General features: G+C 31.7%; 7 protein-coding genes and 2 pseudogenes across 7 annotated transcripts; 6 read left to right on the top strand and 3 right to left on the bottom strand.

Moving 5' to 3' along the window:
• Window positions 1-34,632: 34,632 nt before the first annotated feature.
• On the bottom strand, window positions 34,633-35,795 carry LOC137836141 (F-box protein SKIP22-like; annotated as a pseudogene).
• A 6,734-nt stretch (window positions 35,796-42,529) lies between these two features.
• On the top strand, window positions 42,530-43,767 carry LOC137834886 (thioredoxin-like protein Clot). The gene is made up of 2 exons (XM_068643114.1): window positions 42,530-42,787; window positions 43,337-43,767. The coding sequence occupies exons 1-2, from the start codon at window positions 42,643-42,645 to the stop codon at window positions 43,588-43,590; spliced, it is 399 nt and encodes a 132-aa protein (XP_068499215.1). The 5' UTR covers window positions 42,530-42,642; the 3' UTR covers window positions 43,591-43,767.
• A 7,340-nt stretch (window positions 43,768-51,107) lies between these two features.
• LOC137836216 (protein LIM1) lies at window positions 51,108-52,667 on the top strand. Its single transcript, XM_068645060.1, has 2 exons — window positions 51,108-51,503; window positions 52,490-52,667. Exons 1-2 carry the CDS (start codon window positions 51,185-51,187, stop codon window positions 52,504-52,506), a joined length of 336 nt encoding a protein of 111 aa, XP_068501161.1. The 5' UTR covers window positions 51,108-51,184; the 3' UTR covers window positions 52,507-52,667.
• An 837-nt stretch (window positions 52,668-53,504) lies between these two features.
• LOC137834884 (chaperone protein dnaJ GFA2, mitochondrial-like) lies at window positions 53,505-63,423 on the bottom strand. Its single transcript, XM_068643111.1, has 18 exons — window positions 63,085-63,423; window positions 62,858-62,948; window positions 62,531-62,617; window positions 62,188-62,270; window positions 61,968-62,051; window positions 61,819-61,857; window positions 61,052-61,141; window positions 60,466-60,516; window positions 60,290-60,377; window positions 60,099-60,163; window positions 59,935-60,009; window positions 59,616-59,688; window positions 59,122-59,213; window positions 58,951-59,022; window positions 54,625-54,681; window positions 54,492-54,540; window positions 54,257-54,323; window positions 53,505-53,977 (listed from the first exon to the last, which is right to left on the bottom strand). Exons 1-18 carry the CDS (start codon window positions 63,154-63,156, stop codon window positions 53,881-53,883), a joined length of 1,332 nt encoding a protein of 443 aa, XP_068499212.1. The 5' UTR covers window positions 63,157-63,423; the 3' UTR covers window positions 53,505-53,880.
• A 6,931-nt stretch (window positions 63,424-70,354) lies between these two features.
• LOC137834885 (FT-interacting protein 1-like) lies at window positions 70,355-73,747 on the top strand. The gene has a single exon (XM_068643112.1). The coding sequence runs from the start codon at window positions 71,133-71,135 to the stop codon at window positions 73,551-73,553; it is 2,421 nt and encodes an 806-aa protein (XP_068499213.1). The 5' UTR covers window positions 70,355-71,132; the 3' UTR covers window positions 73,554-73,747.
• A 3,356-nt stretch (window positions 73,748-77,103) lies between these two features.
• On the top strand, window positions 77,104-82,762 carry LOC137834887 (ribulose-1,5 bisphosphate carboxylase/oxygenase large subunit N-methyltransferase, chloroplastic-like; annotated as a pseudogene).
• LOC137836142 (uncharacterized) lies at window positions 77,218-77,613 on the top strand. The gene has a single exon (XM_068644998.1). The coding sequence runs from the start codon at window positions 77,218-77,220 to the stop codon at window positions 77,611-77,613; it is 396 nt and encodes a 131-aa protein (XP_068501099.1).
• A 6,062-nt stretch (window positions 82,763-88,824) lies between the features above and the next one.
• Window positions 88,825-92,007, bottom strand: LOC137836217 (alpha-L-arabinofuranosidase 1-like). The gene is made up of 14 exons (XM_068645061.1): window positions 91,844-92,007; window positions 91,489-91,749; window positions 91,235-91,353; window positions 90,985-91,138; window positions 90,658-90,873; window positions 90,530-90,575; window positions 90,402-90,454; window positions 90,178-90,322; window positions 89,959-90,077; window positions 89,806-89,877; window positions 89,611-89,714; window positions 89,464-89,520; window positions 89,038-89,377; window positions 88,825-88,965 (listed from the first exon to the last, which is right to left on the bottom strand). The coding sequence occupies exons 1-14, from the start codon at window positions 91,979-91,981 to the stop codon at window positions 88,864-88,866; spliced, it is 1,926 nt and encodes a 641-aa protein (XP_068501162.1). The 5' UTR covers window positions 91,982-92,007; the 3' UTR covers window positions 88,825-88,863.
• A 24,652-nt stretch (window positions 92,008-116,659) lies between these two features.
• On the top strand, window positions 116,660-118,230 carry LOC137834888 (uncharacterized acetyltransferase At3g50280-like). Its single transcript, XM_068643115.1, has one exon. The coding sequence runs from the start codon at window positions 116,762-116,764 to the stop codon at window positions 118,154-118,156; it is 1,395 nt and encodes a 464-aa protein (XP_068499216.1). The 5' UTR covers window positions 116,660-116,761; the 3' UTR covers window positions 118,157-118,230.
• The last annotated feature ends 25,949 nt before the right edge of the window (window positions 118,231-144,179 follow it).

The raw sequence follows: 144,179 nt of genomic DNA on the forward strand, positions 1-144,179 counted from the left end.
TAATGAAGCTTAAGAGAGGTGAGACCAACTTCTAAGAAGTTATAAGTTAGACACAAAACTAGTGCTAGCAAAGAGTGACCAAAGAAGACAAGATGTGCACAAATTTGGGCAACAATTCTTTAATCAATTCTAAGCTAATTTACAAGGGGACTAGCACTTGTATTTATAGTATTATGGGCAACCAAGGTGCAAACTTTAATCCTAAAAATTCTCCACTCATAAAAGGATAAGCGACTCTCTCTAATTGGAGCAAATCCTCTCAAATTAGGGGTTGACATGTGTCCTCCTCTAATTGGATAGAATCCTCTTCATTCCAATTAAGACAAATGTCCTTTTAGCATTGGTGGGAATCCTCTCCATTAAGGAGATGACATGTGGACCTTCATGCCTTCTCTGCCACTCCATGCTTTCTATTTGCACTCTAGTAATTTATTTGTGCACCCTAGATGGTCTAGAGTGGCATTGGGTCCAAGGAGGCCCAATTGTAACTTTAGCTAGACACTTTCTCTTTCTATTTACACCCTACTTTATTTGGCCCAATACATGGCCCATGAAAAGGCCCAAAACATGGTCCAAATACAAGCCGAAAATAAAGCATATACTACTTTGTACAATGTTTATAAAAACTAGATAAAAATGAAAGAGCAAACAACAATTAATTCTCCCTGGGATTGGAGTGTTCTAAGATCCTTTTCCTGCTTCCAATTTTCTTAGCCAAATGTTTCGAGGTTGGATGAGTTTTCATCATTCCCTCTCTCTTGAGAAGAAAATTAAAGAAAAAGAAAACAAAACAAAAATAAGGCCCTTTATTTTTATAAAAGTTTTGAGAAATAAGGTCTTTTTGAAAAAAAAAATTGTTCATTTTGTGTTGTTCTTTGCCTAAACTAGGTAACAAAATCACAAAGTGTTGTTTTTCATATTTTTGTGAAAAAGAATGAGCATTATATAATTGAAAAGAATAGTTCAAAGTATTGTAATTCTCCTTTAAGGATTCTTTCTCAGTTATGTTTGCAGGGGGTGTCATAAAAGACTCTTAATCTTTGTTGGTTTCCTCTTCTTCTTCCTTTTCAATCAAACATTCATTCATATTTTTTGTGGAGGAACAATTTATATTTATATCTGGTTTAGCTCTAGACACAGATTTTTCTTCAACCACATCCTCCTCACAAGGTTTTGCAATTGAAGGGCAAATTTTATCAATATATGGTTCAGCTCCAGAAAAAGACTTTTCTATTTTTCTTTCCCTTTCATCCTCTTGTGACCCTTCCTACCTGGATTTAGAGGGGTGAGCCTCTCTTTCAAACTCTCTTTTGGAACAGGACGTGTTAAGATAGTCTTCCCTAGTGGTAGTCATTCTTGTAATTCCTTGTTCTATCCTAACACATTGTTGAACTATTTCATTCAAATCTTTAAAGTAATTAAAGGGAAAAAGTTCAACCCTATCCCAAATTTTAAGGTTTAAACCACTTTTGAATCTATCAATGGTTTTTCTAGGCTCTTCTCTTATTCCTGCACTGAAAGGAAGATCAACTACAAACGGAGAGCAATCACCTAGGTATCACGGAGACTTAGAAATTAAACAAGAAGGAATTAAAGACAAAAAAAATAAAGAGGGAAAGACGGAAAAGTAAGCTAGATGTGTCCTATGTGAAAGTGCAAGTGACACTTGAAGTCCATTGACACACTTTCACGACTAATGAACGAATTTAGCTATTACAATATTTTTAATGGGACTGCTTTGAAAGCATTTGTCTTCAAATTCTCACTCTCAAGTGCTAGCTCATTTGTCTTCAAATTCTCACTCTCAAGTTTGCACTTCTATTAGTATTTTGCTTGAATCTTCTTAGAAGTTGGTCACACCTCTTCTAAGCCTTTACTTCTCCTCTTCATTTCATCTTCTCCACACTTCAATTCAGCCATTGATGTCATTTTCAAGTCGATTTTTCTACAACATAGAAAACAACAGCAAAGAAGAAGCCAAAGCAAGCTAGTTTTACATCATATGTGATGGTTGTTTTTCTACATCTCGACAAGTAGATTAAGTCAACTATATTACAATTAATAAAGGGTTTTCGTATCCACAAGGACTAGAAAATAATACACTAATTGAACTTCCTTTTATAAATCATAATACAAATCATTGCATACATTAGAATCAAATAATTTGTTATCTGAGTAGTAATGTTGGATAAGAACTAAGAACAAGTGTACAATGGGAAGTTGTTCAAGTATGATAAGGTGTTGAGATTAAATAGACTTTGTAATACATTTGCGCTTAATGATTATAGATGCAATTTAGCTACTCACAATGATGAATGTGATACAATAAAATCCTAATATTAGCTAGCAGCTTAATACATTATGAATTTTAATAGTAAGTTTTCCCTCTTCTTTTCCCCCTTCCTTCCTCCCTCCTTCTTTCCATCCTTCCTCGCTTTTTATGTTCAACTTCACCTTTATTTATGTTGTTGAAACACAAAGTCATGTTCCATTAAAATTTACTCAATGCATGCTAATCCGCTTAGCGAATTAGGTTTCTTTAAGTTAAGAAAGTTAATTCGCTCAACACCTTCTTGATTCTACACATAGTTTTTCTTCATTTCAAGGTTTACTTTGTGCTTATCACATCTCTGGATCACTTAGTGCTTCATGCTCTTTTAATATGCTCCTCTTTCGAATAATTTTTCTTAGCACATGTTTTGGGCACTCAGTGCATGGAGGTGATTCTTTTTGGCCTTCTTTGCCTTGAATGCACTCAACTCTTGATGTCTGCCCTTAACGTATTGTCTATTTTTGGGTCACTTCTATTTAGGTGCAATTTTTCTTTTGATTTTTACAAAATAAATCAAAATTATCAGAAGATCAAACAATTTCAAACACATTTACAGTTCTAAATGGAAAGATAGTTATTTCTAGATTTATAAATTCTATTCACTTAATTTGTAGCTAAATCAATATTTTAATAAGTAAAAATTTTACTTATCATTATGTTAGATTTTTTTTTTAACTAGCATTTCCTGGTTATTAAGTCACCAAAATCTATTTTTCAACTAGCTTTTGCAAGAAATTTTCAAAAGTTTCAGTCAACCACCTTTCTAGAGTTAACTTGTTATTTCATAAGTTTTTTTTATATTTGTAACATATACTTATTGATTATTTGCATTGTCCTTCTTTCATATGTAAACTCTTTTTTCTTTGGGAAATATTTGAATTTATTCCCCTTTTTTAATATCTACTTGAATTTTCTAGATATGAAGAGTAATCCCATCATTCATGGATGTGTTTGAGTCTTCACATGATTATTTTTATATAGCTATAAGGGCCTACAACACTTATTTTCCTTTTTTGCTTTGTTTTTCCTCTTGGACTTTTAACTTTAAGGGCATCATTTTTGCTTGTTGAGGGTTTGTCCAAGTGATCTTTGTTTTATAGATAGACTTAATGCACTCTTAAAAATACTCAACAACTACATAAGCTCCTTCAAGTCTCTAACTTCTTGGATAATTATGATCTTTGGTTCCCACAACCCGACATGTTGTCCAGAAACTTCAGATTAATCTGAGCCTTTGAGAAGGTGTGACTCAGGGCTTCTTACCTTGTTTAAGAGGACTTACATCCTCCTAGACACTACAATGTCACCTTTCTTCAGGGTGAAACTCTCATATTTCTTGGTGAAGGTGACAACTTTCCTTAGTTGTATATCCTATTTTCTTCATAGTTGATCTTTAAAGAGTCTCGTGTCTCCTTGATTATCTTTAACATGTAGATTTTTTATTTCACTTTTTCTTTAATTAGATATTCATTAAAATAAAGATTATCATTTATATTTCGAAAACATCCTAATAAACCTTCATTGATTTCATATAATGATAAATAAGAATTTTTTTAATAACATAATCAAATCCTATACATAATGACTTTAATAACAATAACTATACAAAATATATTAATGAAATAGTAGTATAATAAATTCCAAACATTAAAAATATGTATACAAATTATTTTTCAATGATTTTACTTTTCAACAACTTAATAAAAAAATATAGTCACTTACAATAGAACAAAAATTACCTAAGAAGTGAAAATATATAACTAAATATAGAAATTAAAGATTTTTTTTTAATGATTCCACCTTTTATTTGCTCATACAACAATATGTTTCTAAGAAAAATGTTTGTTTTAGCTTGACAAAATTCAAACATAACATTTGATAGTGAAAAGTTGGAAACTTAAACGAAAACAATCAAACTTTAAAAAATGCAAGAAAAAAAATATCTCATTTTAGTGATTCAAGTTGACATTTACTCACAACACAACATAGTTTTCAGGAAAACTATAACCCTAAAAAAAATATAAAAAAAAGGTGCTTGAACTCTAATTCAACGAAGTCAAACTCATTTTTAGTCAATCATTCAAATATTCATTTTAGCCATTTTGTTAGTTCTTAAAGTTTCTTAAAGCCCTTATAAATCCATAAGTCCTTGTGTATATGGTTGAAGTTTTGATTCCTTGTAAGAATCCTTCTAATGTCAAGTGAAGATCATGTAAGTCCCATCAATTTCTTTTGTTTATCGAGGTGCTCTAAAGACAATATAGAAACTAAAAATGGAGTTTTTAATGACCCCAAAGAGATTATTTGAACATAATTACCCACGTTTTTGTGTGTTAATGGTGCCCCTATGACACATTCAATACCTTAGTTTTTATGCTCATGACAATCCGAAACAGGGGTTGTTGTTGTACGTTAATTATATACATGAATATAGCTTATTTGTAACTTTGTGCAAATTGTTAAATAATGCATAAAATTAGTCATAGGTTTTAAATAATGTACAAGGTAGATTTATATTGTTCATTCTTTGAAATGTTTAAGTTATGTTATATGACGAAAATTGTATTCATATGCATTCATGTTTTTAGTCAATGTGAGTTAAGCTAAACATTGTATACACATGTGAGGTGCAGTACGTCATTGTTAAAAGTAAAGAAAATATGAATTTTTTAACCATCTTACGTGGAAGTATGGTTTTGCTGCAACTTTAATTTTTGCAGGTGGTAGGTTCATTTATAAATGCCATAAATGCTGAATTTGCACTTAATTAATAAACTAATATTAAATTCCTGCAATTCTTGTTACCAATTTGTGATTTCTCTTCACACATTAAAGACAAACTGTGTTCCCTTCGTGAAAGTCCAGCACTGTCAGGTTCCACTGTATTTTTTTTTTCAAACTGAAAAGTTAACGGTGTGCATTCATTCATAACAACCTTTCTTCTTCATTGCATTAACTACACATTGAAGTTAGCAGACAGGTTCTGATGGTGAAGGTACTCTTGCATTCAATTTATTTGTTCTTTTCTTCTTTGTTGCATGAATTTCATGGTGCATTGTATTTATTTATTCATATCTTACCCACGTTTTTGTGTGTTAATGGTGTTCCTATGACACATTCAATACCTTAGTTTCTATGCTCCTGAAAATCCGAAACAGGGGTTGTTGTTGTACGTTAATTATATACATGAATATAGTTTATTTGTAACTTTGTGCAAATTGTTAAATAATGGATAAAACCAGTCACAGTTGTTAAATAATGTACAAGGTAAATTTATTTTGTTCATTCTTTGAAATGTTTAAGTTAAGTTATATGACGAAAATTGTATTCATATTACAAGTGTCAATTTACCGGATGGTGCTACGACACAAGTCACACACACTAGCACCGTTATTTTTAATCTCAAACTCACACTTAAAAATGTCCTATGTGTCCCATCTTTTAACTTGAACTTAGTTTCATCCAGCAAACTCACAAAGGACCTAAATTGTTGCATTCTATTCTTTTCTGAATTTTGTATTTTGTAGGACTTGGTTTCGGGAAAGATGATTGGCTTCGGTAGATAGTGTGGTGGTCTATACTACATGCATCCATCAAAGAATAAATCGACTATTTTCCATGTCTCTCAACCGTCCGACTTATGGAATTTACGCCTAGGTCATCCCTTTTTTTCTCGTTTTAAATTAATGTCACATTAAACGATATAAAGCTCGTTTGGTCGCCAAGGGCTTCACCCAGGTTGAAGGTATAGATTATAAGGAAACTTTTTCTCCTACTGCCAAATTCACCACTCTTCGTTGTTTATTAATTATGGTTGCTTCCCGCAACTGGTATACCCATCAACTTGATGTGCACAATGCATTCTTTCGTAGAACATTACAAGAAGAGGTGTATATGACTCCACCTCTTGATTTTTGCCTACATGGGGAGAATCTGGTATGTCGGCTTCACAAATCTATTTATGGTTTAAAAAAGCATCACGAAATTCGTTCTCAACTTTTGCAACTATGGTTAAATCTGCTGGTTACATACAATCAAAGGCAGATTATTCACTTTTTACTAAATCTCAAGGTAAAAAGTTTACTGTTATCCTCATTTACACGTTGATGACATTGTTGACTGGTAATGATTTGCATGAAATCAAGTTGCTCAAAAGTATATGCTCAAATATTTCCTTATTAAAAACCTTGGTGAATTGAAATATTTTATGGGGATAAAATTCTCTCGTTCCAAAAGAGAGATCTTTATGTCTCAAAGAAAATATGCATTGGATATTTTCCATTGGAGATACGTACCCTTAGTCCATTCATGAACACACCCCAAAAGCCACATTGGGAAGTAGCGTTGCGGGTTCTTAGATATACTAAAGGGATGCCAGGTCAAGGTCTTTTTCTACCATATAAAAATAATCTAACTCTTAATACATATTATGATTTAGATTGGGGAGGATGTCGTAGTACAAGGCGTTTTGTTTATGATTACTATGTTTTTCTCGGATCACCACTCATCTCTTGGATATCAAAGAAACAAACGAATGTATCACATTCGTCGACAAAAGCATAATACGAAGCAATGACATTGCACAAACCGGCTTCGTTATTTTGTGATAATCAATCAGCTTTACATATTACAGCTAATCTAGTTTTTCACGAACATCAAAACACATTGAGATTGATTATCACATAGTTCGGGAAAAACTTCAACAGGTGACATTCATCCATATTATTTTTCTACAAAGATGTTGTTGGCCGACATTTTTACAAAAGCGCTTGGCACAGAGTTCTTGATTTCCTGAGGGGAGTACTAAGGGATATATCAGTTATCATATGATATATTAGTCATTATATGACTTAATTAGTTATTAAGAAAATTATATATCAGTTATCATATGATATAATTAGTTATTATGTGACATAATTAGTTGATTAAATAGGCATAATTAGGGTGTCGATGAGTTGTTGCAGAGAACATGAATTTGGAACTTTGATTTTGAGGGTTCCGTTGAATTCCAAAGATCTGAGTCTGAGTTTCATCGTGTTTCTTCTTCCTGACTCAATTCTCAGTTCAGTTCTTCTTTGAAGAAACAAATGAGAAACGTTTGTATCTATCACCTTCTCTCACTGTGTGGGTCTTCAAAACTAAACAAACATGAAATAATATATAGAGAAATTTTCTTTAGGTAACCGATAATTTGACACCCCAATTAAGTGTTGCGCCAGATTACGCCTGCTGATGTGGATGAAAATATAATAAAGTATTATGATGTGGGGCCAGTATTGTTGAGGTGGAAAATTTTAAAATTTAGGGTTCTGTAGTAAAAGATTAGGTTTTAGAAAGCGAAAATCAACCCCATTTTCTCAGTGCGATTTGGAGTGGTAGCGATTCTTATTCCAGTGCGATTTGTAGTGCGATTTTGATTCCGTTAACCTATTTGATTTGGCATCTATTTTCATATAATTTTTCGTCAAGTTTTCATTGGTTTCATTTTGATTTTTTAGGACTTAGCATTTTTTGATTTCGTTTATTTGTTGGATGTTGGGCTTTTGGAGTGTTGGACACTGGGGTTTATTGGTGTTTTGATTTTCTATATGTTGAATGACCTTTGTATTGGTTTGGATTTGACTTTTTAGGGTTTCCTAGCAATTGGTGAAGGAGGGAACTGCAGTGTTGGTTAACTCGTATGCGAGAGAGGGTTTTCCTTACAAACCCCGGGAGGTTAAGACTTTGGTCATAAAGGCGTTGGTGTCTGAAGCTGCAACTGCATCTCAAGCCAATGACTTCTTGTTGGCTAACCAGGCTTGCTTCTAAAACCTAATCCTATACTAACTTACTTAAAGAGATCTATATCTTAACTTAACTTAACATATAGCTTCTTCCATGTACAGTATATGCAGCATGTGATGCACCTATAGAGACTGGAATTCCTCAAAGCATCTTCCTGGTAATCTATACTAGTTAGTTTGTCTCTTGGTTTATTTCTATATTTTAATTCTATTAATAGTAATTAATTCTCATCCTTGTCTCTTTGGTGCCAATATGTCGTTCTGTAACAGATAGTTATTGTATATATATTGGATCCGACCAAAGATGAAGAAGAGGTTAGTAGAATCATTTTTGGTTAAAATGTTATTTTATTTTCATCTAATTTCTCGGGAGTTTAGTTAGCTGAGTAAATTTGTTCTACATTTGACTCATTTGCATTCTACATGCCTTGTGAAAAATATTTGAAAATATCATTAAACCTTTGTTGCCCCAATTTAGTTATTGGTGTCTTGAAAAGCCTTTCGTCATTGATGTTACAAGCCTTCCTGTTAGAGTGAAGATTCCACCATGTACCTTTTTAAATTAGTTATAAATTATTATGTTATTTGGTTCTTAAATTGTAAATGTGTTGAAATAGTTATTTAGTTTTAAAATTTGCAACTATGTTGAAATTGCTATTTGGTTCCTAAATTTGCAATGGATGGGTGTGTGAGACACTAATGTAACAAACAACTATAGGGAAGTATTCTTTTATGTTAGTTATTGATGAAATTGTGGGACAATATTATTTTATGTTCTCTCTAAATCCCTTTGTAGTTGCTAATGATGTGCCGCCACCTGGTGGTGGAAAAGGCTTGGTTAATTGAAAATCTGAATTCCTTGTAATAGTTGGAAATACAGACTTCTTTTACTTGGTTTTATTCTTAAACCTTTCTTCACATTGATATCAATTTATGTATCGCATGAACTACTTGAATTAGGTGAGACAGTTGGAAGTGAGAGTCGTGGTCTCTCCCAAGAACAAATCTCATCGATTTCAGTATCAAAGTACAAGTGTGGCCGCTTCTTCTTCTTTAGAAAGAAGTCACGGGAGGAAAGGTTAATTTTCGTTTCTAGATTTTGTTTTAGTTTTTTGAAGAAGAAATTTACTTCATGTAAGTTGTTCTGTTAAGTATTGTTTTTTCAAAATTATATGCGTTGTTTCTTAAATGAAAGGTAGTCTGGTTAAAAGGATAGATCAAAACCTAAGAAAATATTTCTATTTTGAGAGATGAAGTGTGTCAATAATCCGTGTCTCAAAACCTTGTCTATTGGGATTTTTTTTATTGGCTTGATTGCTCCCATTTGTAAGTGTATGTTGCCCTGTTTGATGAGCTGAAGACAAGTGACAATTGATGCCACTTTTGTGATCATACTGCTTAGTAATTGCTTGGAATTAAATTGTAGTTTATAGTAATTCTGATCCTTAACTCTTCTTCCAATATTTAAAATTGATTACATGCATTCTGTAATGTCCTCCTGGCAATCTTTTACAAATAATTTCTTACTAGCGAGATTCAAATAGAGATATTATTCCCCTTTGTATGGAGAAAACTTTATTAGAAGAAGTGTATGTTGGTTTGGTTCTGAACAGGAAACATTCACACAAATTAGTTTTTGTTAATTTTAAATCAACCAAGATTAAATAGGTTTAGGGTATCATATATATATAGCTTTATATTATTGTTTTAATTTTTTTAACATTGGGACTTCAACTGTGTCTATTTTACATTATTGACAAAAATATCAAAAGTGAGAGAATATGAACAGCGTCATATTTACCCAGCAAGATAAAAATATAGTATAAGACCACAACTGGAATAACTACGAGTAAGTTGTTGGTAGTCCTTGAGATTATTTAGGTTGAGCAATTTAATCCCTATGATTTCAAAAACCTTGTATTATTAGACATTGTAATTATGCTTCAGTGCCCAATCCTCATGGGCTTTTCTTTGAGGGACCACCACTGCCACCAAAAAATATTCAAAACTGTTTACATAGACCCAAATCTGCATGTAGAATAAAAAACTTATTTATTAATAGAACTACACATATATTTAAGAATTGAGGTATTTATAAGTCCACTTTCCCATTAAAACTAGGCATCCAACACAATTCATGTTGCTCTAAATTTACTGAATTCTCTATTATTGAAGCATAAGCATACCGATGTTATAAGAGTGTATGTTGGTTTGGTTCTGAACAGGAAACATTCACAAAATTGTTTGAGGATATAATGTCAATTAGCGGATGTTCAGATGAGGAGGTTCTTACGATTGATCATCATCCTGAGGGTCAAGCTAAGGTTTCTTTGAAATGATGTTTTTTGTTTTAAAGTAGACATGATATTTACATTTATTTATCTTTAATTTTAATTATTATAGTGTATGTGTATTTGATTTTGATATACAGGTGTTTAGGCATAATTGCAGGTCAAAGCGTTTGGCTGTTGTGAACATGGTTATAAATTTGCAACAAAAGAGTATTATACAGTCCACCCCCATTTGGATGGCTTTTGTTTGCTCGTGAGGACATCAAATTGAGTCGTGGACTTTTAAGTAAGTTATGTAGTTCTTGGGTGGAGAGGAAGCAAAGTTTTTCAATTCAGTATCAATTTGTGTCGTTTAGTTTGATAGATGTGTGTTTAGGTGTAGGTCTTAGAGTAGGTGGTAGAAAAATTGATTTAAGGAAAAGTAGTATTATATCTCACATAAGGAGTTTTTTTTAAGAAGGTCATGTAACTGAGGAAATGATATATTTTGTTATTTTGAAACTTGGGAATGATATTTCCTCAGAGGACTTTTGTAAGTTGTATATCTTGTTAGGTTTGTCGGAGTTTATTCTCCCCACTAGATTGGGTTTAGTTCATGATGGGTTGTTTAACCTTGTTGATGATTTAGACAAACTTGATATGTATAATTGGGGGGAGGGGGGGGGGGTTAGTGTATGAGATTTTGGTTGATAGTTTGTGTTCAGCTTCAAAATGGATTACGCGGGGAAATATTGTTGAAGCTGGAGGAAGCTTCTTCCCTACCAAGGCTTGATGTGTGTTTGATGAAGAAAATGGCTTGAGTGCTTTGAAGATTGTAATAGGTTTTTAGATTCATATGTAATTAGGCTTGTAAGTGTGTATGATTGCCTTTTGCTGTGCAACCTATCCTAGATGCCTAACCAAGTCTAGATCAAGCACATGATATGGTTAAATGGTTTTTGAAAAGCCTTTTGAAATGTTTTTAACAGTTTTAAAAACAGTACACAAATAAATCTGTTTTATGGAGAAAGAATCTGTTTATTTCTTCTCTGTTAAAAAGGCTTTCGTTAAATAGTTTTTGAAAAGCTTTTTAAATGGTTTTAACAGTTTTAAAACAGTACACAAATAAATCTGTTTTATGGAGAAAGAATCTGTTTATTTCTTCTCTGTTAAAAGGCTTTTCTAAATTTCTGTTAAGGCACCAAGGGAAAGCTCAGTTCGTTATTTCAGTTAAGCTGAGCTGGCCTGTGCGTTATACTTTAATCTGTTTTACTGTGAAAGAACAGGTTTATTCCTTGGTGTGCTGAAAGGTTTTTCACAAGTTAGTTAGGGCTCCAAAGGTACCACTCAGACAGTTATTTCTGTTAAGCTGAGTTGGCAGTTTTCACAAATAAATCTGTTAAGATTCAAAACTGAATCTGTTGTTTTCTTAACTGCTTTTCAACTGTTTTTTGAAAAGAAGTTAGAAACTGTTTTCTATATAAACAATGTCTCTCTCACATGAAAGAGTGCTGAGGAATTACGCTTTTAACAGAGATCAAACAATTTCCATGTGAGAAGAAGGATTAAAAAGAGTTTTTGAAAGGTTTCCAAAGAGATTTTCAAGTGTGCTTGTTCTAGGAAACCTTGAATCTTGGTGAAGGTGCTGGTGCAGTTTCTGCAGCAAATTGAACTACTGGTTTTGAGTTCTTGCATCTTCTTTTCAGGTGTAATCTTTCCTTTATTCTGTTTTGTAAAGGTGTAAGTGTTAGTCACTCCTTGATAGGGTTTCTTGGAGTGCAAGGTGTGCTGAAATAGGGTTTTTAAGCATTGTGTGTGGTGTTCTTGTAGTGTTCAAGAACTGCTGGTTTTGTAAGTGATTGGCACTGTTTTTTAGTGAATTCCACCTTGGGGTAAGGTGAGACTGGATGTAGCTCTGTATGAGTGAACCAGTATAAAAACGTGTGTATCTTGCATTCTCATCCCTGCACTCTTTTCTGTTTTTGCTTAATTCTGTCAAGAACTAAATCTGTTCTTTTTAAATTGAATCTGTTAATTCTGGGTTAAGTGAAAATTGTTCTTCCTGTCTTGTTAAAGTTTTCTGATCATAAACAAGGTTGCTGCATATAATGGCTTAAGTGAATTGTGAACAAACTGACCATTCATTAAAACCTGTGAAAGGATTTTTTTTCTTGAAATCTTGTGTTGTGTAATTTTGGTTGATCTCTAAGCATAGCTATATCCTTTATCCTCACAATATTAAGCTGATCTGGTTCTGTTCTGATTCTCTGTTGATCACAATTTTACAGTGAACGAAATTCAAATTGTGCCAATACTGCTCTGAAAAATCAATTTGTTTCATGTAAAAACAATCTGTTCTTTTTGCCTCTGGAATACTGAAAAATTGTGTGTTCTTGCGAAAATTTTATAAGCTCAATTCACCCCTCCCCTCTTGAACTTAGACACTAATAGACCCAACAATTGGTATCAGAGCTAGGGCTTGTATTTTGCTCAAGTGTGTGTATGATGTCTGAGTTTAAAATGCCTTTTGCTGAAGGTGCATCTATTAATAGACCTCCTATGTTTGGTGGTGTTAACTATGCTTTCTGGAAAATCAGGATGAAGATCTTTATGGAATCTATTGACATGGGAATCTGGGATGCAGTGGTCAGTGGACCTTTTATACCTATGCAGGTTGTCAAAGATGAAACAATAAAGAAGCCTTGGTCTGAATGGAGTGAAACTGAGAAGAAGAAGGCCCAATATGATTCTTTAGCCAAGAATATCATCACCTCTGCACTGAATATGGATGAGTTCTTTAGAGTCTCTCAATGTAACTCAGCAAAGGAGATGTGGGATGTACTAGAGGTGACTCATGAAGGAGCTGATGATGTGAAACGGGCAAGGAAGCACTCACTCATTCAGGAGTATGAGCTATTCAGAATGCAATCTGAAGAAAGTATTGCAGATGTGCAGAAACGATTTACACATATTGTAAATCACCTCATTGGCCTTGGTAAAGTCTTTGATAAGGAAGAGCTCAACATAAAGGTATTAAAATGTCTTGATAGGAGCTGGCAGCCTAAGGTAACAGCAATCTCAGAATCCAGAGATTTATCCAAGATCTCCACTGCTGCACTTTTTGGAAAGCTGATAGAACATGAAATTGAGCTGAAAAGATTGAAAGAACAAGAAACAATGGAAAAGAAGGCCAAAGGAATTGCTCTGAAAACTACCATAGAACATGATACAAGTGAGGAAGAAGGTGATCCAGAACATGATGAAACTGTGAGTCTGCTCACCAGGAAATTCAGCAGATTTCTTAGAAAGAAAAACCGTGACAGAACTCAGCAGAGAAAGAGGTATTCCAAACAACCTATTGATTCAAATTCTTTCAATTACACGTGTTTTGGATGTGGTAAACCAGGTCATATAAAAGCTGACTGTCCAAGCAATCAAAGTAAAGAAAAATCAGCAAGCAAGAGGAGTGACAAAGGCAAAGGTAGAAGAGCATATATCTCATGGGAAGAAAATGATGTATCCTCATCTAGTGATTCTTCAACTGAAAGTGAAAAAGCAAATCTTTGCTTCATGGTGAATGATGAGGGATCCAACTCTGACTCAGTAAGTAATTTCTCCACTGATTCTGAAAACTATGATCAATTGCTATTAGCCTTTAAGGAAACACATGATGAAGCAAACAGGTTGGCTGTAATGTGCAACAGATTGAATAAAGTGAATAAGGTACTTGAACCAAAGGTTAAAACTCTTGAAGAAGAACTGCACAAAGCTAAAACTGAATTAATTAGTCTTGAATTGACATGTTTGCATGCATCAATTAAAACTTGTGATAATTGCAAAAAGCTGGAAAAACAGGTTGAGTATTTGTTGAAAACACTTTCAAATTTCACTAAGGGAAGAGAAAATCTTGAAACATTATTAGGTTCACAGAATGCTGTTTTCAATAAAAATGGTTTAGGATTTAATCCTGAATGAAAGGTAATGTGAAAAAGCTGTCCAGTTTCTTTGTTCCTTCCAAAACAGGTTTTTCCTCTTTTAGTAATTCAAAAACAATGCATACTGCAACATGTTTTTATTGTATGAAATCTAGTCATGTATCTAGAACATGTAAGGCTAGGAAATATTTTGTTCCTAAAGGTTTAGCCAAATGGCTTCCTAAGGAAAGGTGTTAATCATGCTGGACCCTAAACTAAAAGGGTACCATATGTGCTAAATCTGTTTTGTTGCAGAAAAACAGCAGGAGAAACCAGTGGTATCTAGACAGTGGCTGCTCAAAGCACATGACTGGTGATGTGACTCAGTTTATAAATCTGAAACTCAAAGCTGAAGGGCATGTCACATATGGAGATAACAATAGAGGAAAAATTCTTGGAAGAGGAGATGTTGGCACTAAAGACTCAACTACAATTGAGAATGTTCTATATGTTGAAGGGCTAAAACATAGTCTTCTAAGCATTAGCCAGCTGTGTGACAAGGGATACAAGGTCAATTTCGAAGCAAATACTTGTACAATTTCAAATGAGAATTCTGGTAAGGTGCTGTTCACTGGAAAAAGGGTAAACAACATTTATCTCCTAGACATTATAAAGAGCTGTTCTGAAAATGAGTGTTTGCTATCTAAAAATGATGAGTCATGGCTGTGGCATAGGAGACTAGCTCACATTCACACAAATCACTTGAACAAGCTAAAATCTAAGGAACTTGTTTCTGGCTTACCAAACATAAAGTTTCAAAATAACAGATTGTGTGATGCTTGTGTAAAGGGAAAACAGATTAGAACTTCCTTTAAATCAAAAGATATGGTTTCTTCAAATAAAGCTTTGGATGTTTTGCATATGGATTTGTTTGGACCATCTAGGACTGCTAGCTTAGCTGGAAATTACTATGCTTTGGTGATTGTTGATGACTTTTCAAGATATACATGGACTTTGTTTCTTGCTTCTAAAAATGATGCATATAAAGCCTTTAAGAAACTTGCTAAGGTTCTGCATAATGAGAATGAAAATAGGATAAAACAGATTCGTAGTGATCATGGGGGAGAATTTCAAAATGCAAAGTTTGATAAATATTGTGAAAAACATGGGATCATACATAGTTTTTCTGCTCCTAGGACACCCCAACAAAATGGTGTTGTTGAAAGAAAGAATAGATCACTAGAAGAGTTAGCTAGGACTATGCTAAATGAATCTGGTTTACCTAAATATTTTTGGGCTGATGCTGTATATACTGTTTCTTATGTGCTTAACAGAACATTGATTAGACCAATCCTTAAGAAAACTCCCTATGAATTGTATAAAGGAAGGAAGCCTAGCATTAGTCATCTTAGGGTGTTTGGCTGCAAATGTTTTGTTTTAAATAATGGTAAGAATAATCTAGGGAAGTTTGATCCTAAATCAGATGAAGGAATACATATTGGTTATGCTATAAATGGTCATGCTTATAGAGTATATAACAAAAGATTGCTTGCTGTTGAAGAATCTATACATGTTGTGTTTGATGAAACAGATTTTTCTGTGCCCAAATCTGTTGTGGATGAACCTGGTATGGATGATTTAAGAACAATTATGCAACATAATCAATCCAGTGAGCTTGATGCTACTAATCCAAATTCTGTCAAAGAATCTACTGTGAATGCAGGACTGCCTAAAGAATGGAAGACTCCAAGGGATCTCACTCTTGAAAATGTAATTGGTAAAATTGAGAAAGGAGTCTCAACAAGGAATTCACTCAATAACTTCTGCAGAACAGTAGCTTTTGTGTCACAGATTGAGCCTAAAAGCTTGGAAGAAGCACTGCAAGACAGCAATTGGATAACAGCAATGCAGGAAGAGCTGAACCAGTTTGAATACAATGAAGTATGGATTTTGGTTCCAAGGAAGCATGAGATGAACATCATAGGAACCAAGTGGGTGTACAGGAACAAGATGGATGAACATGGTGCTATCACTAGAAATAAAGCAAGACTGGTTGCTAAAGGGTATAACCAAGAAGAAGGTATTGATTTTGGTGAAACCTATGCACCAGTAGCACGTCTTGAAGCTGTCAGACTTCTTCTAGCATTTTCCAGCATACAAGGCTTCAAGCTATTTCAAATGGATGTCAAGAGTGCATTTCTAAATGGCTACATCAATGAAGAAGTGTTTGTATCTCAGCCTCCAGGATTTGAAGATCACAAGAATCCAGAACATGTGTTCAGGCTTAAGAAAGCCTTATATGGATTAAAGCAAGCACCTAGGCAATGGTATGAAAGGCTAAGTGAATTTCTGCTGTCTCAAGGATATAGCCGTGGCAATTCAGATAAAACTCTCTTTCTAAAGAAGAAAAGTGAAGATATCATACTTGTGCAAGTCTATGTAGATGATATTATCTTTGGATCCACAAATGAAGAGATGTGTGAAGACTTTGTGAAAACCATGAAAAGTGAGTTTGAAATGTCAATGCTAGGAGAAATGAATTTCTTCCTTGGACTACAAGTTAAGCAACTCAAAGATGGGGTTTTCATAAGTCAAGAAAAATACTGCAAGGAACTGCTCAAGAAGTTTGATATGGACCAATGCAAAACAATCAGCACTCCTATTTCAACAAATTGTCAGCTGGATCAAGATTCTGCAGGAAAATCAGTGGATCAAACGAAATATAGGGGTTTAATTGGTTCCTTATTATATCTAACTGCCAGCAGACCTGACATTATGTTTGCTGTATGTCTATGTGCTAGATATCAATCTGATCCAAGGGAATCACACTACAATGCAGCAAAGAGAATTCTGAAATATTTGCAAGGATCTAAAGATGTTGGATTGTGGTATCCTAACAAGGTATCCTTGAACTTGATTGGTTTTTCAAATTCTGATTTTGCAGGTTGCAAAGTTGATAGGAAGAGCACAAGTGGGACTTGTCACATGCTTGGATCAAGTCTAATCTCTTGGCATTGCAAGAAGCAAGCTTGTGTTGCTCTCTCCACATCAGAAGCAGAATACATAGCTGCTGGAAGTTGTTGTGCTCAAACCTTATGGCTAAGGCAGCAGCTAAGTGATTTTGGTATTCTGTTAAATAACATACCTATAAAGTGTGATAATACAAGTGCCATAAATTTGTCTAGGAATCCTGTCATGCATTCTAGAACTAAACATATTGAAATTAGACATCACTTTCTAAGAGAACATATAGCTAATGGAACATGTGATATACAATTCATTGGTACTGAGTTTCAATTAGCTGATCTATTCACTAAACCACTTGCTAAAGACAGGTTTCACTTTCTTTTAAATGAATTGGGTATAATTAGCTTGAATTGCCCTCTGTAGTGAAAATTTCAATCTGTTGTTTTATGTTTTAACATGTTTCATTCCCTGTTTCAGAAATCACAGCTGTGACTAGGAAAGAGAAAGATTTATTTTTCTCTCTCTCACTTTATTGTTGACTGCTTTTACGGTTATTGACCAGCAGATCCATGCAAACTAATGTGTGGGTATCCTAACTAATTGGATTTTGTGTAGATGCAACAGATTTGATGTACCAAAATCAGGTTCCAAGATATTCTTACGTGAATCCACACCTGAACCTGCTGCACCATTGGAATAAAATCTGCAGCATATCTGTGGGATTTGATTTTTCTTCAAAATTCATTATTTCCAAAATCTGATTACATTGCCCTGGATTAAAATTTGTGCTTTTCAATTTTGGTTTAATAATTCTATATAAACCCTGCTCAAATCAGTTCTTTCTCACACTTTCTCATTTGTGCTATAAGCTGTCCAGATTCACACTTGCTTCACCACAGGTTTCGTTTCTGTTCTGAGTAATAATCTGTGCTGTTTTTTTTTCTTTAGAATTGTATGTTAATAAACTGATGCAGGAAAACACAGATTAAGCATGGCATCCTCATCACACAGAAGGAAGAAATCCAAGGAGCAATCCAGCAGCAACCAAGGCATTCTGGAGAAATGGTTTGCTGGAGATTCTGAAGCAATGACAAGATACATTCATGAGACAAGCAGGAAGCAAGTCAATGCACCCAAAGTGTTGGAATTTTCCTGGCTGAGAGAAGAAAATCTGACTGAAGCAAAGACCTTGCTCAAGCATCAAAAGCTGAAGAACTTTCTAGAGATGACTGGAAATGTATATCCAGATTTGGTGAAAGTTTTCTACAGCAACTTGGTTCAAGATGGCAAAAATCTGGTCTCCCATGTGAAAGGTGTGAAGCTGAAGATTACAAGGGAAATATGGAGCAATGTGGGAGGAATCAAATACTCTGGAATGAAGGTAAGCAAAGGGAACACTTCTGGAATCCAGGGATTCAACAAGATGCAGTTTTACAGAAGTTGTGTGAGGAATCCTGCTGAACCAGTGGCTAGATTTCATGCTGGAAATCTCACAATCATTCCAAGACTCTTTGCCTACATCATTGCTTGGCAGCTTACTCCAAGAGGAAGTAATCATGCAACTCTCCATGAAGAGGACTTGATTTTACTATACTGCATCATGAATCAACTCAAGGTAAATTGGGTAAGTACTATGGTGGAGCATATGCTCAAATCAACAAGGTTACCAGACTATCGCTTTCCATATGCAATTTTTGTGTCAAAGCTAATTGATTACTTTGAAGTTGATACTACAAATGAAAGAAATGACACAATTAAGGCAGCAAGTGAGATAGACAACTCCACTCTCCTCAATATGGGATTTCAAAAGGAAGATGATAGCTGGATATTCAGAAGGAATGCTGCAAACAGAGCTGAAAATGAAGCTGCTGATCCAGAAAATGAAGAAGAAAATGCTGATGGAGTGCAGAACATGGATGCATCACCAGTACACTCTGCTGGACATGAGGATATTGCTGCTACAAGCCAAAATGCAATGGTTGCATATGAGGCACCTGAATACAGAGGTGAACCTTTGTCTATGTTTGAAAGACAAGTGCTAAGCAGGCTGGACACACTCACATATGAGCAGAAAGCACACTATGAGATGACCTACGCCAGGTTTCAACACTTGGATGACCAACTTGAAGGAGTTCAAGTGCAGCTAGCTGAGCTTTATTACAACAACAAGTGATCCTATTTCTAAGTCTTTATCTTTTATATGTTGTTGAGCAAATTGGGATTAATCTGTACTGTTTTTATTTTTCTGCACTGGTTTTTTTGGTTGTTTTGTGATTTGTAATGAACCTCTATGGTTTATTGGTTTTATTTGAACTGTTATGTATGGCCATTATTGTTTCTGTGGTATTTTGTGCTCCCATTCTGTTTGATGAATCCAAAGGGGGAGAAGAATAGCCTAGAGAACAGCCTGGTACAGATTCTGTAGATGATATTCACAGTGGCTGCTGATATAATTCAGATGTTAAATCTGCAGGTATATCATTTCTAAATCTGTTGTTCTGCTTTAACACCTGTTTTCTTTGTATACAGTTCTGTACAGATTTGGTCATAATCTTTCTTCAAAGTTGTGCAAAGCAAAGGGAATTTGTCTCCATCAAACAGGGGGAGATTGTTGAAGCTGGAGGAAGCTTCTTCCCTACCAAGGCTTGATGTGTGTTTGATGAAGAAAATGGCTTGAGTGCTTTGAAGATTGTAATAGGTTTTTAGATTCATATGTAATTAGGCTTGTAAGTGTGTATGATTGCCTTTTGCTGTGCAACCTATCCTAGATGCCTAACCAAGTCTAGATCAAGCACATGATATGGTTAAATGGTTTTTGAAAAGCCTTTTGAAATGTTTTTAACAGTTTTAAAAACAGTACACAAATAAATCTGTTTTATGGAGAAAGAATCTGTTTATTTCTTCTCTGTTAAAAAGGCTTTCGTTAAATAGTTTTTGAAAAGCTTTTTAAATGGTTTTAACAGTTTTAAAACAGTACACAAATAAATCTGTTTTATGGAGAAAGAATCTGTTTATTTCTTCTCTGTTAAAAGGCTTTTCTAAATTTCTGTTAAGGCACCAAGGGAAAGCTCAGTTCGTTATTTCAGTTAAGCTGAGCTGGCCTGTGCGTTATACTTTAATCTGTTTTACTGTGAAAGAACAGGTTTATTCCTTGGTGTGCTGAAAGGTTTTTCACAAGTTAGTTAGGGCTCCAAAGGTACCACTCAGACAGTTATTTCTGTTAAGCTGAGTTGGCAGTTTTCACAAATAAATCTGTTAAGATTCAAAACTGAATCTGTTGTTTTCTTAACTGCTTTTCAACTGTTTTTTGAAAAGAAGTTAGAAACTGTTTTCTATATAAACAATGTCTCTCTCACATGAAAGAGTGCTGAGGAATTACGCTTTTAACAGAGATCAAACAATTTCCATGTGAGAAGAAGGATTAAAAAGAGTTTTTGAAAGGTTTCCAAAGAGATTTTCAAGTGTGCTTGTTCTAGGAAACCTTGAATCTTGGTGAAGGTGCTGGTGCAGTTTCTGCAGCAAATTGAACTACTGGTTTTGAGTTCTTGCATCTTCTTTTCAGGTGTAATCTTTCCTTTATTCTGTTTTGTAAAGGTGTAAGTGTTAGTCACTCCTTGATAGGGTTTCTTGGAGTGCAAGGTGTGCTGAAATAGGGTTTTTAAGCATTGTGTGTGGTGTTCTTGTAGTGTTCAAGAACTGCTGGTTTTGTAAGTGATTGGCACTGTTTTTTAGTGAATTCCACCTTGGGGTAAGGTGAGACTGGATGTAGCTCTGTATGAGTGAACCAGTATAAAAACGTGTGTATCTTGCATTCTCATCCCTGCACTATTTTCTGTTTTTGCTTAATTCTGTCAAGAACTAAATCTGTTCTTTTTAAATTGAATCTGTTAATTCTGGGTTAAGTGAAAATTGTTCTTCCTGTCTTGTTAAAGTTTTCTGATCATAAACAAGGTTGCTGCATATAATGGCTTAAGTGAATTGTGAACAAACTGACCATTCATTAAAACCTGTGAAAGGATTTTTTTTCTTGAAATCTTGTGTTGTGTAATTTTGGTTGATCTCTAAGCATAGCTATATCCTTTATCCTCACAATATTAAGCTGATCTGGTTCTGTTCTGATTCTCTGTTGATCACAATTTTACAGTGAACGAAATTCAAATTGTGCCAATACTGCTCTGAAAAATCAATCTGTTTCATGTAAAAACAATCTGTTCTTTTTGCCTCTGGAATACTGAAAAATTGTGTGTTCTTGCGAAAATTTTATAAGCTCAATTCACCCCTCCCCTCTTGAACTTAGACACTAATAGACCCAACAAATATGTCATATATCCATGTGGATGATTGCGTTTACCTCTTGCAGGTAAAATGAAACATTTTTGTTATTGGTAAATGTTTGTAATAATTGTGCATCTGTGTTGACCTTTTAATAAATGTTTTTTTTTGTATTCACTGTTCAGATATGGGCGATGGAACATTTGTTCTCTTATAAGCGTCAAGTACCTACGAGTGGGAATAAATATCCCCGTATCATGCATTGGATAGATGTTAGAGTTGGTGACCATGAACTTGAACGTGGTCTATGTAAGAATAAGGTATGTTTTTTTTTGTAATTTGTATTACATTGATGTTGTTTTGAATGTAGATAATTAATTTTGGAATTATATATGTCAACAAACAGGTTCTTCTTAAGTTATGTGCTTCCAATGAAGAACTTTGCAGTAAATTTGTTGAAAAAGCTTTTGACCAAATTGGGTGTCGAATTACGAAGAAGAAACCAACAAAGGATGAAGTCCGTGCAAAGAGGGTGAAAGTTCTTCAACTGATGCGGAAATCTGAGGAGCAGGAAGTATTAATCACAAGTATGGAGAAAGAGGTGAATGACATAGTTAAGTTAATTGCAAGGAGAAATTGTCTTCGTCGTGATACTCAGTCAGAAGTAGTTGAAGTTGAACCTTTTGCAATGGATTGCACATACTTGAAAAAGGCAGAAAGCAATCATGAAGATGTAGATGAAGATAAACAATTACATGTAGATGAAGTCCAACCAAATGAAGAAGTCAACAGTCATGAAGATGTACATGAAGATAAACAATTACATGTAGATAAAGTCCAACCAAATGAAGAAGTCAACATGTTTCCTAAAATGAACGGTGAATCGAGGAAACGTTTCAAGAGTGCTATTTTGAAAACACCTTGGATCACATATTCAAGGAGGAAGCCAAAAAAACCCAAAAACTGATGCTTCATTAATGGATATGTTTTTAGGTGCTTTCTGTTTTTAAGTTAGTGGATGTATGCTTTATTGACATTGTTGAAACCATTGTAATTTGTAGTATTGCACCAATAATTTTGTTCAGGAGTAATTATTGTGGAAACTCTGAATGTGTAAGTGGATTAATTTTGTTATTCATTAACAGTATTGTTATTGATTAATTTTGTACTATTGTTTTTATTAATCAACTTTGTACTGAATGGTGGCAATTATATTGTCAACCCTATTTGCATCCAAAAAACACAAAAGTTATATATTCTTTCACCAATGAATGGCCTAAACCTCCAATGAGGTTCCTGGACTCCCATGTGAATGGCCTATACATTCTTTAAGACTAAGACAGAGCCAACTTCAATTAGAGAACCAAATTCTTCATTCTTTAAAACCTTCCCATGAACACTTGCACTTGCAGTCCCCGTCGGATCCTGTAAAGCAAGAAAATTAATATACAACTTATTCTGCAAAATGTAAGAAAGACTACATAATACGTATGTTACCTTAATTGTTATTAACATGTCTTCTTCTAGACCAGTGTGCTTACATGATTTGATTAGACAACTTAGGAGTGGGAAAACATCTAATTCTTTCAAACTTCCCATGAATGATCTTTGTTCATAACCACGTCCATCAATTTCTCCTTCGCAATAAAATGAAAACATCATTAGACATAAAATTTTGTTGTTCCATTCTAAAAAACGTGATTGAGTATTACCTTGGAATTGAAGAAATTTTTCTGCCCATTTCCATTAGTTGGATGTAAAATCACACTCATAAGTTTGTTCACCTATACGGTTTATAAATTCTTGAGTGTTTACTGGCTGGTCAGAGTTCCGATTAAGAATCACGGCTTGCACATTACCAGCTGGTCCCAGAATGACATTGGTAGTGGAGTTGCAACGCCGTACATAACTACCAATGTCGTTGTCGTCGATATCAAGCCCTTCCATGACTCCATTTGGAATGGATGTATACTTCAAAAAATTCATCCTATCGCATGCCATATATAGATGAACGTTGGGCACATGTTAACGTTTGAAGGAAGGAAAAGGGACTTGTGTGAAAAAGCAAATGTCTTGTCTAATTAATAACATAACATGAATGCAAGAATAATGTTTTTTTAAATATTTTTGAAGGTGAGGTGCAGTACGACATTGTTAAAAGTAAAGAAAACATGGATTTTTTAACCATCTTACGTGGAAGTATGGTATTGTTGCAGCTTTACTTTTCGCAGGTTGTAGGTTCATTCATAAATGTCATAAATGCTGAATTTGCACTTAATTAATAAACTAATATTAAATTCCTGCAATTCATGTTACCAATTTGTGATTTCCCTTCACACATTAAAGACAAATTGCGTTCCCTTCGTGAAAGTCCAGCACCGTCAGCTTCCACTGTATTTTTTTTTTCAAACTGAAAAGTTAACGTTGTGCATTCATTCACAGCAATCTTTCTTCTTCATTGCATTAACTACACATTGAAGTTAGCAGACAAGCATTGAAGTTTCTGTTGGTGAAGGTACTCTTGCATTCAATTTATTTGTTCTTTTCTTCTTTGTTGCATTGAATTCCATGGTGCATTGTATTTATTTATTTCTATCTTACCCACGTTTTTGTATGTTAATGGTGCCCCTATGACACATTCAATACCTTAGTTTCTATGCTCTTGACAATCCGAAACAGGGGTTGTTGTTGTATGTTAATTATATACATGAATATAGCTTATTTGTAACTTTGTGCAAATTGTTAAATAATGCATAAAACTAGTCATAGTTGTTAAATAATGTACAAGGTAGATTTATTTTGTTCATTCTTTGAAATGTTTAAGTTAAGTTATATGACGAAAATTGTATTCATATGCATTCATGTTTTTTGTCAATGTGAGTTAAGCTAAGCATTGTATACACATGTGAGGTGCAGTACGACATTGTTAAAAGTAAAAGAAATATGGATTTTTTAACAATCTTACGTGGAAGTATGATTTTGCTGCAGCTCTACTTTTTGCAAGTGGTAGGTTCATTCATAAATGTCATAAATGCTGAATTTGCACTTAATTAATAAACTAATATTAAATTCCTGCAATTCATGTTACATATTTGTGATTTCCATTCACACATTAAAGACAAACTGCGTTCTCTTCGTGAAAGTCCAACACTGTCCAGCACCGTCAGCTTCCACTGTATTTTTTTTCGAACTGAAAAGTTAACGTTGTGCATTCATTCATAGCAACCTTTCTTCTTCATTGCATTAACTACACATTGAAGTTAGCAGACAAGCATTGAAGGTTCTGTTGGTGAAGGTACTCTTGCATTCAATTTATTTGTTCTTTTCTTCTTTTGTTGCATTGAATTTCATGGTGCATTGTATTTATTTATTCATATCTTATCCACGTTTTTGTGTGTTAATGGTGCCCCTATGACGCATTCAATACCTTAGTTTCTATGCTCCTGACAATCTGAAACAGGGGTTGTTGTTGTACGTTAATTATATACATGAATATAGCTTATTTGTAATTTTGTGCAAATTGTTAAATAATGCATAAAACCAGTCATAGGTTTTAAATAATGTACAAGGTAGATTTATTTTGTTCATTCTTTGAAATGTTTAAGTTATGTTATATGACGAAAATTGTATTCATATGCATTCATGTTTTTAGTCAATGTGAGTTAAGCTAAACATTGTATACACATGTGAGGTGCAGTACGACATTGTTAAAAGAAAATGAAATATGGATTTTTTAACCATCTTACGTGGAAGTATGGTTTTGCTGCAGCTTTACTTTTTGCAGGTGGTAGGTTCATTCATAAATGCCATAAATGCTGAATTTCCACTTAATTAATAAACTAATATTAAATTCCTGCAATTCATGTCACCAATTTGTGATTTCCATTCACACATTAAAGACAAACTGTGTTCCCTTCGTGAAAGTCCAGCACCGTCAGCTTCCACTGTATTATTTTTCAAAATGAAAAGTTAACGTTATACATTCATTCATAGCAATCTTTCTTCTTCATTGCATTAACTACACATTGAAGTTAGCAGACAAGCAATGAAGGTTGTGTTAGAGAAGGTACTCTTACATTCAATTTATTTGTTCTTTTCTTCTTTGTTTCATTGAATTCCATGGTGCATTGTATTTATTTATTCATATCTTACTCACGTTTTTGTGTGTTAATGGTGCCCCTGTGACGCATTCAATACCTTAGTTTTTATGCTCATGACAATCCGAAACAGGGGTTGTTGTTGTACGTTAATTATATACATGAATATAGCTTATTTGTAATTTTGTGCAAATTGTTAAATAATGCATAAAACCAGTCATAGGTTTTAAATAATGTACAAGGTAGATTTATTTTGTTCATTCTTTGAAATGTTTAAGTTAAGTTATATGACGAAAATTGTATTCATATGCATTCATGTTTTTAGTCAATGTGAGTTAAGCTAAACATTGTATACACATGTGAGGTGCAGTACGACATTGTTAAAAGAAAAGGAAATATGGATTTTTTAACCATCTTACGTGGAAGTATGGTTTTGTTGCAGCTTTACTTTTTGCAGGTGGTAGGTTCATTCATAAATGTCATAAATGCTGAATTTGCACTTAATTAATAAACTAATATTAAATTCCTGTAATTCATATTACCAATTTGTGATTTCCCTTCACACATTAAAGACAAATTGCGTTCCCTTTGTGAAAGTCCAGCACCAACCAGCACCGTCAACTTCCACTGTATTTTTTTTCAAACTGAAAAGTTAGCGATGTGCATTCATTCATAGCAACCTTTCTTCTTCATTGCATTAACTACACATTGAAGAAGTTAGCAGACAAGCATTGAAGGTTCTGTTGGTGAAGGTACTCTTACATTCAATTTATTTGTTCTTTTCTTCTTTGTTGCATTGAATTCCATGGTGGATTGTATTTATTTATTCCTATCTTACCCACGTTTTTGTGTGTTAATGGTGCCCGTATGACGCATTCAATACCTTAGTTTTTATGCTCATGACAATCCGAAACAAGCGTTGTTGTTGTACGTTAATTATATACATGAATATAGCTTATTTGTAACTTTGTGCAAATTGTTAAATAATGCATAAAAGTAGTCATAGGTTTTAAATAATGTACAAGGTAGATTTATATTGTTCATTCTTTGAAATGTTTAAGTTATGTTATATGACGAAAATTGTATTCATATGCATTCATGTTTTTAGTCAATGTGAGTTAAGCTAAACATTGTATACACATGTGAGGTGCAGTACGTCATTGTTAAAAATAAAGAAAATATGAATATTTTAACCATCTTACGTGGAAGTATGGTTTTGCTGCAGCTTTAATTTTTGCAGGTGGTAGGTTCATTTATAAATGCCATAAATGCTGAATTTGCACTTAATTAATAAACTAATATTAAATTCCTGCAATTCATATTACCAATTTGTGATTTCCCTTCACACATTAAAGACAAACTGCGTTTCCTTCGTGAAAGTCCAGCACCGTCAGCTTTCACTGTATTTTTTTTTTCAAACTGAAAAGTTAACGTTGTGCATTCATTCATAGCAACCTTTCTTCTTCATTGCATTAACTACACATTGAAGTTAGCAGACAGGTTCTGATGGTGAAGGTACTCTTGCATTCAATTTATTTGTTCTTTTCTTCTTTGTTGCATGAATTTCATGGTGCATTGTATTTATTTATTCATATCTTATCCACATTTTTGTGTGTTAATGCTGCTCCTATGACGCATTCAATAACTTAGTTTTTATGCTCCTGAAAATCCGAAACAGGGGTTGTTGTTGTACGTTAATTATATACATGAATATAGTTTATTTGTAACTTTGTGCAAATTGTTAAATAATGGATAAAACCAGTCACAGTTGTTAAATAATGTACAAGGTAGATTTATTTTGTTCATTCTTTGAAATGTTTAAGTTATGTTATATGACGAAAATTGTATTCATATGCATTCATGTTTTTAGTCAATGTGAGTTAAGCTAAACATTGTATACACATGTGAGGTGCAGTACGTCATTGTTAAAAATAAAGAAAATATGAATTTTTTAACCATCTTACGTGGAAGTATGGTTTTGCTGTAGCTTTAATTTTTGCAGGTGGTAGGTTCATTTATAAATGCCATAAATGCTGAATTTGCACTTAATTAATAAACTAATATTAAATTCCTGTAATTCATATTACCAATTTGTGATTTCCCTTCACACATTAAAGACAAACTGCGTTTCCTTCGTGAAAGTCCAGCACCGTCCAGCACCGTCAGCTTTCACTGTATTTTTTTTTTAAAACTGAAAAGTTAACGTTGTGCATTCATTCATAGCAACATTTCTTCTTCATTGCATTAACTACACATTGAAGTTAGCAGACAGGTTCTGATGGTGAAGGTACTCTTGCATTCAATTTATTTGTTCTTTTCTTTTTTGTTGCATTGAATTTCATGGTGCATTGTATTTATTTATTCATATCTTACCCACGTTTTTGTGTGTTAATTGTGCCTCTATGACGCATTCAATACCTTAGTTTCTATGCTCATGACAATCCGAAACAAGCGTTGTTGTTGTATGTTAATTATATACATGAATATAGCTTATTTGTAACCTTGTGCAAATTGTTAAATAATGCTTAAAACCAATCATAGTTGTTAAATAATGTACAAGGTAGATTTATATTGTTCATTCTTTGAAATGTTTAAGTTATGTTATATGACGAAAATTATATTCATATGCATTCATGTTTTTAGTCTATGTGAGTTAAGCTAAGCATTGTATACACCTGTGAGGTGCAGTACGACATTGTTAAAAGTAAAGAAAATATGGATTTTTTAACCATCTTACGTGGAAGTATGGTTTTGCTGCAACTTTACTTTTTGCAGGTGGTAGGTTCATTCATAAATGCCATAAATGCTGAATTTGCACTTAATTAATAAACTAATATTAAATTCTTGCAATTCATGTTACCAATTTTTGATTTCCCTTCACACATTAAAGACAAACTGCGTTTCCTTCGTGAAAGTCCAACACCGTCCAGTACCGTCAGCTTTCACTGTATTTTTTTTTTCAAACTGAAAAGTTAACGTTGTGCATTCATTCATAGCAACCTTTCTTCTTCATTGCATTAACTACACATTGAAGTTAGCAGACAAGCATTGAAGTTTCTGTTGGTGAAGGTACTCTTGCATTCAATTTATTTGTTCTTTTCTTCTTTGTTGCATTGAATTCCATGGTGCATTGTATTTATTTATTTCTATCTTACCCACGTTTTTGTATGTTAATGGTGCCCCTATGACACATTCAATACCTTAGTTTCTATGCTCTTGACAATCCGAAACAGGGGTTGTTGTTGTATGTTAATTATATACATGAATATAGCTTATTTGTAACTTTGTGCAAATTGTTAAATAATGCATAAAACTAGTCATAGTTGTTAAATAATGTACAAGGTAGATTTATTTTGTTCATTCTTTGAAATGTTTAAGTTAAGTTATATGACGAAAATTGTATTCATAAGTATTCATGTTTTTTGTCAATGTGAGTTAAGCTAAGCATTGTATACACATGTGAGGTGCAGTACAACATTGTTAAAAGTAAAGTAAATATGAATTTTTTAACAATCTTACGTGGAAGTATGGTTTTGCTGCAGCTTTACTTTTTGCACGTGGTAGGTTCATTCATAAATGTCATAAATAATGAATTTTCACTTAATTAATAAACTAATATTAAATTCCTGCAATTCATGTTACCAATTTTTGATTTCCCTTCACACATTAAAGACAAACTGCGTTCCCTTCGTGAAAGTCCAGCACTGTCAGCTTCAACTGTATTTTTTTTCAAACTGAAAAGCTTACGTTGTGCATTTATTCATAGCAACATTTATTCTTCATTGCATTAACTACACATTGAATCAGCTCCTACGGTTGGAATGTGTTTTGACACTGCAAATGCCGTGAAAAGTTTTTACCGGCAATATGGCATTAAAAAGGGTTTTGCAATTAGAACTCGAAGTTCGAAAAAAGGACCTTACAAGGAATTAAGGTACGTTATGTTGGTATGTGCTAGGGAGGGAATTACGTGTCCACGATTCCACCAGAATTAAGCACTCACCCTACTCAGACCGTTGAATGTCCGGCTCGTATAACTTTTGGAATAAAAGAAGGGAAGTGGTATATTATGTCGGTACATGAGGAACACTCACATCTATTGAGCCCGACGAATTCTAGATTGTTTCATGGTAATAGGAAAATATCTTTGCAGACAAAAAGAGTGTTGGATATTAATGACGATGTTGGGGTTCGTATAAATAAGACTTTTAGGTCTTTTGTGTCTGCTGTTGGTGGTTACGAGAATCTCGACTTTGTTGAACGAGATGTGCGTAATTATGTTGCCCAAAGTAGGAGAGCTTTGGGGAAGGAAGGTGATGGAAAAGCTCTCTTAAATCATTTTTGTCGCATGAGGGAATTGAATCCACAATTTTATTTTGACATTCATTTGGGAGATGATAACCACATACAACATGTATTTTGGGTTTCTGCTAGAAGCAGGGCAGCATGGGATAGTTTTTGAGACATTTTATCTTTCGATACCACATACCTAACAAATAAGTATGATATGCCGTTTGCACCTTTTGTCGGTGTAAATCATCACGGTCAATCAATATTGTTGGGATGTGGATTCCTATCTTTTGAGGACACTGATGCTTTTGTGTGGCTTTTTAAAAGTTGGTTGTGTTGCATGTCATACAAGCCCCCTATAGGCATTATGACCGATCAATGCTGGGCAATGAAAATTGCAGTTGAAGTTGTGTTCCCAAATGCACGTCATAGGTGGTGTCTTTGGCACATTATGAAAAAAATACCAAGAAAACTTCAAGGATACCATCAGTACAAGGAAATGAAACGTGGAATGAAGACAGTAGTCTATGAGTCCACAAGTGTTGATGATTTCTTGTCTTCGTGGGCAAATTTGATAAATACGTTTGACTTGAGTACAAACAATTGGCTTAGTACATTATTTGAAGAACGACATCTAGAGAAGCTTGAGCTCCAAAGAGACAAGTTTGGAGAGAGAGAGAAAAGAGGGGAGAGTCACATGACAAAAGACATGTCATCCAAACATGAAAAGAAAGTAATGACTTTGGTTAATTAATCTTAATCTCTTAATTAAAGGTATTATTTATTCTTAATAAGATAATTTTATTAATAAAAAAATTAGAATTTTGTATAGACTTTAATTAATTGGTCAATTTAGTCACATGTCTTAATTTAGTTAATTATAACCAATGGTGAAAGAGTTGACCAAAAGTGATCTTCTAAATTTTGTAGATAAATTTTATATGATGATTTGATGTTCTTATATTAAATTTCACTGGTCAAGGTTTGTTACAAATGTATGAGTTAAAACTAAGACTCTTAATCAATTTTTATTTTGAGAGAGTTGACTAATATGATTGGCTTAGACAAATAGACTATTTGGAATAAATAAAAACTTAGTCTCTAATTCATAAATACTAGTTTACACTTCATCTGTTCCTTTTTAATAGTTGATTCAAATTTTGTTTCTATTTAAATGTTACTTGTAAATTTCAAGACTATATTAATTGTATGAATTATACTTTACTTTTGAAAAGTTTCAAAAAAAGAATTAAAATACTCCTTCTATTTGACTCTAATGTATTGTTTGGTTCTGTACTTCCACTATTCACGTAGATGGAAAGGTGGTTAAGGTTTACATTTGTTTTTGTTGATTGTTGCTGATTTGTGAGTACCAAATGACTATTTTTTGTTTTTGTTTTCCTTCTCAAGTGCAAAGAAAGCATGAAAACGTTAGTGTGACACATGCATTCTTTGTAATGCCCTTTGTTATTTTTTGCACAAAAATCCTCTGAAACAACGAAAACTGATTATTTTAATATTAACATCGATTTTTCATCTATAGTTCAAAATCGATGTTGTATTACCTTTGAATCGATATTGTGGTGTCTTTGTACATATAGAACATCGATTATCCATGATTTTTTCACAACATCAATTCCACATATGCATAATCTAATCAATTATGGGTTGATTTTTCAGAATTTTTAAATACACATAAATAATTTAGATTTTATTTTCTTTATAATTTTCTATGATTTAGTAATTTTATTCATTTAAAATTTATTCAAATATCACATTAAATAATTTAGAATTTGTATTTATTTTGAATTTTTAATATTTTAGAAATTTCATATTTTTATTTAAATAAATAATTTAGATTTGTATTTATTTTGAATTTTTAATAATTAAAAAAATATTTATTGAAATATGATATTAAATATTCATTCAAATATGACAATCATAAATGTACCAACAATTTAACATAATAATTCATATTTTTTTAAAAAGTTAGTTCTTATATAGTACTGGAAAAAATATTTTAATTACAAACAATTATAATTTACAAATAAATAAATCAAATTTATTTACCAACAATTTTTAAATAGAAGGGAAAATTTATAAACTTGCATTTTATCCATTAAAAAATACAATTTCAATCACACTCAACACATCATTCAAAAACTTTCATAAATTGCTCCTACACTTTTCAATCTATTTACCTTAATTTAAACAACCTTACTTTCTTCACACTTTTTTCTTCAAATCAACTCAAATTCACTTCCTCAAATTTAATCCCTAATGTTCGTTTGGATTTGAAGATGTATTTGAAGAAGTGAATTTGAGAGGATTTGACGAGAAAGTGAGTAGAAAGTGTGCTTTTTTGGATTAAGGGAAAGATGATGAGAAACGAACGAAAAAACATTATGAAAGTTAGTGATTAATGTGATAGGTGTGATTGATAAAATAATTTATTAAAATAGATAAAAGTGTCAAATTACAAATTTACTTTTAAGATTAAAATTAAATTAAAATGAATTATGATTAATTATTTTTATATATAAAGAAATTAAAATTTATGTAGAAATATTGTACAAATTTTGACACATACATTTTACATAAATAAAATTCATAAACGATTAAATTTTTTTAATAAAAATAAATCCTAAATCATTAAATATCATACTTCAATAAAAATATAAAATAAATAAATTCTTAAATTATTCAAAATTATAAATAAATACAAATCTAAATTATTTAATATAATTATTTAAATAAAATATAAATAAATAAAATTGTTAAATTATTTAAAATCCTAAATAAATAAAAATATAAATTATATAATTTCAAATTTAAATAAAAATATGAAATAAATATAAATTCTAAATTATTCAAAATCATGAATAAATACAAATCCTAAATTATTTAATGTCCTGCTTAAATAAAATATTTAAAATAAATAAAATTCTTAAACTATTCAAAATCTTAGAAAATACAAATTCTAAATTATTTAATGTTATATTTAAATAAAAAATAAAAAATAAATAAATTTTCTAAATTATTTAAAATCATAAATAAATACAAATTTAAATTATTTAATTTCCTATTTAAAAAAATGAATTAAAAATATTTTTACATTATTTCAAATCCTAAATGAATACAAATCTTAAATTATTTAATAAAATTCTTAAATAAATAAAATGTCTAAATTATTCAAAATTCTAATAAATGCAAACGTAAATTATTTAATGTTCTATTTAAAATAATTAAAATAAAAAAGTTCCTAAATTATTTAAAATATTAAATAAAATATTTTTCATTTAATAAATATATCTTTCCATAAAAATTATTTGTTAATAAAAAATATTGTTTTCATTGATTAACGGGTTTATTATTATTAAACATAATTATGTATAGATTAAAGTATTATTAGTTGTAACTGTTGGGTGCCAAAGTTCAATAAGGGTGAATGGACCTTTTAAATTTTTCTCGCAGAAACAGTGTTGTTTAACACAGTTTACAAAAAATAAATCGATTTATGTGAAAATGAATAGATTTATTTTGGCACTGTTTGTGTTTGAAAAGTGTTTATACAGCAAGGTTAATCACAAAGATTATGCAGATAGTTTTTCCAGATGCACACACACTGATATTAGAATGAAAAAACAGTGAAACACAAAGCAATGACAAGTACTTGTTTGGAATTGGCTTTGTTGATAATCAATAAGCTTTACATATTGCAGCTAATCCAATTTTCTACAAACGTACAAAATACATTGAGATTGATTATCACATAGTTCGGGAAAAACTTCAAGCAGCTGACATTCATCCATGTTATTTTTCTACAAAATGTTGTTGGCATTTTTACAAAAGTGCTTGACAGAGATCAATTTGAATTTTTATGCAACAAGTTGGAAGTTCTTGATTTGCACTATCCAATATCTAACCTGAAAGGAGTACTAAGGGATATATCAGTTATCATATGATATATTAATCATTATATGACTTAATTAGTTATTAAGAAAATTATATATCAATTATCATATGATATAATTAGTTATTATGTAACATAATTAGTTAATTAAATAGGCATAATTAAGTTTTATATTTTTGTTCAATAGTTACAATTTTGCTTTTATATATATATATATATATATATATATATATATATATATATTACACTCTTTAATGAGAATTCATCCAATTTAAAATCAATTTTTTTATTCTTGACACATTCAAATTAAAAATTAAATATTTCAAATTTCTTATAGTCCAAATTATTAAACTTGTTTAAGTTAAAAACAATGTTGTTCAAGTATCCAACACGCAGCACGGCACGTGATTGATGAGAACTTAATTCTGCATGCTTGGTTGGTAGGAATATATTTCACAACTTACAACTTTTTAATGTGATGAATTTAAAAATAAATATATAATAAAAAGTAAATTTATAATTAAATAATATAAAAAATATTAAAATAATAGTATTGAAAGTTGTAACGTGAATGATATAAAAAATTGGGATTGTTAATGTATTATTACTCAAAATCTATTTAACGGAATGCAACATAAAATTAGAGATGACATTTTCACAATCCTGAGAGTTATACAACGTGTTTAAATATAAATATATATATATATATATAATAAATAATGAATTTATAATTAAATAATATGAAAAAATGTTAAAATAATAATATTTAAAGTTGTAATCTAGTTAAATTAAAATTATGTAAAATCCAAAAGAAGGCTATACAAAGACTTGTTCTTTTTTTCTTCACATGTGAGAGCAAAGAAATCCTTGAAAACCAACCATTTCCTCTTTCTTACAAACTCTTCCAAATACCCAAACTCCTCCAAATACTTCTTCTTCCACAACTCATTGTCATTGCACAAGAATCGCAACTCTGAACATGTGCAAGCTACTTTCGCCAAATCAACACCATGAACACGCTCCAAGATCAAGAGCTTAAGCTCCATCACTAACTCCATGAAACAAGGTGGAAGATCCAATCCACTCTTTTCACAAAGATCAATCAACAGTGGCAATGCAACCCTATCTTTCACCATCTTCAACATTTCAAAAACATCACTGCCTTTAGATTCACCTTTATCCAAACAAACATGGTGCAACCTCCAACCAGAATCATCGGACAGCCCCACACAGACAATCACAAAATGACCCAGTGTCTGAAACTTCAAATTTACGCTATGAGAACCACCATCAACCAGAATTTCAGGCAGCGTATACCTCAACGATATCATTGAAGAAAACGGCGAAGGAGAATGAAAACAACTAACCGCCGTACCCGGTTCCTTGTCGATTCTAACAAACCCATATTCAACAACCACTCGGTGGACCGTCAACACTAACAGCTTCAAATCATTGAGGTCGTTTCCAAGGACTTCTTTTGGAACCCTTCTCACAAAGAAAGCTTCTGAACTGGTACTCAGCACCACCGCCGAGGGGGCATCTCCGGCGAAGGTTTCCGGCGCGTTTTGGACGGAGGGTCGATCGCATGAAGCGGATTCTGGCTTGTGAGGGAGGGTTTAGGGTTTAGGGTGCGGTGGGGTTGAACGAGTAGAAGATGAGGTCATCGGCGGCCACGCCAAGGGAGTGCAAAGAGTCGTGCGGCGAAGAGGCGCGAATTTCGTCCTTTCCGTTGAATGAAAGGTGCAGAGAAGAGGGAGAAGAATCATAATAATCAGAATCAGAACAAGAAGAAGAGATGATGTGAGAAAGGGTGTCGATGAGTTGTTGCAGAGAACATGAATTTGGAACTTTGATTTTGAGGGTTCCGTTGAATTCCAAAGATCTGAGTCTGAGTTTCATCGTGTTTCTTCTTCCTGCCTCAGTTCTCAGTTCAGTTTTCTTTGAGGAAAACAATGAGAAACGTTTGTATCTATCACCTTCTCTCAGTGTGTGATCCTTCAAAACTAAACAAACATGAAATAAATCAGTTTTATCCGACAATATATAAAGACAATTTTCCTTTAAATTATTTCTTAACGACTTTTTCAATATACAGAGGATTTCTCTTTATTTTGTTTAGTAACTACTTTTTAGATACATATCTTTGTCGATTTTAATTTTATTGGCGGAAATATAGCAGTAAATTTAAGTGTACTTGATTTTTAAATATTATTATAAATTTATAGTGCAATATTTTAATTTATTATAATTTTACGTATATCTGTATTTTTATGATATATTATTATAAATTTATACTATAATATTTTTTAGATATATTATTATAAATTATACTATAATATTTTATACTAGTTTACAATATCTCCATTTTGTATTAATAAATTCTTGTTTAGGTAGGAGACAAAATAAATATTTGTATTCGAAATATCTCCTAATTTAAAAGAAGTAATATTTTTGTTAATAAATATATTTATCAAATCATAATAATAATGGAGTAAAATTATATTACTTAAGTAGAAAATATAACAAAAAAATTAATGTAATTTTTTACTATAGAAGCAGAATATAGAGCAATGGAAAAACTTGTTTGGAATTGACTTGGTTGAGATATATGCTTAAAAGTTGAATTTGAGATATATGCTTAAAAGTTGAATTGTACAAATCAGTTTCATTATTTTGTGATAATCAAGCAGTTTTACATATTTAGCATAGTTTGAGAAGAACTTGAGATTTATCCATATTATGTTTATGCAAAGATGCACTTTACAAACATTTTTACAAAAGCGCTTGACATAGAACAATATTATATATTGGTTATCATACGATATAATTAGTTATTTTGTAACATAATTAGTTGATTAAATAGGCATAATCAGGTTTTATATTCCTTTTTAGTAGTTACAATTTTGTTTGTATATATATACTATACTCCTTAAATGAGAATTCATCCCATTTAAAACCAATCTCTTTACATTTTACACATTCAAATTTTTTAATTAAAACATATCGCTCAAATTATTATCATAGATTTAAGTGTATTTAATTTTTCAAATATTATTTTAATTCATTATAATTTTTATGTATATCTGTATTTTCTAATATATTATTATAAATTTGTTTTATAATATTTTAATTGATTATAAATGTATATGTATCTGTATTTTTTAAATATTTTCATAAATTTTATGTTGGTTACAAAACTTTATATTAATCAAAACACAAGTACAAATATTAGTTATGATAAATTTACAAATATTATTTTAATTTATAACATATATTTTAATATACTTATGTTTTAAAGAAGAAAATAATAATTTATAATGTACTAATAAATTCTTGTTTTGATTAGGTGGGAGACAAAAATAAATATTTGTATTCAAAATGTTTGGAAGTTTTTTAATTCAAAAGAAGTAATATTTTTGTTAATAAATATATTTATTAACTTATAATAATAGTTGAGTAAAATTATATTACTTAAGTAGAAAACATAATTTATATTTGATATATTTTGTTTTACATGAAGGTTATTATAAGTTGATATGAAATTCTCTTCTATCTTATTAATGGAAAATAATAAATTAGAATAATATTATATACAAATTTAAATATTCAAATATTATTATTATCTTTTGATTTCTATATTTAAAATTAATATTCAATTTATTACTTCTAAAATTTTGTTCATATTGTAAACCAATGCCATGTCATAAAAAATAGAAAATTGAATTTTGAATATATATATATATATATATATATATATATCCTCAGAATTCATCCAATTTGAAACCAATTTCTTTATTTTAGACAAATTATACTCGATTTTTTTTTTATGTTAAATGATAAGAATTTCTTAAATAAAAAAAAAGTGTGTCATCAAAAATACATTTTGAATATTTTTTAACATGTTTTCATATTTGAATTTTCAGAACACTTTTTTTTATTTTTGGAATTTTTTTACGAAATATATTTTTGAATTTTGTTTTCGTGAAATGTTTGTGGTGATACTTTCACACCACTAAAAAATAAAATACCACATTTATTTAACACCACCGAAAAAAACAAGACATTCATTTATTTTTTTCAATATAAAATTGTAATTTATATTATTATATTATTAACGAAAAACAAAATACATTTATTTAACACCATTAAGAAAACAAGACATTCATTTATTTTTTAATATAAAATTGTAATTTATATTATCATTTATACCTGTATATAAAAGGGATTCCTCATTTTAACAGCTTTAAATTTTTTTCCTATTTTATCCTTACTTTATATTTTATTTTATTAATTTATTTTGGTTATTTGGACATTTTATAATTTCAGAAGTTAATAAAACCGTTTTCAGGGGATTCCCACTTTAACTGCTTTAAATTATTTTCCTATTTTATCCTTATTTTATATTTTATTTTATTAATTTATTTTGGTTATTTGGACATTTTATAATTTCAGGAAGTTAATAAAACAGTTTTTAATTTTAAAATTTTATTTTATTTATTGTCATTTAACTGACAGGAGAGTAGAGAGATTGGTACGTTCTGTTTTAAAGTGATCTCCTTTTCTATTAAACAAAAAATTCAAGATATTTTCTAAATTCTCTAATACTAAAATATAATAAATTTGATTTGTTTTAAAATGGTAAAATTGGAAATGTGACTTAAATTGAAATTTAAAAAAAATGAATTTGAAAATTAAATTTGGAATAAATGGTTTGAGAGACGTGTACCGTTTTATTAAAGAAGAGTGAGAGACAGACGTGAAATGTAGGTTTATGGACTGTTAACTACGTGAATTGTGAAAATGTGGATTTATGGACGATTAACATTTTTTAGGCAAAAGAGTGATATATAAGAAGAATGTGAGAGAAATAATATAAAAACTATCTAAAAACAAAATTGTTGTATGGTGCTATTTGATATCCCAAGTGCACCTAAATTCAATTCCATGCCTCTTCTTTCATAACAATATATTTCTCAAGCACATAAGGAAGAATCGATATATATTCACTCCACTTGTATAACGCCTTCTCAATGCTTCAAAAACCCTAATTTTGAGATTCTAAAACTATGTATTGCTGATTCTCTTCACATTTAATCTCTTTTATTTATCTTCTTTTGTTTTTTCTATTTCTTTAATGTATGCATTTTATTTTATTTTTTTTCAATAGACATGTTTAGTTTATTTTATAAATTAATAATTAAATTTCTTTACTCATTAAGAATCACATTATTAAAATATTAAGTTCTTCAATAATATTATATTTGATTTATTGTGATAAAAAATATTTTAAACCTATTTAATTAAAAATAAATATAAATATAAGTAATAAAAGATTAACACAGTAAGATATTATTTAATTTGATTAATTTTTTTTTTCAGATTTTAATATAATTAAATAATAAAATAAAAAATATAAGTAATAAAAGATAAAAAAAACTGAATAATAAGATATTAATTAATTTGAATAATCGGTTTTTATATTTGATTTAAAAAAACTTAAAGAAAGATATAAGTGATAAAAGAAACACAATAAGATATTATTTAATTTGAATAATTGGTTTTTATATTGGATTTGGAAAAAATTAAAGATATCTATTCGCCCTCCTTCACTATTTCTATAAAATTAAACACTTCTCAATGTATAACAATTTATTATTTATTATTGAAAATGTTATTTATATTTCAATTAGTATTAATTATCTATCTTATGTGGAGTGTAGGGATGAATACGTTGTTTTTCTAATTTAAACTGAATTTATTCTCTATTTTAAAAATTAAAAATATTTATTGTGTCCTCCTGCACTAGGTTTTATTTTACCCACACCATCTCCAATACAATAATGACTTAGATGTGCAACACCACCATCACCCAAACAACAATAGTGTTTCGCTCAATACCCAAACTCTGTTTTATAACATTGTTTATTAGAATTTTAATATTAAACATAATATATATATATAAATAAATGATAAAAATAAAAAATGGAGATACACAACAATAGTAGAAATAAAAAATTGAATAAATAATAATAATAATAAAAAAAATACACATTAATAATAAAAATAAAAAATGTGGATAAACATGCTGCTCTGTACCTTGTATTATTATTAAAGTTGGTTGTTAAGTGGAAGTATATTTTTTTAAGGAGTTGAAAGTAAACTTTTTGAAAATATTTTTAGAGTAATAATAGCTTGACATCATATTTTTTCCACATTCATTTTCCAGATATATTATTATTTTATTTTAAAATTTTATCTTTATTTATTTTTATTAATAAATATAATATTATATTATTAAACGGAGAAGTGAAAGTTTAAAAAAAAAAGACAATCAAACAAATTTTACTCATGTTTTTAAAGTGACCTCACAGAACTAGAAAATTTCCTTTTACACCTCTATTTAAAAATACATATATTTTTACAATTTTTTTATAATAAAATAATAATTTTTTATGAAGTTAAGCGAATGGAAATGGTACGACCTACAATGCAGAATGGGTTATAGAAAATTATATTATCTATATAATATTTATGAAAAAAAGTTATAAGTCTTTTATTAAGTTTCATAAGATTGTTTTATTATTATAATATAATTTTAAAAACTAATTTAGCATTAAACCCGGAACTATTTATGATATTTTTGGAATAATTACATTATTAACGTATTAAATCACATTTTTTTACAGCACCTCTCACCAATTCCCCATTTACCAGTTAATTTTGTTACAATAAATAAAATAACTTAAGGCTTAACTGGTATTATATAATGTGATATAGACTTTGAGGAAAAATATCAAATTTTGTCTAAGAAAAGTATCATTTAGCATTATTAAATGATTGAATATTGTGGTTGGATAAAGTTGAAAAGGTCTCCTCCTTCAAAATGTACTTTTTTTTTTTTCATCATCTTCATTGTATTCATGAAATCATTGATAATAGTTTTTTTTTTTTCAGTGTTCAAAAAACTTCCACCAAAATATCAGGAATTTATATACACAGTAAATATAAAAGAAGAAAATATGAAAGGAAGTTCTTAAAACCACTCTCGTAGCAGTGTATGGAATAATGGAATAATGTATGGAATGCTACCGGGTAGTGCAAAATATATATATATATATATATATATATATATATATATATATATATATATTTCAACATTTTCTATCACAGGTGTGCAGTGTTGAATTGAATATACACCATTTCAAAATCAGGAGTTGACATGCACAACTCAACATGATGTGCCAAAAACTATTTTTTTAATTTTTTAAACTTTTAATATCTTTAGGGAAAAAAAATTAATTTAGAAAAAACATGGATGAAATCGAAACCCAATCATTGGCAACAAAATGTGCACAAGCCAACATTCATATGCCAAAAACTTTTTTTTAAAATTTTTTAAACTTTTAATATCTTTGAAAAATAAAAAACTAATTGAGAAATAAGATGATTTATGTACCTAAATATTTGTTCATGGAACCAAAAACAAAATATTTTATCAGTATAATTTTGTAAAATTTCACAATTTTTCTGCACCAACGAATCAAATTAATACATGCATTGAAAGAAAATATATCAAGTGTCACCCACTTTAATCAATGCACTAAATTCATTCATTTCTCATGCAATGGTAAGGGGTTGACAGGTTCTTTCTTTGGTCTTCATTCATGTACAATTAAGGAAAGACCTTCGATTTCCAAAGTGTACCACATGACAACTTTAAAGTAGGAGAATATTCGCTTACAAGCGTGTTTGAAAATAGTGTTGCAAGATAGTCATTTTGTTGACCAACTTTAACCCGTTGAATGAAGGAAAAAAATCAAACACATTTGTTGGCATGAATGAGGCTGGGATGCAGAGGCTCACATGCAATTAAAAGTAACCTACACTCCTTTGCCAAACCACGTTACAAAAAAGAGAAATCATATTACCAACGGTACCTCTAACCTACTTATGCCCACAGTATTGAAGGAATCCATCTTTCAGTTCAATATGTAGAGTTTTTTCATTCTAATTAAGTGTTGTTAGCTCACACTCATTGGTAGTTTCATACATCCTGTAAATTCCCATCAACCACAAATTATGTCTGGTGTATGATTTAATTTATAAAAATTATTGTAGATTTTTTCTACTTACGTTATTTTCTATGTAGAATTAGAAATATTTGATTAAGAATGTAACTTTGAGTTTACACCTAATAAGATTGTTTTATTATTATAATATAATTTTAAAAACTAATTCACCATTAAAACCGGAACTATTTATGATATTTTGGGAGTAATTACATTATTAACGTATTAAATCACTTTTTTTACAGTACCCCACACCAATTCGCCATTTGCCAATTAATTTTATTATAATAAACAAAATAATGTAATAGAGTTTCAATAATCACAATTTCATAAGAAAAGTCTCAAAGTATTAAATCAGAATTCAAAATGAGTTATAGAAAATTATATAATCTATATAATATTTATAAACAAAAGTTAATAAGTCTTTTATTAAGTTTCATAAGATTGTTTTATTATTATAATATAATTTTAAAAGTTAATTTAACATTAAAACCTGAACTATTTATAATATTTTTTGAGTAATTACATTATTAACGTATTAAATCATATTTTTTTACAGCACCTCACACCAATTCGTCATTTACCAGTCAATTTATTTTGTTACAATAATAAAACAACGTAAGGGTATATTGGTCTGTGAGATACCCTTTGAGGAAAAGTATCAAACTTTTTCTTAGAAAAGAGTGAAGAGTGTGAGAAGTTGGTGTTGTGGTTTTTGTTTCCAGAGAAGAAAAAATGCCGTTGAAGGTGTTGGAGGCAACAGTGTCGAGTTTTGATGGGGTCTTTGAGAAGTTCCGATCAGAGGCTGCACAAAACAAGGCGAATCTCATCCTCTTCTTGGCTGACAACGACCCTGCTACCTCTCTCAGCTGGTGCCCTGGTATCTATCGATATTTTCTATCCATGCATGTTCTTTTTCTTCTTTCTCTTGCAGCATATTCAAATCTGAGTATTTTTTCCCCAAGACGTCTCATTTAATAACCATGTCAATGTGTGAATTTGGTGACTGGCTGCACTAAATGCATAGCATTTGAAATTATTAATGGGGATTCTTTGCCGGCATAGCACAGAAATTGGGGTGGAAGAAAGTTTTTTTTTTCTGTCAATATTGGGGAAAATTGAAAAGAAGCATGTTGGTTTGCTTGTGGGAAGAGTTTCTCACAGATTGATTTTGATTTTCTGTTCATGCTTTAATTTACCTCTTTTACTCTATGATGGTTAATTACCTATCAAAGTATCAAATTGTTAGAATTTGGTGACATTTACAGTGTTTGGTTGGGGAAAATGGAGAGGAGGGAATGGAGGGATTTCTATAAACTAGAGAAGTATGAATAGTTTATCAGAATCCATGAACAGAGTGAGAGCTGAACCCCCTGATCTACAAAAAGCGTGACTATTTTTTTCTTAATACTTTCCTTTTACTTCTTAGATTGTGTGAGAGCAGAACCTGCGATCTACATGAAGCTGGAGGCTTCATCTGATGAGATTGCACTCTTGAGAGCCTATGTTGGAGATAGACCAACATGGAGAAACCCCCATCATCCATGGAGGGTGGATCCTAGGTTCAAGCTCACTGGGGTGCCAACATTGATCCGTTGGGAGAATAACACAGTCAAAGGTCGCTTGGAGGATCATGAGTCTCACGTTGAAAGCAAAATTGAAGCTCTTCTTGCTGACAAGTGACAAATGATTGCCATAGCGGAGTATCTTGGTTGGCACCACATAGTTTGAATAATATATGCTGCACTTTTATCGGCAATTTATCCACCCTATACTTTAAAACTTTGTTGCTAAAGAATATAATAAATGATGAGTACCAATGGTGACAAGGGAAGTCTATAAATCCATGTTTGGTTCTTACATTGTGTTTCTTTTTGTTTTTTATTTTAGGCAACTAGGTACAAAATTCATAGACTGAACTCAACTAAGCTAGTGTAAAATTGAACTTAACTCAATGGTTTGAAAGAACTGAACTGTATAACTGTTTAGATGAGTTGAATTAAACAGCATAGTTTGAGTGAACTGAATCAATGAACTACTCTGAAAATGCTTTTAAATTGTTTGAACTATTACTGTTGGACATGTTATTTTAAAGCATATTTTTGAATTTCGGAAGTTATAGTTCAGTTTAAAAACTAAACTAAATTAACAATTTAGTTCAGTTTTTTTCTTTCTATATAATTCAAATTTCTGTACAGTTCAATATTAACGATTCAGTTCAAAAAAAATTAACCTTAGTTTATGGGCATCATGAGTGTATTGGCTAATCCTAGATAATTTCAGTTTGCTCTGTATATAACCCAAGTCAGACAGAATTTTACAATACTTGTGATGTTTTTGCAGACTGAAGAATAGTCCAAAGAATTCTGATTCAGATTTTTTACCTTCATAGTAATGTTTCATGTTACAATTTTATAGCATGTTTGGGACACCTGAAAGTTTAACATTTCAGCTGATTATTTCTGGAAAAGAAAGAGCCTTTTGATACTTATCCTGCTGCATTTTTGTTAGAAATTGAAGTGTGAGTCGAATGTTATATTAATTAGAAATGAGAAACTTCAACACTATATAAAAAAAAAATTATAAACTTATTGTCATAAGGTTTTAGATATGATTGATGTCGTATTCTCTTATTCGGGTTTACTCGTGATTCATTAGAGTTTGTTTGTGATTCATTAGTGTCGACATTTTTATTAGGAATTAAAGTGTGAGTCTGAGTTTCATATTAATTAGAAATAAGAAAGTTAAACCGTATATGAAAAAAAGAGAGTTATAAACTCATTGTTATAAGGCTTTAGATATGAGTGATGTGTCTCTTACATGAGTTTGTTCATGATTCAGTAGTGTAGATTTTATATATGAGTGATGTTGATGAATCTCCTTATTGAATCCCCTCAAAACGCCCGAACAATTTTACTGTACTGCTCTCATTCCCGGAGGTGTTGAGTGATAGTCATTTACATGCAAAACAAAATCTTATCTCATTATTGAAGATGCTTGTGCTATGTTGAAGATGATGATGAGTTTGAGGTACATTATACTAACACTATTCATGGTTTTGAATTGCATGAAAATCCTTCATAGCCTAAGCAAAACACAATGACAGACCAATTGGTTAATGGAACATCAACTTTATCTCCTAAATTTGTTATTTTGTACAACCCTTCTAGAGGACATGACTTATCTAGATCTGATTACTTTACCAGTATTTCTGACCTTCATTCATATTCAAAAGACAAGTATAAATAATTCTTCATTCTTGGAAAATGACTTAAAACGACTAATTTTATGTCGCACATGAATTGAGATGATAAAACCAGATCAAATTTTAATCAAAAGTTATGTTGTTATTTCTTCTATGAAATATGGGCTTATTGGTTTGTGTTTACTTTTTAGAAAGGTGTATTTTTAATAAAGCACGTAAATTTCAATTTATGTGTGTCTTTAAACTGTTTATTGTAAAAATAATTAAATTCTATTTTTAAATTAATAAAATTTTATCTGCAGTGATTGTTAAAAATCATATTTACTTTTAAAATGCTTATTTTAAGTTTAAAAAATTGGTCCTGTATTTGGATTGGATTAAAGAAAAAGTCAATCATTATTAGTTTAATATACACATGCAAAACAAAGTGACAGAAACCATATCTTCAAAGCTGATCCTAATTTACCTTGTGTCTGCTATACACACCCTACTGCATTTTCTTTCTAGGCAAGAAATTCAACCACAAATCAACAAAGAAAAATTGAGAAAGTACTTTATACCCTCATCCCTGGATTTCTCCAGAGAAGGAATATATGATAATGGGGTATCAAAAGGCATCAGATACAAGGCACAAAAATATCAGGAATATTGAATAAAGTGACTTTAAACTTGAGCTCAGATGTGAACATAGCAGAAATCTGCAAACACATACTTTGGGAGGGAGCAGGGCAAGGCTCCTCAGGGCATGATTATATAAAAACTATAACCAATAAATTAAGAACACCCCTTATATTATTAAGAACACAAACTCCACATTACATAAGTTCTGTATTGGCTATGTTACATGGAAACTACTATCATACCAATATTATGTGTGTATGTAGAGAGATAGATAGAAGGTATTTGATTAACGAAGATTAAAAAATACTCATGACTTTTAGTGTTCACGTGACCACTAACTTTGAATCTAGAAATGTATGACTCAAATTTATAATTTTCATTTTACACTGTGTAAAGAGTTTTCACTTGATACCCCACATGTATAAGAACTTTAAAAAGCTTATATTCCAAAGATGAAAAAATAAAATAAAACTTGAGTAGATTGTTCAGCAAACATTTATATTAACAAGCTTACAGCTCATATATGTAACAAGTAGGATGACAATGGATTTGATAGAATAGTAAGGAGAAAAAATTGAAACAAACAAGAGAAGGGAGAAAATCCTAATTTTAACCAAAATTCTATCACTTTTATTGAGGAAGGGGATCTAATTATACCCTAGACATACCAAACTTACAAATCTAAGTCACTAAATTCTCACAACATGCAATATCTTCAACAGTATCTTCAGGTGAATTTTCTATTTGTGACAGACCCAGTATAATTACATCAGTGTACACCTCCATTTTTTAATTTTTCATTCCTCTTGAACAATAATCTCCTTCCTAGACATGTCCAAATATGAAGGATTTTATTCATAGCTTGTGAGTGTATCTCTCTCAGATCATACATAAATTAACTACACTCATAACGTAGACTATGTCAAGTCTAATATGGGCTAGGTAAATGAACATCCTCACAAGCCTTTGACATAGAATAGTCGTCATCACTCTCAATTCTATGATTTTTTTTATATGAACTTTAATGGTCTTACAATCAATCTTACATGTTTCTCTAAGAAGATCATAAACATACTTTCTTTGAGAAATAAAAATGTCTTTCTCTGTGTAAGTTACTTCTATCCTAAGGAATTGCTTTAATTTTCCTAGATCCTTCATCTCAAATTAAGTAGTATGTTTTTCTTTCAATATTTTTTTTCATATTCATCATCTCTTGCAACAATGATATCATCATCGTAGACCAAAATTAGAGTAAGCTTACCTTTAGGTGAATGTTTAATGAATAGGGTATGGTCATCTTGACTTTATTGATACCCTGTGGAGATCATAACCTAAGTGAGTCTACCAAACCAAGCATGGGGTGAATGCTTGAGTTTCCATAAGACTTTTTTCAATTTGCACAATTTATTCCTTTCTTCAGTAGAACTAAAGCCTGGAGGAATTTTCATGTAGACTTCTTCCTCTAAATTTTCCCATGTCTAGTATTTTCTAAGGCACCAATTTCTTCATTCATAGCTTGAACTTAATTCTCATCCTTCAATGCTTATTGAAATGATGTAGGGACTCTAATTGCATCAATGGTTGAGAGGAAAATTTGGTGTTTAGTTGTCACAAGAGACTTGGTACAAGGCTAAGTTCCTTTTCTAAAGCAATGGTCAATCGTCAAGGTCAGGTTCACAATTATTTTCAAGAAACTTTCCAAAGGGTCAAAGGTGTCAAAAGAAGGAATACTAACCCTTGGCTCAAATGATTGGAGTTGTTATTGGATCATGTTAGGTTAGTTTTGTCTCATATGTTGTTGCATATGGAAGAAACTCTTTGAACAACTAATTTTTGAAGTCGACCCTGACTCAGGGGCAACATTGCCTTTGATACAAACCACTTTAGAGACATCTATAAGAGATGTTTCAAGAGAAGTACAAGAGTACCAAGGATAGTATCAATATGGGATGGTTACAGTTTAAAAGGAACAAAAAATTATTACAAAAATTAAGAAGAGTTGAAAGAATTCACCCCTTAAAGTTGAGGATGCATGTAAAAGAATTTAGTTTCATAAAAAATGGCATCCATGGAGGTAAAAAATTTTTTTACTCGAAGGATGGTAACAACAATATCCTTTTCTATTAGAAGCATAACCAATGAATATGTATTTAACAACTCGAGGATCTAAATTCCCATGAAACTGATTATAAATATGGACAAACATGTCACATTCAAACATCTAACTATAAAGACTAGAGATAAGGAACTAATAGAAAGAAGTAAGACATGAACTTAATGAGACTCGAGCCATCTAGAACTTGAGAGGGTAATCAATTGATAAAATAGGTATCAGTGAGAACAACCTCACCCCAAATAAGACATGTCATGATATACATATTACCTCGTTATCAGAACACAAACGTTTAATTGACTTTTCACATTGTGTACTTTTTTTTCATGCAAAAGAATATGACAAATAAGGTAAAAGATTTATATTTATATTTCATAAGTAAAATCCATGTAACATGGGAAATATCATTAATGAAAATGAAAAATTATTTAGTACTGGATATACTAGAGTTTGATGGAGGCCCCTAAGCATTAGAATAAATCAAATCAAAAGGATGAACACTCTTTGTATTACTAGGAGGATATGTGGCATGATGTTGCCTTTACAAGTTGACATATATCACATTCAAATGACTCAACATACTCTTTTGGGAAAAAAGGAAAGGAGCATAGACTTTAGAAAAAAAGGATGCATGTATTAGACGACTATGGAGAAGCCAAATTTGAGATGATTCAGAAGTAATGTAAGACTGAAGACAGGAGGTAGTCGTTTGTCTATTGAAAATACCCTTAGTTTCCAAGTTGTTAAAGTAATACAAGTCTCCATTTTCTTTAATAGTTCCAACCGTACTCCTCGTGGCAAGATCGTGAAAAACACAATGAGTGAAAAACAAAGCTACATAACAGTTTAGGTCAAAAGTAAGATTTTTAGCAGAAATAAGATTATTAGAAAGTTTTGAACTATAAAAGACATGTTTAAGGTTGAAGGATGATAACAAAATATTGGAATACAGGTCACATTTGCAGCAGTAATGTTTTACTAGAAAGAGAAACATATGATGTTAAAAGAGATGAATGACGGGTCATACGGTCTGTCGCACTAGAGTCCTTACATAAAGTTTAAAAACATTAAAAAGAAGAATTAGAGTTCTTACCGGTCATAGTTAGAGAACAAGTACTATAAGATGACTTATTGATAAACTTCAAGAGAGATTTTATATGTTCAATTTCAGCATGTAGTGTAGGCTTTCCTTCTTCAATTGAAGAGGAGAAAGGAGTCTTGCCAAAATTTCCAGAATATAAAGTTGTTTGATAAGCCTTCAGTGTGGGTTGTCTTTTTAGTTTTTCCAAATGATTGGGAGCTTTCTCCTTTCCATGCAGATTGAAGCAAGTTTCCTTAGTGTGGCCACTATAAAATCACCAAAAATCTCCCTTGCCTTTTAATCCGAGTTTCATGTTTACAAGATTTGAATTCCTAGAAGTTTGGAAGCCTTTTGAGAGGACATAACAACTCCTTCAATGGAGGGTTCATTCTTCATGGCCAGCCGACGATTCACCTCACCTCGAACAATGTAGAAAACTTCAGAAAGAGTAAGAAGTCTTTCCTTCCCAAGAATTTGTTCCTTAACAAGGTCATGTTCAAGATTCAATACTATTGTTAAACAAACTAAGCAAGAGTTACAACATCTATGTTTTTTTCCAATTTCAATTTCAAATTTTAACGTTGGTCCAACTCAATCCATAAACCTTTCAACATTCCATAATAAGAGATAGCATCATACTTGTCTTGAAAGATCATAAGAGATAAACTAAAAGTTATGATAAAATAAAAGTGAGGATATAACTATTCACAAGATTGCTTTTCTGAGAAAGCATAATTTGTAGGAGTTGAGTATATCACAAAAATTTATGTCCCTTAATTTTTACTTACTATTGAATTGTCTACACATTTCTTGAGAAAATATTAGTATTACTAAATTTCTATGCAGGATTCAAAGTATAATTATGTTAATAAAAAAAACAGAATCATCCAAACTTGATAGGTAGACGGATAAAGATATAGAGATATAGGGATTAGTAAGAGTAAATTTTATACTAATGAGAGGAATAAATTTAGACTGCATGATTATATATTAACGTTATGTAATTAATTTAAAAATCCATTTTAGTTTTAAGAATACTACATGATTTTTATGTTTAATCTTGTTCATGGTCAAATCTAATTTAAAATTTGTTCACTCAAACATTTATATTAACAATGTTCAGTTCCTCAGGTTATTTACACGTATAAAATTAAAATCAGACAGAAATATATTAATTGTTAATTCAAAAGGAAACTGCAAGATGGTTGTAACTCTGTGAAGACCTAAACCTATCTTAATGACATGTTTCAGATAAATAGTTTCATAATGATACTTGAACGGATTATCCTACATGCCAAATTATCAGGACATTACTATTATTAAAAGATTATTAAATAAAAATTTATTTTAAAAATTAAAATAATTAGTTATTTTTTTACTAAATTAAAGATTATTTTATAAATTAAAAAAATCATTAATATCTAAATTAGTTTCTATTATCAATAAAAATTTATAAAATAATTTTTCAATTAGTATATAAAAACCATCTATTAATCTTTCAAATACTAATTTATAATTTAAAATATTAATTATTAAAATTTTAATAACTAATTTAGATATCAATTTAAAAAATATTTTATAATTTTTTATTAATAATACAAATTACGTTAAATATCAATAATTTTATAATATGTAAAATAATGTTTAGTAATTAATTATTTTTTTTACGTAAATTTAATTTTTATTTAATGATTTTATTATAATATATAAAGACTAATTTTATTATGATAAGAAACAATTAAGATCGATAATACTTGTACCAAAAAGTTATTGGTTTCAGTGTTGTTTACTGTTATTAGTTATAAGCAAATTTGTAATAATGATAACTTTTATCAAACTTAAATCATTCATGAGCTATTAAATTGTAATGATTAAACGTGATTTTTTCTTAAAAAAATATTAAGTGGATCAATATTCATGTATCATATAATCAAATACTGTTAATTATTTTATCTGTAACAATTTAAATATATGACAGATTGAAATCATAAAATCACACTAATACTTCATCATTTCTTAAACACATCTCCACATTAATTCTTGAAGTAATGCAATTTTACAAATTTTCTTAGAAGAAATCACATCATTCGAATCTTCTAACTGTTAGCATTCAGCACAATCACATTGCTGATAATCTCTCTCTATCACCACTTAGTTAGAACAGGTATCATGCATGACATATGAATCATATGTATAAATAAATGCAAACCCTCAGAAACATTGTGAAGACAGTTAAAAGTTTGGCAAGAATTGAAAGATGAAGTTCTGCAGCTACATGAGGGCAGTGTCATTGGTGTGGGTTTTGATGATGATGATGATGGTAGGTTTAGGGTTTAGAGAAGTTGAAAGCAGTTCATGCAAAAGCACATTCTTCTCTACTCTTGTGCAACTCATTCCTTGTAGGGCAGCAGTTGCTCCTTTTAGCTCCATTCCCCCAACTGATGCATGTTGCAATGCCCTTAGGACATTAGGGCAGCCTTGTTTGTGTGTCCTTGTCACTGGTCCTCCAATTTCTGGGGTAGACCGTAACATGGCCTCACAGCTCCCAGACAAGTGCACAACAAACTTTGAACCATGTAATCTCTCTTCTCTTTTCTCTCTCACACATATATATACATACATACATACATATTTGAGTGCTTACTATAAACATGGAACACTGGATTTTTGTATATAAAAAAGAAATTATTGGGTGGTGTTCAACCAACATCGGATTCATGGTTTCAATTAATTTTAATTGAACTTTTTAAATTTAATAAATTATGATATTATGTGTTTCATGAAGATTTAATATATATATATATATATATATATATATATAAAAGACCAATGTTGACTTAGAATCATGTAATAGTTTCTTGAATATAACGAAGTGTTATGTAATTGGTGATATTTTTTAATCTCTAGTCCCTTTCAAAATGTCATTCATAATTTTATGTCTGTTATCATTTAGAAAAAAATTTATTTTGCATTAAAAAACAGTTTTGAAATGAAATAATCTAGTGATATTTTGTTAGATTTATTTTTAAATAAATAATAAGAGGAATTAGAGTGTATTATTATATTTTTCTTGTCCTATAATCATTAAAAACAGCTGGATTTTGTGAGAAGGTAATATTTGTTTATGTTGACCAGATTTAGGTATTTTTTTATCTTTTGTCATCTAAAATGATTGATATAAATACATAATTAAGTAATTTTTTGTTTCATGTCAGACCATTCCAAAAGCGAAAAACAAAATAATGTTTTCCCAAAATTTATATACAAATTAAAAACAATAATTTAGAGAAGTTATATGAACTCTTACAAATTCACAGTTAGTTTTTGTTATAAAGAAAAACCTCATAATTTTTCTTTTTCCATCTCAGAGACATGTAAGGAGAAATTTATTTAAATATAAGCTCTTGACAATATTGTATTAATCAATACATTAAATAATATATTTACAACATTTTTATTATATAATAATGACGAGGAAAAGGAAAATAATGGTTTATGTTGTTCTCTATGAATGTTTTGGGAGGTGAAAGAAGACTAATTTTCATTATCTCTCTTTATGCAGGTGAAATCATGTCATAAAATGAAGTTGGAGGTTAAGAGAGAATGTTATTAGAAATAAAGGCTTTTATTTTGAGAAGTGATTTATGTAATGGTTAATCAAATGTAATGAATAGATTAGTTTAATATGTTACAATAATTAATTGTTCTCGAGAAGATATAACATGCTCAAAATTAAATTATTTTGTGAGTTCAAGTTTTATTCATGAAAATACTTTTATAAAGTTTTCTCTCTACAAAAAAACCATGAGATTTTTTTTTCACACATTCAATTTCAAATTTTGAAAAAATGCGCAATTTTTATCTAATCTTCAATTTTTAAACGTTTATTATGGAGAAATCAATTTTAAAATTATCGTAATTTTAATCACTTTTAATTTAAATACATATTTATAAACTTAACAAAATAATAGTTAGTTCAAATACGTTATTACCCAAAATATGCACCAATACACGAACAATGTTTTAATAATAATAATAATAATAGTAGGTCAATGCTAATTAGGGTTACTTTTTATAAAAGAGGTTACTAGAAAATGTGAATATTAATTTTTTTCAAGTATTTAACAAGTACAGAATAATTTTTAGGATAAATTTGCGTAAAATCTTGACTTAGTACATTATCCATTTATCTTAATCCAGCTATCAAGATTCAAAAAACTGAACACGACTTTCACAAATTTTCAACACCAAATGAATAGAAATTTTAAAAATAAAACATGTCTTTAAACATCTGTATTAAACATAGGAACACCTTCAAATACAAACACCACGGGTTGATAGCTTTTGACCAAACAGAATTATGGTTTTAAGTCAGATTTTTTTTCTTATAATGTATAGTCCATTAATTGCATTTCAATGTGAAGTTGATTGCGAAACCAAAGTAAACTAGTCCAAGAAAAAGTATTGAATTCACCAAAGCATTTAAAGATAATGTTAAATTCGTGCCTTTGGTGACCCCACAAAACTGAAATCACAACTTTTTAAGCATCACTAACATAATAAGAAAACAGTATCACTGATCCAGAGACAAATGAATGTGTATTGTTTAATGTTTCAAGATAATAGTGTGTAGAAATGATGTTCTAGTTTACCCATGGCCCAATTATAAAGGTTCCTCTATATGTGATGTGATGATAGCAGGAAAAAGAATCACATTCAGTGATTTGCGCCCTTGTTTATGTCATAAGGAAACTATATACAGCAGTGACTAGAATACTAGCCTATAGGAACAGCAGCCTTCTAAAATTAAAATTTTGAATTTTATCATCACTTGGTTGAGAAATATTACATATAAAAAAAAGTGGAAGGGACGAATAGAATTACCAGTTCTTAATCCTACAAAACTTCATCACCCGCCTAGTTGAGCATGATTTGGCAACTCTTGCAATGCTTTCAACCAGAAGCAGATGCAGCTCTCTGTTTATCAAAATCCCCTTGCTCTTCCTTGGCAAACTCTTCAATCAATTCACGCTGCCTCTCTGACAGGTTGCTGCAGAACAACACACAAAGAGATCAGTTATATTATAAACATCTATCAGACCATCACAAAGAAAAATCTTTCCCTAAACAGCCTGATCCTACACTATTTTTATTTGTATGGTGAGCAAGAGGAGTTGACTCCCATTTGAAGCCTCCAAAACATGATTTGGACAAAAGTGAAGAGACTAACTTTAACACAAATCAGGGTTTGGAGCTCTTTCCAAATGGAAATTCCAGCATGTACGTAGTAGTTCATAAACCACATTCAAACATCAAATGTAACACTCACTTTGGAATGCTGACGTTAAAATGAACGTATTGATCCCCAAGTGTGTAAGAATTTTTTGTCTTGATCCCTGTTAAGAGAGCAAACAAGTTAATAAAGATGAAAAAATCACCTTAAACTGAACACTTTAGAAATCCATTGAATAGGTTCATGATGGAACTTCAAATATAATTTTACACCATGCTGCCTAGTAAAATACTCTCAAATTATCATCAGCATACAGTATCAAATAACTCACCCTTTTTTTTCAGAACCACCTTTTGACCAGGTTGGGTGCCAGGACGAACCTGCCAAACATGACCCATCATCAAACATCATCGGTTACTAAAACCAAAATGCCATGAGAAATTATGCGCAATAGCAACACAAACCTTAAGAACAACATCTCCAGTAAGAGTTGGGACCTGAATAGTTCCACCCAAAATTGCCTGAAAAATAATATAGCATTTAAATTATTTTGAGTAATATTTAGTACTCCCCATATTGCAACACAAACCAATAGTACGATGTTTCAGATCCTGACCATTTACAAAATAGAAAAAAAAAACATAAATCTACCAGAATCAACCACGTTTATGATTGCTAGGTCAACCACAAATCCATTTACATGTTCGAAGCCTTCAAGTCAATCAGGAACAAACTAACATTCTCCAAAACCCACTGTTTTTTTTTACATCCATGAAGATTTATAATTGGCAGAGCTACTTCATTTAACTAGTTCTTTTGCCTAAAGATTTAAAAACAGAACTCCTAACGAGCACATTTAGTTTCCAAATGGTAACTTTCAAAATTGAAAGAGGGAATGCAGGTGCATGGATTAGAATGGAAAGTCATTTGGATGCTAGCATCGTATTGGAAGAACAATCCAATTCTTAAAATAAATGCAGAAGCAGGCCAGTCAAGAGAAACATTCTTAGAGGAATTTCCACTATTTTTTTTCCAAATAAATGCATTCTTAGAGGAAAAATGAGTGTATAAGTTGAGTACCTTACCAAACCAGTTTGGTAAGATTGATTTAGGCTTAAATTGCACTTTCTTAAGATGGCATCAGAGTCATTCAGAATCTATCCTAGTAAGGTGTTGGGCCTCGTGTCACCCACTATTGGGTTTCCCCTAGTCCCACGCTTGAAATGTTCAGTCATTGATGTGTAAGGGGATGTGTTGAAGAGTCCACATTGATTGAAAATAAGGTCAAATTATACTATATAGGCTTTGTAGGATTGAGTTAGGCTTAAAGTCACTTCTTAAGAGTCTCATTCATGAAATAAGTTAAATCTTTTCCTACATAAAAACAAGGTCATGATTAGAAGATGAAGCATCCCAACAAAATCAAGAGAAGACAAGTCTGTGAATGAGCCTCTTGTAATGTGTGTTATAATTTCTTAGTACCCTTCAATGGGGATATACAAAGTTTGTGGAGTGATACACAATTGGGGTGGTTAAAAATTGTAAAAGTTGTAATTATTGCCAATTCACATCAATTGTGCTTTGTTCCATCTTATCTATTAAGCATGTGCATGATTCCATTGGTTTTCCCCAACATTATATCAAAGTCATGGTGGGTGACACAAAAGTTTGAGATGTTGATATGATGGAAAAGTGAACTTTAGATTTGGTAATACCATTCAAGAGCTTATAAAGTAGCAAGGTCTTAATTTGGCTTTAGAAGATGAAAAAGTTGACTTACATGAATGAAGAGGGTATGGAAAAAGATCCAAAATAACATTGTAAGCATGATTTGGTTAGCTCTTGAGATAAAGTATGTGATGAAGGACACAACATCAAAGGCCTTGTATGGGAGAAACTCAAGAACAACTATGCATCCAAGCAACTAACCAATAGTTTGTTTGAAGATATTCTTGTATCAACACAAAACGGACATCATAGGTAATCCCCATTACACTAATAAATTCAACCCCTTGTGCCATCTGTTAAATGCAGACAATAATCTCTAATGAGTAGAGATTGTTGTTGTTGGCCTAACTTACCAAGGCCACACAAACCTTTGATTCAAACATCGCTAGTAGGGAGCACAATGTAGAAGTTGGATGAGGTGACTTTCGCTCCAAAAGAATGAGAGAATGACGAGAAACGAAATTATTGATACTGAAGGTTGAGCATTAACCACGGAGGAGCCTAAGCAAGAAGGAGTCAATCAAGAAGACATGATGAATTGAGAGGAAGAACAAAATTGTAACATCAGTAACAAGAAACGAGCAACATGACTACTTTAGGGAGAGGAGAAAGATTTGCAAGAAGAGTGCAATAAATGAGGGAGCATCTGAAATAAACTAAGTTATCAATAGAGATAATGACAACTCTAAGGCTAACATGGTCAAAAACTTTGATGAAGATTGTAATTGACAACTGCAAGGAGGTTGCTATATCAAAATAAAAAGTGATGGATTTTACTACATCAAAGCACATTTGTAGAGACCATGTGATGTTTAACAACTTGAAAACTAGCTAAGAGTTTGACAATTTCACATCAGGAAATGGGGAGAAAATGAAAGACTTGAAAACTAGCTAAGAGTTTGACCATTTCACATCAGGAAATGGGGAGAAAATGAAAGACATTATGAGTGAGAAAATGGTTTGTATATTTTTTTGTTGCCAATATCACTTCATTGGAAAAGATGGCACCGCAAGGGTATGTTGGTACAAAGTGGGAATGCAGGTGTACAAGGGAGGCACTTGGTTTTGCGAGGAAAAAAAATGAGGAACTTTGAAAGGGAAGGCAATAGCGATACCAAGGTTGAGAAGGTAAAATTTTCCAAAGAGGTGGTATTCTGAAACTTTAATTGAAGGAAAAAGTGTTGGAAAGAAAAATAAATTTCCAAATAATCGTGGTAAGTGGAAGGTATTTTCAATTCTTGGACTCCAACGCCATAATGAGAGGGTATGTGAAGAAATGGGTTAACCAGGGTTATTGATAGTGGATGGCAGACTATGGCAGTCAGCCAAAGAATGCATTCTGGCAAATGGCCAATGTACGACAACCAATTTTAAAAACAAAATACATACAGATTGATAAATATTAAAAAAATGATGAAATAAGAAGTCCAAAACTAACAATAACATCAAGTTTTTTACTTCAAATAATAAAAAAATGATAACAAAATAGCATGTTCAAGACAGGCACGGTGGTTGGTTGGAATAATCCAAGGTGGAAGTAGAAAAAAAAAAATATATTAAACAATCAGAGAGATCATTGGGTGGTTGCTGGAGATAGTGGTCACAGTTGTTGGGTGGTTGTGGGATAAGATAACCAATGCCTATTGAGTCTCGTTCATGAATGGAGTCATATTTTTTTCCTTTATAATGAAGAGATCATGAAAAGAAGATGAAACATCCCAACCAAAGCAAGAAAAGAGAGCAGATGCAAGCGTGTGATCACTTTTGAGTGTCTGCTGTAATGAATGATATCCTTTCTTAGAACCCTTGAGTGGGGGGTATTATTAAGGCATGTGTAGTGACAATATGTAATGGGTGGAAATTCTAGTAATCATATTTGAGATGGAGAAACTATTAGTAGTTAGTATCTTATGATTCACGATACGTATTGTACGAAACGATACGGTTTCACCCTCCCACAATACGAATCGTGTGAAGAATCTTTTTCGTCCCTGAATCTTAGCTGTATCATGCGATTCGCACAAAGAATCGCTGAATCCCGAAACGAAACGATTCCGTATTGTGTGAATCAGTGTAGATTTTAAAAAATGAGTAAATAAAAAAAGATAGACATAATTTGTTTAATAACATGTATGCACCATAGAGGTTGTTTTGGTGAAATTGTGTGGTATATATATACATATATATATATAATTTATTGTATCTTGTATGTATACATATCTTATATATTTAAGTATATATTAAATTTTTTAATGTTTATGAATCTTACGATTCACGATACGAAACAATTTATGATTCATAATATCAATTCTCCGATACACTACTTGTATCTCGATTCTACTACCATGTGAGACAATTCTATGAATTTAACCAAGAGGTGTTTGAATCAAATCAATTACCATGTGGGTGATTCCATTGCTGTGTTTTTTCCCAACACATCATGACTATATAATTCATATATTTGCCAGATCATACCTTCTTTCACCATGGAATATACTAGAAGTGTAAACAAAAATGTAAACATCCCCAATAAAAGCAATTGATATTATAAAAAATACAGATATATACATAATTTAATTACTGTATAGCATGTTTGCATCTACGTTTCAAATTCACATTATTCTTCAAATCTGCATAACAAATAAGTAAACAACACAAAAGTAACTTTTAGTTGCTTCAGGCTGATCGGTGTCTAGAGGCAACTGACATATGTGTCAAACACGCCCCTAGTAATGCTAGGGGAAGGCGATTTACACAAAAGGCTTACTTTGGTAAAAAAAAAAAGTTTACCCCTCTCCCCTCCCAACCCCAATGAAGATGTCACAACTCCATATAGTGTTAAGATTAGGTGGACCATTTCACATGATCCCAAATTGACAACAAATATACAAAAAATATATTATGCCCAACTTGGCAAAACACTTTCTCTATCTAGGCCTACCAATTAGCTTCCCCAGAATTATAAACTAATACTACAAACAAAATACAGGCATAAGTTAAAAGAAAGCTGGAAAAAAAATCAACTAGAATTAGGCTTAAAACTTTTAATAGACAAACATTACCTGAGTGATACTTAAGACAGCATCTACATGAATATCAGATCCTTCTCTACGGAAGACAGGATCGTCCCTGACCTGCACAAAGGAAAATGATAAATAAATGATTTGGCTTGTTAGAAGATGTAGGAGAAAAATGAAAATCATGACCAAGCAATGAATATATTGAACAGTCACCTTAATAGTAACAAAAAGATCACCAGGATTATCTCCATCGGGATCTGAACCGCCACTTCGATAAACCTTTATAGTTTCATTGTTGTCAATCCCTGCAAATGTACAAGCATGCCAATCAGTCAACCCATTTTTTCCTTTTAGCTCCCTCAGTTAATAAAATCAAATTAATCAATAGAAAGATAGTCAACACCCAATATCGCTCTAAATTATTAAAAGGTAAGTGATCAAAAGCATCAACTTTACTATTGTAAAAAACTGTAGCTTCTTTCTGTTTGTGTTTGTTGCCAGATTAATACTAATGTATAATGGCAAAACTCAGATTTAGTAATGGATTTCTTTCTAGCTTCTACCAAACAAATTTTATTCCGAAAAGCAGTATAAGGAAAATCCATAGGGAAACTACTCATTCATTTGACTTTTTTCTTTGAAAATTGTAATATGAATATGATTCACACAATAACAATGCATTGTAAAATTTTAAAAATAATGCTTACCAGCCATAATATCCAATTTGACTGATTTTGTTCCTTTGGTAACCTTTGCCCCTTTGCATGACTTGCAGAAATTCTGACACCAAGAAAGAAAAGAACAAAATTACTAGCAATTGGTATGAAAAATCAGTACAAACACATGCATATGATGAACCTACAATATTGATTGTATAATTTCTTTAAAAATTAATGAAATAAGAATGAAAAAAAGCAACAATATTAAGCAACACAGAAAGTTACATGAATCAAAGGCAAATCCATCATATCCAAATTTACAGAATAAGAGAATTAATATGAAAAAAATTAAACATTTGCATCATACCGATACAATTTTGCCAGTTCCCTTACATGTACCACAAGTACTCTCCATCCTAAATATGCCAGTTTGTACAAATGTCTGGACATATAACAAAAGCCATCAAGTTAACATTTATCATAACAATAATAAGCATTATTAAAGGAAGTTATATTTAAGACAATACTGACCACTCCTGCCCCTTTACAGCGCTTACAAGTTTCAGGTCTTGTACCAGGAGGAACACCACTCCCACCTGAAATAGTCAACAAAGATAAAGAATTTGTCACCTTCCAGGACCATAGGCCTTGCAAACTAAACTACATGTAGTAGAGACCGCTAAGAATTAAGCATGTAAATTATGTTTAAGTCATGAGCATACCACAAGTGTTACAGAGCACTTCTGTTTGAAATGTAACATTTTTGGTGCATCCTCGGACAGCTTCCATAAAAGATAGTTCAATAAAAGTCTGTGAACAATAATAGAACAAGCTGCATTTTCTCAAACAAGTCCTGGAATAGTTAAAGATGTCCAGAAGATATGAAGATAGAAAGAACCTTGACATCTTCTCCACCAATATTCTGATGAAAAAAGTTCTTGACAAAATCCTGATCACCATTTGAGGGAAATGGTTAGAGGATTAAAAATCACACTAGTCTTCAAATGTGGGACAAGTAATTCAAGCAAATTTCTTAGACATTTTTGTTCTATTTTAGTGCAATAATTTATTGAATCACTATTTTCTAATACTCTTTTCTACTACAATTAAATTTAAAAGCAGGAGAGGCACAACCAAACATAACAATTACAAATTAGGATGCTTGATTGCTTGTATGATTATTGAAGCAAGCGCATTTGTAAACTATTTAAAAACTAAATAGATTATTCTGCCATTAATCTGAACCACTAACTGATGCAGTTGTGTGATTAGTGTCTGAACAGCACGCAACAACAACAGATCCTTCCATTAGAACATCACATGTTTAACAGTAGAACTGCATACATATTCATTTCTACTAAGAAAAAATCCTAATAAAAACTCTACAGCAATGCAGACTAAACTACTAAAAAATTATAGAGGATCAACCAATATACAATTAGACATGACCAATAGCAAGAATATCGAAAGCAGCAAGTCATTACATGATCTCGGAATATCTGCTCGAATGGATTAAAGCCGCTATCACCTTCAAAACCAGAGCTTTGTTGGTTTACAAACGCATTATGGCCAATCTACAAATCCATATTAAATCAAATCAAATCATAGAGATAATTAATAAATAAGATAAAATAAGAGCATGTTTGGAAAAGATTAATTTCGAGATTTCAGACATTTTTGGGGATTACAGTTGTTTCCAATATCAGCTGTGTTAATCTTTAAGATTTGTAAAAAGCATTTTTTTCTGAAAATTAAGCTGACTATGAATCTAGAAATTTGCAGCTTATAACTATTTTCCAATAGCCTTTTTTCCCTTTCAGCTTTATACTTTTTTTCTTATGTAAAAGCTGATTTTTTTCTATTGAATTCAAACAAAATTTATTATCTTAAAACTAATTTTGAACAAACTTACTGTAAGAAAAACTAATTTTGATTATATAATCTATAATAATTGACTATACATATCATATAATCAATTATTGCAATAACATGATTTTTACAGCTCTCGCAAACACATCTAAAACAAAAGGTGCTAATTTTCACTTCATTCAACATTTTCCCCCTCAAATATCTCTATCCTCCAACTCCATAAAACAGAGGTCTTCTGCTCAAGTCCAGCTATTATTTCCTTGTTATATTATGATCTACAATGTAGGTGTCTTGTGCATAAAATCAGTAACCTGTCCTATAAATTTACCCCAATAGTGTAACAGAAAAAGGTAACAAAAATATATCAGGAAAGACATAAGACCTGATCATACTGTTGACGCTTTTCCTCATCCTTCAAAACCTACAATGCAGTTATTCAAAGGGGAAGAGCCAAGAAAACATAAGCAAGTTCACTCATCACATAACAATTTACAGTAGAGCTCTAGGTAAATAACAAGCACAAGAGTACACCTCATATGCCACTGAAACTTCTTGAAACTTCTTTTCAGCTTCAGGATCATCTTTGTTTGTGTCTGGATGGAGCTTCTTTGCAAGCTGCATAACATGGAGAAAACAAACAGTAAATAAAATAAATACTTTATTTAAATAAGCCAAATGTTCACCTAAAACTTAAAAAATGTTTGCTGATACAAAAACACATGTATATTAATACTAGTAAAGTAAAACCTACCCCATAGTATGCCTTCTTAACTTCAGAAGTACTTGCATTCTTACTCACACCAAGCACTTCGTAATAGTCTCTAGCCAATGATGCTGAAAAGTCATTGAGGATATAAAAGAAATCATTCAAATGCAAGGGTCAATAAACAAATATATCCATCCAGGGGAATGACAAAAACAGATAATGCAGGGCTACTTCAATAAAAGTAGCATTAACTTCAGGCCACTTATACTTCACCACCAAAGGAAAAGACAAAAACAAGCCATGAATAACCAAAGAAGATTTTGAAATGCATTTCGATGTGACATCAGCAGGAATGGAAAGTAAGGCAAGCACACAAAGCATCTTATACCTGACCCATGAATGGACCTAGATGTCCCCCAATATGTATTAGCCGCTCCATACAGCAACCAGTTCTTCAAAGCAATACCATCTCCAACTGCAATTAGACAGAGCAGAAAAAGTTCAGCAAAAAAACCAGAAAATCATACCGTTCCTTTTGTAATAAGATGTTCAATATAACATCGGGAAAAATAATAATAGGAGCAACAACTGTCAAACTAATCCAAAACAAAACTGACTTATTCCACATATTCTCATTCCTTCGTATAATTGCACAACAAAATTAAAAAAACAAAAACAAGAAATTGAAACTTGCATTATTGTCTTCAACACATACCTTTTGGAGTTAAGTTCCCGATAACTCTGTATGGATTACCAAGTCCCGAACTCAATGTCCTATAACCCCTTTGGCACACTCCTTCACATATCTGAGATTTATCCAAAACAAATCAACCAAGCAAAACAAAATTCCATCAAAGTAGACAGATAAAACGTCTCAAAATTTGAAGTAGAATAATGAATGACAAATCAAGGGCGAGAGAGAGAGGAAGGGTTGTCCAGTACAGGTTCGTCAGCATGACGGAGGAATTTAGCGGGCAGAGATCGGAGGAGCCTAACGCCATTGGAACGAAGCATTTGGGAGCACCTCAATAAGAAAAGTTGAATCTTTGGAAGGAGAATTGGGGGTTTCTGGTTGCAAGCAATAGCCCTAAAACCCCTTCCAAAAACCCTAATGTGTTTAGCAATTGGAATGTTCTAGTTGTTAGGAAGAGAAGAGAGGCAAAGAAATGTTTAACTTTTTAAAAAAAAAATGTACTTTGCATTAATTTTATAGAATAAAGAGAAAAAAAAAACACAAATTTGTTCTCCAAGTGCATGTTTTCTTAACACACCTCTCAATATAATAAGGAAAATAACTTCTTATAAATTATAACTCATAATTTTCAAAAATATTCTTTTAAATATATTAAAAAGATTTTGTATTGTACATTTCAAAACCATTCTTAAAAAAATATATTTTATAGTAATCATAAAAACATAGTAAAATGTATAATTTAAGATGTATAAATAGAAAGACCTACACCAACTTATTGAATTGGATGTTACATCAAATCACTTATACATCTTAAATTACAGTATCTAAAAGATGTTAAAATTTTAAAAAGTTTTCCATAATTCCATTTTGATAAACAAAAATACATAAATAAATTATAATATTCCCATGTATAAGTCTTAAATTTGTTTAAATTTAATAATATATAATTCTTAAACATCAATAATAAATTAAGTATTTTATTAACATGTATGGTCTCTTCCAATCATATTTACACACTCAAGGGGCACTCTTTTATCAAAAGTCATGGCCACTCACATACAAAACCCTAAATATAATTTTTTATTACCATAATGCTTAATTGTATTAATTGAAATTGTGATTTTAAAATTTAATTAAAATTAAGTAGAAACATTATTTATACAACTAATTAGAGAATTTTTTACTATAATTATGGGAGTTATTATTATATTGTAGTTGTTATTATTAGTTTTATTATATGATTATTATTACGTCATCGTAAAAAGTTTCATGAATTTATAAAAACAAATTAGTATATTTGTAACCATGGTTTTTTACAACATTCTTATGAATTATGCTTAAAAATAAAATAAAATTTAAATAAATTATATTACTCATTAAATGGAACTACTTAGAGCTATGGCTTCATCAACCATTACAAATATTTTTAAGTAATAATAATATTTGATTACTCATTTTTTATAATAAACTTTACTCTTTTATTTTTTATATTTAAAAATCACCCCTTTAAATCTCTAGCATCTATATTTATCATATTAAATTTCTTTTAGTCATTTGTAAATAGAGAATAAAAGATATTAGAATTGGTTTAAATAGAAATTACAATATATTAAAATATTATGTAAGAATTTGTCGACAATAGAGAGATTGGTTTCAAATTTGATAAATTCTCATTGAAGGAGTATGGTATATATATACAAACAAAATTAAAATTACTGAAAAGGAATATAAAACCTAATTATGTCACATAATAACTAATTATATCATATGATAATTGATATATAATTTTCTTAATAACTAATAATATCATATGATAACTGGTATATTCTTTAATACTCCCGTCAAGTTGGAGAGTGCAAATCAAGAACTCCTAACTTGTTGCATAAAAATTCAAATTGCTCTCTACCAAGTGCTTTTGTAAAAATGTCTACCAACTGCGTCTTTATAGAAACATAACATGGATGAATCTCACATGCTTGAAGTTTTTCTCGAATTATGTGATAATCAATCTCAATGTGTTTTGTACGTTCGTAAAAATTGGATTAGCTGCAATATGTAAAGTTGCTTGATTATCACAAAATAACAAAGTCGGTTTGTGCAATTCAACCTTTAAATCCCGAAGTATATATCTCAACCAAGTCAATTACATACAAGTATTTTTCATTGCTTTGTATTATGCTTCTGCCGATAAACGTGATACATTTGTTAGTTTCTTCGATTTCCAAGAGATGAGTGATGATCCGAGAAAACCACACTAACCAAAAACAAAACACCTTGTAGTACGACATCCTCCCCAATCAGAATGACAATATGCATTAAGAGTTAAATTATTTTCATATGGTAGAAAAAAATCTTGACCTGAGGTCCCTTTAATATATCTAAGAACTCGTAACCATAAGATTTAACAGTAGTTGCAAAAGTGGAGAACCAATTTTGTGATGCTTGTTTTAAACCATAAATAGATTTTTGAAGCCGACAGAACAGATTCTCCCCCTGTCGGTGCAGATCAAGAGGTGGAGTCATATACACCTCTTCTTCTAATGTCCCATGAAGAAATGCATTGTGCACATCAAGTTGATGGGTATAACAGTTGCGGGAAGCAGCAACAATTAGTAAACAACGAAGAGTGGTGAGTTTGGTAATAGGAGAACAAGTTTACTTATAGTTTATACCTTTAACTTGGGTGAAGCTCTTGGCGAGCAAACGAGCTTTATATCGTTCAATAGTCCCATCAAAATTATACTTCATTTTATATACCCAACGACAACCGATTGGTTTGTGCCCCAATGGAAGAGAAATCATATGCCATGTTTTGTTGAGTTCTAGTGTTTGAAGTTCAACAGACATGACTTGGCATCAAAGTGGATCACGGTCAGCTTGCTCGAAGGAAGATGGTTCTTTTTGTGTTGTTAAGAGGGCTAAAGAGGCACAGTGATGAGGAGAAAAATGAAAAACATACAAATGAGAAGAAAGGAGATACCTTGTACCTTTGCAGGAACTTGATTGCGTTGAATAATGATTAATGTGGGAAGACATGTCGTAGTCTTTTTGCCATGCAGTAGGTTAAATATGACAGGTGGAACGACGTAGAGGAGGTTCATTGAGGGTCAAAATTGGTGACAGATTTGAGGGTTCTGACGTCGCGAAAAGTGAGGAAGAAGACGGAGTAGGCAATGGAGAATGAGATGAGGATGGTATGGCTGTTTCTGGGGATGAGGATTCTAGAATAGCGACATCATATGAAGGTGTAGGTGATTCGGGATTGTGAAGTAAGGGAAGCGTGGAATTGGGAGAAAAATTAGGAGAGGATATCAATGAATTAGTGTATCAAAAGAAATGTTGTGAGGTAGAGAAAAATATGGTGATGAATTTTGAGGAAACTGGAATGTTTTGGAATGAAAAGGGAAAATATTTCTTGAAAATATACGTCATGGCTTATGGATATTTTTTTTGTTTGTAAATAAAAAAATTTATACCCCTTTTGGCCATGTGGATACCCCATGAAGACACAAATAGATACACTAGTGTCAAATTTTTGTTTAGGGTGGACATTGGTCGCGTAACATTCACAATCAAAATACCTGTAAATGTGCAAGAGAAGGAGGACGGTTATATAAGACCTCAAATGGAGATTTGTTAGATAACAAAAGTGTTGGAATTCAGTTTATGAGGTAAACTGCAATTAAGACACATTCCTCCTATAATTCAAGTGGAACATTTGATTGAAACATGAGAGAATGAGTAACATTCAAAATGTGCCGATGTTTTTGTTCAACAACTACATTTTGTTGTAGAGTGTGAATGCAAGAATTTTGGAGCTCGATTCCTTTATTTTGAAGAAAACTGTGAAGAGGAATAAATTTTGTGTCATTATCCACTCTTATCGTTTGAACATTTGTTTGAAATTGAGTTTTGACGAATTGTATGAAATTAGTTCATAAAATTTGTGTCTCTGATTTATGTTGCATGAGAAAAGTCCACGTGCAACGAGAAAAATTGTCAACAATTGTAAGAAAGTAACGAAAATCAGTGTGTAGAGGAATTTTATGAGGATCCCAGACATCACAATGTAAAAGTGAAAAAGGAAATTTTGTGGTTATTGAGCTTTTGGAAAAAGACAGGTGTGTCTGCTTAGCCTTTGGACAAATTGTATAATTATTTCCTAGTTCTTTAGGATGATCAAAGAGTAAATGTGACATTAATTTAAAACGAAAAAAAGATAGATGACCCAGACGTAAATGCCATAAGTCGGACGACTGTGAGGCATGGAAAATAACTGATTTACCCTTTGATGGATGCATGTAGTATAGACCACCACATTATCTACCCAAGCCAATCATCTTCCCTGAAACCAAGTCCTGCAAAATACAAAATTCATGAAAGAATAGAATGCAACAATTTAGGTCCATTGTGAGTTTGTTGGCTGAAACCGATTTCAAGTTAAAAGATGGGACACATAGAACATTTTTAAGTGTGAGTTTGTGATTAAAAGTAACGGTGTCAGTGCGTGTGACTTGTGTCGTAGCACCATTCGGTAAATTGATACTTGTAATATTGGAAGATGTGGGTTTAGTTAAAAGAGACATGTGGGAAACAATGTGATTTATGGCGCCGATATCCAAAATCCAAGAACTTACGCTACTATAATTAACAGACACAAGAGTTGATGGAATCAAACCTGCGGCATTTACGTATGCGTCAACATTCCAAAAATTATTTTGATTTAATGCATTGATTGATTGAGCCCATTTTTGAATATGCTCCGCTATGAATCTTTGTACTGCACTAGAAGAAGTTGAATAAGATACTTCCTGAAATTTTGTCATGTTTGTCATGGATTGATCGTTGATGCCATTTAATTTGATAAGAACCAAGACATAGCCTGATTGATCTAATGATGAATATAGAACGAGTGTGAGGGATTAGTGGTTTTGATATCTGATGCAGAACCACTCGAATTGTCTGCCATGACAATATGTATGTTTTTAGAAAGTATGAAAAATTTGATAATAAAGAGCACCAAGATCGTGCTCTCATACCATGTCACATAACCTCTATCATAGAACAATTAATGCACATTGCAACAACCTCCTTCTCGATAATTATCATGTTATAAAAGAAGTTCAATTGTGACTTTACACATGTCACATAATTGCAAGATCAAGAAATATGGCATGAAGGTGAAATTAAACTTCCTTATTTCAATCAATAAAGTTAAGCCTATAAAAATTTGGCACATATATGTGAGAATTCATTATATTAAAACCTAATGCTTCACAAAATTTCACATAAGTTGAATCATAAAACTCATGTTATACTTATAATATTCAAACAAAAAGTATATCAATGTTCCTTTAGATAATACATCAACTCAATATAAAAATAATGATATTAATATAACTGTAACAATAACAATATTAAAACATATACTAACTATTTTGGGTATATAAGTAAAATTAATGGTGTACATAAAATTGTTTACAATAACAAAATTTAATTATGATACATACATGTTTAATAATAATGAATTTCAATAAATTCATAAACTAAAAAATATATAATATATCATATTTTATTTTCTAAATAATTGACATAAATTATCATTAATTTAAAATTAAATAAATTTACCTTAGCTATTTTAATAACTAATAAAATTCATTATTATTTTTAAATACAAGTATACATGCATATGCTTGTTGTTATTAATCATAAATAACATTTTTTTATTAATTGCATTCTAAGCATATACCATTCAAATAAAGTCTTTTACAACTCCAAGTGTCTATTATGAAAATGAGTTAATCTTGTATTATTAACAAGGTTTGAGACCCAAAGCACCTATCATGGACTTATTATCGGCATCTCACAACACAACCCTAACTCCCATAACATCCTCAATGGGTGTATAGCTTTCATCCATGACATTTTTTTTTTTATATATATTAACATGTTACAACTCTAATTATAATGTGTGAAAATGATTTATTAGTATATCATGCATAATGCTTAGATGATTTTGTAAAATTGTTTGAATTGCTAACTATATGTTCTTTTTTGTTTAACCATAATGTATGGAGGGTTGAATTGAAGATGAAGGATAAAGAATTTACCATTGGACCAAAAATTATAAGCAATAGGGCAAAATACTATTTCTTTAAGAAGAAAGATTTTAGGAAAGACATTGAATATTTCTTTTATTTGTTGGGAGAGAAATTTAAAAAAATTATAAGTTTCTTATTTTTAACAATGAATTTGGATGGAAATGTGCACGAGGTGTTGCATAATTCTTTTTTATAATATATTTTTCTAACTATATATATATTATTATTTTTGTTAAAAAATAGAGTAATAACTATTTTTAATTGATATAATACTTTCTATATAATTTATTTATTTCATTCTTTTTTCTAGTCATCTTAAAAAGTGAAGATAAAGTTTTGTACTTCTTTCTTTTTCTTTTATCATATAAAGATACACATTTTTCAATCTATTTGTTTTAGTTTCTTATCTATTTTTTTTAATAATATTAATCCAAACAAAAAATTAAAAGGAAAATTGTATTAACCTCCTTGTAAACCCTTTTTGGAATCCCTTTTAATTTTGAAATACACAACAATTTATTATTATATGATAATACTAAAACCTTTACTAGTGTTTCCCAATTAAATAGTGATTTCCAAGAACAGAGTTCAATCTAATCACATTTGCACTCGTGATAAATTTCGTAACTAGGAAAACTTTCTAATCTCAAGGCAAATATTCATTCCAGCAAGTAACGAACAACTTCATAAAGTGTCTTATGTATCTTAGCCAGAACCAACTTTAGATAAACATCATATTCCATTGCCACTGCATCATCAACTTTGTTCTCTTATAAAAAAGTTTACATGAATTGAATAAGAAATTCTTTAGGACTAAATATATATCAAGATTCAAACAGTGGTAAAACTCTAGAATGTGTTTTTGGTTTCTTCTATGTTTGAAGTTTCATATTCATCTTTTGTTGACTGTTGCATCACCCTTAGTCTTTGTCCATCCTAAAAAGTTAACACCAAAGCACCTGTGAACAACTTTTGGCAGGGATTGAGTTGGCAAGGTAAAATATGAAAATTTAAAAACATAAGCATGTGAAGATGGAAGAGAGAAATTATAATATACATTCTTAAAAGGAGAAGGGAAATACCACACAAGGAAAGCATCTTTGAGCAATGTCACAGCACAAGCACTTGAGCTAAGCCACCTTTGCTTTCTTGCTGCTTCAAATCTGCCTTTCACGTCCTGTTTTACTCACTTTTTCTCTACTTTTACATTGCTGCACATTGAAGAAAGAACTGATCCTTTCAACCAGTTCCTTTAAGCAAATAACCCCATTCATTAAGTTATTACATCACCTTCACACAAACCTAGTAAAAACAAATTCAACTATTTACTATTTAGCATTTCATGTTTCATACCAGATAACAATTGTCATGTTTTATAATCACTAAGATAAAACTAATAATTGCAGAAATGTGAGTTAACAAGAGGCCTTTTGTCCATTATTTTCTGGTTCTTTTTCATATTTAGATTACTACTACTAAAGCTCATGCAGCTTCTTCATCAAATTATTCCTTTCTTAAACCAAGGTAGTGTGAGGAGTTCTATTGTGTAGGAAAGTGAGACAACCGCCACCACTGTGTTTTCTTCCATCTTTTGCCTTCTTAAGTAGAATTTGGTTGCTTCAGAATCGAATATTGGGTTACTTGTGGATAGCCATATAAGCTTTAGCTTGCTGTGGCATAGATACAAGGAAGAATAGGATATGAAGGAGGCAGTGGAGATCATTGATGCTCACAAGTGCATTTGTTGAAGTAGAGTTTGAAAACCAATTAAAAGAACCAGAATTGTCCTAAAGAACCTGAACCCCACTTGGAATCAGAAACTGTTATTCCATTTGGATGCAACAAAACCTTACCTTCACCAAACTATTGAAGTCCAATCCCAAAGCTTCTTTTAGCTTTCCTACTTCAGAATTAGAAAACCTGTCATCTCCAACTTCACCAAAAGTACAAGAATGCAAATCCAACACTACCGATCTTCCTGATTGTCCATTCCCAATCACAGAAAATATTCTTACTGACATAACATCAAAAGCTGATCACAAAGAGCACACCCCAAAATCAATCACAAAAGGAGCTGAGAAAGTAAACTCAGCTGCAGTGTAGTGGCATTGATACTGGTCAAGATCTAAAAGAAAGCATAGAGCCTGTCCTACAGATAACACTGCAACTACACAAACAACAAGCTGCATTCGCCAATGATTCCAATAAAGAGAAGACAAAGAGGTGCTCCAGCCACAATGCACTCAGTTGGTCCTCAAGTTCATCCTAGTGGGCAAGATGAAGACTACAATCTGAGGGAGACCGATCCACAGCTCGGGGGGGAGCGGTGGCCAAATGCCAGAAGAGGGTGGATGACTGGTGGTGAAAGATTCACAAGCACACATGACCTTGTTGAGCAGATGTTCTATCTGTATGTTCGGGTAGTGAAAGCCAAGGATCTTCACCGCAGCACTCTTTCCTCAAGCTGTGATCCTTACGTGGAAGTGAAGCTGGGGAACTACAAAGGGAGAACAAAGCACATAGAGAATAAAACAAACCCAGAATGGAACCAAGTCTACGCTTTCTCCAAAGACAGAATTCAATCTTCTGTTTTGGAAGTCCTAGTGAAAGACAAAGAAATGTTGGGAAGAGATGATTGTATTGGAAGGGTGGCATTTGATCTCAACGAGGTTCCAACCAGAGTTCCCCCGGATAGTCCACTGGCTCCTCAGTGGTACAGACTCGAGGACCGGCGAGGAGGTGACATCATGCTTGCAGTGTGGATGGGAACTCAAGCTGATGAGGCCTTCTCAGAGGCTTGGCATTCTGATGCTGCCACTGTGTACGGAGAGGGTGTTTTCAATGCCAGATCAAAGGTTTATTTGTCACCAAAACTGTGGTATCTCAGGGTGAATGTCATTGAAGCACAAGATGTGATACCAAGTGACAGAAACCGGCTGCCAGAGGTTTTTGTCAAGGCGCAGATGGGGAGCCAGGTGTTGAAGACCAAGATATGTCCAACTAGGACAACCACACCACTTTGGAATGAAGATTTGGTCTTTGTGGCGGCTGAACCATTTGAGGAGAAGTTGACAATCACTGTGGAGGATCGCGTGCACCCTTCAAAAGATGAAGTACTTGGGAAGATGATCTTGCCACTGACCCTCTTTGAGAAGCGGCTCGACCACAGGCCAGTTCATTCGCGCTGGTTCAATCTTGAGAAGTTTGGTTTTGGAATGATGGAAGCTGATAGGAGAAATGAGCTTAAATTTTCAAGCAGGATTCACCTAAGAATTAGCCTTGAAGGTGGATACCACGTCCTTGATGAGTCCACTTTGTACTCAAGTGACCAAAGACCAACAGCTAGACAGCTATGGAAGCAGCCTATTGGGGTACTTGAAGTAGGCATCTTAGGAGCACAAGGACTCCTCCCAATGAAGATGAGGGATGGCCATGGCAGCACAGATGCATACTGTGTTGCCAAGTACGGTCAAAAATGGGTCAGAACCAGAACAATTGTTGACACTCATAGTCCAAAATGGAATGAGCAATACACATGGGAGGTTTATGATCCTTGCTCTGTAATAACACTTGGTGTTTTTGACAACTGCCATTTAGGTGGGGGCGAAAAAGCCCCTGCAGGCACTGCGGCCAGGGATTCAAGAATTGGAAAGGTAAGAATTAGACTCTCAACACTTGAAGCTCAAAGGATATACACTCATAGTTACCCACTTCTTGTTTTGCACACACATGGTGTTAAGAAAATGGGTGAGCTTCAGCTAGCCGTGAGGTTCACTAGCCTCTCACTGGCTAACATGATTTACATTTATGGCCAACCCTTGCTTCCAAAGATGCATTACTTGCGCCCTTTCACAGTTAACCAAATAGAGAGTTTGAGGTACCAAGCCATGAACATTGTGGCCGGGAGGCTTGGAAGAGCTGAACCTCCCCTCAGAAAGGAGGTGGTGGAGTACATGTTGGATGTTGATTCCAATATGTGGAGCATGAGAAGAAGCAAAGCCAACTTCTTCCGCATCATGTCACTTTTCTCTGGCATCATCACAATGGGGCAGTGGTTTAGCCAAGTTTGCAATTGGAAGAGCCCCATCACATCCGTCCTAGTTCACATTCTCTTCCTAATACTAATTTGCTACCCTGAACTGATACTTCCAACTTTGTTTCTCTACATGTTCTTGATTGGCCTGTGGAACTATAGGTTTAGGCCAAGAAACCCACCCCACATGGACACAAAACTGTCATGGGCAGAAGCAGTTCACCCTGATGAACTTGATGAAGAGTTTGACACATTCCCAACTTCTAGACCACATGATGTGGTGAGAATGAGGTATGACAAACTTAGAAGTGTTGCAGGAAGGATCCAAACAGTTGTTGCAGACATAGCAACGCAGGGAGAGAGGCTTCATTCTCTACTGAGTTGGAGAGACACCAGAGCCACCAGCCTCTTCGTAGTCTTCAGTTTGTGTTCAGCTGTGGTTCTGTATGCAACACCACCAAAAGTGGTAGCTATGGTAACAGGTGTGTATTATCTAAGGCATCCAAAGTTTCGCAGCAAACTTCCTTCTGTACCCATCAACTTCTTCAAGAGGCTTCCAGCTAGAACAGATAGCATGTTGTGATGCATAGCAAAGAGTTCAGTATGAATTTTATTCATTTTGTGGAATTTTACTTTTAATGTTGTAACTTACAGAATATCTGCTATTCAAGATCAATGTTCTCATTTCACAAAGTTAGATCCCTGATTCAGATTAGCATCCCTGAATTTTACCTATGTAACAAAACTCAAACACAAAATCAATGATACAAACACAAATAACGTAGTAACAATGTAAATTGTATTTATAATACATGCACAGTGTATTTATAATACATAGCAAAAAGTTTAATTTAATTTTTACTATTTTTATGTACAATATTTTGTGTTAGCATAATTCATTGGAAGCCAACTTTTAAACTGGTTATAAATATAATCTATATAAAAAAATGTCATTAGTTTTTTTTTATCAACAACAACAAATGTCATTTAGTACGGCAACTTTTTTTTATAATTGATGTATAAAGATGAATTTTATCGAATTTACAACTATTTGATAATTTTAAAATTGAGACAATTGGATAAGTTATTCTTGTAAAATCGATTTTAAAATAAAAAAAATCGTGTTTTGGAAACATAACTTTTAATTGTTTTTTCAATTTCTACTTGCAACCTAGTTACATCATCTATAATATATATTTGAAAATTCATATCTTGAAGGATATTTTTTTAATACTATTTGATATTGATTTTGTAGCAATGTAAAAAAAAAAAAAGAAAAAAGATAGAAACACCCATATAACTTTTTTTTCTTTCTCTCTTCAATCCTCACCCTTCTCTCTGCATACATTAACTATTTTAGAATTTGGTCAGACCACGTAGTTGAGGAGTTAAGAAACATTTCTACTCGATCAGATTATCAAATAAAGTAAGTTCATTTTTGCTCTAAAGATTTTTTATTCTCTGTTTTTCCTTGGAATTTAGTTATCAATATTGATGGGGTCACTTGAAAAGAGTAATAATCTCAACTTATTTTACTATATACTGAAATTATGTTCTGTTTGGATAACTTGCATTAGGCCCTTAAATTTTGAAGTTTATCCAGACTAAGAGAACAAAATTCTAGAGGTTGTGGAGGGGACGTGGTCCCAATATTCAATTTCTTTTACAGGGATGTTGTGTGTTTATATATTGTGTTGTTGTTCATATATTATTTAAAAATTGTAGAAATATTATATTTTGATGGTTTAGTATTTAAGTGTTATTTTTTTTATTGTTAAATAGACTTTTGAATATTGTGGATCGCGTTTTGAATGATATTGTATTATGAGAATGATATGAAATAATGTATGAACTGATGTTTGTTTGTGTATTAAGTATTGAAGCCTATTTAGTAACAAAGATCTCTGAGAGCTTCATTGATGATCTAAGTCACATAGACTAAGATATCATGTGGTGAGAAGCTGATGGGGAGTTCATGCACACCGTGACATATGAGATGCACGACTTGGATTGTATTGAACTTACATTGATCATTTCTCTTGGATTCGTTGGTAATCTTTGGATCAGGTGTTAGTCTCTAGTAGGACTTACTACTTACTTAATACGAGTCTTCTGGAAGGCGCGTCAATTATTATTATGTTTGTTGAATATCCTGGAAGTGTAGATCCATGTGGGTTTATGTGATTGTTTTATGTTGGGATTTGAAGATGATTAAATAATTGAGAAATTGATCCATGTAATTTGGTTTTCTCTTTTGATTTAATTGTGTATATTATAAAATTTTATTTTTACTAGCTTACCCTTACTTTTTACTTTTTTGGTTGTGTTGTGAATTATGATGATTGTACTATGTATACGAGCAGATGATCATATAGGTGTCAGAAAGTTTGAGAGACTTTATGATATTGTTTTGAAACTTATATTGTAAATATTTGTATTTATATAAGCTTTAATAATGTATTAGGAATGTTTTGAATTTTTTTTTAAGAGATATGTAAAACTTGTATTATAATAATTAGATGTATTTGTTTGGGTGTTACGGATTACAAGTGCATGATAAAACTCTTTAAAGATAAGACTATAATGCATAATTGATTACTTATTAATATCCAAAACTCAACTCAAAAATAAAAAATCTCACCAAATTAATAACTTAAAAAAATATATTCAATGAGTATGTAAACTTTTATAATTAAATTATGATATAAATATTAATTTGAAGAAATTTTGGTTTTCAATGTACTACTGTGTAGTATGACTTTAAATTAATTATTTTAAAATAATAATTTTATCATACATTTATAATGGAATGATAATATAACTGTTTTATATTATTAACATATTTAAATTAAATTCATTACAAAGGAGAAGGAAAATCATGAAACGAGAAACTTAAGTCCAGTTTGAGATATATTTTAGTCTTTAATGTTTTTAAAATTTTAAATATATAATTATTTTTTTAGTTTGTAGTTTTTTTTCCATTTTAAAAACTTGTTAATAAATCATAAAAATATATATGCACCTTTATATAAATTTGTGAAGAAAACATAATGGACAAAGGGAACAAAACAAAACAATTTTTAATTTCTTTTTTATGCATTTTGAAGGTTTGATTTGAAATCATCAACGAATCGAACTCAAAACAATATATAATTTCTTTTTTATGCATTTCACATTTCTTATATTTTCATTTATATATTAAACCATGTTATTATTTGTACACTTATATTAAAATTCAAAATTCAAAATTTAAAATTTAAAATTTTACTTTTAAAAAAGAAGTCACAAAATAATAAATATCCTCCTCTCATATACTTTTAAAATAATAAAATAAAATATAAATATAAAGATAAAATTAAAATAAAATAAAATAAAATAAAAGTTAATAGAAAAATTCCTTTTATATATAGGTATAGATAAAAGAAAAAAAAAATAAATCTGTAAAATAATATAATAAAATATTTCTATAAGAATAAAATATAAAATAAAAATAAAAATTAATATATAAAAAAATAAGAAAAAAAAAATATATACCGAAAACAATTAAAAAAGGGGAATCAGGTATATATAGAATATATAGATAAAAGAAAAAAGATATAGATTTGTAAAATAATAAAATAAAATATTTTTATAAGAATAAAATAGAAATAAAATAAAATAAGAAATATATATATATATATATATATATATATATATATATATATATGAATCTATTAAAAAAAATCCCTTTATTGATATAGAAAAAATAAAAAGTCAAAATGACAAATATTCCGTTTCATATATTTTTAAAATAATAAAATAAAATATAAGTACAAAGATAAAATTAGAATAAAATAAAATGAAAACCCATGGTATAGATAAAAGAAAAAAGATATAAATCTGTAAAATAATAAAATAAATTATTTTTATAAGAATATAATAGAAATAAAATAAAATATTAATATATAAAGATAAAAAATAAAATAAAATATATATACGAGAAGCAAAAGAGGAATACCATATAGATTATTTCTTTTAATATTTTGTTGTCTAATCTTTGAATTCAATTTCAATATTAATTTTGTTTAAACAGTGACTGAGATTATAGTAAATATAAATATATAAATAGTGAATGGTTGTTATAGAAGCAGAGACAAGGGTTTTAGGTTTTAAAATTTAGAGGGTTTAAGGAAGTTTTAAGGAGAGCATAGCATCTGTTCTCTCTTTCCTTCTTCTTATTGTCGGTGTTTGTTTTATCTTGCGACACCATGTCCACACCTCCGAAGGAAGTTCCGAAGGAAGCTCCGAAGGAACAATCCGGTGCGAAAGCGCAGGATCTCCTCGCCGATCCGGCAGGTTCGGAGCCCCCCCAAGCAGAGGAAGAGGAAGAGGAAGAAGAAGGAGAGTGCGGGTTCTGCCTCTTCATGAAAGGGGGCGGCTGCCGCGACGCCTTCATCGGATGGGAGAAGTGCGTCCAAGAAGCCGAGACCAACGACGATGACCTCCTCGAGAAGTGCGCCCATGTCACCGCCGCCTTGAAGCAGTGTATGGACGCCCACTCCGACTACTACGAGCCCCTCCTCCGCGCTGAGAAGCTCGCCGAAGAACAGGCCATTGTTGAATTGGAAAAGGAAAACGTAAATTCCCAGCAAGACCAAAAGTAAGTTACAACTCATTTAACTTTAATACAGGTAAAAATGAAAAAGTTGATTTTAGCTTATGAAAGAGGTTTGATTCATTTTACCATTTTTTTTCTCTTATTAGTTTTTTTAGCCTGATTCTTAAACCTAAAGCAGGATTTCTGCTTTAACTCTTGTAGTTCTGTTGTATTTCCATTTCCATTTTGAAATAAATAAATAGTTTGGCTTTGGTTACCTAAAGAAGTTTTACATGCCACGACGAATGATCTCTAAGCTGCCAACAATGCTGATCATGGCTTGTCTATGCAAGGATAATTTGAAATTCAATATTGTCTGTAACCATGCAAACCTTAACAAGACATTCAGCACCTGTGTATGGTTTCAACAAATCATCAACTTCCACAAATAAAACTCACTAAAAAAGCAATCCATATTGTCTAATGAGAATGGTATATATACTATGAGAGTATGTTTAAGTGAATTTTTTCAATAGAAGAAAATAAGTAATTTAAGAAACTCTCTCATATTAGTTTCTCCAAATTCACTTTTTAAATTTGTTCATATAAAAGTTCAGCTATAAGTAACCCATGTAAGATATTATAATGTGTTTAAGATAAAGAGTTTTTTGTTTTGCTCAACTTTATCATAACTCAAACACATACTTAGATTCTTCACAGTAACATTGTATTATTAGCATTTCTCATTTCTACTTAATGTCGAACTCAAACACAAATTTGGATTCTTCACAGAAACATCATATTATTAGCATAGACCTATGTTTAAGTAACAATTAAATTTTTGTTTAACATAGTTTATACAAGCAGCGACAATTCAAACTACAATCTGAGTGTGTAGATTATTTTTTAGAAAGAAAAGCAGAAATTCAACATAAACATCTTGGAAAATATCCAAGTCGAATAAGTTTTTGTTCCCGTTGTTAAGTTCATACCATAGCTGCGAAATAGACACTTTTATGAGGGAGTAGGAGTTTGTCTCTGAGCCATCGGTTCTTGGAATCTATGCCAAGGTCCCAATATGTGGAGAAAATGGCTGTAGATATTGAGAATATCCAGGCCAGGTCCCAATAAATAGCAGCAGCAAGATGGAAAGAATCTTATCCACATCCGCAACGTAGGAGAGGATCGAAGTCTGGTCTTAGAAACACAACACAGCACAATATACAAAAGCAGTAACCAGAGAAAAATGGCTAGTGTCTTTCCTGCATGTTCAGGTTCTGCTTCTCTTTTTTCAAGGCACAAACTTCTTCCCCTTTGCAGCCAAGGGGTCTCCTCTACACCTAAAAACCCCACTCTCTGCCAAATGTGTAGCTTCTCTGGGAACTGAGATATCAGTGCCTCCAGCAGTTGACACTTTCTGGCTGTGGCTCAAGGAAGAGGGTGTTGTCTCTCGCTAAACACCAGTGAAGCCTGGTATGGGGCCAGAAGGCCTAGGATTGGTTGCACTCAAAAGACATTTCTAGGAATGAGGTTGTGTTACAGGTGCCCAAGAGGCTATGGATTAACCCTGATGCTGTGGCAGCTTCAGAGATTGGGAAAGTGTGTAGTGGATTGAAGCCTTGGTTGGCTGTTGCGTTGTTTCTGATAAGAGAGAGGTCAAATGATGATTCTCTTTGGAAGCACTACTTCAGTATTCTGCCCAAGGAAACTGGCTCTACTATATATTGGTGGGGTTCTTTTGGTTTGCTTGTTAAACATGCTTAATGGGGATTTTGGTTGTTTCCATGTGGTTGGTTGATTTAGTTAGTAAATTGGTTATTCCAGTGCAGGTCAGAGGAGGAGCTCTCAGAGCTACAAGGTTAGTTAGTTACTTGGTTGTGTCAATGTTTTAATGCAAAATAATGTAAATAAATGGTGAAAAGATTGTGCTTTGGAGTAGTTACCATTGGAAATGCTTGTTTTGTGCTGAGGTTTTCAGTACTACTGATTCAACTGATTCGTATAGGGACTCAACTTCTGAGCACAACACTGAGTGTGAAAGAGTATGTAAAGAGCGAATTTAGGAGACTGGAAGAAGAAATTATACTCCCTAATAGGAAGCTTTTCCCTTCTCCTATTACAATTGATGATTTTTTCTGGGCATTTGGAATTCTAAGATCAAGGGCAATTTCTCGCCTTTGCAATGAAAATCTAGTTGTGATTCCATTTGCTGACTTGGTAAGGTCCTTTTCATTTTCTCTCTTTCTGTCATGAGCAGAGAGATAAACATGAGCATATCAATTTAATTGTTTGGAGATCAAATGAAGAAAAATCTGTCATTTTAAGAGGATTAACTGTGAAATGAGTAGATATTACAGGAATACCAACTTTTACTCGTTTTGTGTCTGATATTGTATATTCCAAATTGAATTTGTGGATCAGATAAACCATAGTGCCAGTGTGACTACAGAAGATCATGCTTATGAAATTAAAGGAGCAGCAGGCCTTTTCTCCTGGGATTACCTATTTTCCCTAAGGAGCCCCCTTTCCCTCAAGGCTGAGGACCAGGTAAAGTACCCTTGCGTCTAATTTTTTTTCTTTTCTCATCTTTTAACCATGATGCAATTTTACCAAGAATTTATCGAAATTGATAGTTTTTAAGAAATTTACCTTATAATCGTTCCAAAATAACACGATTTTATTGTGAACAATTCAGAGAATTCGTGTGGAGAATCTGTGTTTGACTCACTATTTTGATTAATCTTAATCTAAGTTTTTTTTTTAATTTAAATGAAGTGGTATAACACTGACACGATCTCTAATATATAGTTTGATGCACAACAATTGTTTTATTGTAATTTGATTATAATAGTTATAAATAAATTATTATGGAGGTTAATGTAAATTGTTATAATGTTAACTTAAAACATGAATAAAAAAATAGAATTGTTATCAATTATTTCAAATAAAATGTTCCAAATTTTAATATGGTAGTTTGAATTTTTTTTATCTAAACACAATGTGAAGTGATATCAACATCTACTATTTCAATAATTGTTTTAATAAAAGCAAACAAACTTATTTATACATAATGTGTAAAGGGTGCATGACTTATATATAAACAATCGGAGTCATGTCTTTTGTGTAAACTTCATCTAAAATAAAAAGAAAACAAATGAATCAAACTCGTGTAACACAACTTTTCCTCCTAGTGACACAAATCTAAGGTCATATCCTACTTGCACAACTTCTTCACAATGAGGTTTCGTGGCATGATTTACCCATATGAATAAATTTTCTAAAAATAGCCAATTTTGGTAATTTCTTTGTAAAATTGCATCATTTTCGTTAAAAAAACCTATTATATACTTTCATAATAAATGTATCAATGTCCATGTAAGGAGTTTTAGCCGATAGGGGCAAGATAGTATCTAAGAAGCTTATATATGAACTATCAAGCCAGCTCTTATTAGTAAAAAGGAAAAAGAAGTGTGTTTCGAACCAGGACATGTTTGAGCAAACTTTTCCGTAAGAATTTTCAAAGAGAAAAAGAAATAAGAAGAAAATGAAATGTACTTCTCCATAACTTAAAATTTGCTTATGCATGAACAAATTGTAAAACTTCTCTCATCAGTTTCTCTACATCTTTAATGTTTTACTTGTTGCTTAAGCTAATAATCTGTCGAAGAATTTCATGTCATTTTTTCTTTTTATTCTGTACAAGTCCTTGAGGAGAACTCTGTCAATGATGTATTTGGAAGAAGGATCCGTGCAATTGGTGACATAAAATGCAATGGAATATACTTACACATAACAATGGAAGGAACTTTTTACTGTAGGTGTTTATCCAATATGATTTGAATAAAAGCAATGTCAAGCTGGCTCTGGACTACGGTTTCATTGAACCAAATTCAGACCGGAATGCATATACCTTGACACTGCAGATATCTGAATCAGACCCCTTTTTTGGTGACAAACTGGACATTGCTGAGTCCAATGGTTTTGGTGAGACAGCATACTTTGACATCTTCTACAACCTTCCACTTCCACCAGGGCTGCTTCCATATCTGAGACTAGTAGCTCTAGGTGGCACTGATGCTTTCCTTTAGGTGTCAATATTTAGAAATTCCATTTGGGGTCATCTTGAATTGCCTGTGAGCCGTGACAATGAAGAGCTAATATGCAGAGTGATTAGAGAGACCTGCAAAACTGCCCTTGCTGCTTATCATACAACCATTGAAGAGGTATGATTTGTATATATTACTTTAGGGGAGGAAAACCATGCACATTAAAACATTGCCCTCTTGTTTATAGGTATAAAGTATCTCTATATCCCATTTATAGGACACCTTATACTGGATAAGGTATCATTATATCCTTATCACGGACACTTCTCGAGGAACCACATGACATCTTACAATGCACATTCACAGTGTGTGTGGAAGAGAGGAGAAAAAATATGGACTATAAAGCATTTTCATTTGTTTGATGGGAAAGAATGTGGAAAGCAAAGGAACAAAAAAAACCGTCTTTTAGAAAGAAAATTTTAAAATTTTCTTTACTTCCATATTCTCTCCAATTCATATTCATTTATTTTTCTCAAACCACTTTCTTTCCTCCCAATCGAAAGGAACCTAAATTGTGACAATTTTGATGCTGATTGAGCTCTACAAATAACTAACAAAGCACGTGAATGGCAGGATCAAAAGTTGAAAGCAGCAAAGCTAGATTCAAGACTTGCTATAGCAGTGGGAATTAGAGAAGGGGAGAAGCAGCTCCTGCAGCAAATTGACGAGATCTTTAAGGAGAAAGAATTGGAATTGGCCGAGTTAGAATATTATCAAGAAAGGAGGCTCAAGGACCTTGGACTTTGCGGGGAAAATGGTGATAAAAGATGAGGCAACCAAGATGTTCATGGTCGTGGGACAACTATCTATGTTATTAATATCCAAAACAAAACGTGCAAGTGAACAGAAAACTGCCTTAAGTGAGTAGATACAAACATATCACAATTAATATATATATATATATATATATATATATAGATTTATTTTATAAAATAAGTTAAAATGGAAACAGATAAAGGCTAGAAGTTGAGTTTTATGTAAGGTTAATGTGCACATTAGTTTCAACTTATAATGGTACAAGTAAACTATCTTACATGTGAAATTGGCTCTTCTAAAGTGAGAAATTCACTTAAGAGAGTACAATGAGATGCTATACCTGTCGGTTAGAAAATCAACAATTAAGATATCTTTAATCACAATCTTAATTGTTGGTGTCTCATTCAATGGCCTTAGATTCTTACTTTTTGTTGGGAAAATTAAAACTAATTCCCACGTGGAGATACAAAATGGATACTTGTGATAACAATAAGCACACAAAAGAAAATAGAGCAAAATAGAATAATAAAAGGTATCTCCATTCATAGGTTCGAGATTCACATCTATGAATTGAAAGGTTTGAATGATTCATTATCTAATCTGTTATTAGAGTCAATAGGTCTTCAAATCTTTTATTTGAGAAAAAGGAAATCCTTATTATTGGATGACCAAAATACTTTTCAAAAATTGAAATTTTATTCAATAAGGATCAAGTAAAAAGAATTAAAAAGTGCTTCTTAAATTATTTTTCTCTATACAATTACGAAATATACATGATAATTAATAGAATGAAAGGAATGTTGTTATAAGAATAAAATGAAACAAATAAAATAAAATAAAACCTCCAGTTATAAAGAGGAATCGTATGTAGGTAGAGATTATAGAAAATATTCATATAATTTTTTTTTGAATAGGACAAACCTTATGCATTACTCCACAAAGAAAACTAGAAATCCACCCTATAACAAAAATATATTAGGCAAAATACTAAAAAATATACAAAATAATAATAAGGGAAAAAAATTGAATTATTATAAATTAAAATAAGGTAAGCATGTTAGTGATACGTGCACGTGAAATAGTGTCTCAGGGTTCAATGTCTTCCTCTTTCAATGTTATTCTAATTGAAGTTTCTCTGTGTTTGAAGATTGTGAATAAGTAATAATAAAAATGAATAAAAGATAGTGCCTCGGGATAGTAGGTAGGAAGTAACAGGTAGCAATTATCAGGTAACAATTTGCAGGTAGCAAGTAGTAGATAGGAGAGGTACCAGGTAACCGATAGCATGTAATAGGTAGCAGGTAACAGGTAGTAGGTAGCAGGCAACAGGTAGTAGGTAGTATGGAGCAGACATGTAACATGTAACAGGTAGCAAGTAGCAGGTAATAGGTAACAAGTAATAGGTATGAGGTAACATGTAATAAGGAACACGTAGCAAGTAACATGTAGTAGGTAGCATGTAGCAGTTGGCAGGTGACAGGTAACATGTAGTAGGTAACAGGTAGAATGTAGCAAGTAACAAGTAACATGTGGCATGTAACTAGTAGAGGTAATAGGTAGCATGTAGCAGGTAACAAGTAACACGTAACAAGTAGCAGGTAAAAGGTATCAAGTAGTAGGTAACAGGTAGCACGTAGCACGTAGTAGGTAGCAGGTAAAAAGTAACATATAACAGGTAGCAGGTAGCATAATAGGTAAAAGGTAACAAATAACAGGTAACATGTAGCAGGTAACATGTAGGACGTAGCAGGTAGGACGTAGGACGTAGGACGTAGGACGTAGGACGTAGGACGTAGGACGTAGGACGTAGTAGGTAGTAGGTAGTAGGTAGTAGGTAGTAGGTAGTAGGTAGCAGGTAGTAGGTAGTAAGTAAAAGGTAGCAGGTAGCAAAACATGTAACAAATATCAGGTAGCAGGTAAAAAGTATCAAGTAGTAAGTAACAGGTAGCAGAACATGTAACAGGTAGCAGGTAGCAGAACATGTAACAGGTAGCAGGTAGCGGAACATGTAACAGGTAGTAGGTAGCGGAACATGTAACAGGTAGCAGGTAGCAGGTAGCAGGTAGTAGAACATGTAAAATGTAACAGGTAAAATGTAACAGGTAACAGGTAACATATAGGAAGGTAACAGGTAACATATAGGAAGGTAACAGGGTAACAGGTAACATGTAGGAAGGTAACATGTAACAAGTACAAGGAACATGTAACAGGTAGGAAGGTAACAAGTAACAAGTAACAGGTAACATGTAGCAGATAACAGGTAGGAAGGTAACAAGTAGCAGATAACAGGTAGGAAGGTAACAAGTAGCAGGTAGCAATTTGCAGGTAGTAGGTAGTAGGTGGGAAGTAACAGGTAGCAATTATCAGGTAACAGTTTGCAAGTAACAGGTAGTTGATAAGAGAGGTACCAGGTAACAGATAACATGTAATAGGTAGCAGGTAACAGGTAGTAGGTAGCAGGCAACAGGTAGTAGGTAGTATGGAGCAGACATGTAACATGTAACAGGTAGCAAGTAGCAGGTAATAGGTAACAAGTAATAGGTATGAGGTAACATGTAATAAGGAACACGTAGCAAGTAACATGTAGTAGGTAGCATGTAGCAGTTGGCAGGTGGCAGGTAACATGTAGTAGGTAACAGGTAGAATGTAGCAAGTAGCAAGTAACATGTGGCATGTAACTAGTAGAGGTAATAGGTAGCATGTAGCAGGTAACAAGTAACACGTAACAAGTAGCAGGTAAAAGGTATCAAGTAGTAGGTAACAGGTAGCACGTAGCACGTAGTAGGTAGCAGGTAAAAAGTAACATATAACAGGTAGCAGGTAGCAGAATAGGTAAAAGGTAACAAATAACAGGTAACATGTAGCAGGTAACATGTAGGACGTAGCAGGTAGGACGTAGGACGTAGGACGTAGGACGTAGGACGTAGGACGTAGTAGGTAGTAGGTAGTAGGTAGTAGGTAGTAGGTAGTAGGTAGCAGGTAGTAGGTAGTAAGTAAAAGGTAGCAGGTAGCAAAACATGTAACAAATATCAGGTAGCAGGTAAAAAGTATCAAGTAGTAAGTAACAGGTAGCAGAACATGTAACAGGTAGCAGGTAGCAGAACATGTAACAGGTAGCAGGTAGCGGAACATGTAACAGGTAGTAGGTAGCGGAACATGTAACAGGTAGCAGGTAGCAGGTAGCAGGTAGTAGAACATGTAAAATGTAACAGGTAACAGGTAACATATAGGAAGGTAACAGGGTAACAGGTAACATGTAGGAAGGTAACATGTAACAAGTACAAGGAACATGTAACAGGTAGGAAGGTAACAAGTAACAAGTAACAGGTAACATGTAGCAGATAACAGGTAGGAAGGTAACAAGTAGCAGATAACAGGTAGGAAGGTAACAAGTAGCAGGTAGCAATTTGCAGGTAGTAGGTAGTAGGTGGGAAGTAACAGGTAGCAATTATCAGGTAACAGTTTGCAAGTAACAGGTAGTTGATAAGAGAGGTACCAGGTAACAGATAACATGTAATAGGTAGCAGTTAGCAAGTAGTATGTAGCAGACAACAGGTAGTAGGTAGTATGGAGCAGGCATGTAACAAGTAACATGTAACAGGTAGCAGGTAATAGGTAACAAGTAGTAGGTAGGAGATAACAGGTAATGAGAAACAAGTAGCAAGTAGCAGAGCAGGTAGCAGGGAGCAGGGAGCAGAGCAGGTAGCAGGTAGCAGGTAGCAGGTAGCAGGTAGCAGGTAGCAGGTAGCAGGTAGCAGGTAGCAGGTAGCAGGTAGCAGGTAGCAGGTAGCAGGTAGCAGGTAGCAGGTAGCATGTAGCAGGTAACATGTAACAGGTAGCAGGTAGCAGGTAACAGGTAGCAGGTAGCAGGTAGCAGGTAGCAGGTAAAAGGTAACATGTACTAAGTAGCAGGTAACAGGTACTAAGTAGCAAACAGGTAACAAGTAACAAGTAACAGGTAACAGGTAACAGGTAGAAGGTAACAGGCAGTAGGTAACAGGTAGTAGGTAACATGTAGTAGGTAGGAGATAACAGGTAATGAGGAGCAGGTAGCAGAGCAGGTAACAGGTAGCAGGTAACAGGTAACAAGTAACATGTACTAAGTAACAAGTAACATGTACTAAGTAACAGGTAACATGTACTAAGTAACAGGTAACATGTACTAAGTAGCAGGTAACAGGTAACAGGTAACATGTACTAAGTAACAGGTAACAAGTAACAGGTAACAGGTAACAGGTAACAGAGGTAGGTAGGTAAACAGGTAGGCAGGTAAACAGGTAGGCAGGTAAACAGGTAGGCAGGTAAACAGGTAAACAGGTAAACAGGTAGGTAAGTAAACAGGTAGGCAGGTAAACAGGTAGGCAGGTAAACAGGTAAACAGGTAACAGGTAAGACATAACATAACAGGTAAAAGGTAAAAGATAAAAGGTAGCAGGTAGCAGATAATGGGTAAAAGGTAATAGATTAAAGGTAATGGGTAAAAGGTAATAGATAACTGGTAAAAGGTAATATGGGGGGATTGGACCAAAACTCATATAATATATGATACCAATGAAAATACTATCTATGAATAATAAAGCCTAAGTTAGCAAGCTTATTAGCACAAGTATTTCCTTCACGAAAATTGTGAGAAACCCTAAACCTAATTTTCTCGCAATAATTAAGACATGTGTTCCACCTATTACAAAGCATCCAAGGAACATTAGTCCTAGTAGTAAATGCAGCACAAACCAAGGCAAAATCGCATTTAAGCCATAAACTAATAAGACCCATCTTTTGAGTTTGTTCAATAGCATATATAACTCCATAAAATCAGCAAGCAAAGCAATTTGAACATGAAGGAAAATAGAGAAACCACCAATAAATCCCCCCATACTCCTACAAAAAATACCACCACAAGCAGTAAGACCAGGAGAACCCCTAATAGCAACATCAATGTTTATTTTAACCCAACTTGGAGAAGGAAACTCTCATTGAACAGGAAGAGGAGATAAAACTCTAATACTATGAGTAATATACCAAAAAGCTTAAGCACATTGAAATCAAACATATAATTTCACATAGAACTTTTAGACGAATTATCCATTAGACAAGTGAAATCTTAATAACCGAAATGGCCCTAGAAAATCAATTTTAACCTGAAATATAACATAATTTCTTATATGCCATATCATCCAAATAGAAAAAGTTATCACAAGTTTATTCAAATTAACCAAATGACTACCATCACTGGTAATAAAAGAAAGGAGATCATCCACATTAGAGAAATGAGAAATAAGGAAAATTTGCCGAACCCAACTCCAAATATACATAACATTAAGACATTTAAAAAAATAAATGGTGAATAGATTCCTCCTGCTCTTCACAAATACCTATACGGTGAATGTGCTGATCTGTAGGTAGTCATCCATAATTTTTTTTTTCAAAGAATATATATGAAGACCAAATGAGTTTACGAAATGATTGTATAGTAGAAACTATTTAGAATATAAAGTAGTTAGTGGCTAAATCCTTGGTAACTAATTATTATATACCATTTAAAAACTATTTTATAAATTTTTATTAATAATAAAAACTATTTTAGATATAATAATTTTTTAGTTTATAAAACTGTTTTTAATTTAATTGATATAGTAACTAATTATTTTAGTATTTAAAATTAGTTTTTATTTAATATTTTATATTAGTGTATATATATAGTAAAATTTGTAAACAAATTCAATAAAACTTATAACAATTTATATCATGGACGCAACTATAAAAATCAAAGTCTTAGTAATCTTATAAAAAAACAAAATACATATGAATTAAAAAGCATTAAGTTGCACTTTATAAGTTTTGTTAGAATTTCTAATTACTTAAAAATGACACTTGATCATAGATACTAGAATATTAATACCATCTCCAATATATTAAAGAAGTTTTATATGACACTATCATTCCCATCTTTTAACTTTTTTGTTTCCGTCCATTCATTAATAATCATTCCAAATAACCTAAAAAATTGTTCAAATTTAAAGAGATCAAACCATTTATTTACCTCTAAAAACATATTCGTTTAAGGTTTGTGTATAATGGGATAAATAACTTATTATAGTAATTTTATAACATATTAATAATTTCAAATTCCATTTAAATTTTTTTAAAAATTGGAACTTTTTTTTATCTGTATTTTTTTCAATCTCATCTTGATTAAAATGTCGTCGATTTTGTTAACTAAATTTAGATCAATGCATCATCAACTCACTTTTTATTTTTTAAATTCTAACTCATTTTTTGACAAATATTTGGCATAATTTGGGTTTTAGAAATTATTTTTTAAAGGATTCACGGTAGGAAAAAATTGTAAACATATTGGTAAAACATATGTATAAAGCCAAATATAATAAAAAGAAATAAACTAGAATAAATAAAAATTAAAAGAAAATATATATATTATTTATTTGATGAGAAAATCAAATAATATAACTAAGATCAAATGATGTGATCGAATAAGGAGCAAGTAAAACATTCATGTCTTCACTAGCATTCTCCAGAGAAGTGTGTTGTGGCACAATCTGCATTACAAACAAACCATTGAAGATACACATTTGTTGTATGTGCATATATAATATATGTATAATACTCACCTTATTTGGTTCTGAAAAGGAATTTTCTTCTTTCACGTTAGGTCCTGTGATCACTGTTTTGGTTGCCCCAGATGATTGCACCTTTGAATCCAGTCCAGTTACAGAAAATCTGAAGTTTTGTGGATCACTGCCAAAGTTCACCACCTTCACTCTCATGTACTTGTTCTTGTCTGTAGCATTTGTGTACTCAATTGCTGATGCAACAATGTAGTTGGAAGAGGTTTGAAGAGTTGAATCAAGCAAAGTGGCTCCGCTTGAAGTGGTGAAAAGATGTTGAAGCCAATAGCTAGGAGTTCCATAGCTTTCATGAGAGTTAAACACAATTGCATCCGGTGTCCACCTACACAGTAACTCAAAATTAAACACTATGAATCCATAGAAACAATACAACAATAATGTTGAAATGAAAAAGAATAAGAAAATCACTTTTTGTCGTTGGTGTTTACAAAGAGGGGTGCATAGCAAACCATGTGGACGACATCACTGTTTTGAAGAAGAAGAAGAAAACAATTCAGTTATGGCGAAGAAGAAAATGAGATAATTCATGAATGAAGAAAATGAGATGTGATCAACCTATTCTTTTCCAATCCAATGAGGAATGCAGCTTCGGCTATGGCAGCCAGAAGAGTTCCATTCCCAGCGTCTGATTGCCAAACAGCATACTCACTCACAAAAGCCTGCCAGCATAATCAAACTTCATCTTCTCTCACCATAACCATTTAATAATCACATCATTATAAATATAAATACTCAAATATATATTCAAACCTTTGGACCATATCGTGGTGCGTCATCGAATATGGTATGCTTAGAAAACATCTCGTTGGCGTGTGAATAAATCTAAAAAAGGTATGCAAAAACATTAACAAAGGGTTGTTGTGGATAATTATTGTTACAAAATAGAAGTTGAAGAAAAGTTACATGAAAATCGTAGAAATCTGCTGGATGGTCCAAGGGTTTTTGAGAGGCATCGCAGTTTGAGATGATCTGGATATCTGGATAAGCGTGCTTGATGGCATCATAAAATTTAAGGTAGTTTCCTGTGTAGTAATAAAACCAACAGTTTCGTGTTCATGTTTGGTAAAAAGAGACATCAAAGAGGGAAAGAAAAGAAAAGAAAAGAAAAGCTCATGTAAATACCACGATACTTAGACATGGCGCACTCTTCGTTTCCAATGGCAACAATTCTCAAATCGAATGGCTCGGGATGTCCCATGGAAGCCCTGAGAGATCCCCATTTTGATCTTGCTGAACCTTTTGCAAACTCAAGTCCATCTAGTGCTTCCTGTTTCAAAAACCAGTAACTTCCTATTTACAACTACAAATCTCAAATTTTGCTAAAGATAAAGTGAAGCAACTCTCACTTGAATAAAAGGTGCTATAAGAGGTGTATCCACTTCATCGTTCAGGCTCAGACCTATAAACCAAATATTTGATGAAGTAAGAAATCAGAGTGAAAAACTAAATGATAATTTTAGTTAACGAAATGTACCATTGTTAAACACCCAGATTGGCAATGCACCGATATCCTCAGAAAACTGAAAGGAAGGAGAAAGATGATAAGTCTTTGGATTGATAATAAGAAGAAGAAAGAAGAAAAAGAGAAGAAAGAAGGTGTACTTGGAGGCCCTCGAAATAACCAAAACCATCATCAGTCCAATAATCCCAAACGTCTCCATAGTGTCCTGGTCTCTCCTCCCATGCTCCAACACTGTCTTTCCATCTGAATGCGTTTCTCATGTAACCTCCTTCCACAAAACACCCACCTGGGAATCTGAAAAATCTAGGTTTAAGATCGGCCACCATCTGAGCAAGGTCCTTTCGTAAACCATGACCCTGTGGAAACACAATACTAACACAGTCACAACAAAAGATTGCATTGCATGCATGACCATGTCATCTTCTCTTCATAATCTAACACGTGATGCATGCACCATGCATACTTACCTTGTATGTGTCTAAGGGCATGGCTGAAACTTGGTCTAACCATAACACTCCTTTCTTGGTGGTTGTTATTTGAAGACTTGCATTGTGGTCTGTGGCCTTTGCTTCAAGCACACTCTCCATTCTTCTCCACTCTGTAACATTCTGATCAGAAGACCTACCACCATTTCACCAATACACAACTCAGCACAGCACAGTGTAAAATAAATAATTGTAGTTTATAAGGATAATCGTGCATATCATAAATGCATACCTAATGTTGTTTGATGCCAACGTTTCGTTATCAGATCCAATAAATGAGACGTCAAGATCAATCCAACCACTTGCTTTGACAAAGAACACTACTTTATACTTGTGTGCTTTCTCAATATTCTGATGAAAAACATTAAACAAACATTAAAAAAAAAGGGTTGTTGAGGTGAAAGTTGGCACGACTTCTTCACGTTCTCACAACTTCACAAATAGTTTTATCAAAAAGCCTTAAAAAAAGAAAGAAAAAGCACTGACCATGCCCCAAAAACCAGGGTTGGAGATACCAACAGCCCCAGGTGGACAAAATTTGGGTCCATCACAGAGAACATTGATACGCACTGCAACTTTGTTTCGATCAAAGCAAGAGCTACGATCGGTTGAAACCTCTATGCTTGAATCATCTCCAACTACTGTCCATGGAAATATAGTTGAGGGAACACTTTGCCCTCCAGCTTCGAAACCTCTGTTGCTCACAAGCTCACCCCACAGTCCCCCAGCACCTGCATGGTTGATTTCCTGCCAAACATTCCAACACAATTCAATCAAACCTTCTTCATACACTCTAACAATTCACATTGTTTACGAATGAATCTAAACAAAACTCAATCACCTCAAAAAATGCTCCGAAGAAGGTATCTGGAATTTTTCTTCCTTTGGAAGCATCTATATGCAAGGTTGATGTTTCATCAGCATAACAGTAAACAGTGAAGAATGTCAAGTAAACCAGAAAGATCTTCAGAGACATCATTTTTTTTATTTTTTTTCTGTTTTCGTGCCCACTTTTCTTATCTGGTTGCTTCTTCTTCCATAACTATATTTATAGGAAAACAAGTACGATTCAGTTTCTGATTTTAATACTTCTAGTATTATTCATGTGTTATAAATTATATTTGTAAAGATTTAGTAGTTGCTAAGCACCTCTCATTATATATATATATGATATTTTTTTTTATAATTGATATTTTTTATAGAAATCGGAAAAGAGTATGTATTAATTTTAAAAAAAAACATATTATCTTAACATGTGTATTATTTACAATTTTATCCTAAATGGAAATTAAACCAACATCAATAATGTGTTGAGTCATCTATTGGATATTTCCAATTGGATATTGGAGGATTTTGGCCAACTAAAGCTGCCAGCATTTTTTTTATATAAAATAAATTTTAATAGAAAAAAATTGGAAAGATTGAAATTTGAATTATATATGTTTAATAAATAAAATAATGATTTTTTTTAGTTTGAAAAGGCTAATAATTATTACTATATAAATAATTTTGTTTTAAATATACGTGTAAAAAAATGTTTTAAATTAATCTCCGTTGAAATAACCTACTTGATTTCTGATTCAAATTAAGTACGGAATTTTTTAGTTTTTTTTTAAACATTTCTAGTATTATTCATATGTGATAAAATAAAATTTTATTTTAAAGTTGAGAGATTTAAAGTTTAAATTCTTTAAATCTTTTTTTCTTATGTTTAATAAATAAAATAATGCTTTTTAGTTTGGAAGAGGTTACCATATAAAAAATTATGTTTTAAATATGTGTAAACATTCAAAATTTGAAATTAATCTCTGTTAATACAATATTAGAAAATTTTAGATATTTTAAAATTAAAAAATGATAAAATTAAATATTTATAAATTAAGTCATCAGCTAATTATCATTAAAATATATTAGGTTACTCTGTATTTTTAAAAGAATAAGTAAAAAGTTATAATAATGAATAAATAAATAAATAATTAATTAAAATAATGATGAAATAATTAATATATGAATTTTTTAGAGAATGATTGTAATTTTGTTCTTAGCTTCATATTAATTATATGATTTTTCTCTTATGTGACAGCAGAGTTGGTAGGAATAAAATTGATTTGAAGACAGCTTGTAAGGGCCGTCTACAGTTGGTCTCATATCTACACAAATATATGATGCATAGTGCAGCTTTAAATATCAGTGAACGTGAACAACCATTAATTCATCTTTTCAATTCTGTTTGTGACTTTCGGTTTGTTAGTAGGTACTTGAGTTTTGATTATTGTATAAAGATTTGGATATTATAGAAGTGTTTTCTTTAATTTATTTATTTTTATTGATAAAAATAAAAGAAATAAAAAATTAATTATATAAATATTGATAATGTTAATGATTTGTAGACAGAGTGTTCAACGTTCAGTAATTGGAGTTTAGGGTGTGAGTATGTCAGTTCGGCTATTGGACTTATGAAGAGGGTCATAAGTTTGGTCTAGTTACCTGAGATCGTTGGAAAATAATTAAAGTAATATTTTATGTTAGTTTAGGGTTATTAGTGAATTATATTTTTTAACATAAAGTGGTATTGTTGCACGTGACGACTAGGTCACATAAACACGTTTGACCTAAGTGTGCATTTTAGGGCACGAGATAGAACAAGTTGCATGCATTGTGAATAGACAACGTTGCACCATAAGTAAGAGCGCCCACGTGAACAAAATGTTTTCCTTAACGCCTAGAGATAAGTGGTGCCCCGTAGTAGGTAGTTTTTCTGTTGTTATTTTATGCTTTCAATTGATATAAGATTCTCATGAGAGAAAGTTGTTACAAGAGTATTTTTGAGTGCTAGACTAAAGTTACATACTACTTTTGTTTTATGCTCTTATCGGTCATAATGTGATCAACAGTGCAATTCAGGAGACGAATGACAGATTTCCAAAAGAGACATGTTAGAAGCGGAGCTCCACCCAGGTTAACCGGCGAGAACAATTATATATTATAAAATTAGACTTTTTTTGAATGATTATAAATTAATTTTTTGTTTTTTAAATAGTAATAAATATGAAATATGTACTTTAGTATTATTTTTCTTCTTCTTTATTTTTTTATTTGATTTTTTTTTATTGTGATTAAAACTGAAATTTTAGTTTTTTAGGCAATCGTAATAGTTTTAGAAGTTCACAGTTTTCTTTCTCAAACTAGTGTAATTTTAATTTGAATTTCTGGAAATTGGCTGATGTTTTTATAATTTTATAATTGTGTAAATTGCATACCTAAAATATGATTTAACTTTAAAGAATTTGTCAATCACCTATACCCATTTTGTAAAACAAACATTATATTTAAGACGTACTATAATTAAAAGTAAGATTAAAATAACTTATAAATTTTTTTATATGAAAAATACAATTTTAATTAGAAACTTGTACATTTTAAATACATTTTTTTAAAAATAAATTAATGTATAGATCCTATATTAAAGCTTTTATATATATATATATATATAATCTGCATATTATAAAAATATTTTAAATATAATTTTTGTTTTTTTTGTTAGTTGTTAATACATTTAAATGATTTATGGAATGATTTTAAATTGTTAAATTAATTATGTAATAGTTTTATACTATAAAAGAATATAACTAAAGTATTTTAATAAAAATATCAAACTAAATTTAATGTATAGGATAACAAATTAAATTGGTAAAACTCTAAATCCGAGACGTTAAAAAAATATTTAAAACTTTAATCGAAAAGTTAAAAGTGAGAATGTTAATGTAAAACTTTAATTATCAGTAATTTTAATAAAAACTTTAACTAGAAACCTTAACCGAAAATTTTAAATTGAAAATTATATATCCAAAATAATGAACCGAGAAACTCTAAAACTATAATGCTTACAACTAAAATCTATAATTATTTGACTAATGAATGGAATAATACTCTAAATTTTTTGAAATATATTGAAAATGTTATGAAAAATTGTTTAATATGTAAAAAATATTATTTTTATTTATTTAGATTAATTTATTATAATTATATGCATATAATTTACTCAAATTAGTTTCAATTAACACATAAGAAAAGATTGTGATTTTAATTCAAGAAATTGTCTTATAGAAAGCAAAAAAAATAAAATAGTAAGAGTTTAAATTCTACAACATGGACAATTTGCTCTATTGTGATTTTTATTTCTACAATAAGAGTATTTGTTAAGTTTATCAATTTCATTATGCATACGATTAGTTGTTGGTCGAACTAATTTCTTACCGCGCATGTGAAAGTCTAGGATGAAATTCGATCCCATATAAGTAGACCAATAATCTTGATTTCGAACTAGATGAAATTGAACTTCATAAGCCTTGAAAATATATTGCAGATTGTATATAGGATCAACGAATGTTGTTAGTTGTAAATTACATGTTGAACAAAAAACGATAACATGAGCACATGGAAGGCAGAGAGTTTGAAACTCCCCACAATCACACACCACAAACTCTAAATTTTCTCTATTGTACCTTTGGACATGACACATAGCAGACTGTTGTTCATTTTTTGGTAAAAAGGAAGTAATATCTTTCGAATATTGATGGGAAGCTCGTAACATGCTCTGTGTCTTTGTTCCTCGTTCAATAAACCAATATTTGGTTCTTTCAAAAGTTGTCTTCGCAAAAACACAGATGGATAATGATCATGTTCCCTTTAATACAGAGTTCATGCACTCAACTAAATTTGTTGTCTTGTGGCCATACCACTTGCCTCCATCGTATGCTTGTGTCCATTTTTCAAAAGGTATTTGTTTTATCCAAGCAAAAACTTGCTGAAATTGTGATATTAGAAATTGACAACTTTGCCCGAAGAGTTGGTTGTTTCATTTTGTAATCTGTGAGAATGTAAAAGTGAAATGATTTAAAGTCATTGTGTTACAACAAGACTGATCAATAGAAACCAATTAAATTAAAATAGATACCCTTTTTTTTATCAATTTTCTCTTCAACTCGGCCTTCTGGATGCCCTTAGAACTACCTCCGATGTAAAAGAGATTCAAATTAGTATTGTTATTATAAAGTGCATGGAAGGAGTGTGAATACTAGTTCTTAGAGAAAAAAAATTAGTACAAACTTTAAAGTATTACCTTATGAATATCAATGTATAAGACAAGTTGTGCTCCAATCAAAACTTCCCACAAATACTTGTTTGATGAATCTAAAAGTAACTTTGATGATTTCAAAAATTGTTGTGTTTCATTGGTTGGTTGAAACAAATATATATAACATAGTTACTTTAAGTTTTAAATTATTAAAAGCATTCCAACAACTTTCTCAAGACATTGAACTTCTCTAATGATACATATTACAACGCATAGCTGATAAGTGCCAATGTGTAGTTTTTATGATTGAGAAAATTGAACACTTTGGAACTTAATTGTTGCTTAATGTAAGAAAATTACCCTAATATGAGAATTATTGAATCTGATTATATATTTTTTGAACCAAGAAACAAATGAAGAAATTTAATCTCAATTTTTGTGTAAATTGAAGATGAATATGAAGCATTGAAAGAATGTATTCAAGTTGGCATTGAAAGAAAAAAAAAGTAAAAACTTAATTGGATCACAAGAAGATTTAGCTCAAGTTAGAGGATTTAGCTCAAGCTAAAACTGTCCAGAGTTGATTAAAGGTGCAGACTGATCTAGCTCAGGCTAGAATCGCTAGCTCAAGCTAAAAATGCACCGAAAGATCTAGCTTAAGCTAAAACGGGCTAGCTTGAGCTAAAGTTAATTATATAAATTCTGAATCATAACTCAAAACCAGCGGTGGAAAAAGATTGGGTTTTTATAGAGAGAGACTAGTGAGAGAAAGGGAAGAAACCTCTCTTCTTAGGAGAAGAACTTGCTCAGATCAGCCCTTCTTATGCAATCCAGATCAAGAATGAAGATTGGAGGAGCTGTCATGAGTGGCTAAGTTCTTTCTAACTTGGGATTGAATGTAATTTACCTTGATCATATGTATTCTTGGTGATATATATATATATATATACATATATAAAATTCTCTTTTCTACTTGTTCTTGGTATTTTCGTTTTATGCTTATTGCTTGATTCTGTCTGATCAATAGAGTCTTGATTTTGATCCTTAAATTTAACTAGAAAGTACCTTTAAGGATCTGAAATAGACGAAAATACTTGATAACTTGTAATGCTAGGAATAGATTCCAGGTTATTGATTGCATTATAATTTTGTTCCTAAAGTTGGATGATTTGTTAAATATCTGAGGAATCAGTGTTTGAGAAATTATCTTATGAATTTCATCTGTGAGGAATCAAGATGAATGACTTTAAATTAAGCATCAAGAATAAGTAGTTTTGAGTATTATGTATTATTTTATTCCAAAATACAAATGATTGAGATAAACGCAATTCAATCCCAAGTATCTTTCTCTATATTTGATAAGTTGGTTTTGTTACGTCCTGAATCAAACCCTAACTCTCCGAGTTATTTGTGAAATCTTTAATTTGGTTATGAACAAAGTCTCAAAATTATTTTCTATACTCAATGAGTTTTATAACAGAACATCTTAATTAGAATTGTTCTCTGTGGGTTCGACATTCGTACTTTAAAGAGTACTATATTACAGTTGATTCGGTACACTTGTCGAGAAATATCAACAATAACATACGTGCTACAAGTTGTCATACATTATAGATGATAGGTACTTGTAAGTTTATCAAATTAAATAACAATATAGTGAAACATGTACATGTAATGTAGTCATTCACTCTTGCAAAGTAGTGTTCCTTTGACCAAAACATTGCGCTTTGGAAGTGTATTGTTTACAAGTTGAATAAGATGACATTTGCTTTTCTAACCAATACAAATCAAACACAATATGTCTTTCATGTCACACTTATATTTGGATCATACGATACACAAGATGCCCAATTGAAATGATGGATGATTAATTAATGTTGCTTTGAATTTAAAGATTACAACTTGCACTTTCATTCACGGTTCAATGTGATTTGCATATGACAATTCATTGTGCCTTGAGTCAATGTGAATCTCGTACACCCAAGGACGATTTTTCATTTGTAGAACTCGTATTATTTAAGAAGAAGTTTATCTCACAAACTCGTGCACACTACAAGAAAACTAAGAAATAGCTTCCAAAATCTTGCGTCGGCCAGTAGCGGACTCTACTCTCGTCGGCCAAAATGGGTAAAAGCCCACGCAAAAATGAAAAATTAGCTTCCAAATTTTTGCATGGGCCACTTGCAGACACTAGTCTCGTCGGCCAAAATGGCTAAAAGCCGACGCAAGAATGAGCTTGGACGCAAAAGTGACGCACAAATGGATTTAATTATTTTTTTTAAGAGAAAATCAATTTGCGTCGGCCGCGGCCCACGCATATGCGTGGGCTTTGCGTCGGCCACAAAGCCCACGCATATGTGTCCGCAATGGCCCACGCATTTTTAGGATTTTAAAATTTAAATTTATTTAATTTATAATAAATATTTTAATATTTAATTCTTTATTATATTTATTTTAAAATTATTTCTTTAATATTATAATAAATTATAAAATTTATCAATTTTTTATATAAATTAGTTAAATTAAATTTATTAAATTAAATTAATTGAGTAAAAGAAAATATATATTTAAATTATTTAAATGTTATATAAAATATTTTATTATTTTAAAAGTTATTTATTTTAAATTTATTTTATTTATATATTGTTATAACTATTTTATTTTTGAAATTATGATATAAGTTAGTTAAATTACATTTATTAAATTGATGAAGTGTTTAATTTTAAAATTATTTAAAAGAAGTTATCTTAAAAAGTTTATAAAGATTTGAAAACATATAGAAAAATAATAATTAATTAAAAAATAGTAAAAAAAATAAAAAATAAAATGCGCTAAATTTTGTAAATATTATATAAAATATACATAAATTCAAGATGAAGTAATTAATTAATGCAAATGGTAATGGATGTATTTAAAAATAGAGAATAAATTTGATCTAAAAATGTTTCTCATAAATGAATCATAAGATCATCTTAATGAATTAGCGAAAATGTATATGATACAAACATATTAAGATTAAGTGCGTGAGTAAGTAACTTATTCTTAATTGTTAGATTGATACAATATTTAAAGTGTTCCAAAGTTGACTACATGCTCTATAAATGTCATTGTTATAGTTACTTAGTATGATTTCGAAAAGAAATTAATGTTTTCCAACTGAAGCACATAATAATGTAGTAAGTAACGAGATGATAGATATGCAATATTCCTTATAAGTGTGTTAATATACTTTCCCAATATACTAAATAATAGGTCTTTGACATAGTAAATTTAGTAGACTTAGTTTTTAATAAACGTAACATAAATAAGTAAGTTTCGATTGGGTGTGATATAGAATGAACTTAAAATCATGGAATAGAGTTCATGATTACATTTTGGATTATAAGTTATGTGCCATGGAAGGTTGGCCGAGACGAGTGGAATCATCACGGTCGGCCAACCCATACTACTGTTAACGCTGAAACTAAGATCAGTGAAGTTAATCTGTCATTAAGGATAAGGTAATACAACCCTAAGGGAGATCCACTCCACTAATCAGACCCAATAAGGTCAGCCCATTAAAATAATATACACAGCACACATTCAAAGAAGAAAGGTATGTCATTTATTACTGTTCACCTACCAGAATAATGATCACCCGCTTCACTGACTTAGTTTCAGAGTGCCTTCGCAGGTACCCCCCATCGGTGTTCGCCATAGACCGAGAGCCGAGGAAAGAAGCACGAAGATGAGAAAGACCCCAGTCAAGCACCCAACAATCTGCCCGACCGAGGGAAGAAGACGAAGACTTCAATAGTTGTTTAGGTCTCATCTCCCTAGCAGGAAGAAGTTAATAACCGTAGTCCATTGTCAAGGTAAGAGTTGAACTAAGAAGTGCATTGTAAAGGCTGAAAGAGAGTATCATAAGCAATTTGAGAAATATGAGTCATTTCGTGATAGTTATAAAAGTAACTTAAAATTATGGAATATAGTTGATTATTAGATTTTGGATTATAAGTTAGAAGGGATGATGAGAGTCTCATGAGCAATTTCAATAATAGGATTCATTGATATTTGTGGTAGTAGATGTTAAAGTCATTTATTATTGTATAAATTAAATTAAATATTTTTTATAAATTTAATATAAATTAAATAATATTTTTTTACAATTTAAATTAATTTTATGTTGTAGAAATTAAATTAAATTATTTTATATAAATTAAAGTAAATATTTATTGTATAAATTAAATTAAATATTTTTGTGTAAATTTAATTAATTTTTGTATTGTATAAATTAAATTAAATTGTTTTTTATAAATTAATAAAAGTTTTTGTTATATAATGAAATTAATTTTTTTTATATTAAATTTAAATATTTTTATATAAAAAATGTTTTAATTGATTTGGGGTATATAGAAATTTTTTGGGGTTCCCGGTTTTTCAAAACCCCCAAATCTTTGAAAACCTAATTTCCCAATTTCCGGCGCGAGCTTCCTTCACGTTCAGCTTCCTCTTCGAGCTTCCCCTTCGCGTCCAGCTTCCTCTGCACGAGCTTCCACCGCATTGAGCTTCCTCTGCGTCAAGTTCTCCCTCCGCGCGAGCTTCCCCTCCGCGTCGAGCTTCCTCCGTGCGTGCAACTCTCCTTCCGTTTCCTTCTCTACCTCCGGTCAAGCTCTGCCTCCTCCTCAGGTTCACATTTTACTAATTTTTTATTTGGATATTGAGTTTTGGTTGCTGGTTTGGATTATTGCTGGTTTGGATTATTGTTGGTTTCTGGTCTGATTATTGCTGGTTTGGATTATTGTGATGTCGCGCGTTTATAAGAGCCTCGTGGGTCACGGATTATTATGATGTCGCGCGTTTATAAGAGCCTTCGCAGTTTCTTAAAGATGTTAAATTTCGTCTTTCCGATTTTGAATTTGGATTCATCCACTTTTGTTGTATTGAAAAATGGTTGTAAATAATTCTATTCTTAAGCCACTGGATAAAATTATTAAACGAATCCCGTCAATGAAACTTAATTATTCTACCAAATAGTTTTTGTCTTCACTTCTCTTTTTCCTTATAATAATTGATAGTGCAGTGTTTAATAAAATAGACAAATACCATCTCGTTTTTGTCTTCACAATTGGATATTTGTGTACAGATACATGATTGCTTGTTTAGGGTCTTTTATTTTGTGTTTCTTTACAACAAAACTTGATCATTCATACACTTTTGCATACGCCTATTTGAAGTAATTTCTTATCAAAATTAGTGAATGTTTCATCTAAGTTGAGAACTTTATTTATAATTTAAATCAAACTGTTTTGTAAAATTGAGTTTCGAAAACTATTTTTCTTCAATCTACGGGTTGTTACCCAAATCATTTTACTTATACATGAATTATTAGAATAGTAGAAATTTGATTTTCAGCCTTATGATATGTTAGCATCTGCTCATCAACCCATTTATGATGGAGCAACTGAGTCTAAATTGTCAATAGCCATAAGGCTTTTGGGTGCTAGAAGCAATTGGCACACAAGTGAAAAATGTTTAGATTATTTCATTGAAATGTTACTTGATGTAGCTCCAACAGAGAATTGCATACCCAAGACTTATTATGAAGCAAAAAAAGTTGTCTCTACTCTTGGCTTGAAGGTTATCAAGATTGATTGTTGTGAGGCTGGATGCATGTTGTATTACAAGGACGACATCGAATTAAATGAGTGCAAATTTTGTGGTCTTCCCAGGTACCTTCCTCCAAAGGGTCAGAACAAAACATACAAAAGAGTGCCGATAAAAAGAATGTTTTATTTGCCTATCATACCACGATTACAAAGACTATATACGTCAATGGAGTCAGCACGGAAAATGCGATGACATTATGAAAACAGAACTAATGATGATGTTTTGCGACATCCATCTGATGGGAAAAGTTGGAAACACTTTGATAGTGTATATCCTGAATTTGCAGCTGAACCCCGTAATGTAAGGTTGGGATTGTGTTCGGAGGGATTCACTCCTTATATCCAAGCTTCAGCATCACCATATTCTTGTTGGCCGGTATTTGTGACTCCTTATAACCTACCCCCTGAAATGTGTATGATGAAGCCGTACATGTTTCTAAGTTGTCTTGTACCTGGTCCTACCAACCCAACAAAAAAAATAGATGTATACTTGCAACCATTAATTGATGACCTCCAAAAATTGTGGAGTGAGGGTGTTTTCACTTATGACATATCATCAAAAGAAAATTTTGTCATGCGAGCTTGTTTGATGTGGACAATTAATGATTTTCCAGCATATGCGATGTTGTCTGGGTGGGGGACTAAAGGGAAATTAGCATGTCCTTATTGTATGGAGGACACAAAAGCCTTCACCCTTAAGCATGGTGGTAAAAGTTCTTGGTTTGATTGTCATCGACGGTTTTTGCCAACCAATCATCCTTTCAGGAGAAGTCAAAGGAGATTTCTTAAAAATCGAGTTGAAATAGATGGCCCACCTTATGCCTTAAATGGAAATGAATTATGGGAGATTCTTCGTGAGTTTCCAAAAGTGACAGATAGTCCATTTGAATCTTTGTTTGGGAATGGACAATATCATAATTGGAACAAAAGGGCAATATTTTGGGATCTGCCATATTGGAAGGACAATTTGTTAAGGCACAACCTTGATGTTATGCACATAGAAAAAAACTTTTTTGATAATGTCTTCAACACTGTATTGGACGTTAAGAACAAAACAAAAGATAATCACAAGGCAAGAATGGATGTTGCTGAATTGTGTGTTCGTGGAGACTTGGAGTTGGTTCAATTACAAAATGGAAAGTTAGCAAAGCCAAAGGCCAACTACACATTCTCAAAGAAAGATGCTAAGTCAATTTACAAATGGATCACAGAGTTGAAGATGCCAGATGGTTATGCCTCCAACATTGGAAGGTGTGCAAACGAAGAGAAGGGAAGTATGCATGGCATGAAAAGTCATGACTGTCACGTTTTCATGGAGTGTTTACTCCCAATATGTTTTCGGTCATTGCCAGAGTTTGTGTGGAGTGCCCTTGCTGAATTAAGTCGATTCTTTAAAGATCTATGTTCTAATACATTGAGGATGAATGATCTTGTCAGAATGAAAGAAAACATACCAATCATCTTATGTAAGTTAGAACGAATATTTCCACCAGCTTTCTTTGATTCAATGGAACACCTTGTCGTTCATCTTCCTATGGAAGCAATACTTGGTGGTCCTGTTCAGTATCGTTGGATGTATCCCTTTGAAAGGTAAAGATTATGTTAATTATTTTAATGTTTAAGAACATGTGCAACTTATAATAATTACTACTTTGCTTTAGGATGATGGGAGATGCAAAGAAATCAGTGGGTAATTTGGCACGAGTAGAAGGATCAATATGTGCATTCTACCTACATCGTGAGATAACATATTTTTGCTCTCATTATTTCAAACGTGTCAGCTTGTCAAATAGAAGTTTGAGAAATGATCCTCGAACATTTATAAATGAGGAAGACCCGCACACATTGTTGATTTTGAATAAATGTGGACGCCCTAGTGGTTCTACCAAGAACTATTGGTTAAGTGATAAAGAACATCGTTCTGCCCATGTTCATGTCCTCATCAATTGCGATGAGGTCAAACCATTTCTTGAGTAAGTTTAATTGTACATGATTTGAATTAAATTATTGTAGGTTGTGTAATTCGCTAACTAATTGTAATCAATATTTAAAGATTGTTCTTACAAGTGTACTCAATCAATGACGAAGATGCTTCGACAGTTATACATGCTAATTTTCCCGAATGGTTCAAGAGCTACGTAAGTGTAACCTAAACCCATATGTGTTTCTTATTAAATCACACTTTCATAAATAAATGTCATGTTTTCTTATGACTAAAACATAGGTTCACGATGAAAGGAATGTAATAAACCCAAACTTGAAGGGACTTTCTTGGGGACCTAATTCAAAGACAACATCATGGAACATCTACTTCGTTAATGGATATAAATTTCATACAAAGGCATGGGCTGATGGTAAGAAAACAACAAATAGTGGGTTGTATGTTAAAGGTGCCACTGGCGGAGGAGAAGATGACTTTTATGGTACAATTCATCATATATATGAATTGGAGTATGTTGCTCTCAATAAGAAGGTCCCACTTTTCTATTGTGAATGGTTTGATCCTACAATTAATGTTGGGACTAGATTTCATTCACAATATAATTTAGTTGAAATCAAGTTAAGTGGCAGATATGGACCCTATGATCCATTCATTCTTCCGCAAAAGGTCAAACAAGTTTATTATCTCACTTATCCAAACATATGTAAAAACCTTCGTGAGTGGTGTGTTCCAATTAAAACAAAACCTCGAGGATATGTGCAAGTTGACAACATCAATGATGAATTGCCGTATCAAGCTGAGGAGACGTCTAATGTGTTACCAGTTACAAGAATTTAACATTTACAATGTTTAGCTGACACATCTAATGTCGAACTACTTGATGACGATGATGAAGATGTTGACCTCTTAAATGAAGATTATTCAGAACATCACATACACATTGACGATTCAGATTTTGATAACAATGAAGACTAATGTATACTACTTGTAATCAATTATAAACATGTGATCATTACATATTTATACTAATATTATGAACGGATAATTTTTCAGGAAAAATGGTTAGGACTAGAGGGAGGGATGGTAGGATTGTTAGACGTGGGCAGCCGAGACGTGGAGTTTCTACATCGATGCACGGTGAGCTAGCTATAGACTTGGGAAACCTCCCTTATTCTGGTATTTTACCATCGTCTGATCCTGGTACTCCATATATTTCATCCCATTCCTCGACACCATCTTCTAGCCCGTCTTCCTCCATCCCCTCGTCCTCTGGGCATGGAGAATTTCGGCATGCTTATCCACACCCCACTATATCACCTCGTCCTCTTAGTATTCCAGTACCACCAGGACCATCATCCTCTGCTCCGACTTACCATCAGAGTGTCCCTGAACCACTCCACCAGACTCAGAGTTTTCCACTCCACCTTACCTCTGGTACATTTGTGCAGCCCACCCCTGGTACATTTGTGCAGACTACTCCTTATCCCATTGTCCACACCACATCTTCTTCATCTGTCCCGACTACTACTGGCTCTGTGCAAGGCCTCTCTGACCATGTTGACCATGGTGCCACTGCTGCTTCACAGCATAACCTCCCCCCTGAGGAGGTCCAGCGTGACCCTATTGGTAGGGTCATCATCCGACTTCTTGGTAGAGGGTAAGTCATTCTAAATGTACATTTAATTTTATCTTTATATTACTATGTTTGTAATTTTATTTGTTTGTATTTGTAGTTGGACACCAAATCATTTTGCTAGTGAGGCCATTGGACATTGCATTCGGTCTCAATTTAGAGGTCCATATCATCATTATGATGTCATGCCTGAGGAGGACAAACTAAAATGGTGGACTGACTTTCAGGTAATTTTAATTTTTGACAAACTACAGTCACTTGTTTTCTTGTGGACTCAAAGTAACTATTTTCTTCTTTTTAACAGACTAGAGTCACTTGGGCACCCCATGATGAATGCCAAATTAAAAAGGTCTACGAGTCTAAAGTCAAAAAAAGACTTTGTGACATGTTGACTAAGTCTAGGAGAAAGGTTGTTCGCCCTATTTGGATAGGTCAGCAAGCATGGGTTGAACTTCTAAACTATTGGGATTCACAAAAATTCAAAGATAAATCAACTCAAAATAAAGCCAATAGGAGTTCAGCTCGTGGTGGAGCATTGCACTCCACAGGTAGAAAATCACATTCAGATATTGCAGTTACCTTGGTAAGTACTTGTCACTGCCTTACATGAAAATCATTTTACATTTGCAACCTATAATGTTTTTAATTGTACAACATTATTAGGAACGTCAATATGGCCGTCCTCCAGAACCTGATGAACTATTTATGGTCACCCACACAAATAAGAAGGGTGAATGGGTTGATTCTCGTGCTCGAGAAACTTATGCAAGTTATTCTTTTAAATTGTTTTATATTTATATTTTAATTTTCTAACATTTTCATTTTGTAATGATCTGTGTAGGAAAAGTATCATGAGCACTTGAAGGCCCTTCAAGCAAATAGTTCTCAGGACTCTAACACTGATGTCCACCAACTTGATCCTGCAACTAAGCTTCAAAACATGGAAGGAAGCTGCCGAAGGAAAGAGTAGAGGTCGGGTATATGGTACGGCAGACTTGGCTGCTAACATCTGCCAAGGAGTCTCTTCTCTCACCCAAGCCTCTGCGTCCGGCACTTCACAATCTGGACAAGTGACTGAAAATCAAATGCTTCGTGCTGAACTTAGTATGTGGAGTCAGAAGTATGCACACCTGGAGGATGAGCTGAAGGTTATAAAAGATAAACTTATCTCCATGGAACGTGACAAAACTACTTCCAATAGCACAACACAATTCGATCATGAGTATGATCCAGAACAGGATGATCAACCTGTTCCTTAAAGTGCATCCTATAATGTAAGTTTAACTATTTGATATTTTTATTATATACTAAATATTTTAATTATTTGATTTATTTATTTATATTGTTTATATTTTTTTACAGGTTTATCACATCACTATGAGATTCATTTTGCTACTTCTAGTTAAATTTGTAATGTACAATTTTAGTTGTAATATTTTTTCAAGTATTCGTATCTTTTGTTTAACTATTTCTATTGCTTTTCTATTTTGGCTGTGTTTGTGGATTTTGATTTCATACTTTGGATGTGTTTGTGGATTTGGGTGTTTATAGATGTATTGTGAATGATAGTAATTTGTTTGAATGTGATTTGGTTGGTATTTAATTTTTACAGGTAATCTGGTTAGAAAGCAAAATAAAATGTATTTTTTTTCTTCATCACATGCGTCGGCCACAGGCCCACGCAAGTTTTTTTTAAACATGCGTTCGCTTTTGCGTGGGCCAAGCCTACGCAAAATCTGATATTTTTTAAATATATATTTTTATCATTTTTGTCAGCCAGACCGACGCATAAGCGAAATAAAAATTCTGCGTCGGATCTGCCCACGCAAAAGCCACCGCATATGCGTCCATTTTGCGTCTACCTATCTTTTGCAAGATGCGTCCAACTTTCTGGCCCACGCTAGTTTTCATTTGCTTCCAGGCTTTTTTCGTGGGATGTGTAACGGACGCGAATCGTTTTTTAGCTTTTGCGTCTGTTTTTGGCCCACGCAAAATGGTTTTTTTCTTGTAGTGGCATGCCAAATACGAGTTCCAATTTGTCATTTTCCAAACTTGTACATGTAGTTAATGAGTTCACATGCTAAGGAATCATGTGTTAGGGAAACTCGTTCATCTCATTACTGAGGTCACATTCACTCATGCAAATGTGTGCACTGCTTCACCTTGATTAAAGCTTGCCAACCTTTAGTATAGGCATGTTGCTTCAATGTCACACAACCTTTAGTACAGACATCTTGCTTTAATGTCACACACAACCTTCAATGCTCCATACACGTGTTGAAAAAAATGGGAGAAGTATATGCATTGGTTAGAATTTTTGGTGAAGTTCAATGCATTTATCTGGATTATTATTAAGAAATGGACTTTTAAGCCTAACTCAACCTTATAAAATTGTTTTATAAGGTGAGGTTTGCACCCACTTATACACTATGAAATATTTTTATCTCTAATCGATATGGGATATCGAACACACTCTCCTCATGGCAAGACTATCAACTCGTGCGTGAAATTGTATATTGTGGGTGATTTGAGAACGGCTCGACAGTGGGTGGAGAACTGCATATTAAGCAATAGAGTTGTTAGTTTGTTAATAGAGCTGTTAGTTTGTTTTAGTGGGTCTTTCTCTCTTGTATATATTAGGTTTTATCTCCTCTTTGTAAATATCTTTTTCATTCAATAATAATCTTCTTCAATCTTCTCTTTATGAGCACTCATTCTCTTATCCTTACATGGTATCAAGAGCATTGATTTTTTTTTTTTTTCCTTTACCTCTCTTTTTCTTCCTCTGTTTTTGTCCTCATCATCATGTCCGTAACATCTCCTTCCGCTGCCTCTTCTCAAACCACCATGTCTCCTTCTTCTTCTTCCTCCACACAATTGCATACCTTTCCGGTTCCTCTCTTCTTAAAACTCGACGATGATAACTATCTCATATGGAAACAACAAATTCTTGCTCATGTAAGTGGTCTTCAGCTTTTTCATTTTCTTGACGAATCTGCTCCTCCTCCACCGCGTTTTCTCACCACCGACGATGCTACCGCCAAAAAGGTTAATCCCGCGTTTCTGGTTCATCAACAACAAGACCATCTTCTGGTTGCGTGGCTTCTTGGCTCCATGACCACACCGATCCTGACCAAAATGGTAGGGTTATGCTCCGCATCAGAAATTTGGGGGAAATTACAGGTTTATTATGCATCTCAGACCCGTGCTAAAATTGTCAAATTAAAGACGCAATTGAAGGCTCCCAAGCGTGACCGATCCATCTCTACATATCTTCTTGACATCAAGAAGATTGTAGATACCCTTGCTGCTACTGGCTCCTCTTTCACTAATGAAGAACATCTTGAAGCCATTTTTTACGGTTTATCCGAGGAGTATGACTCCTTCATCACCGCGGTCACTTCTCGTCTTGATCCCTACACGGTGGAAGATATTGAAGCTTTGTTGATGGCTCATGAAGAACGCCTTGAACGGTATAAAACTCAAGATCACATTTTGCCTCAAGCTCATCTTGCGACTACTCGGTCTTCATCCAACCCTATTTCTAGACCCATGAATGGGTTCCATTTTTCTCAGAATCGTGGTTCACGTCCACCGTTCAGACACAACAACAATAAACGTTTTAATGGTCCTCGTCCTCCTCTCAAGAATTCTTGGACTGCTACTTCCATGCCCAATTCGTCTTCCTCTGCTCGCGTTCAGTGCCAACTATGTCAGAAGTTTGGCCATACGGCTCTGGAGTGTTGGCATCGGTTTGACACTAATCTTTCTTCCCATATTAGTGCTAATTCTTCTCAATTTTATTCTTCAGATAATGACTCTGGTGAGCCATCTTTGTTGGGTACTCCCTCTACCCTTAGTGACCCTCTTTGGTACCCGGACAGTGGTGCTACACATCATATAACCCATGACAGTAATATTTTCTCTTCCAAAACTCCTTACACTGGATCTGAAATGGTTCAACTGGGTAATGACACAGGTATGCATATAAATCACATTGGCTCTGCAAAATTTACTAATCCTACCACTATGACCACATTACGCTTACATAATTTGCTGCATGTACCTTCTATAAATAAGAATATCATGAGTGTCTCTCAATTTGCAAAAGATAATAATGTCTATTTTGAGTTTTATCCTAACCACTGTTTTGTTAAAAATCAGGACACCAAGGAAATAATCCTCCAAGGAAAAGTTAAAGATGGCTTATATGTGTTTCCCACAATGCAATGTTCTCTCAAACCCTCTGTTTCCAGTACCACTTTCAATCCTGCATCTTCTACTTTTCAGTTGTGGCACTCTAGGCTAGGACATGCTTCCTCTAGAATTGTTCATAATGTGATGAAACTATGTAATGTTACTGGCCACAAACGTGATTTCTTTTGTCAAACATGTGCTATAGCTAAATCTCATCAGCTTCCTTTTACTGATTCTCTTACTGTTTACACTATACCGCTTCAATTGGTTTTTATTGACATTTGGGGACCTTCTCCTGTTTCCTCTTCTAATGGTTCCAAATATTATATTGCCTTTCTTGATGCTTTTTCACGTTATACATGGCTTTATCTTTTGCACTCAAAATCCCAAGTTATGAATGTCTTTATTCAATTTAAGTTGTATGTTGAAACTCAAACTGGTCACATTTTAAAATCAATTCAGACTGATAATGCAAAAGAATTCTTATCTCTTAAAACTTACCTTGCATCTCATGGTATTCATCATCGTCTCATTTGTCCACACACACATGAACAGAATGGCTCAATTGAGCGCAAACACAGACATGTTGTTGACATGGGTCTTTCTTTACTTGCTGGTTCATCTTTGCCACTCAAATTTTGGGGAGAATCTTTCTCTTCTGCTGTTCACATTATTAACAATTTACCTACACCTGTTTTACTCAATAAAAGCCCTTATGAAACGCTATTTTTACAGAAACCAGATTACACTTTTTTAAAGGTTTTTGGTTGTGCTTGCTATCCGCTTTTAAGACCATATAATCAGCATAAGTTTGATTTTCGCTCTTCTTTGTGTTTGTTCTTAGGTTATAGTACTCGTAACAAAGGCTATATTTGTTTACAACCTTCTGGAAAACTTATTTTATCTCGTCATGTGCTTTTTAATGAGTACTTGTTTCCTTATTCTTTATCTGATAATCCGTTTCTTCCTCCTATTTCTCCTCCTGCTTCTTCTCCTCATGTTTCCTTCACTAATCCTTTAACTGTTGTTTCCCTTTCTCCTTCTGTAACTGACATTTCATCTGTTGCTCATGATAATGTTACTAGTACTACTCTTGATAATCTTTCTGCTAGTACTTCACCTGTTTCTGCTAGTACTTCACCTGTTTCTGCTAGTTCTTCACCTTTTTCTGCAGGCATTGTCCCTTCTTCATCTGCACCACCTCCTACTAGTACTAATATGCATCCGATGACAACTCGTGCTAAGGCTGGCATCTACAAACCCAAAGTTCTTTCCACCTCAACTACTCAATCGGATCTAGAACCAACCACATACAAACAAGCAATGCAACAACCTCCATGGTTACATGCCATGAAAGTAGAGTATGCAGCCCTTCTTGACAACAAAACCTGGACGCTTACTCCCTTACCTGCTGGAGCAAATCTTATTGGTTGTAAGTGGGTTTTTAAACGTAAGTTTAATGCTGATGGTACCCTACAAAGGCATAAAGCAAGACTGGTTGCCAAGGGTTTTCATCAAACTGAAGGGTTTGATTTCACTGAAACATTCAGTCCTGTTGTCAAGCCAACTACTATAAGAGTTGTTCTCACTATGGCTTTGTCTGCACGCTGGCCTATACACCAACTTGATATAAATAATGCTTTCTTGAATGGAGATCTTGTTGAAGATGTCTACATGCAACAACCTCCCGGTTTCTCCTCCCCTGACTCCACTCTTGTTTGCAAGCTTCATAAGGCGATTTATGGCTTAAAACAAGCCCCACGGTCTTGGTTTCTTAAACTCTCACACACTCTTATTAGTTTGGGTTTTCATTCCTCTAAAAGTGATTCTTCTCTTTTTCTTCGTTTTACACCTAATGGAACTCTCATTATTCTTATTTATGTTGATGATATCATAGTTACTGGCACCTCATCTAATTTAATTGACTGTTTCATTGCACAGTTAAGTGACAACTTTGCTTTGAAAGATCTAGGCAAACTTCACTATTTTCTGGGTATTGAGGTAGCTTGGCTTGCTGATGGATCTCTCCATTTGTCTCAAACAAAATACATACGAGATCTTCTCCAACGTGCTGCAATGCTGGACGCCAACCCACAACCTACACCAATGGTGTCCACTTCACGGTTAACCATTGATGGCTCTGTAGCGGTTGAAAATCCAACTCTGTATCGTTCCATTGTCGGAGCTCTTCAGTATATCACTCTAACTCGTCCTGAACTTTCTTTTTCAGTTAACAAAGTCTGTCAATTTATGCACTCTCCTCGCCTCCACCATTGGAAAGCTGTCAAGAGGATTCTTCGCTATCTTGCGGGCACCTTACATCATGGTCTTCTTCTTCGTCCCATCACTGACTTCTCCATCATCGCCTTTAGCGACTCTGATTGGGGCTCTGATCTCGATGACAGGAAGTCAACATCAGGTTACTGTATTTATATTGGTCACAATCTGGTTTCGTGGTTGTCTCGAAAACAAAAGGTTGTCTCTAGAAGTAGCACTGAAGCAGAATACAGAAGTGTTGCAGCTGCTCTTGCTGATATCACTTGGCTTCAGTCCTTATTCACTGAGCTTCGCCTTCCAGATTCCACACCACAGATATATTGTGACAATGCTGGAGCTGTTCTCCTTGCCTCTAATCCAGTTCTCCATTCTAAAACGAAGCACTTTGAGCTTGATCTCTTTTTTGTGCGTGATCGTGTTCAACAACAACGCCTCTCTGTTGTTCATCTTCCTTCGCAATATCAGATTGCTGATTTGCTGACAAAACCAGTATCTGGTGCTATGTTTCTGAAATTCAGAAATAAACTCATGGTTGAACCTATTTCCACCATAAGTTTAAGGGGGATATTAAGCAATAGAGTTGTTAATTTGTTAATAGAGCTGTTAGTTTGTTTTAGTGGGTCTTTCTCTCTTGTATATATTAGGTTTTATCTCCTCTTTGTAAATATCTTTTTCATTCAATAATAATCTTCTTCAATCTTCTCTTTATGAGCACTCATTCTCTTATCCTTACACTGCAAGAACGCTTCGACTGCAATAACGCAAAATTTTCACGGAGTACTTGGAGTTGGCAACCCAACAGGGATCTTTGGCTCTCATATTAGACTGGTAGATGATGGTGACGATGACTACTTTTTCCGTTGAGGGTCGAGAGCCTTTATCATGTTGGTGATCTTTCCAACTCCGATCAGTCTATGGGCACGGAGGAACTCTTATTGACGGAGATGAGACCTATTCTTGGTGGTGGTTGATTGATTCTGGGGAAGCAAAAACAGAAACAAAAGAGAACAAAGCACCCTATGATTGAAGAGGAAGAACTGAAGAATCCCTAATCAAGAAAACCAGAGCAGCAAAGAGAAAAGAGAAAGACGAGAGACGTAAGAGAGAAAGAAGAAACTGTGAAAAGAATATTATTGAATTGAAAAAATGAAGTGTACAAAAAAGGGTATGCGGGTATAAAAAGCAGAAAAGAAAGAGGTAGCCCAAACGGTTCCAAAAAGGAAAAGAAGCCCAAACATAAAAAGCCCAAAATAGGCCCAAATAAAAATACATAGTTTCTCATTTGTTTTTTTTGTTAGTGTTGTAATGACTGCATCTGTGGTGCGTACTAGTGTTTGACATGGAAAAAGGTATCATGTGAAAGTTTCATATGCGACGAAGCATTTTTTAGATAACAACTAAAAATCACAAAAACAAAAACTTATATTTAAAATATTTTTATAATATATTTACATATTTTAACTATGTATTACTATGAAAAGCTTCCTTTGGAGCATTCTTTACCTATATATAAAAAGATTTTAACTATAACAATTTTTTTGGAAAGGGTAGATAGGATGTACGAGTTTCAATATAAAATTTCATTTTTAATTTAATATACGATTTATGCATAAATTTAACGTTTAAGGTTTACTTGTGTATGATGGGATAAATAATTTATTAGACTAATATGATAACATAAATAATTTCAGATTCCATTTAAAAAATAAATAAAAAATGGAACTTTTTTATCTGTATTGTTTTCAAATTCATCTTGATGAAAATATTGACGATTTTGTTAAGTCAGTTGAATGCACCATAAACTAACAATTTTTTTAAAATTGTGACTCGTTTTTCGACAAATATTTGGCGTAATTTGGGTTTTAGAAATTAATTGAAAGGATTTGTGATAGAAAAAAATTGTAAACATATAGATAAAACATATCTATAAAGCCAGATATCACATAAATAAATAAATAGAAATTAAAAGAAAATATGTATTATTTTATTTGATGAGAAAATCAAATAATGTAACTAAGATCAACTTATGTGACCGAGTAAGGAACAAGTAAAACATTCATATCTTCATTTACATTCTCCGTAGAAGTGTGTTGTGGTACACACCTTATTTCTTATTTGGTCTTGAAAAGGAAATTTCATTTTTCACGTTAGGTATCACTATTTTGGTTGTTGCAGATGATTGAACCTTCAAGCGCTTGCTCTAAGACGGTGGCTACCACTAATAGTCGTATTTGTAGAGCAAACGCTTTGGTCTAGTCTAAAACGATGCTTTAACTTATAGTCGTTGCTTTAGAGTCGTTTTAATTTTGAAAATGTCACCGCGTTTTGATGGACAATGTTTGACAGGAGAAGCGCTGTGAATGTATTGTCGTAAATTGGCATTTTTGCACTAGTGAAGTTGTCATACATTGTAGATAATAGGTACTTTTAAGTTTATCAAATTACATAAAAAATATAGTGAAGCATGTACATGTAGTGTAGTCATTCACTCTTGTTGTAGTGTTCCCTTGACCAAATTGGAAGTGTATTGCTTACAAGTTGAATAAGATGACATTTGTTTTTCTGACTAATACAAACCAAACCCAATATGTTTTTCATATATTGCACTTATATTTGGCTCATACAAAACAAAAGACGCACAATTAAAATGATGGATGGTTAATCAATGTTGTTTTGAACACAAACTTGACAACCTGCCCTTTCATTCATGGTTCAATGTGGTTCGCATGTGACAATTCATTGTGCCCTAAGCCAATGTGAATCTTGTACACCCCAAGGACAATTTTTCATTTGTAAAACTCGTATTATTCAAGGACGAGTTCATCTTTCAAGCCCACACGTGTAACAAACTCGTGCATGCTAAATACATGTTCCAATTTGTGATTTTCCAAACTTGTATATGTAGTTAGCGAGTTCACATGCTCGCGAATCATGTTCCAAGGAAACTCGTCCATCTCATTGGCAAGTTCACATTTGCTTATACAAACATGTGCATTGTTGGCTAGCTATTCAACTTTGTATTCATGCATTGCTTTGACCTTTATTAAAGCTTGGTAGAGAGGTTCCTGAAGAATTTTTTATTCAACCTCCAAAGCTTGGAGAGATTCCTGACGAATTTGGTATTCAGCCTTCAGTGCCACACAACCTTTAGTATAGGCGTGTTGCTTCAATGTCACACACAACCTTCAATGCTCCATACACGTGTTGGAAAAAGTGGGAGAAGTACATGTATTGGTTAGAGTTGTATGTGGAGTTTAATAAATTTATGTGGATTATTGAATGCATGGCCATATATTCACATAAGCATATCACTCTTACACCGCTAACTCAATTGTTTTACCTCGTCCTTTTAATTTTGGAGTTCAAGTATTGTCTTCTTCCTTATACTAGTGTCTACTCAACCTTAAGTTCATGTAAGCACTACAGAATAACCATCTACTTTCCATTCATCTACGTATGCGTTCAACAATGTTCAAGTTGCATCAGTTTTAACACGTACAAAGACACCTCACACTATGAAAATCTTAAGTTTATTTTCACTACAAGAAATTGTCCGTTTATATACAGATTATTACATATGAATATTTACATACGAATTTAATTTAGTATGTAAACAGACATTACATACGAATTTTTTCGTATGTAAGAATAAAAGTGATTGCATACAAATTTTTTCGTATATAAGGATTACATACAATTTTTTTTGTATGTAAGCTAAAAAGTGATTACATACAGATATTTACATACGAATTTAATTTAGTATGTAAATAGACATTACATACGAATTTTTCCGTAGGTAAGCCAAAAGTGATTACATACGGATTTAATCAGTATGTAATTTTGGCACCATGAAGTGAGAATAATTACATACGGATTGTATCCGTATATAAAGTATTACATACAAAATATTTTTAATAGTTGTAATAATAATAATATTGATATTAATATTTTTATTAATAATAACAATATTAATATTATTATTACTAATAATATTATTAATATTTTTCAAATTTTCAAAATTTAAAAATTTAAAATTTTGAAATTTTGAAATTTAAAAAAAAATTATAAGTTTCAAAAAAGACTTTAGTATTTGAAATTTTTTATAAATCGATCAAACCTGTTTTTAAATTTTGAAATTTTGAAAATTTCAAATTCCAAAATGTTTCAAAAATCTTAAGTTTATTTTCACTACAAAAAAATTGTTCATTTATATACCGATTATTACATACGGACTTGAATCCATATGTAAAATGAACAATACATATGAATATTTACATACGAATTTAATTTAGTATGTAAATAGACGTTATATATGGATTTTTCCATATGTAAAAAAAAATAATTACATACGAATTTTTTCATATATAAGAATAAAAGTGATTACAAACGAATTTTTTCATATGTAAGCTAGAAGTAATTACATACGGATATTTAGATACAAATTTAATTCAATATGTAAATAGACGCTACATACGAATTTTCCAGTACGTAAGTCAAAAGTGATAAAAAATGATTACATATAGACTTAATCAGTATGTAATTTTGACGTCATGAAATGAGAATAATTACATACGAATTGTATGCGTATATAAAGTATTACATACAAAATATTTTTAATAATTATAATAATAATAATATTTATATTAATGATAGTATTGATATTAATATTTTTATTAATATTAATAATAAAAATATTAATGTTATTATTATTTTTCAATTTTTCAAATTTCAAAAATTTTCAAATTTTAAATTTTGAAATTTTAAAAAAATTTAAAAATAAAAAAGACTTTAGAATTTGAATTTTTTTATAAATACATCGAATGTCTTTTTAAATTTTCAAATTTCGAAACTTTCAAAGTTTCAAATTTCAAATTTCAAAATGTTTCGAAAAGTTTTAAGATTTGAAAATTCTTATAACTCCATCAAACATCTTTTTTATCTTCTATGTTGTTCATATTCCATTTCATATACCACAATTTTCCCAAATGGGTACTCCTGCAGTTGAACACATTTCAGAATGTTTTGTGAAGCCTCACCCCTGCAACAACTTCCCCAACCAAATCTACAATCTAACACCATGGGATATTGCCATGTTGTCTGTGAGCTATATCCAGAAGGGTTTGCTCTTCAGCAAGCCTGCAACTCTTGAGAATCAACAACATTTCATGGAGAATCTGTTGGAGAAGCTCAAACACTCTCTTTCTCTCACCCTCTCCCATTTCTATCCACTCTCTGGTCGTCTTGTCACCCACAAAACCCAACACCCTCCCTCTTACACTGTTTCTGTTGATTGCAGCAACAGTGATGGAGCTCGATTCATCCATGCAGCCTTAGATGCCACCATATCTGACCTACTCTCCCCACTTGACACCCCTTCCATTTTTCACTCGTTCTTCGACCACCACAAAGCACTCAACCACGACGGTCACACCATGCCCTTGTTGTCCATCCAAGTCACCGAACTACTGGATGGTGTTTTCATAGGTTGCTCCATGAATCACTCTATAGCAGATGGCACTTCGTTTTGGAACTTCTTCAATACATGGTCGCAGATCTTTCAAGCACAGTCTCAGGCTGAAAGCCATGAACACGATGCTCCCATCTCACATCAACCCCTTCGTTTGTTTCCAAATAATTCTGGTCCACCAATCTCTCTTCCTTTCAAACACCACGACGAGTTTATCAAGAGATTTGAAGCGCCCTTGCTGAGAGAGAGAGTCTTCCATTTTTCAGCAGAGTCCATAGCGAAACTGAAAGCCAAGGCCAACTCAGAAGCTAACACCACAAGAATCTCTTCTTTCCAGTCATTATCAGCATTTGTTTGGAGATCGATAACCCGTGCGCGCTCCCCACCGTCTGAGCAGAAAACAAGTTGCAGATTAATGGCAAACATTCGATCAAGAATGGAGCCGCCACTGGCTGAAGAATACTTTGGAAACTGCATTCATGTACTGAGAGCAGAAACGACAACAGGAGAATTGCTTGAGAATGGTCTAGGATGGGCAGCATGGAAGCTGCATGTGGCTGTTACAAACCTTAACGAAGTGGTGTTAGAATTTCTGGAAAGATGGTTAGAGTCTCCTTTGATAATTCAAACGGGTCGTTTCTCTGACTCGTGCAGCGTGTTGACGGCAAGCTCGCCGAGGTTCAATATGTATGGGAGTGAATTTGGAATGGGGAAAGCGGTGGCTGTAAGAAGTGGGTGTGCAAATAAATTTGATGGGAAACTGACATCATACGCAGGGCGTGAAGGAGGAGGAAGCATTGATTTGGAAGTTTGCCTTTTGCCACATACGATGAGTGCTTTGGAATCAGACAAGGACTTCATGAATGCAGTTTCTGTCTTCGAAAATGGTCATAAAGGGACAGATCTTAATTAATGTAATGTCGTTTCTGTTTTTTTTTTTATTTGTAGTTTCTCGGTTTTATCAATTGAGAGAAGTTATTATTGGAACATCTGTTAAATTTTATCCGCTGTGTTCACCAAGTAAAAAAGTGTAGATAGAAAAAATAGTTGGTATAAGATGGTAGCAAGATAATATCTAAAGAAAAGATGAATTAGTCAATTTCTATTCGCATGGTAAAAAAAAATTAATGTCTCCTGAAATCTAGTATAATATAAAAAAATATATATATCATAATTTATTATTTAAATATTTTTAATAATAAAAATAAATTTTTAAATTTACATTTTATATTTTAAAAATAATATCTAAATTATCTCTAAAATATCATATTATTCACAAATTTTAATAAATTATTCTTACAAATCCATCCATATATTCTTATAGATCATCTTTAATCCTAACTCTCACAAATTTCTGTCAATCCAAACAATCCAAACATAGCACTGTCATGTCACTTAATTTAATTTAATTTTAATTTTGAATGACTTTAATTGATTAAAAATAGAAAGAAAAAATCAATATTAATTAATTGATATTTAATGTATCTGCGGGATCAAATATAATTAAAATGGGAACTTTTTCTTGGTTTTTATCTTAGGAGAGGAAGGTACAAGTATGATTTAAATACTCTGGTGATATATTAACATCTTTATCAATAAAATATACACTTCACACCTTAATAAATTAATATTTTATTTTATTTTTTAATTAAAAATATTATTATATTATTATGAATAATGTCAAATATATATTATTTACTGTTTATAGTCTCAATAAAGCCTTTCTCTTAAATAATATAGATGTAGTATATTGACACCGTCTCCACAATAATCAATTTGACATTGCAGACATGGCAATGACGTGATAAAGTGATATTGCGTCAAACGTGATAAATTCAAAATAGGATAATAGTGTGAAAGAGAAGTGAGGCGCAAAGTTCAAAATAGGGTAAAAAATAATATATTACACCAGTTCTTAGTAACAACTGGTGTAATATATTATTACTTTTCCTTAAAATGACCTATATTACACTGGTTAAGCCATCTAACCAGTGTAATATATGGCTCATATTAAAAAACTTTTTGATTTTTTTTTTTTCATGAAGAGTGGGGTGGCCATAAATGTCACATCAGTGACCACTTATAGGCACACGGGTAACCACTTTTGCATGTGTCGGTACATGTGGAGGAACCTGTGGCTGGGTATACAGTTCTGGTAGGATGAGTGTCCAATTCTGTCATGGGTGTAATATATGACCCATATTACATCGATTAAACCATCTAACTGGTGTAATATATGACCCATATTTGAAAACTTTTTGATTTTTTTTTCATGAAGAGTGGGTGGCCATAAACATCACAGAAGTGATCATTTACAGGCAGACACATGGATAACCAGTTTTGCCTATGTCAGTACATGTGGAGGAACTTGTGGTTGGGTAACCAGTTCTGGTAGGGGGTATCCAGTTCTGCCATGGATGGAATATATGGCCCATATTACACGATTAAGTCATCTAACTGGTGTAATATATGGTCTATATTAAAAAAAATTGATTTTTTTCATGAAGGCCATAAACGTCATAGAAGTGACCACTTACAGGCACACGAATAACCAGTTCTTTGTGTGGCAGTACATGTGGAGGAACTTGTGGCTGGGTGTCCAGTTCTGCCATGGGCAACCACGTGGTTAGCCCAGAGTGTTGTAATGACAAAATTGGAAGTGATTGAGGAGTAAGAGTGAGTTTTTAATATCGTTTAGCAGTCAAATTAAATATGATTCCAGCGTAGACCTGTCTAACGCTAGAGAGATGATAATATAATTGTGGTCAGATCACCCCAAGTCGTCTTCCAACGAATTCAATAGTGAAATTAGTTAACCGAATTCAAAACCTATCTGCAAGCAATGAAAAGTTAGTAATAACAATAATGATAAAAAGGGGGTTAAGATAGTTATGTAGGAAATATAAAAGAGATTTGAAGTAAAAATAAAAAACGGTTGATCCCCAAGTTCTTCCACCATTGAATTCTTCATAGGTTCTCTAAAGATTAATCCTTTATCAATCCTCCAACAAAGCTAAACCAGATTGAACATGCGCCGATCTTATTCAACTGAAACTCACCAGTAAAGCATGCATCTACTGGTTTAATCAATACCCACTTTGTTCCATGCGTATATTCTATGGGAATGCTTATCTCCTCTCTCTTGAATCATGCGCCCAAAAAATTAATTAGAACAATGTGAACTAACTAAGAAACCAAAGTTTAAGATAAGGAAGACTCTCAATCATGCGTTCAAGTACAACCTCTCACAAAAACCAGTTTTCCAAGAGATTAGATTATTAAAACAACTACTATAGAGAATTAAAAATAGAAACTTTTATTGACCGAAACCTCAGAGCTCAATGGGAAATTACAAAGAAATCAACCCAAAAGGTTTAGTCTTCCATGCGGAGGCAAAACAAAAGAATTATAAAGAAAAAAAAAGAAACTAAGAAAATCCTATGAAGTTCCCCCTCTTTTCCTTGATGCTTGTGTCCTTTTATAGGCTTTTCTGCTCCAAGGATCCTGAAAAAAAATTATTTTATTTTATATTTTGTTAACAGTTTTCAAGTTTCCAGAATTCTTGTATTTTGCAGAAGATTTGCTTCCAATTCTGTTTTTGAGATATTGTAGATTTTATTTTCTCTTTCTTTTCCTTAGAATTTGTTTTCTGTTTTGGTTCAATAAGCAACTTGGACTTCTGCATATTTGGCCCATTCACAAATGTAGATGCTTCCTCCGGATAATTTACTCTAAAAACACAAAGGCTTATTCTTTCTACACCCCCATGTTTTTCTTCCTGCACCCTCATAATTTTAAATATCCCAAAATTAACCATGACCTAAAATTTGAAAAGGGGCACCATGTTGGACTTTCATTGTCACTGTTTATCTTCATCATTGAATAATCAACTACTGTGGAGGGTCTTGGTAATTGTTCGGAGCAAGGTGGAGGAGTATGCAACGTTGCCGAAATGTTATTTGGGTTGTAGAGGTAAGAGTTAAGTCTTTTTAGGAGCATGGTGGTTATGGAGATTTCCGGGTTACCAGATATCGGGATCCGGTAATGTATTCCAGATTCATGAATCCGAAATTGATTAAATTGTGTTTTCTGGATAAAGGGGTGTTCCGAAAGTTAAAATATCATAAATTGTTGTTTTCCGGATTGCTGAATCCGAAAGCTTAAATTGTATACGCATTGGTGGATCCAAAAGCCTAAATTGCATTATGGATTTCTGAATCCAGAATTTTTTTTTTTTTTTTTGTGTTATGGATTCCTGAATCCGGAATGGTCTTTTTAATTATGGATTGTTGGATCCGGAATTTTAGTGAAAGCATATATCCAAGATTTTACCGTATTCTGTGATGCGAAATTCTATCGGATTCTATAATCTGGAATGTAAAAAAGCACTTACAAAAACAAAAATTCATACAAAAAACAGATGTCTAGATCCGAAAACAAAATAATTTACTTACACACTAAATCTTCAAGAAGAAATGTGTGAGATTGAAAGGAGAATGATTTGGAGGTGTCGCTGGTGGAAGATGAAGAAACACGCTGGTGGTAGGGATTCACGCTGCGCAAGAACACCACTCACTGTCTTATTTAGGGTTTTTAAGGTTAGGGATATGTTTGGAATTTTAAAAACTAATAAGGGTGATTTAGTCTTTGCATAAGAGTGTGGGGTGTAGGAAGAAACACGTAGGGGTGCAGGAAGAAACTACCAAACACAAAATTAACAAAAATAATAGTTAAGGCCCAAATAAACCTAATTATATGAATTTGAATTAAAACAATATATTTATTTATTATTATAGTTCAATAATCCATGATTAAAGCTATTGAGTGTGAATAAATATATGCTCACCAGTAACCAGTTCTTCGTGTGCCAGTACATGTGGAGGAAGCTGTGGTTGGGTAACTAGTTCTGGTAGGGTGGGTGTCTAATTCTTCCATGGGTAACCACGTGGTTAGCCCAAAGTGTTGTAATGACGAAATTGGAAGTGATTGAGGAATAAAGGTGAGTTTTTAATATTGTGCGGGTGATGCAGAAGTAATTACTTGCTCATTTGAGAAAGTTGATGTTGTTAAGAGTTGGTGGCCATAAACATAACACATGTGACCACTTACACATAGGCGTAACCATTTTGGTTGTGACAATAGGTTCGCAGGAAGTTGTGTCATATATTACACCGGCTGACTCAAGTAACCGGTGTAATATAAGACTAGTTCTGATTGTGATTGATGAGTAAAGTCAGTGACGCTGAATATTTGAACAACAAACAAAGAACAAATGATGACCACACAAGAAATATGTTTATGGTTTGTGTTTCGCTTGTTCTACTGCTTGGTCCATGGTTCCCGCTGCTTCTTTCTCCCTCTCTCAGACTAGGTCGTTGCTTCTTTCCCCCTTTCGTTCGACCTTTCCTTTTATTTGACCTTTCCTTTCGTTCAAAACTCTCCTGCTTCCGCATCCACACTCAAACGTTAAATTCTTATACTCTTACAAAACTGGCCTCAGTGCCACATCAGTTCTATCATAATTACAAAATATTCTACTTTCACATTTTCATGTAATGTCACCTCTGTGACGCAAGTCTGTTTTAGTGAAGAAAAAGTGTTAACAAAATATTTTCGTTACTATTATTAAACAGTTCTCTCGATGATTGACATGGGCCATGAAGTCACGTGAAAAGTGTTCAACGCATTGAGCTCTTGTTGCAGAAAATAATAAAATTTGGATGCATTTTCTTGACTTGTCATAAGAGGTTCATTACTACGTTACTAAAAAAAATTATCATTAATAATTTATTTTAATTTTTAATCTCATTTGACATTATTGTTTTTATTATTCTTTTAACCATTTTTCATTCTCTATATCTCTTTTAGGCTTCGTTTGGATCCAGGGGTGCCACTGTTGTCGATGACGGAAGTCACAACAGCACCTGTTTGGATCCATGCATGCTTGCGGGTGAGTGTGGAAGGAAGGATCAAGTTGAGTGAATTCTCCTTCTGCGCAAAGATGAAGAGAAAGTTGCATTGTAGAGTGGGAGTGCCAAGTCATCAGAAGGAAGTTACAAAGTTGCCCTTACTTTCACTGGAATTAAGAGCAATAGTGGCTCTGCATGCATGCCACATGAAGCCATGAGATTCCTAACTTGGCTCAGGAATCGTTTGACTCTGTGTGAATCTATGTGAAACTGTGAAACGAGAGTGAATGCAGTGGGTGAGGTAGGTGGGCGTGAAGCTGGCTATATTAAGAGCATGAAGGTGGTTCCTCCATTCACAGAAAACCAAAGAAACCGAGCCATCAGAGAGTGCATTGTAGTGTGGTTGGAGAGATTCCTATAAGCCATCATAGTTTGTGTTAGGATACCTTGTTCATCTCACGTCCTGGGGTTGATCTGTGTGATTCATCTAGGTTCATCTAGGTTCGTCTGAGGTGAGAGCTTTTTTTGGAATGGTGCATAATCGATTATGCCTCAATTAGAACCAGTCAGATAATCGATTATGGTGCAGATAATCGATTTTTTAAAGTTGGTAATCGATTATCTGTAAAAATTTAGAGCCATAATCAATTATCTGGAGTGTTGAAAAAGGGCCATAATCGATTATTGAGTGCCATAATCGATTATGCTGTATTTTTGCCTACCAACATAATCGATTATCCATGGATAATCGATTATCCTCTGTGTATAATTGAGAGCATAATCGATTATATTCTAAATTTTTTTGAAATTCTGTGTTTCTTAATTTTTTTATGTGATTTTCAGGCATTGTTCTTCATCTTATCAGTCATTCTAAATTGTGGTGTTCTTGCTTATCTTCAGGTTTTTAATTTTTTTTATGTAAAGTTATTTTTTATTTATTTCTGTTTTATATTTATGTTTGGATGATTATGGTTTTGTAATATAATTTCTTTAGAATTTAGTTTAGTTAATTATGTTAAGGAGTTAGTAAATTAATGTTGGTTGTAATATAATTTGTTTAGACTTTAGTTTAGTTAATTATGTTAAGGAGTTAGTAAATTAATGTTATTATTTGATTTATTGTTTTAATTTTTGTAGATAGTTATAATTTTTTGTAAGATTTTAAAAAAATATTTATTTGTATGAAATGAATGATTTCCATAATGGAAACAAAAATTTAGTTAAATATTGTTTATAAGAGAATAGATTTATTTATTTAAAATGATTGGACAAAAATTATTAATATTATCATTAAAAGTATTAAAAAAATTGTTTTAGTTATTTTTGTTATAAGATTTAATTGTTTATAAGAATAAAATTAATGTTTTTAAAATGAATATTTTTACAATTTGAAATAGGAATTTGTAATTCGTAGGTTTTTTAAAAAGTAATTGATATTTTTAGAAGTTGTATTTTTAATTCATATTTTAATAATAAATGTACAAATTTATTATTTATTTAAAAATGAATTGTTTATAAAAAAGATTTACAAAATTTAATTTAGACAGAATAAAATTCAAAATTTTAAAAATATTTTTATAGGGTTTTATTTTTTAGATTTAACATAATTTATTAATGTTATAATTAAATAAATAAAAAGAAATGTTGTAGTAATTAAAAAAAAAACAGTGAAAGTGTTGAGTAAAAATTATGATTTTGACTTAATTTGTTTTAATTTGTATTTCACATTAATTATTAAATATTGGTGTTAGAATTAAATGTTATAAAAAAATAATAAGAAATATGAATTTTTAATAATAATTTTAGATAGTTATTACTGTTTCAAAATTAAATTGTTTATAAGAAATAATATTTTTACAGAATGTTGTAGTGATTAAAGAATAAAATTAATGATTAAGGTACAATGAATATTTTTACAAAGTAATTGATATTTTAGAAGTGTTATTTTTAATTGATATTTTAATTATAAATGTAGAAAGTAATTATTTATTTCAAAATGAATTGTTTATAAAACAGATTTAAAATTTTTTATTTTGACAGAATGGAATTCAAAATTTTAAAAATATTTTGATAGGATTTTCATTTTTGTAGATTAAACATAATTTATTAATGTTATAATTAAAAACATTATAAAAATGTTGTAGTAATTAAAAAAAAAAAGTAAAAGTTTAAAGTAGAAATATCATTTTGAGTTTTTTTTTTTTTTTAGTTTGTATTTCACATAAATTATTGGTGTTAGAATTAAATGTTAAAAAAAATGTTATAGTAATTTAAAAACTCAGAAAAAGTTTATTGATGATTTATAATAAATTATTATAAAGATAAAAAAGTTTACAGAATCAAATAAAAATTAATAATCTGTAGTTAATATTATTTTAGATTGTACATAAATTATTACAAAGATAAAAATAAATGTATTTAAAATGAATATTTTTAGAAGTAGAAATAGAAATTTTAGGTTTTTTTATTTTATTTGTTTATATTTATTTGTTGTTTGATTAAATTATGTTATTGAATGATATAGTAATTTTGATTAATTTTTTTATTAAAATTAATTAAAAGTAGGTTTTAGGGTAACTGTATTGGTGTACTTTTACACCGATACGGTAACCGCGTTCGGTATGAATTCGGAAAGAAATTATGACGAGGTAGAGATGGTACACTTTGAGGAAACAATTGCAATTTATGACGATCTTGTTGCGGCGAACATGAACTTAATTTCACAAATTGAAGAACAAATAAAAAAAAATAATGAAGGTGCATCAGTCATGATTCTTTGTATGATTGTTTTTGGATTGAAATTGTTACGCACAATGCCTACTACAAGCAACTGTATCAGTCAGTCTCAACCACAAAAAGAGCGTCGCAGACAAGAATTGATGGAGTACTTGGTTCATACTGAACAATCTCGTCACATTATTCGCTTGGGACCGGGAGCTTTCATTAAATTATGTGAACGAATACGAGAAACTGGACTTGTTAAAGATGCATATCGATCAACCGTGGAAGAACAAGTAGTGAAATTTCTCCACATTATTGGGCATAATGTGAAGAATCGAAGTGTGTCATTCTTTTTCCATCGGTCTGGAGAAACAGTTTCCCGTCACTTTCATAATGTTTTGAGTACAATTTTAAGGTTGGAGGGGGAATTCTTAATTCAACCAAATGGAACGGTCGTAGAACCACACATCCTTAACAACAATCGATTTTTTCCCTACTTTAAGGTTTGTTGATAAAATCATTCCTTGAAATTATGTGTAATGTCTTCTTTAGTTTGTGGTTAATTAAAGTTATGAATTTTTGTTTACATTAGGATTGTTTAGGGGCCATAGATGGGAGTCATGTACGTGCTAAGGTTGCACGTGCTGATGCGCCTCGTTTTCGAGGGAGAAAAGATTGGCCAACCCAAAACATATTTGCAACCTGTGACTTTGACATGAAGTTCACATATGTCTTAGCCGGTTGGGAAGGAACTGCCTCCGATTCAAGGATATTGAAAGATGCTTTGGTACGAGGCGATCCTTTGGTTATTCCAGAAGGTTAGTTATAAGGGATTGGGTGTGCAGAAGAATTAAAAGGTTGTAGTAATATATACTAACACAGTTTTCCACAATCTTTGTAGGAAAATACTATCTTGGTGATGCCGGTTTTATGTTAAAACGAAATATAATAACACCTTATCGCGGGGTGAGATACCATTTGAAAGAATATTCGCGAAGAGGGCCATAAAATGCAAAAGAGTTGTTTAATCATCGACATTCATCACTTAGGAACGTAATTGAGAGAACCTTTGGGGTGCTTAAAAAACGTTTTCCAATTATAGCCAGTGGGACTGAGCCACATTATGATGTGGATACTATGACAAAAATTGTTTTAGCTTGTTGTATTCTGCATAACTTTCTACGCGGGATCGACAATGATGAGTCTCTGCTTGAAGAAGTAGATAATGAATTGTTAGAACAAGATGTCCAACCAAGCACCACCCATGCTCGTGAACATGATTATAGGATAGGGTGTGATATTAGGGACGCTATAGCAAACGAAATGTGGCAAGATTATGTAAACAATTAATTTCATGAAAGAATATATTTTCTACCATTTTTCAATGTTTGTCATCCTAACTTATTTAAGTTAATTAGATGAATCGGGGGGAAAATGTGGCTTCAAATTCATCAGGTTCTTATCGAGAGTTTACCAAGTGGACGACGAAGATGGACCTAATTTTGCTCAATGCAATGATTGACGAGGTACGAAAAGGGTGTAGAATTGATGGTAGCTGGACCAGTCAAGGATACACTAACATAGTTATGGCTTTAAATGAGGCTGGTTTACCGGGTCTTAAGAAAAATAATGTCAAGAACCGGCAGAAAAGCCTGAAGGACGGGTGGAGGGATATCCATGATTTGTTTGGTGGATTGAGTGGTTTCGCTTGGAACCAGAACACCAAACTTTTTGAAGCCGAGGACGAAGTTTGGAGTGACCTGATTAAGGTACAATGATATGTATTTTTTTACGTAACAATTACATTTAAATTCACATTTCGCATCATATACTAATATGTGAAATGTATGTAGGCCAAACCATCTGTAGCAAAATGGCGTTTCAATACCATTCGCCATTATGACCTCATGGAGGAGTTGTGGTCTAATGATAGAGCCACGGGAAGTCGGGTCAGGACAACCCGTGACATCAATACACCTCCTCCTGACATGACCAATTTCAGTGTCAACCTTGGGGAGAATAATATGGATTATATCCCCGAAATACCAAACTTTGAGGAGGCAGATGACTACATCCCACGATCACCTGGTCCTCAATTCCAATCAAATGACACTCCTTCAGACACACCATCAAACACTCCTTCTATGTCATCTGCTGGCTCTGCGAGCACATCCTCATCCCGAGGATCAAAGAGAAAAGGCCCCAGTATGGATGACATTGATGAACAATTTGCAATGTTGAATAGTAGTCTTCAACAATGCGTGTCATCAATGAAGGATGAAAATGAAAATGCCTCTCAGTTGGTGAATATTGCTCGTGCACAGGCAACGACAACTCAAGATATAGCTACCGAAATTAGACGAAGAAACGACCTATATGCTGAGCATGTACACCACCATCGACGTCATGCCTCATACCAGTACTCAGAGTCTGATATTTGGGCAATGCTCGTGGAGCTAAACATTCAAGATGAACAACTCATGGATCAATGCTATGAGTTTTTATGTGACCATCCCGGAAGAGTTAAGCAACTATTTGGGATGCCATATGAGCGTCGAATGACAAAATTGTTTAGATTTATGATTAGGCATTGATTTCATATCTCTGCGTGGGGGTTACCTTTAATTATTAGTAATCTAATATTCGACTGTCTTTGTTAGTAGCTGGACATGTAATATTTGACTGTCTTTGTTAGTTATTCGACATGTAATATTTTGCTTTGTGAACTTCTACTTTCATTAGCAATGTAATGTTTTGCTTTCTGAACTTGCATTATTGCTTATGATATTATGTTAACTTTTGTTTAGTTATTTATTGTAGTAATTGCATTATAGATGGCATTATCCTCCCACAAACGTAACAGAACCCGTAAGGGTAAATCTCCAGCAGAAGATGTTGACGTTCCTCCTCCACCAACGAGGATTCCAGAAGTTCTTGATTATTCAAGATACTTCAGTACCAGGCGTCAAATGGTGGCTTTTGAAAAGAACTTTCACGCAAGAGCAGTATTACCACCAAAAGTGATGCATACTCCATTTTTTGCTGGTCCAGGATTTGAATTCCAAAATCTTCTGAATTGGCAAGGTTTACAACCTTTCCTTGGAATTAATCTTCCGTATTATGAGGATTTGGTAAGAGTATTTTATACAAATGCAAAATCCACACCTGCTGGTCACCTTGCCATTAAGATTTGCGGAAAAATGATACACATTAAAGAAATAGATTAGATGACCATTGCTCATCTACAGTATGACGGTCTTAAGTTAAGCCCTGGGACGATACCTGAGAAACTGAATTTTGATCGAGGTCTAGCATTATCGTCCATGATTCGTGAAGATGTTGAAGGTCAAAATCTGAAAAATGTCGGTAGCCTGAAAATGAATGACCGACTGTTGCAACATGGGTGCATATCTTGTGCCCTCGAGGAAGCAACTATGCACAACTACTGAATGAAGATATTTTCATGATGTGGTTAATCAAGAATAATGTACGCATTAATTGGCCTCATTACATAATGCAACACATCATCAAATGTCGGGATAACAAGATGCCTCTTCCATATGCAAATTTGATAACGAGGATCTTGCAGGTGTATGGCTTTGACTTGTCCAATGAACAAGCAATAATGCTAGGCTGGAATCATTACTTTGGGAAAAAAAGTATGACAAAATTAAATATATTCCAGGTCAATGGCATATGACAACTTGGTAGACCCCAACATGCAAACGAAGAAGATGATGAAGATGATGAATTGCCAGCACAAGATGTTGAAGGTGGTCAACCTGAGGAGGAAAATCTCACTCAAAGGGAATTGTTAAATCAAATTTTGTCCGACATACAAAACATGAATACCCGAATGGACAGAATGGAGGTTACTCTGGCTGACATTCGACGTTATCAAGGCCATTGAGTGTGTTATTATTATGTTATTGTCATTGTTATTTTTATTTCTAATTTTCACGTTGAACATTGTTGAATTCTGTTTGTTATTTTTGACGTTGACATTATTATTGTTAAGGTTTTACTCTACTTTTCATGTTACTTATTTACATAATAATATTGTTTTTAATGCAACTTTTTTACCATCTTATTACTTCGACAACATTGGTTAAGTGTCATTAATGTCTGCGTATCACAACACGTCGTCATCTAGTTGTACTGGTTGTAGTGTGCAAAAACGTGGTACTTTTACCCATGCTACTGGGAGCACAAGTGCCTTTGTTGATCCAATTTGTGATTGTGGACAATTTGTTGTTTTGAGAATAGCGACAACACAAAAAAATGTTGGAAAAAATTTTTGGGGTTGTCCCAACTACAAGGTAAAATTTATTCAATTAGGTTTCAAACAAACTTAAGAATGTTATTTTAAACTTATTCATTGTTCAATTTTATTGTTTTCTTCAAAAAAGATTAGAAGTGGCATGGTTCTAGGCTGTAATTTTTTCAAATGGTGCATTGAAGACGTTGCCGATGAAAAAGATGAAATTATTATCATACAACGGAATAAGATATGTCTTCTAGAAAACCGTTTGAAGGTCTCCACAAGAAGGATTCAAATGTCATTATTGGAAATGTCTTTTCTTTTTCTAATTAACATTATTATGTTCTTCATGTAATGACTTTATATTATATATTTTGACACCTACTTAATATTCATGTTATATTCTAAATTTCTATTTTGTTTTTAAAATATATTCATTTTGCTATTCATAATAATGAAAATTATTATTAAAATTAATTTTATATATATTTGTATATATATATAACATAACGTAATTTATAAAATCATTTATAATATTAAAATTATGTAAATAAATTAACTTAAATAAAAAATAATTCTTAATTAATAAAATGTTAAATAATATAATTATACTTTAATTTTAAATTATAATTAACTAAAATATGAAATAGGATTAATCATTATTTATTCCTTTTTTATATACAAGGGTAAAATTGTAATCTCACAAACTTTACTATTCAAAATAATTTATAATATTCTTACAATTATCACATCACTCACAATTTTCAATAAACTTTCCTCACACATCCACTCTAACATACCTCAATCCAAACAACCTCAACTTTCTTCACACTTCCACTTCCACTCACCCTCAACTTTCCACTCCCCCACACCCTCTAATCCAAACACACCTTTAAGGGTGAGAATGCGAACTCACTCGTCCCTTATTTGTTCATCTCACTTAAGTAACGTAGACTGAATCTATTGGCCTGTCCTACATAAAGGATACCCACGGACTTGCGGGCCAACCAATATAAAAAAATTAAAATTTCATAAAAAATAAAAAAAATGTAAATACATTTGTTGATGAGAACCAAAAGTTGAAGGGGACAATGTTGAATTTTTTATTAGGATGTTTCTTCCTACACCCTATCAAGTTTTTTCATGCACCTCATTAATTTTGAAATTTAATGTCCATAACATAAAAGTCAATTATAAAAATAAAAATTTAGAAGATAAAAACAATCAAAATAACATTTCCAAAACAATTATTTATCTTTCAAAATCTAAAACAATATTAATAATATAATATTATTCATATTTATAATATTAACAAGGTTAATAATACTAACAATGTTTATATTACTAACAATGTTAATAATGCTAATAAGTTTTATAATATTAATAATACTAATATTAACAATATTTAATAATATTAACAATATTTAATAATATTAATAATATTAACAATATTTAATAATATTAATAATATTTAATAATATTAATAATATTTAATAATATTAATAATATTTAACAATATTAATAATATTAACAATACTTAATAATACTAACAATATTAATAATACTAACAATATTAATAATATTAAAATAATATTAACAATATTTATAATATTAACAATATTAATAATATTAATAATATAATATTTTTAATAATATTAATTATATAAATTATACTAATAATATTTATATTATGTATAATATTAATTATATAAATTATATTAATAATATTTATATTATGTATAATATTAATAATATAAATGATATTAATAATATTTATATTATGTATAATATTAATAATATAAATGATATTAATAATATTTATATTATGTATAATATTAATAATATAAATTATATTAATAATAATAATATAAATTATATTAATAATAATAATTATAATAAAAATCATAATTTAACAAAACTAATCGTTGTGGTTAACTTTTTCAGTTTTAGCTTTAGGGTTTAGCTTTCTAGTTAAAATTTTCAATTTATTTTTAGCATATCAGATTTAAGATTTACCAATTTAGATTATTATCCTATAGATTAGATTTCGGTTAATAATTTTTCTTAAAATAGTTTAGTTATGTTCTTTTATACTATAAAAGTATTACATAATTAATTTTATTAACAATTTAAAATCATTCCATAAATCATTTAAATGTATTAACAACTCTAAATCTCAAAAATAAACTTATATTTAAAATATTTTTATAATACATATATAGATTTTAACTATGTATTACTATAAAAAGCTTTCTTTCAATCATCTTCAACTATATATAAAAATATTTTAACTAAAACAATTTTTTTCGTAGATAGGATTTACGAGTTTCAATAGAAACTTACATTTTCAATATATGATTTATTCATAATTTTTTATAAAAAAAAATCGTATTTGAAGTGTTTGAATTTCTAATTAAAATCGTATTTTTTATATGCGATTTATGCATAACTTTATTTTAACCTCAATTTACATTAAACTCATGATGCAAGGTAAAATTTTGCAAAATTAATAAATAATTGACTATTTTTTTTAAAAAATTTAATCGTATTTAACCTATACTATTTATCTAATTCTAAAATTTAAAAAAATCTATCCATTTCCTGAAATTCAAATTAATATTACACCAATTTAAAAAAATAAACAGTTTCACAAATCTAGAATCTAAATAATTGGTAGTTAAAACTTTGGTAACTAATTAGATACCAATTTAGAAACTATTTAACAATAATAGTCTCTAAAAATAGTCTCTAACTTAGTTACTATAACAACTAATTATTTTTTGTTTCTAAAAATTGGTTTTTATTTCATGATTTTCTTGTAGTGGTAAAATCTAACAAACCTTAACTTATTTTGATTAAGTGCTTTCGAACAAAGTATAAAACATAATTTTTAAGCATCACATCATGACAAACAAAAGTGTTGAATCTTAATCTAATTGACAAGCACATAATTAACATCTTGTCTTCATATCTTTGTCTGAAAAGTTAATGTTTAAGCAGACGATAGAGATATGTAGTCTAAAGCATTTATGGTATACCTCGAATATTATAATTTTTTATTCTATGTATGTAAAAAATGTTCGTTTTTTTCATCTTACAAGAAGATTTCTCGAAGACTTATCTACATCAAAGAACTTTTAAAGAATGCACTAAAGCTACTTCATGCCAACAACCTTTATGAAAAGACTGAATGTTTACTTTGCAAAGACCATCAACCTCATATAGTCCTTCCTGCCTTCTACTTTGGTTTCCACAAAAACTATTTGACCTAGGTTTGATAAGTTATTTCATATATCATAATGTTGCTTGAAGAAAATATATGCAACTAATACTGCATTAAGAACATTTAATGCATCTTTAGGCTTGAACATGGTATGAAGAAGAAGAACTTCTCCAACACATAATAACTATAAAATTATTCTCAGTGACTCTTTCTTATCCAATAGATATAATGAAGAGATACTCATTAGTTAGGTGGGAAGACTTGGGAACCTTAGCCTCCTTAATGAATACACTAGTGAACTTTATTAAAAGAAGGAAAAGACATGAGCTTTAAGCATATATGAGATGATATGATATTATTTTCAAGATGAATAAAGAAGAGGTAATGGAGTTATTTGTTAAACAAGATGGTGATCTGAATCATCTTTTCTGTAATGTTAAAAGAAGGAATTTGAAGATGGTCTTAAGAAACATGCTTAGTGGTTTTTATTTATTTTTTAAAATTAACAAAAAATAAATAAAATAAAAGAGACATTTCAGGAATGTCCCTATACAAAATATAAGTTCAAAAGTCTCAGAACAATCCCAAAAAACATAACAAAGACCTAACAAAACCACGTATGGGATGAAACTTGCTATGAACCTAATATGTAAAGTCAACATCGAAATCATCTAACAGATAACCAATACAAAATACTAACACCACCCTCCAGCCCATCACAACAAAACATCGAAAAATTGGTGCAGTCACAATCAAAGCACTCGCAGCAGAAATGTCTTACATTGCAGTTCTTGCACCTAGTCATCCTACGTACTTAAAAGGAACCACCTCCTCCACCAATAGATTTGATCAAGCTTAATGTATGTTAGATTCATGCTTAGTGGTTTGTTTGTGATTGATTACCTTTAGGAGAGACTATTGAAAAATTGTTTCAAAAAATTATTACTATTTTTAGGGCATTTGTGATACTGCATGATAACACATAATTTTTTAAACGTGTAGAAGCATAAAGGTATGTGCTAGAGTGTCTGCTTTAGAAACCATCCCCTATTAGTCTCACATTCACATAAATGATGAAATTTCTAATGTTAAACTTATGGAAGCAAAAAAATTGGGAAGTGTAATGGTCAATTTCTACAAGAAAAAGGGGTACCAAAAGAAATTAGGAAATAGATAGTTGTTGTGTATAGTAGGGAAGAGGTGATGAGCTACAATATAAGCTTAATTAGAAAACTTTATGCAAACAAAAGTTAGTTAATACTTGGATTGAACGATGCAAGAGATACTTAGTTGAATAAGAATTTGATTTTGCAAAAGGAACAAAATTCAAATTAGTCAAAAGGAGCAGCAAAGGAACCAAAGAAGAATAAAAAACATATGGTAATTCCTTGTTGGGGAAAACTTAATAAAGGGGTTGTAAGGGGAGGTTTTCACAACAGGTGTAGTATCATGTCTAAGTCTACAATTTATGAGTCATTGTTATAATATGTCTCGATAATCAAAGTTGAATCTAGGAGGAGCAAGTTACAAAGATCAAGATCGTTTGGTTTTAGTATTTTTTTTTATCGAAAAATTGCATTATGAATAGTAATAAAGCATTTTGAAGAAAAACTACAAGAAAATAAGTTGAGAAAATTTGGGTTCTAGGAAAGATTCTTGGATTGTTGCATAAGAGGGGGAGGAATAATATATGAACCTACATATGAATATGGAACAAAAGATAAAGTTGTGCTTGAGGAAAATGACATTGTTGTTATGGGGAAGATTGATAAAGGTATTTTATGACCATCTTATCTTACAACATGAGGGGATTGTGAGGGAGGGTCTATTGGGAAAATGTAAGGAATTTCATAGAAATATGAGATATAAATATTATGTGTGCATAAGAAGCAAAAACAAGTTATAGGTGAGTGTGGGAATGAGAAATCTTTGAATTGAATGGATACGATTTTAGATTCTATAACAAGTTTTGGATCATAATCAATAGAGATGTGAAGTTGTGATCAGAGTCACGAGTGAGTTTCTTACACATGGCAAATTAGTGAAAGAATGCTCATAATCATTTATCTTTTTAATCCCAAAGATTGATAACCCTTAGAGGCTTGATGAATTTAGGATAATTTATCTTTTGGTTGCATCTACGTGATCATTTTTAATGTTCTAGCAAATAGAACTAAGCATGTTCTACCGAGCTTGATTAAAAAGTGGTAGAGCATATTCTTGAGTGAGAGATATTTTTTACATAGTGTGATGATAGCCAATGAGATGGTGGACGATGCTAGGTGGTAAAAATAAATGTGTGGTGTTCAAAAGTAGACAATGAAAAATCCTATGACTAGGTTTCTTAGGATTTTTTGTTCTATATAGTGAGAGATATGTTGTAAACTTCTTTTATAAATAATTTATAAAATATGAATTATACTTAAAACTTTATCACACTAAAAACTAAGTTTAAAATTTAAGGTAAAGATAACTTTCAACAACTCTCAAAGTATTTCCTAAGATGTAATCTTATACTCAAGATCTCTATATGTGAGAACTATATTTGAGAAAAATGGTGATTTTAGAAATAACTAGTAAAAAAAGGTTTCAAAGACAACAAATCTCTTCTAGAAAATGATTCAAAAGGTTAGATTTTCACAACCTATAACCTTATATTTCTCCTTGGTGACATCTTATACCACAAAAGTAGAGGGAACAAATGAAAATAGAAAAATCACTCACCTAAGGAGAAAATTGATCAGTAGAACTTAAAGAGAACGAAGAGAAAAGTTGACGGAGATACAAGGAAAAAAGAAAGAAAGAAGAAAGAAAGAAGAATCTCATAATTCTTTCTACCTTAAATGGTAAGGAAACATTTTCTCTCCAAGTTCTCAACTTTGCTATGTGAGAAATTGAAAAATAAAAAAATATTAGAACTATTTATACTCACTTGGCAATGGCTAATCTGGTGAGCAGATCTCAAACTGGTCAGTAAATTACAAAAATTGCATTGTCATTGTCTTAAATCTGTTGAGTGAATCCCTCGTATGTTGAGCAAATCTCTCATCTGCTAAGTGGATTCACTCCCAAAAACAAGGTTGGAGAAAGATATTCAAGACTGAAAATATCCGTTGAGTGCATTTCAAAGTGTTAAGCAGAGACAATTTTTAGTGTAAAGTTGAAAATAGTTGAGTCAATTTGAATTCCACTAAGTGAATTTGATCTATAGAGTGGATTGAAAAATGATTCATGAAACTTACATGTAACTAAGCAAAATTATGTAAAAAAAAAACTTCTGAATTTCTCTTACAAATGATTTCACTAAGAAAAAGAAAATGACTAAGCACATTTTCTTCCATGAAGACACACTCTAAAACTAAATTTAAAAGAAGTTGCTCTCTTACCTAATATCCTAAATAAATAAATAAAAAAATCGATGTAACACATGTAAAGTTCAAGAAGTGATAATAAGAATTATAATAAGGGGTAAGAAAGAATCATAATAAGGGGTAGAAACTTGTTATAAGACAGTGACTATTTGTAATGGTCTCTTGTGCAGAAATAAGGAGAAAGTCTAATTTAGATGTTGTTCTATAAAATCTAAAATTATGTGATTGTGCAGCAATTCTCAGAAATACTTCTATAAAATCTAAAGTTAGGTTCATAGAGGGACTATGTGGTATGCCTAAAATAGGAAATGGTTGGAGAAAATTGAGAAATTAGGTGAAGAGGTATGATAGAAAGTTTTAATAAATGTAGGGTAAGTTCTCATACTTGATGAGGATTTGTAATTATACTCTAATATGTACATCTTACACACAGTTTTTTTTTTTGTTTATATCAATATATGTTTATTTTTCTAATTAAAAATGATTTTGGTACTTCCAAAATTAGTCCAAAATTTCCAGTATTTTTTAACATTACTATATATATGCAAACATACTTTTTAGGAGCAAGAAAAGATTAATTATGTTTATAAAAAATATTAAGAAGTAAATTTTAAACTTAATTTAATATTATAAATCGATTTATAGAATAAAATTTACATCACTTATATCATCGTACATACATTGTTGTGGTTTAATTTTGTTCTTACCCTCTCACCTTTTTCTGTATGAAATGTTGTTGAAAATTATTGTAGAAGTAGCATTGGTGATGTGAATGAACGTCTAAAAAGGATTCAATAAATGCACATGGCTAAGGGACAATGGTCACATGTTACAAAGATGGTCCTTCATAGCTGTGCTTGCTGAATTCGAAGCATTCCCACTTTGGTTTCTTATAATGCATTGCATCAACTCTTTCTCCTTATCCTCTTTGCCAAGCAAATTCTCCAACCTCATTCCCCTAATCACCAATTTCATGGCCTCAAATGGCCCACCCTTTCTATAACATCATTCTCTATATGTTTTGTTTCTTCTCTTAAAACCTACAAGGCCCACCAAACACATTGGGGCTATATTATATATACTCACATGCACCAAAAAGTTTTGTATAGTTCAAAATCAGAAATCCTATTAAAAGTTGTTGACTACATATTTTTACTGAAATTAGTGGATGAATTAACGGTTGAGTGTGAAGCCAAGACCAATTGGTCTGGGTTCACTAGACACCATGTTTTATTGTGTTCCATCTATAATCTCTATTTAAGAGATCTTTGTGATTATGATAAAATTGTAACAAATAGAATGAAAACCTAATTAGTTGCCTATGGACGTAGGTTACAAATTGCAACTGAACCACGTTAAATCTTGTGTGTTGTTTATTTTATGTAGTTCATTCGTGAGTGTGTGTATTGTTTTCACGTGCGTTTTTTTTTCATCATTAACCACATTCAATGTATTATTTGTTATGATCTCGAGTAATTTTATCCTAATTTTATTTTACTCTTAAACATAAATGTTTTTTTTTTGTATCTTACCCTAAAGGTTAGTAAAATTACACCTTTCATAATATTTATAAAATACAAATTCAATTTTCAAGATACAATTTAATTACCTTTTACATTTGATATAAATGTCTCTCTCTCTTCCTTTATGCAACTCACATGGGGTTATTTGGTAGTTCCACACATAGTGAGGTTATATGGTGTAGAAAAGTGCTTAAATGGTGACCCCACTTGTTGCTTTGCTTCTCTAGTTATCCCAATAATACAAACAGCTCCATGATTAGTAGTATTTCCTGATGAACACAACTTCAAATGTACGATCAGGAGCTTGCAATTGATTGATTGTCCTCGAAGTTGGGCACACAATCACACATGGGTTTTGTTCATCATGCAATGCTATTTTACATTATTTCCCACCACCAACTCATGAGCCAGGGTAAAAGGATAAGCACAATTTTTCTGCTCAGTTTTTGGTCTTCCTCTTTGCATATTCAATACATATATTCTGGTGTTAATCAACTTATACACGTGCTTCACTTCATATTAGGATCCAATCCGAATAGCTAGTTTTGTATGTTATGGTTTGAAGTTGTGGGACTCTCATCTCATGGATCAGATACCATAAGTTCATACAAGTAGGATTAAAAGAAGATTTGAAAATAGCATTAATGTAAAATAAGCATGAAATACAATAATCTTACTATAGTTTAAATGTGGAAAATTAATTTTATTATCTGTTAATTTAATTTTGAGAAGTACCTGTATTACGGTTGGTATTACGATCGATATTACGGTAGTAAATGAGATTTTGAAACATAGGAATAAACACATCTTTAAAAATAAAGTAATTGATCATTCTAAAAAAAATTTCATTACTCGATTAAAGATCTAGTTATGGATAATCTCTGAAGTCCTTATGATTGTTTTTTCTTTTTTCTTTTTGACTGGTGTCTGGATCTCCTAGTTTGTATATATTCAATTAAAAATAAGTAATTTATTTAGGCTATCAGACTGAATTTGTTATAGTAAAAAGTTAGTGATAAGTTGATCGGGCGAGAGATTATTCATTTGTATGCGATTTTATATATGAGATTAATTTTGTAAATATATATATGTTTATTTTTCTAATATATTTTGAATATAGGAAGATAATATAGAAAATGTAACGGTTAGATATTATTTTGCTTACATTAATGTTGAGTGCCTTGGATTCCAATGATTCTATCCCTACCCAGATGAACATTATTTAATTTAACCTAACTCCAAGGGAATCTGAAAAGGTACAAACCTTTGGAAGATTGATTATTGAGAGGAAAGAGCAGAAGGGAGTAATTGATTCACATGCATGAAACATTTAGAACAAATTTGCGTAGATCTCTATGGAAAAATAATTAATCAATTTTGTAAACATGTCAGAACCTGCAATATACTTCAAATTTCCTTTTTTTCCTGTTATCATTTGGGGATTGCCGTTATTCTTGTCACACACATTATTTTCTTCAATCTTACTTAAAACCAAATAAATACTACTTCCTCTTCACGTTTAAGGTTTCATTATCCAAACAAACAAAGTACTAACTTCATAATTTTAATTATTTTTTAAATTTTTCTTAGTGGTACCCTTTTAGTTTGACATCTTTTTATATACAGAATCACTTGAAATAATTAACAGTATTTATTTTAGGAAAGTATTAGTTTTTCTTCTTCCTCCAAATTCCAAAGAGAGTATATTTAAAGATCTTTTTTCTCATTCAATGAAAATAGAATTTTCTCATAATTTCTAGTCTTAAAATTTTTGGTTTTAATTTGAAATATTATAAGAGTTTTAGTTCCAACAAAAAAGTTTAATATCACTTGTAATTTCTCTCTATACATGTTTAATATGAATTTTAAAAAAATATTATTCTACAAATATGACTACAAAAGATAAATCTTTATCATTTAATATAGATTTAATTATTAAAAATGAAGATGAAAAATAATAAATTATCCTCTATATAATTAGTTAATACAAATTAAAAAGTAGTGTTTTAATTCTCTTTCAACAAGGTAGAATTATAATTGGTAAAATAAGGGATATTATGACAACATAATAGGTGGATTAGCAATAATAAATGTGGAATAACAATTTAATTTTAATTCAATCTTGTTTGGAAAATTAATTTTCATTTTCTCATGATAAAAAAAAGATTGGTGAGTTTCAAGAACCATATATATATGTCCCCAACAAACCTTTCTATCCAAGGAAATTTGAACATGAACTTATCTCCAACAGTGCTCCATTATTGCCATTATCTAAAAAGACTCATTCTCCTTTTTCAGTGATGCATAGTTCCCAAACAAGCTACTCTTATGATGATTTTGACAAATTAACTACCTCTTCCTATGTTCAACCCATTTTATACTTCAATTATTTAAGTTTCCTAAATAAATAAAAAACCAAAACCACCTAATGAACCTATCTTCCAACTTCAAAATGAAGATAACTATAATAATGCTGATTAACTAAACCATTATTCTCTTCTCTGGCATTATGCAAGTTTCTACTTTCTATATTATTAAGTCAGGTCCACTATTTAATTTCTTCCAATATAAGCAAAACAAAACACTTTATTCCAAGCATCTTATTGTGAAAAAAAATGTTTACTCATATTTAATCTTATTATTGCTGAAACCAAATAATTAATAAGTACTTTTTTATTTAGAATATTGTCAATATATAATGTATATGTTGCTTTGGTAGTTAGAACCATAAACCAAATGTATGAAGTTGTGAACATATAATAATACACCCACTTTCTCCTAAAAATGACAATATCATGGAGTTGTTAATGTTAAGTGGTTAGAAATAATACACAACCACCCAATAATCAAATATAATTAATCAAACAAATAAATCACTAATATGATATCATCTTAGGGTTCAATTTTTTTTTGTCCAAATGGTGTAGTTAAGCAGTGACAATCAATTCTTGATTTTTTTTTCTTAAAAAACTAAACACATTTTGTCATTTCTAGCTTGTATGAGTAATTTGAGGAAATACAAAAATAAATTGTTGGGCATAATGATATCACTTGGATTAGGGTTTTGAACTTGTGAAAAGAAATTGCCAACTAACAGTAAAAAATATGGAGAAATTATATTAAAAAGAAAAAAAAAGTGTGACCAACTTTTTTTTCCCTTTTGAATATATATAAATACTAATAAATTATTATAACAAGTTAACATAATAGAAAACTAAATTGATGACATCTTTCTAGAAGTTGAGCTTAAACTAGATAAGTTAATATGCACTAACTAATGCCTTAACTAATTGATATTGAAATGATTAAAGTAAATGCATCAAGTTTAAGAAGATTCATGCCTCTAATAACTCTAATAAGATTATGATAATCAAGATATTGAACATAGTATATACTATATGATATAAATTATTCTATACGATGATGATGATATATGATTCTTCCATAATATATAAAAAAAAAGATTAGGAAATATAGTTGATGTTATGATGTATCCATGTCAACTGTTTAGCTTGTGCATGCATTTGACAATTGAAATCAAATATTTTTGCATACATTTGCACGCTTTCTTCATAACCTGGAATTTAGACTAAGTAAAACAATACTTTTATTGATGTGTAGTTATTAATATATTAATTTTTATTAATAAAAATAGAAATTCATGACCTATATATCTTTTATTTTCTTTCGTATTCATAACAAAGTCAACTTTATATTCTCTCATCATGAAGTCTTTTTATATCTTAAAGAAAGTGAAGTAAGTATCAAATGTTTAAAAGTGTAAAGTATGGCATTATTAAAATATTTCTTAAACTGATTATATTTTATGTATTATGGCGAAATTGTATGGTTTTTTTTTAATTTATGTATTAAATAATTTTTTTTACGTAAAACTAAATAATTTATGTTTTTTTTTCTATAAGTTACATATACATTAGAATTATGTTTTTCTAAAAGAAATAAATGAAAAATATAAATCTAGACCAATACTAAAAGATAATGTTCATTATCTTATCTAGATGCGGATAAAAAAAATTATTTTATCTGGAGATAAAATGTTTATTATCATCAACATCTTTATCTCATAATTAATCTGTAAGATAATTAACAAAAGTTTACATTTTTATAAATAAATTTAATATCAACTATACTAAATCAGATATTATAAATCATTAAAAATTTAAATGCCTTATTTGTTAATAAGAGGTTATATCATTTAAAAGTACGACTTCAAGAATAATCTATAATAAAAAAAGTACTTAAACATAATTAAAATATATTTTTATTCGAGACATATAAGATTATTGTTAACCACATTTTTTTCATATAGATATTTAATACAAATAGATAAGTTAGAACAACATCATATTAGTTTTTTTTTTTTGCGATAAATGAATTTATATTTTTATAAAATGGGACTGAAATACTATTATGAAAATTTGATTATTCTAATCATTTGATTTTTTTTATGTAACTCCAAAAGTAATCATAATCATTTCATCACGCATGGTGTCACGCTCTCACATGTTTTATAAAAAAATGAAAAACAATGACATCATGTTTAGAAACACTCATGAAAACAAATTCAAGTTATTCGAAGTTTAATTTTAGATAAAAAATATTAAATTAGGTTTTGGCAGGTATATGATCCGAAACACAATAATATGCCACTTACCTACTATTAGGATATTTTTATTTTTGATTTTAAATAAATTAAATAATCTTTAACATATTTAAAAATTATACATGACATGCTGAGTATTGGTTTAAACTTTAACATGGTTGAAATTGATTTTGAATACTTAATCCACTGGTATCTTAGTTTTACTGTATGAAAGTTAATTTAATATAAATATAAAGGTAATTAATTAACTAATTAACTAACTATACTAATTAAGCTGTTAATTAAATAAAGTTATACCTTGACTTGTTACAATAAATCCAATAAATTACCTAAAAATTTAAATATTAATAAGTAAGTTAACTTGTGAAATGCAAACATGTCCTCTTCTAGGAAAAGTCTTATCTATAATTGATGAAAACTTTGACTTGAAAACAAGAAGCATAACCCACACGAAAATGAGAATGGCCAAACTTTATGCAGGTGGGTGGTGTGAGTTTAGTGTTATTGATTATATGTTAGAGAGAGTTTAAGAAATGAGTTTAAGAGAGAAAAAAAAAACAGAAAGGGTCTTTATCAATGCCATTATGATCTTTCCACTTATGAGCAGCCAAAGAGTAAGAAAGATTGGAATGTAGTGTGCTCTTCTTTCATTGCCTCTTAATTTCTCTTCTTCACTTCATAATCATCCATTCATCATTCTTATCATTCTCACAACCCCACTTATATCATTTTCTACTTACTTCATCATCACTTCTCTCATAAGTAACTTCAATGCCAATTAACCTTTTTTTTTTAATTTAGTACATATATCAAGAGAATTTAGCTCAATTGATTCAATGTGAATTGTAAAGGAAATTATTTATTTTATTTAATAGTTATGCATATTTTGTTTAATTAATCTCTTAAAGTTGAGTTTTTCTTATTATTCTATTAAGAACTTAATGGGTTGAAAAAGTTTGAAAACAATAAAAAAAGGTATGAAAAACTCGTAAAGAACAAACACAATTTATAAAACTAAATATGATAATAACAATTAATTTAATTACAGTTAGATGATGTTGGATTTTAAAATAATTAATACAAAAAAGAAAAACATGAAAAAAATTAGTTTCTTCATAAATTAATTCAGAAAAAATTTATTACAGTTTATCTCTTTTTTTAACTTTTATATAAACTAATTTTAGTTTAAAAAACTATTTATTTCATTAAAATATTCAAATATTTTAAAAAAATCTTATCAATTATATTCCGATAAATTTAATAGTATCATATCATTTAGAAATATTGAAAATAGAGAGAGTAAT

Source organism: Phaseolus vulgaris, chromosome 5, assembly GCF_000499845.2.
Source record: "Phaseolus vulgaris cultivar G19833 chromosome 5, P. vulgaris v2.0, whole genome shotgun sequence".
Classification (NCBI taxonomy): domain Eukaryota; kingdom Viridiplantae; phylum Streptophyta; class Magnoliopsida; order Fabales; family Fabaceae; genus Phaseolus; species Phaseolus vulgaris.

What these genes read in the sequence shown, in the direction of transcription:
- LOC137834888 (XM_068643115.1), top strand. Translation starts at nt 116,762, where the DNA reads ATGGGTACTCCTGCAGTTGAACACATTTCAGAATGTTTTGTGAAGCCT.
- LOC137834885 (XM_068643112.1), top strand. Translation starts at nt 71,133, where the DNA reads ATGATTCCAATAAAGAGAAGACAAAGAGGTGCTCCAGCCACAATGCAC.
- LOC137836217 (XM_068645061.1), bottom strand. Translation starts at nt 91,981, where the DNA reads ATGATGTCTCTGAAGATCTTTCTGGTTTACTTGACATTCTTCACTGTT. An exon ending in TCTTCGGAGCATTTTTTGAG is followed by an intron (nt 91,750 to 91,843) that starts GTGATTGAGTTT and finishes AATGTTTGGCAG; the next exon opens with GAAATCAACCATGCAGGTGC. An exon ending in ATTGGATTGGAAAAGAATAG is followed by an intron (nt 89,521 to 89,610) that starts GTTGATCACATC and finishes TCTTCAAAACAG; the next exon opens with TGATGTCGTCCACATGGTTT.
- LOC137834886 (XM_068643114.1), top strand. Translation starts at nt 42,643, where the DNA reads ATGCCGTTGAAGGTGTTGGAGGCAACAGTGTCGAGTTTTGATGGGGTC. An exon ending in CTCTCTCAGCTGGTGCCCTG is followed by an intron (nt 42,788 to 43,336) that starts GTATCTATCGAT and finishes TTTACTTCTTAG; the next exon opens with ATTGTGTGAGAGCAGAACCT.
- LOC137834884 (XM_068643111.1), bottom strand. Translation starts at nt 63,156, where the DNA reads ATGCTTCGTTCCAATGGCGTTAGGCTCCTCCGATCTCTGCCCGCTAAA. An exon ending in GCTGTAAAGGGGCAGGAGTG is followed by an intron (nt 60,010 to 60,098) that starts GTCAGTATTGTC and finishes TTATATGTCCAG; the next exon opens with ACATTTGTACAAACTGGCAT. An exon ending in TTTAACGTCAGCATTCCAAA is followed by an intron (nt 53,978 to 54,256) that starts GTGAGTGTTACA and finishes GTTGTTCTGCAG; the next exon opens with CAACCTGTCAGAGAGGCAGC.
- LOC137836142 (XM_068644998.1), top strand. Translation starts at nt 77,218, where the DNA reads ATGTCCACACCTCCGAAGGAAGTTCCGAAGGAAGCTCCGAAGGAACAA.
- LOC137836216 (XM_068645060.1), top strand. Translation starts at nt 51,185, where the DNA reads ATGAAGTTCTGCAGCTACATGAGGGCAGTGTCATTGGTGTGGGTTTTG.